Source organism: Vigna umbellata, chromosome 1 (genome assembly GCF_029865625.1).
Source record: "Vigna umbellata cultivar VRB3 chromosome 1, Vumbellata_1.0, whole genome shotgun sequence".
NCBI classification, from domain to species: Eukaryota; Viridiplantae; Streptophyta; class Magnoliopsida; order Fabales; family Fabaceae; genus Vigna; species Vigna umbellata.
The window spans coordinates 16,730,126-16,874,304 of NC_142165.1; the positions used below are offsets into that span (position 1 = coordinate 16,730,126).

General features: G+C 29.7%; 10 protein-coding genes and 3 long non-coding RNA genes across 20 annotated transcripts in view; 8 read left to right on the forward strand and 5 right to left on the reverse strand.

The window, feature by feature from the left end:
* LOC148204823 (protein RADIALIS-like 4) overlaps positions 1-1,276 on the reverse strand; it is a 2,436-nt gene extending 1,160 nt beyond the window's left edge. The window contains exon 1 of the mRNA XM_088098129.1: positions 1-1,276. This exon is cut by the window's left edge and continues 472 nt beyond it. The gene's annotated coding sequence lies outside the window, so the exon portion shown is untranslated.
* A 12,994-nt stretch (positions 1,277-14,270) lies between these two features.
* LOC124843815 (putative LRR receptor-like serine/threonine-protein kinase At2g16250) lies at positions 14,271-19,352 on the forward strand. Its single transcript, XM_047320640.2, has 5 exons — positions 14,271-14,843; positions 14,930-16,978; positions 17,300-17,425; positions 17,874-17,896; positions 18,311-19,352. Exons 2-5 carry the CDS (start codon positions 15,150-15,152, stop codon positions 18,904-18,906), a joined length of 2,574 nt encoding a protein of 857 aa, XP_047176596.1. The 5' UTR covers positions 14,271-14,843; positions 14,930-15,149; the 3' UTR covers positions 18,907-19,352.
* A 1,935-nt stretch (positions 19,353-21,287) lies between these two features.
* On the forward strand, positions 21,288-27,988 carry LOC124843803 (S-adenosyl-L-methionine-dependent methyltransferases superfamily protein). The gene is made up of 8 exons (XM_047320628.2): positions 21,288-22,558; positions 22,870-23,019; positions 24,770-25,040; positions 25,143-25,235; positions 25,717-25,891; positions 26,379-26,621; positions 26,804-26,998; positions 27,630-27,988. Exons 1-8 carry the CDS (start codon positions 21,734-21,736, stop codon positions 27,826-27,828), a joined length of 2,151 nt encoding a protein of 716 aa, XP_047176584.2. The 5' UTR covers positions 21,288-21,733; the 3' UTR covers positions 27,829-27,988.
* An 851-nt stretch (positions 27,989-28,839) lies between these two features.
* On the forward strand, positions 28,840-33,913 carry LOC124843795 (flavodoxin family protein / radical SAM domain-containing protein). The gene is made up of 8 exons (XM_047320621.2): positions 28,840-29,867; positions 30,022-30,137; positions 30,615-30,790; positions 31,505-31,695; positions 31,783-31,869; positions 32,747-32,904; positions 32,997-33,207; positions 33,287-33,913. Exons 1-8 carry the CDS (start codon positions 29,028-29,030, stop codon positions 33,437-33,439), a joined length of 1,932 nt encoding a protein of 643 aa, XP_047176577.1. The 5' UTR covers positions 28,840-29,027; the 3' UTR covers positions 33,440-33,913.
* Positions 33,914-37,872: 3,959 nt separating this feature from the next.
* Positions 37,873-39,485, reverse strand: LOC124843786 (uncharacterized). The gene has a single exon (XM_047320611.2). The coding sequence runs from the start codon at positions 38,560-38,562 to the stop codon at positions 38,164-38,166; it is 399 nt and encodes a 132-aa protein (XP_047176567.2). The 5' UTR covers positions 38,563-39,485; the 3' UTR covers positions 37,873-38,163.
* Positions 39,486-50,598: 11,113 nt separating this feature from the next.
* LOC124821875 (Erythronate-4-phosphate dehydrogenase family protein) lies at positions 50,599-53,887 on the forward strand. 3 transcript variants are annotated; one of them, XM_047293817.2, is made up of 3 exons: positions 50,599-50,734; positions 51,216-52,022; positions 53,354-53,887. In XM_047293817.2, the coding sequence occupies exons 2-3, from the start codon at positions 51,306-51,308 to the stop codon at positions 53,588-53,590; spliced, it is 954 nt and encodes a 317-aa protein (XP_047149773.1). In that variant the 5' UTR covers positions 50,599-50,734; positions 51,216-51,305; the 3' UTR covers positions 53,591-53,887. The 3 variants fall into 3 exon arrangements, with proteins under 3 accessions (XP_047149773.1, XP_047149774.1, XP_047149775.1); XM_047293818.2 differs by having other exon boundaries at positions 50,720-50,829; XM_047293819.2 differs by lacking the exon at positions 50,599-50,734 and adding an exon at positions 50,856-51,012.
* Positions 53,888-53,920: 33 nt separating this feature from the next.
* On the reverse strand, positions 53,921-56,349 carry LOC124821876 (Sec14p-like phosphatidylinositol transfer family protein). Of its 3 annotated transcripts, XM_047293822.2 has the most exons (6): positions 56,174-56,346; positions 55,894-56,017; positions 55,533-55,709; positions 55,130-55,228; positions 54,618-54,863; positions 53,921-54,528 (listed from the first exon to the last, which is right to left on the reverse strand). In XM_047293822.2, the coding sequence occupies exons 2-6, from the start codon at positions 55,960-55,962 to the stop codon at positions 54,238-54,240; spliced, it is 882 nt and encodes a 293-aa protein (XP_047149778.1). In that variant the 5' UTR covers positions 55,963-56,017; positions 56,174-56,346; the 3' UTR covers positions 53,921-54,237. The 3 variants fall into 3 exon arrangements, with proteins under 3 accessions (XP_047149778.1, XP_087954307.1, XP_047149779.1); XM_088098181.1 differs by lacking the exon at positions 55,130-55,228 and having other exon boundaries at positions 56,174-56,349; XM_047293823.2 differs by lacking the exon at positions 56,174-56,346 and having other exon boundaries at positions 55,894-56,148.
* A 6,040-nt stretch (positions 56,350-62,389) lies between these two features.
* LOC124821877 (uncharacterized) lies at positions 62,390-68,562 on the reverse strand. Of its 3 annotated transcripts, XR_015781906.1 has the most exons (5): positions 68,331-68,560; positions 66,240-68,219; positions 63,469-65,865; positions 63,238-63,324; positions 62,390-62,939 (listed from the first exon to the last, which is right to left on the reverse strand). It is a non-coding gene; the product is annotated as an uncharacterized LOC124821877 (long non-coding RNA). The 3 variants fall into 3 exon arrangements; XR_015781905.1 differs by having other exon boundaries at positions 63,238-65,865; positions 68,331-68,562; XR_015781902.1 differs by having other exon boundaries at positions 62,390-63,324; positions 68,331-68,558.
* Positions 68,563-75,261: 6,699 nt separating this feature from the next.
* LOC124821880 (glucan endo-1,3-beta-glucosidase 7-like) lies at positions 75,262-77,849 on the forward strand. 2 transcript variants are annotated; one of them, XM_047293826.2, is made up of 5 exons: positions 75,262-75,375; positions 75,629-76,296; positions 76,376-76,729; positions 77,153-77,456; positions 77,553-77,849. In XM_047293826.2, the coding sequence occupies exons 1-5, from the start codon at positions 75,324-75,326 to the stop codon at positions 77,588-77,590; spliced, it is 1,416 nt and encodes a 471-aa protein (XP_047149782.1). In that variant the 5' UTR covers positions 75,262-75,323; the 3' UTR covers positions 77,591-77,849. The 2 variants fall into 2 exon arrangements, with proteins under 2 accessions (XP_047149782.1, XP_047149783.1); XM_047293827.2 differs by lacking the exon at positions 77,553-77,849 and having other exon boundaries at positions 76,919-77,296.
* A 10,647-nt stretch (positions 77,850-88,496) lies between these two features.
* LOC124821879 (protein LIKE COV 3-like) lies at positions 88,497-91,600 on the forward strand. Its single transcript, XM_047293825.2, has 6 exons — positions 88,497-88,613; positions 88,718-88,770; positions 89,868-89,977; positions 90,376-90,543; positions 90,631-90,852; positions 91,497-91,600. The coding sequence occupies exons 1-6, from the start codon at positions 88,497-88,499 to the stop codon at positions 91,598-91,600; spliced, it is 774 nt and encodes a 257-aa protein (XP_047149781.2).
* Positions 91,601-130,255: 38,655 nt separating this feature from the next.
* LOC148204824 (uncharacterized) lies at positions 130,256-130,897 on the reverse strand. The gene is made up of 2 exons (XR_015784080.1): positions 130,586-130,897; positions 130,256-130,497 (listed from the first exon to the last, which is right to left on the reverse strand). It is a non-coding gene; the product is annotated as an uncharacterized LOC148204824 (long non-coding RNA).
* A 6,463-nt stretch (positions 130,898-137,360) lies between these two features.
* Positions 137,361-137,960, forward strand: LOC148204825 (uncharacterized). The gene is made up of 2 exons (XR_015786096.1): positions 137,361-137,661; positions 137,800-137,960. It is a non-coding gene; the product is annotated as an uncharacterized LOC148204825 (long non-coding RNA).
* A 962-nt stretch (positions 137,961-138,922) lies between these two features.
* Positions 138,923-140,464, forward strand: LOC148204826 (uncharacterized). Its single transcript, XM_088107067.1, has 4 exons — positions 138,923-138,958; positions 139,121-139,750; positions 139,834-139,956; positions 140,042-140,464. The coding sequence occupies exons 1-4, from the start codon at positions 138,923-138,925 to the stop codon at positions 140,462-140,464; spliced, it is 1,212 nt and encodes a 403-aa protein (XP_087963193.1).
* The last annotated feature ends 3,715 nt before the right edge of the window (positions 140,465-144,179 follow it).

Consider the following 144,179-nt stretch of genomic DNA (forward strand, 5'->3'; position numbering starts at 1 on the left):
TTTCTACCAACTAATATTTTCAAAATTTTCACTTGAACATGCTAATCTCAGTTAATTCCTTTCATTTTTATATGCATGAAAAAGTCTTCAATGCATAAAAAGGTGTTTACTTTAGTGATTTCTATGTCTGTTTAAGGAATAATCTTCAAGTTAGTCTGCAGAAACCAGAAATACCCTTTGATTTATTAACTTAATGGTAAGACAAGTTGTGAAAAATCAGACCACATTTTGGGTAACTTACACCAGTTTAAGAAATCTAGCATTTAAAAAGTCTCTAAGAAATAGTACTCTTACTGAATTTCAGTAACCAATAAAGTTATTGCATACAGTAAGTTTCACTATTTCTTCTAATTATTTTTCACATGCATACTTGGCATTTGTTGGAAGTTAGAGGCATTTGGACTGTACACAGAATTCTAGTAATAATAAACTAAAATTGACATCACCCCTAATCTACCATACCAAGTGTCTTTGAAATTGAAATAAGAAAAGTTTGAAATCTGTCACAGCATGCAAAATCAATTTTTACCTACACTAATTTCCTTCAAAAATCACTTTTGCTAATAGTTAAAAGCTTGTTTCTTTGTAAATCTCTCATGGTTTGAAAATTACCAAGTGAAAGAAAAAAATGACCTCATCTCTGTCTGTAGTTGATACGAGACTTCCAATCTGATGACACTTTTATATGATAATTTTATCTGTAGTCGTGAGACTTGTAATAATATATAAAATGAAAAATCAGTATATTTGTTTTTTTTGAAGTTGTTCTTATCATGAGATTTCTATTGTCTCTTGTGCTGTATTGAAATGGTACTGTTACAGAGGACAAGATGGGTCCATTAAACGTTCACGGGCGCAGGTATCATGCAGCAGTGTAGAAAATTTCATGCCAAGATCTTCTGTGTATGGATCAGACAGCAAAAACACAAAAGCACCTTTTTACATTTGGATGTTTTCAAATTTCTCTTTCAGTGTTTGTGGTTATGCCACAAAAGTGGCTTCCATTCATACAAGTCCTCACTCCCCAACAATCTTCCATGAAAATCTCAGGCTTTTGTTCAATAAATTATTTGTTTGTTCTGAACTATCACTGAGTAGTTCTACCAGTTTCTACATGACAGAGTAATTAAATATCATTAATCACTTTGTTTTAAATTTAGAAACTTAAAAACATGTCACTTAGAGATGAATCAAGATTACACAACTGGTGATGATCAAGGACTAGTAACATTTTTTGGCTTAGCTGTCAACCATTCTAGCAAATGTTAATTAGTCCATTCCAGTCATCATGGTTTTTGACATTGTACACATCTGAATATATATATATATATATATATATATATATATATATATATATATATATATATATCAGCAGTTTGTTCAGAGATATGGTGAAGATGAAAAAAAACATGGCTAGCTGTACTTATCTTGTTGTCGAGTTGAATCTTACCTTACGAAAAGGAAAAAAGCTATCTGCTGCAAAGTGTACCTCAAAGATTGAGCTTAAGGCACTTTCCATCTGTTTCACATTTACATAAGGTGTGTTTGATTTATGGTTGACAAATAAAGACAATTTTTCATGGAAAAACATTGTTTTTTCCTTTACTTTATCTTGAAGCTTGGTTTGGAGGACATGGATCAACTCTAGCCAATTGCACCTTATCTCATGTCTCTTTCTCTTCAAAATTTTAGTTTTTACACAATTCTATCTAGAAATTCTCTTCAAAATTTTAGTTTTTACACAATTATATCTAGAAACTAATGGGTCTTTCAAGGAGATTAAGATAAAGAGATTAAGATAATAAGTTTATGAATCTTCTTTTTATAAGATTTTATAAGGTGATTAACTTAAGCTAATCACAAGTACCTTGTACCAACCCACATACTCTACTCACCAAGATGAACATTTTGCTCTAATGCTAGTGATAGATCTTTTGATAATACAATATCAAATGAAACATGAGTTCAATTCACGTAAGAAATTGAAATCACTTCCAATCCATAATTTTAAAAACAATGAGTTAATGTAAGATTTAGACTCTCGCTTCAATTTCCAAATAAAAACTAGTTCATGAAACAAGGATTATGCGAAAAAGGCTAATTCATGTAATAAGGGATAATCGTATTAACTTATGTTACTTTACTCACAATGTAAAAAATACATTCTTTCATGTAGACAAAATGGTTGTAAGCTTTATAGTATACAATTTAACCCATTTCAAAACTTAGTTTTTGATGAAAATCTTATATTGATTAGAAATAACGATGAAAGTCTTATAAGACTGGTTTAGTTTCATAGTAAAAACAAACAGTCTATGTAAGATAAATCAAACATGTTATCATGAAACAAAAACTTAGTTCATAGAGAACCAATAAAAAGTTGTGACAAGTGTGTATGGTTAAATTGAAATCTAGTTTGGAGTGTTTAAACCATAGTTGGTATGCAAACTGTAAACTAACTAGACATTCAGTGAATTAGATGGAATGAATGTGACAGGAACAGAAAGTTATGTGTGAAGAAGAACAGAATCTTTATATCTTTAGACTCGTGCTACTTTGTCTAAGCCTACATTATGCATGGAATATATAACTAGGGTTGTCAATTGGTGAGTGAATTTAATCCATGGAGGCACCAACAGTGATCATTGGAGACTAAACAAATTGATTTTCTGAAGACAAAAATCAAGGTGGAAGTGATGCGATGCTGATACATTTGGAATCCTTATCATCCACGTATATCCCAAGCTCTATTTATCTCTCAAAAGAGTATCCAGTTTCTACTTTCTACTTCACAAGCTTTATACAACTTGGAATTGGGACCACACCACTCATTTGTAACCGCAGATTTGGAGATCCATGTTCTGGTTCCAAACTCTTGATGCTTTGTCTCACACTAGTCAAAGAGAATTGCTCTCAAAAATTATTCCAAAATTGTTATTTCAACGTATAGACTCACACTTAGAATTCTAAAATTTCCTCCTTCAAAGTGAGTCTTTTCTGCACTGATACACTTCACCTCTAACATAAGCATTTCCAACTACGAATACCCTTTCTCATCTGAGCCTAACCTAGAAGGAATTAACGAGTCTTCCTTTAGTCTTCCTTCAAAGTGAGTCTCTTCTGCATTGATACACTTCACCTCTAACATAAGCATTTCCAACCACGAATACCCTTTCTCATACGAGCCTAACCCTAAACCCTAAAAGTTTTCACATCAGATTTTCACTTTTTTTCTTACATAAGATCTTAGCCTAACCACATAAGGGATACTCGCCTAACTCAACCCCACAAAACCTTGGGTGGTCCGATAACAGCCCGGTTGTAACCATGACTCTCGTATTAGAAGGTGGGTTATAAGCCTAACTTAACCCCTCAAAACCGGCTTGTAAGGTGAGGTTTGTACCTCACTTATATATTATAATTTTGCCTTATCTCTAGACGACGTGAGACTTACAAAATACTTTTTCATCTTTATCTAATACGAAACTTACACTCACTTTGAAATTCTATCAACCATAACTTTCAATGACTTTTTTTTACCTGGGCATCAAGTTTTAGCAGATCATAACTTTCTGAGGGAATATTTGAATTTTTTTTAGAAGAGACATAAAGTCACATACCCAAAAGAAAAAATTCTGATGCAGAAATTCGTATAAATTTTCTGGAGCAAGAAGGAATGAAGATTAGTTTAATATTTGCTTTGGTTTTGCTGAAAAACATGACAGTGTGGTTATGTCATGAACGAATTAATTCGCATTCCTTCACAATTTTTTCGTACTCTTTAACATAACATTAGTGTTTATAAATGAATGAGATTAATATATATTTCAATGATCCTAAAGAAAGAACACACATACATAATATTATATATTCTGCCAGGTTGTAATAGATAAGTAGAATCTTATATTGTGATAAGAAGTGATAGTTTGATACTACATACTTTAGATTCGAATATAAAGGATTGAATTAAATTTGATAGATGATGAGATATATTCTGGCACCTTCTTGTACTTATTGGATGTCATTTTTGCTATATATTCTCAATAAAAGGCAAGCCATAAATAGAACAAAAGCTTGCTGGAAAATACTTTTATCCTTCTAATTATGTCATATTTCAATCTATTTATACTAACCTTTTGCCCATTCTCCTAAAGTGTGTTAGGAAATTTAAGTTATATTAGAAATATATTCTTTAATTATCAGAATTGCATATTGAGTTGAAATCATAATATAAATTATCATGTGTATTTATTATAATATAAATTAACATTAATTTACAATTAACCTCAAAGGAATCATTTAGAACTATAAATTTATAAAGAAAAAAACAAAGGTCCTAAAATCTAAATCTTAAACTTTAAACGATAAACCACACATATTCAATTATCTTTATTATTAAGGATTTCAAACAAAATTAATCAAATAAAAATAAAAAAGTTTACTCTAAAACTGTAATTTTTTCTTTTACACTTAAAAAAATAAATATGCCAATACTAGCTGTTATAAACTGAATATTTAATCAACTTTTATAATCAAACCTTTTATATATTAATAACCGCAAAGTGTTTTCCTGAGAAAGAAAACTCATAGCTAAACATTTTAAATTTATTATATTAATTCGTAATTATTGTTATTGTTATACACTGATTTCGTCCTTTTATATTTATCATCTCTTTAAAAAATTAATATATATCAATACGAATCAATTAATAAGATAAAAACATTAAGCTTAACAAAAATTATATCTACTCTACTTTGGTGTAAGTAAGTGGACCCAAATGTTAAGACTCACATCTAGTTGGGCTTCCTTGGGCCATACTCAAGATATTTCTTTTACCACCTCCATGTCTTTGTCTTATACTTTGATAGGTGTCGAAAAAGTTCAAATAATTATGAATTGAACAAATTTTAAATTGTATAATTCAAAAAGATATTTTTAATTCGTAATTTGAATCTAAAAAATGTATTGTAACTGTATAATTTAAAAGTATTAATATATTTATAAATTCAAAAAATGTATCATGAAAAATGCACACACTAACGTTTCAGTTTTCATATATGATTTTGATAACATAAACTTAATTTATTAAACATAATTTGGTTGTGAAGGATGATATAATAAGCCAGATACTAATAATGTTTATTTGAAAAAAAAATATCATCTTATTATCAATTTGCTATTTGTACATATATTCGTTTAAAAAATACTTAGTGAATATTTTAAAATCTACAAATATTTTAATAGTTACGGATATATGTAAATATTTAAAAAGTATGTTTTTATAAATTTTTAAAATAAATTTTGAATAAAATTATAAAAAATATAATATAAATTAAATTAAATAGTAATTTAATAAAATATAACTTAATTTTAATTTTAATTAAATTTTCTTAATAAAATATAAATTAAATTTTTATTATAATAGAGAAGTATTGGTATGTCAGCCCTTGTGAATTGTCAAAGGGGTTGTTAGAATATTGGAAGCCACATGAAGGGGATATTAAAATTTAAAAGTTTATGATTAATATTTAAAGAGGACGAAGAAGATATTGTGAAAGTGGAAACCAATAATTTACACGTAGATTACGATAAGAAGAACACACGTGTATGTAAAGCCAAACTAAGATGGCATTGCAATGAATGAGATTTTTGCAAAACCACTCATCAACAAGGAAGACACAAAAGTGCCTTTCAAGACCTAAATAATTGAACCATGACAAATCATCAATTAATAATTCATTCCTACTTTTTTATTCCGTGTCAACTATTCACTACCATTTGCTCTGATTCATATTATAAACACTTGTCTATATTAATTAAGTTCTAAATTTCTTATAAATTTAAATATTTTTAATTAAACTTTTTAGTATAGTGAGTAGCCAATTTTTTATATTTTTTAATTAAATTTATGTGGTTTATTTTTTTCATTAAATGACTGTCGTGATTATTTTATTGTATTGTTATCTTGTTTTTTTTTTTTATATATTAAAAAATATGAAGTTTTGCACTTAATATAAGATGATATTTTGGTTTATGTAAGTGATATAAATTTTTATTGTATTTATTCAAAACGTGTTGGATAATAAGAATGATATTGTGGATCGAGGGTAGAGTCAAAGATAATTTTGTTCGTTAATTGATATTATAGAAGTCATTGAAACACATAATGACTTTGTTATCTAATATGTTTCGATAAGAATAAAAATTACTCATTTTATATTAAATTCTATATTATTTTGTATTAATAACACAATTTTTAATTCGTAAAAACAAATAAACTAAACAAGTGACGGATAAACATAAGACGATTATTACAAAAGAAACATAAGAAAAAACCAAAAAAATAATCAAGTAAGTTGATGTGCAGAAGAGTTTTCATAAACAATTAAATTATTTAGATACACAGAGAAGGATAAGCTAGCTGAAAATAGAAATAGTACAAAAACACCTAATAACATGTTAAATTTCACCATACATATAACCAGAATCTTCTAGATTCCATTTATCCATGTATGTTCCATTGAGTCAGACTAATGAAGTCATACACTTATGGTGACAAAATATTGTTCTGTCGAGTTGACATACACAAGGTTAGTCCATGTCACGATCATAACAACCATGTGGATCGTCTTTATGACAGACAATACTCTCACTACCTAATCATTTCCTCTACATGAATATGAATGATTAGTAGAGTTTAGGATGATTACAATAAATGGAACACACACACATATATATTTATAAATCTATCAACAATCATTTTTAACATTCATAATATCATTCATTAAACTTATCACAATAGAACATATAAGAAAAAGATTCAAATTTTATAACTTTGTTCAATGAGAATATCTACTTGTCCAGTGAGTAGTGCCTGAAAGTTTACTCGTCGGACAACTAGATAGCTTGCCAAACAACATTTTTAATTTCATCATATAATTTAGGTAAGCTAGTTTTAAAACAATTTTAAATCACAAGTTATCTATTAGTTAAAACAATTTTATTAGTTTCCATTATATGATGAAAGGATGAACTTTTTATAAAGAATTTTAAATCTCATCAAACTCACAAGATGTCTTATCTATACATAGAAGTAACACAAAAACGATCCGAGCATACTGTTATGATCACTAATCAACAAAAACTCATATAAACAACTAAAAACACGTATGTAAATGAAAGAAGATTCACGTGAAGAAACTCAACTTATACAAATGAAGAAATTAATTGATCCAAATTGAAAAATAATTTATAAAAAAATAATGTTTTAAAATAATGAATCTCGTTACAACAATTTATATTAAAAAAAATTATATTAAAATTAACAAATTTTATTATTTTCAAACCATTATTATTTTTAAAAGGTCATTCATTCTTCATGTCTTTACAACAATCACTCACTAAGTTAATGGAAAAAATAAACGATAAAACTCAATTAAAATACTTAGTAATATTTTTAATAAAAACTTAATTAAAATTAAAAAAAAAATCAAAAGTTTAAAAATTTAAATGTTCCTGTTTTTTATAAAAATAAATTACAATTTTCAATCAATACCAAATATTATTACAAGTAACGGTACTTATCATATGACAAAAAGTTAAATGAACAATATTCAATTCAATCATGATGTTTAAATTATTCTATTATTAAGTAAAAAAAATTCAAATCGTGGTTATATATTGTAGCTATTTACACTTTTAATTTTAATCCATCTTAATTATACTTAATGATTACAAATCTACCTAGTTTTAAAGTATATCCTCGATATTGAATTTATGTGTAGAAATAACTATTTTTGAATTTTATATAAAAAACAAATTAATTTTGAATATTAGAGGAAAGACTTGGTCAATAAAGATTTTGTTGTAAGACGTAGAATGAGTCAATGACATATTGTTTTGATGTCCTTTTCATGTCAAATTGTCACTTGCGACCATAGGTTACAGCCGACATCACATTCCACACAATCCAAATTCCACACGTTTTTTCTCTTACCATCTTTTCTCCTTTTTCCTTCTCATCTCAAAACTAAATATTTTCATTAATTACTTTTAAAAAACATATATAAATATCAAGTGCATGAACATGTTTAATTAATTTTAAAAAATATATATTTTCATTTATTTTTATTTTTTCTATTTTATCTCATCATTTCTATTTGGTGAGTTTGTAATAATAAAAGGTGTTAAAATTTATATTTTGTTTAACTTTTGTAGGTTGTGTTGCACATTTTATTGTTGTCCTCTTCTTCAATTGTCATATTGAAAATTTGAATTTACTATGAAAAAAAAAATGCACACGAAGTTTCGAACCTTAAATACGTTAAACACATGAAACTAAAACATAACACACTTTGAATTTCTGTCTGTATTTCTCTGTGTTTTTCTGTTTCTAGTTTTTGGTAAATCTCTCAATTTTTTTGACTAACTCTTTTTAATGTGATAAATTAGTATAACGATTGAATAATTTATTTAAAACTTATTGGTTAAAATGAAGTAACTCAAATGTAAAACTTATTATCTTGTTAATGGAAAAATTAAATGATGGAATATTTAAACTAAAATAAAATATATATTGTAAACATTCAACAAAAGGAAAATAAAATGTCCAATTAAAAATACTCATTAATTGACTTTATTAAATTTATATGAATAAAATTATTACAAAAAAGTTGGACCATATAAAGTTCAATGCCTTAATAATATCTAATTCAAATGTAGGGTTGTGTTAACTTAATGATGTTAATAACCTTTTTTTTTATTTTTTTTTATTTTTTTTTATTTATTATTATTATTATTATTATTATTATTATTATTATGGTGTGAGCATGACGGCAATGGAAACAATGTGTGTGAAGGTTGACGAAGGCATTGTAAATGATGATAATATTGGTACACCTTTTATAACCATTCGGTTAGGTTGCATGACCCGCTTTTGTAGTTATCCTTCCCTTTATATATCTCTCCCCTTTTCTGTACTCAGTGAATCAATCAATCAATAATATTTCCTTTTTCTCTGGCTTATCTTGTCTCTCTCTCTTCTCCTTTAAGCCTTCTTCTCTCTACCGTGCTGTGAATCTATGAAATGATAATATTTTTCCTGCAAAAGGACTATTAATGGATGCTGACACTGTTATCAGTCATTATACTTGTTTTCCACTTGGCCACGTGCTTCCCAACATCACCAAATAGGGTACATCGCTCTATTTTCTATTTCTCTGCATTTATATAATTACTTTGTAAAAAAATAATTAAGTTAAAAGGTTTAAGAAAAAATGAAAAAAAAATATTATAGTATTTTAATTTCAAACTTATTAAATCACCGTACCTTCAAAATATTATCTTAAATTTTAAATTTAATCTATCTGCCATGATTTTATCATAAAAACAATAAATAAATATTTAAACTGCACTTAATTTTGACTTCTAAATATTATAAAATTATTAGGTGTAATAAAAATATAAGTTTTTAATTGAAGTCTAAGAAAAATATTCATTATTTACAATAAAAAAACTTAAGAGAATGCTTCGTTGTCAATTCCGTAAACACTTATGTTTTGTTCTAATTATATTTTATCTCTAAATTAAATTATAAAATATTCAATTTTGTATTTTGTGAAAGTTATATAAAATATATTTTTTAAATAAATGATAAATTATGTATTTCTTTATGTGATATACGAAATTTTAACATTTACCATAATAAAACTTTCGCAGTTTAATGAAAAATGATGTTTTATAAGATTTGGTAGACTAAATATTTTATAATTTAACTTAAGAATAAAATACAATATTTTTAATAGTTTAAAGAAAAATATCATATTTAAACTTTATAATAAAATGTGAGTTATGCAATTAAAAAAAGTATATGGTTAGTTAAAAGTTAACACGGATTATTGTGTGCTGTCAAACAAATTAGTGTAATTAAAAATGTTTTAGCAAATGTGTTTTAGAATAAAGAGTTTGTCCCTTCAATTTAGGATCATGTCCATTACCGTTGGGTGGAGACTAAGATCCACTAGAGATGTTTTTTAATTTATGTCGTGTTTGAATTCGAAATTTTAAATAATTTAATTTTATTCAAACCCTAAGAAGTTATGGTATTAAAATGTAATGTTTAGGTAGTTTATATATATATATATATATATATATATATATATATATATATATATATATATATATATATATATATATATATATATATATATTTAGGATAACGATACTTGACAATATTTATTTGACAATATTTTAACATTATCTAAGTGTCATTCTGTAATTGGTTCAAAATTATTTTACGATCAGTAATAATAATTATAAAAACTAAAATGGACCAATAACATAATGACACGTTGATGTTAAAATATTGTAAAAAAATGTTGTCAAAGCATCATTATTCTTATATTTAATATGATTTATGAGTATTTTAAAATTATACTTGAAAGGTATCTTATAACAGTAGATTGAATTATTGATAGATGGGAGATAAGAGACACTTCACTTAAAGTAAAGGTAGCAACTTTTTTTAGTGGCAACCTTTTGTAAAGTTTTCTAGAGTCAACACTTATTCAATAAAGATCTTTCACATTTTTATAATTTGTATTATTATTGTATGTTATAATTAGTACATAAATAATGTTTTTTTTTTCTACGTTTAAAATGATTTTAATCCTTTGTTTTATTTTAATAATTGTTAACCTTAACTGTTTCTTTTTCCTTTAAAAGCATTTATTATTTAATTATAGTATTTTCTAACTCCATTAGTAAAAATAAATAAATTCATTTAGTTGTTTTCGTTTTCAATTTAATCACATTCAATTTAACATAAAATAATATTAACTTTCACGTCTCAATTACATCGAGACTCCTAAGTTTATCTATTATTTGACATCATATAAAATATTATTAAAAAAATAAAGATAAAATAATACAAAAATATGTAATATTACACCAAATCATAATAAAAAATTTCACAAAACATAAATAAATTATATATAAAAAATATTAAAAATAAATAAACGATAGATAAATATCATATTACTTATATTACTTTTAAACACTAAAATAACTAACTTATTAATATAATAATTTTTCTCACGAAAAATATGTTAAACCTTAAAATGTATATTATAAATAAAAGAGAAACACATATATAGTTTTCTTCTAAAATTTAAATTATCACTTTTTTATGTGCAAAATCTATATAAACCAAAACAGAGGCTTACTTACTAACCAATGTTTAATTAATAATAATAGTAATATTTTGTTTTGGTTTTAATATTTTGCTAAAATTACTTTTAAAATGATCGTTCTAATATATTTTTTTTTAAATTACAAAAATTAATAATTATTTTTAAACTTGTAATTCAATAAATTAAATTCAATTACGACAATCCGAAATAGATTGGATTTAAAAAAAAAAATACAAAAAGTCTCAAGTCAATTTAACTTGGTTTTTTAATTGAACCATATGATAAAATATTTAAAGTCCAACTTGTGAGCATCCATAGTCACTAAATTAGGTGGCAACAAATAAATTAAAACTATTTAAAAAAAACCTAAATTAAAAGAAGATAAAAACAATCGTATGGTCTAATTCCGCCCAATTTTCTTTCCTAGCATTACAGTAAGTCTACTGAATTCTTTTTGTTGTTTTAACTAATTTAAATAATTATTTTAAATTTAGTTTCATACTCGTATGAATTAACAAATATTTTTGCTTTGATTTGGTCAAACCCTATCTAATTCAGTTTTCAATTATCTTTAATTATAAAACAGATATAAATTTTGGAATACTATCTTCTATGCAAGAAATTCAATCCAAACCTAAAAAGAGAGAGAGAAAGTTACTTAATCTCTATGTTTCAGGATAATGTTCTGATTTTAAAATTTTCAAAGCATCGCTTTTAATTATCGATTATTCGATCTTTATGACCTAATTATTTTTAGGTTTAATTAATAATTTAATTTTATGATTATTTTGATTTATATATATATATATATATATGTATATATATTTATATTTATTCAATTAAGTTTAAATATTTTTTAATATAATTAATTTGGATTTTCTGTTAAATTGGTGTTATAAGTGTTTAGAATAGGTTGTTAGAATATGAAAAGTATAACATGACAAATGGTTAAAGTAGAAAAATTTTAAGATAAAAGATAATTTAAATTTTAATATGTAAAACTTTTTAAGTTGGCATTAATGTGGAAATGGTTGAATTAATTATAGAAAATGAAAAAGTTATAGAAACAAAAAGTAAATTATATGATTTGTTTGGATTATAAAATTAAAATTCATTGGGTATCTGAAGGTCTATTTTTGTTATTGTTTGTCTTAGAATTTGGGTGTAGTTACACAAAAATATTATTTGTAAAAGTATTTCAATACAAAATTAATAAAGATCTACTAGTTAATCGAGTTAATGCATAATAAATGTAATTATATATATATAAATAAATTTTGAAATAAATTTCAGATTACTCATGATCTAATCATAATTCAATGGATATTAATCATGTTTTGAATATAATGAAAAATATAAATGAGTTTTTTTGGATTAATATACACATAAAATTATCTATTTATATTTATAATAAAAAAATATAAATTAAATTTAAAATATAAATAAAAAATAATAACAAGAAAAAAAATATATCTAATAATCATCGTGTGATATTCTTGAATATATGATCGATCCGTCGAAAATGAATCAAAGGGTCACACGATACATTATTAAATTTTAAAAATAAATTATTAATTATTTTTTTAAAAATGATTTTACAACAATACTGTGAATTGAAAAACATCAATAAATTAATAATGAAAATATTTGTGCATCAGAGATAGACATGATAGATACGATGATAGTTAAAACAGAAAGGGAATCTTGTTCACGAGGAACGTCACATTAATATTTAAAAAGAAATGAAAATTTAATATGCGTCAAATTAAGTTATAAAATTGAATATAAGAAAGAGTGTGTTTGAATTGAACACAATTAAATAAACGAAAGAAACATTGTTATCAAAATCCAATAAACAAAATGCCCCTATCGTCAATTTCACACTTTTTCTGCATAAAACTACGGAATTTGGACCCATCTTTCTGTTCTCATGCGATGCCTTCTTGTTCTCCCTTTGAAAATTCTTCGTGTGAAGACATTGCAACAACTGCAACTTGTTCCTACTGTTCTCTATAACATTTTTTCTTCTTCTTATTATTCTTAATATTAAAACTATAAAAATTTTGTTGACTATGCTGAGATTTCCAAATAATGGCCTTCTGGATTTTTTAATATCACTTGAAAGATTTATTTAGAGAAAATATCAGCTCAATTATTTGTGAATAAACTTATATAACATGTTATTTCTAAAAACAAACTTTAAAGTATACCATCGTCTATCGAGAGGAGGTTCGGTAGTATGGTGTTCTACTTTTCTTTTTTACTTAATAAAACTCAGATTTACACTTGAAATTTTAACACCGTCTTATTTTAAAATTTTAAAAAATAAATATTAAGGTTTTCTTTAATTATATATGTTTTTCTTTCTAAATTATTACAACTTTTATAAACAAAATTTGAGTGATGTTTTCAAATTAAATTATAAAATATTTAATCTTTGAATTTTATAACAAGTAAAACATCTTTTTAACAAAATTATATGTTGTTTTTATCTATTCCAATAAATATACTAACGAATACGACTAATCACACTCATTAAATCTTTTCATTTTAAAATAGTTTAAATCTATAAACAACATTCAAATATTATAATTTATCTTGATAATTTAATGTTATGATTATTATTAACTATTATATAATTATATACTAGTTACATGTGAAAGGGATTTTTATGTGATAAATCAAATACATGGAGATATTTGATGGAAAGAATATTTTATTTTATTTTACTTTTACAAAAAAAAAAAATTATAATTTAATTTAGAAATAAAATATAATTTAAAGGAAAACATGTTTATTCCTTAAAAAAATGACACCTGTAATTCAAAACTTTGATAGAGACAGTTTTTCCATGTAAAATGGGATAGCAAATTAAAAATTACAAATGTACTTTTACATAATTAAAGTGTTTGCATTATCATCAATGAGTGAAAACAATGAAATATGCGAAAGAAACTTGGATAATAAAATTTGTAAGATAGTAGAATATGAAAAAAAGAAGTCTTCCATGTCATCATTTATCAGTGGATGGCGATTTCAGGGGTCTTATATTTTTCATGTTTCCAGCAGAAATCAGAAAAGAAAAATCAACTCAGAAAAAAAGGCCATGCAATTCCACGAAACTTCTAACAACAAATTGACAATCATTTTCTTTTTTTCAACTCCTTGATTTGTTGCTGTAATGTATTGTATTATCCAATGAAATCTTCTTACAAAGCCAACCTCCATAACCACACACCATGTTCACTTCCCATAACTACCATTAAAACAGTCCAACTTTTTTCAGAAGAAACTCACACACTCTCTTTCTCTCTCTCAAATCTTCATTAATATCTTCGGTGAGTTAGAAACAAACCAAGACTTGTGGCCGTTGGGGGCACCATTAATGCACTATCCATTTTCTTCGCACCCATTTAATGTTTTGTTGCAAAAGCTTCATCTTTGTTCCGAATCCATCACCCCTTTTGGTCATGTAAAACACACCACAACATTATACAAACATACAACCTTAAACATGCCAAAGCCTTGTTTCATGCACTTTCCTGCGAGGGAATAAAAAAGCAGAGACATTTTTCCCGATTGAAACATTGATGGATCCGTTTCGTGGGTTGTGTCGGAGTTCAGAAGAGACGGCGGAACAGAATCGTGTGCAGGTAAACAAAAGTGAAAAAGTAAATAGAATTATGGGTTGTGTGTAAAATTTGCTGAATTGAACTAAACTGGTGCATGCATGATGCAGATGAAGTCGAGTTCAGTTTAACACTCGGCGCATGGATCAACGGGTACAGGTTAAGTAGCGGTCTCAAATTCAAGTCCTGGTATGCCACTGTGTTTCGACCCAGAAGGAGAACTTTTGCAGTGATAGTGGTTCTACTCGAGTGGAGCAGAATTTTTGCTGTAGAGGATATTTGTGAAATAAAGAAGTGAAGTTGAGTTTGTGAGAGTGAGTTTTAGGATTCATGGGAATGGGGGAAATTGCAGTGAGTGTGGTTTCAATGTTGTTGTTGATGGTTGGGTTAACAATGGGAATGCGTTTGAGTTCGACAACGGAATGGAACGCGTTAAGGGAGCTTCGATCGTCGTTGGGGATTAGGGCAAAGTATTGGCCCATAAAAGCAGAACCGTGCGGGAACTGGACCGGAGTTCATTGCCGGAATGGTCGAGTTGTGGGTATAAACGTGTCCGGTTTGAGGAGAACCCGGTGGGGTCGCCTTAACCCAAGTTTTGAAGTGGGTTCTCTTGTGAATTTGACACTGTTGGAATCGTTTAATGCTTCTGGGTTCGTGCTTAATGGGTCTATTCCTGAGTGGTTGGGTGAGAGCATGAAGGTGTTGGATGTACTTGACCTTAGGCTTTGTTCTATTATGGGTTCGATTCCTAATTCAATTGGAGAGTTGAGTAGGTTGAAGGTTTTGGTGCTTTCAGGGAATTTTCTCACTGGTAAAATGCCTACAACGTTTGAGAATCTCACAAGACTGACTGTTCTTGATCTCTCTAATAACTCTCTTTCAGGGTATATGCCTGCTTCTGTGACTCAACTTGGGAATCTCACAAGGCTTGATCTTTCTAACAACTACTTGAGTGGGTCTGTTCCACTCAAACTGGGTGCCCTTTCTAGTTTGCAAAATTTGAACCTTTCTGGGAATTCTTTCACTGGGTCGGTTCCCTCTCAACTCGGTAACCTTTCTGAGTTGGTTGAGGTTGATCTTAGCAAAAATTTTCTGTCGGGTTCATTTTTTGGTGATTTATCTTTTTCACGGCTCTCGGCCCTCGAGGTTCTCATTCTCAGCGAGAATTTGTTTGATGGTGCTCTGCCTCATAATTTTAGCTCAACGCCCAGGTTGACCTTTCTTGATGTGTCTTGTAACAATCTCACTGGGACACTGCCGAATTTCACAAGTTGGAATGGTAGCTCTGCTGGTGTTGTGTTCAATCTGTCAAATAATATGTTCTATGGACTTCTGAACACTTCACTGTACGAGTTTAAAACTATTGATTTGTCAAGTAATTATTTGGAAGGTGAGGTGCAAGGTGGTGGTAATGTTATTCTAGACAGAAATTGCCTACAGATGACTCCAAACCAGAGGAATTTGGACGAGTGTAGAGCTTTTTATGCTGCAAGAAACTTACCCTTTTCATTCCCAGAATCTAAGTCCAGCAGAAGGGTGGTATTCATACTGGTAGGAATATTTGGTGGGCTTGGCTTTATTGCGGTGCTGACATTGGTCCTTGTGCTGGTTCTAAAACAATGTCACAATCATAGAAGCTCGGAAGTTCAAAGGGGGACCAAAGAAGAGGGACCTGTTCAGGAAGGGGAAAGCCCTATACCTCCTAAGGATGCTGATTTTGTGCCTGGCGTGGGAGAAGCATTTAGTTCTCAGCAAATTATTCGTCTAACTGACAATTTTGCTGAAGCAAATGTCATAAAGAATGGCCATTCCGGGGTCCTCTTCTTAGGAGTCTTGGAAGGTGGAGCAACTGTGGTTGTCAAAAGGATAGATTTGAATTTATTTAAGAGAGAATCATATGTCGTGGAATTGAGACTATTAAGTAAGGTTTCACATGCAAGATTGGTCCCAATCCTGGGCCACTGCTTGGACAATGAGAATGAGAAATGTATAGTTTACAAATACATGCCACATAGAGATTTGGCTACTTCTTTGCACAGAGCCAATGAGCCAGATGGTAAATTACAGTCCCTGGATTGGATCACGAGATTGAAAATTGCAATAGGAGCTGCTGAAGGCCTAGCCTACCTACATGAGTGCAGCCCTCCCCTTGTCCACAGGTAATACCAAATGCAGTATAGATTGTTACGGTTCTCTCAATATGATCACGCCACAAAAATTGAATTTGTCTGCAAAATTTGATTGAATTTATGTTGTCAAAATAAGACATGCTGGATTCTCATTTCTTTAGCATGATGCCTTTTCTATGTTAGAATGATTGCTAGAAATGTCTTTTATCTCTATGTAGTTATATTTTACATTACAATCTTGTTGTATTAAATTGTTATCATTGTCACAGTTAACAATGTGTGAAGTTAGGAGGTGTGAAATAACTTTTGTAGTTCTGCAAATTACTAAAATTACACTCTTGATTTTTGAAGGGATGTCCAAGCTAGCAGTATACTTCTTGATGATAAATTTGAAGTGCGACTTGGAAGTTTGAGCCAGGTTACCGCCCAAGGAGATGTTCAACAGGGAGTCATCTCAAGGGTTTTCAACAAGCCACCGTAAGTTTTTGAATTAATAAAGCATAACTGTTTTGCAATGAATGAATGAAAATCAAAGAGATATTGTTAGAGCAGAAGTGAATCAATTCCTATGGATAAAAAAATCAAAGAGATGCTGTGATGATTTATAAACATACTGAAGCTTTTAATGGTTGCAACATAATGGCCAGACAAATGATTTGATCGTATCTATGATTAGTATATTTGTTGCTTTGTCTTAGACATTTGACCTATTTAATTTAATTTTGCATATGTTCCTAAGTCACTGAAAATTGATGTGTAAAAAGGATCGCATTCTATTGCTAAGAGTGTTTCTTGTAATCAAGGCACACAGCACAAGCAAGCTTACAGAGTTATCACTGCATGCTGATTTTGTTTATATTCTCTTGTTTATTTTTGTATCCAGAAAAGGTTGTAACAAACTGTTTATTTTCTTGTGATTTTGCAGATCTACTAGTGAAGGCGATCCTGGTGAGTAGAATTGGTTTAGCAATGTCTATTTAGTTTTTTATCAGATTGTTGATCCATTCATATTAAGCCAGAAACTTTGTCATTTTTTGAAATAACTGTAAAAAGTACATTATTTCAACAATTGACGGAACACAAACTGTTGAAAGATAATCACAAAATCACATTTTTAGATTCATAAAATCAGTTTTTATGATCAAAATAACTCCTTACAAATTTGAGCGATTGTTTCAAACATGTGGCTGGAATTGTAAACAACTTTTTATCATCAAAACAACTCAAATCTTGAAAAAAAAGACTTTTTTTTGTGTGTACAGAGTAACATATTGGCTTTAAGATTCATGGCCCTTTTGTTGTTTAAAACTGTAACAAGAGAAATCCTAAACATTTTTCCTTTCATGGTGTGCAAATGAACAGGTAAATCATCAGTGACATGCACCTACGACGTGTACTGTTTCGGGAAGATTTTACTGGAACTCATTACAGGTAACATTGAAGTGAGCAAGTCAGATGATGGCACTACAAAAGAGTGGTTAGAGAAAACCTTGCCTTACATCACTCTGTACGATAAAGAACGTGTGACTAAGATTATTGACCCACAATTGATAGTGGATGAGGACCTATTGGAAGAGGTATGGGCTATGGCAATTGTGGCTCATGCATGCTTGAATCCAAAGCCTTCCAAACGTCCTCCAATGAGACATGTCCTGAAAGCATTGGAGAATCCATTGAAGATTGTGAGAGAAGATAATAGCAGCTCAGCGAGGTTGAGATCAAACTCTTCTAGGAAATCTTGGAGCACTGCTTTCTTTGGTAGCTGGAGACACAGTTCATCAGACAGTGTTGTTGCCACAACACATGCAAACAAAGAGAGTAGCAGTGACACTAAAAAATCAAGAGTAGGCTCTCAAAGTAGTGGAAATGATCACTCATCTTCCAACAAAAGGTCATCCAATGAAATTTTCCCTGAACCATTGGAAGTGCAAGATGTGGAGGCTGGAGAGGCAGGATAAGCACTTGTGAAAGATTTGGTTTTTCTTTAGTCTGTGAGGTCTTTGGTTGGTGGTGCCATAGCAGTTGCCTCTTAGTAGCAGGTGAAACTCAGTACCTAGCCAGCATCCATTATGGTCTATTTTGAAGCAATGGAAAACCTTAATACTGCCAGTGATGATAGCCTTTTGTTTTCTGAAGCTCAGATTAAGAGGTCTCATTGAAATGTCTGCTATATGAGAGCTCAAAAAAACTGATTTTTTTTACTCATTCAAACAGCCCTTCTTTAGGTCAAGAATTGTGTGACAAAATGTAAGATAACGAGAGGGTTTTCATTCATTACGAGGAAGTGGAAGTGGGAAAATGGTTGTGTTACTCGTGCAGTCCATTGGTAGTTTGTATTTAGCACTGTAAATCTTATTGAGTTCTGTGGCATAAGCCCTAATCTTGAAGTGTTGAAAGTGTGACATGATTGGTGTCCAAAATCTATATATTCACACAAAAAATCATCATATCTCACTCAAAATTCATAATTGAACTTCATAATATACAAAACACCACATCCTAGTAACTCCTCCTTAGCTACAAAACAGTAACAAAAATGAGCTTTTTCGAGGGAGTCACGTTTTTCTGTTCTTGAAGGCAGTGGCAGTTTACCAGAGGGAGTCACCGATTCCTGATTGGGCTTCGAAACAAAACAAAATGGGCTAAAGTTTTGGGTTATAAAATAAGTCCCATTTCCAATCCATTAAAAGCTCTAGAGTTGTCACGAACGAGAATGTTGGTTTTGGAGGTAATGACTTCTTCTTCTCCCTCACAGTAGGCTCATATGATCTTATGGCTTGATACACGATTTTTACTGGCTACCATCTCATGTTGAGTTTCTTACTAATGCATCCATCTCCTTTGTTATAGTTTGAATTCAACATTCTTTTCTCATGGCTTAAGAATTTTTATGACATCAATGATAGTATTCACTAAGGTCTCACATTGACTGATATGAAAAAGGAATAAGTAGAAAACGACTATAAAATGAAGAGTTAATTAAGAAGAAATATAAATAAATCTTTTTGGTGTATGCATCCATCTCTTCTTCCAGTTTGAGTTCAATATTTAGTTCTCAGGGTTTTTTTAACCATAGTATGAATTTTGTATGACATCAATGATAATATTCACTAAAGTTTCATATTGAATAATATAAAAAAGAAAAAGTAGAAACAACTATAAAATAAAGAGTTGATTTATATATGTGGAGACTATATAAATAAGGTGCAACGGTGTTTGTAGGATTAGATAAAGAGTTGATTCATCATGAATAATACAAACAAATTTTTAGAATTCTTAATTCACATATTCAATACCATTGCACCTAATTCTTTTTTTTTTTTTTTCAAATTAGTTTTAAACAAAAAAGAAAAAAATTAACAAATATGTGAGAAACCACATATTTACTTTTCAGAATATAAATCCATGTGAGACAAATACAATGATCAATAAAAGTAACAAACCATTTCTCTCCAAAACTAAATTTTAAAACTGTTAAACATCAGAGTAACATTTTTATTCTGAATTATACAATTCATAACATAAATTTACATTTTAAATTATATAATTTGTAATATAAATTTAAAATATAATCTGTAATGCAAATTACATTTTTTATAGTATAATTTGTAATATTAATTTACATTATAGATTGTAGAATCTTGTAATGTAATGCATGTGAAAACAAAAAATGAACTGTGTGAAATTGCAGGAAAAGAATGAAAGAGAACATATTCTATGCAATTATGTGTGAAATTACACTCATACTCTATAGAATGAAGGGGCAACGATAAGAAGAAGATGGGTTGGAGGTGGAGGTGAAAGAAAAAGATGGGATGGAGATGGAGGAAAGTATGTAATTGGGCTGGTGGAGGAAGAACAATTTTGTTTTTTCTACTTATGGAGGTGCATGAAGAAAATATGGGGTGCAAGAATAAATTCCCATAATTGATACACATTCTGAGCCTCATAGCAAAACATTCACCATCCTATATAATCTTATCAGTTTAAGATAATGCAAACCCCTCACTAAAAACATTTAATGTTGTCTAAAAAATGATTACTCATAAATAATAATATATTAGTATATGGAACAATTACTGCATAAGTTTGGACAAAAAATTCCTATAAAACACTCTAAAATGACACACATGTATATTTTTACATTCTTTCTTGATTCATCTTTCATTATGATAATTCATAATTAATCTCCACAACACAATTCACATTTAAAGGGATAAAAGATTTTGCTGACGAAAGATTCGGTCTAAATTTCAAGTAAGAACAAAACATTTTGTTTTGTTTTGAGAAATAATAACAATGACAATAATTATAATTGTTTGTAATAATAATGTTTAAGCACATTGGTTATTACCGTTGTTGATTAAGCGCTGACTACGTATAATCTACTCTGTGTCTCTGCATCAAACCTCATACGGATCGAAGTTCCGAGGAACATGTCTTCTGCCTAACCATGATGCCTCAACCACTGACGCAACTTCGAACCCCTTTTGTGTCTTAAACTTCTCGTTTTCTATAATAACCATTTCCACGCTTCCGCTTTGTCAAAGTTTTTACTTTCCCATTCGTCACTCTGAAACAGACATCATTTCTTCCACCTAAACCTGTTCGTTTCAGTTCTCAGATTTGAGCAATTGTTGTCGATTTCCGCTGTTTCACTCTTTACATTTTCATTTGTTGAACCGGTAGACTTAGATCAGATTCGTTTTAGAAGGAGGGTGGTGGTAGTTCGAAGAGCTTACATCGATCATTGAATTGCAAAAATTTCGTTTTTTGGATTGAAGTATGGCCATAGCTCGGTTGGTTCGGCAAGCGAAACGCCCACATGGATTGTGGGTGAAGATGGCAGCTGTGACTGTAATGGGTCTCTGTTTCATCTTTGTGTGGGGAGTGTTTTCTTCTTCTTCTTCCTCTGTCACTTCCCAAAGGGAGAGTTTTGAGGACATTGCGGAACCCGTGTCTTCTTCTTCTCACAAGCCGCAAAAGTTGAGAGATGAATCTAAAAAGGGTGGTGAGAGTGAGAAAAAGAGTAAGGGTAACGGTAATGGGTCTTCTCACTCTTCTGCCACGCGTCCTCACTCTGAACAACACAAGGGAAAGGACAGCAAGAAAGAGAAGAAACACGTGCAGCATAAGGAGGACAAGGAGAGAGAGAATCATCAAGGGTCAGAGGAGCCTCAACCCCAACATGGCCAGGAAGAGAAAGAGAAAGAGAACGAGAACGTGAAAGAGGAGGTGGAGGGTGAAGAAGAGAAAGTGGATCATGAGAGTGATGTGGATGTGGATGCTGATGGTGGCAGTGATTTGACTGAATCCGTGGATAAGGATGATTCCGAGGTGGTGGAAGATGCGGAGGAGTTGAGAAAAAAAAGCAAGGTAAAAGTGAAAGGACCCTTGTTTGATCCAAATGCTAGCTATAGCTGGAAATTGTGTAGTTCTAGAAGCAAGCATAATTACATTCCCTGCATTGATATTGAAGTTGGTGGTGGTAAAGTAACAAGCTACCGGCACACAGAGAGGAGTTGTCCTAGGACACCCCTTATGTGTCTGGTTCCTCTTCCTCATGAAGGGTATGGATCTCCACTGCCTTGGCCTGAGAGCAAATTGAAGGTACATGAAAAACGCATAAAATCCTATTTTGGATTACTTATTAGTTTTTTGAGCATTTGAATTGAGATAATTCTTTGGTTTTTGAGATACAAGATATCCGTAATTAGTTTATATTTATGTGTGTTTATGCAGAAATTAGATAGGGTAGCTTATGGAAAAGTTACAAATAGATTTTAATTCGTACTAAAAGATTACTTTTTTTTGTTTGTCTTGTTTGTATTTCTTCAGAAATTTATTCAAATTGGGACACAAGCTTAAATATCGGTGTCTTATGTTCTTGTTTCTCATGGTAACATCTTGTGTCAGTGCAGATATTGTACAAGAATGTTGCACACCCGAAACTAGCTGCTTACATAAAGAGACATAATTGGTTGATGGAGTCTGAAGAGTATCTTACATTTCCCCAAAACCAATCTGAGTTCAAGGGAGGGATCCATCACTACCTTGAGTCCATTGAAGAGGTAAGTTTTCTCCTAGGTTGTGCTATGTTTGGTACCTCTTAAGCATGATTGTGGACAAACAGAATTGATACATCGATGAAAACTATAAGAAGTCGAACTTCTGGAGTTTTATTTATCTAACATGACAATCTCAGAACTACCTTACTGACGTTAGAGATTAACTTGTTTGTAATTTGGTGACTTCAATTTTTTTTTCATTATACGTGGAATTCTTTGTTTGGGGCAACAGTGAATTAAGGGAAATTACAAGTTATGGTAGGTGTCTCCTTTTAACACTACCAAATTCATATGGTGTGTACTTCATGTAGTTAGATAATTTTTAGATCTAGATACCGACTAGTTCAGTAAGCTTGACACTTATTTTCCAATTGTTATGCCTTGAAAATATGATGGAGGCAACCTCTTATTACAAAGGTTTATGAGAGAAGAAGTAAGGGAAATGGGAATAAGGCTATTTGATGTTAGTTACAAGTAGTTAAGAGTTAGTTAACATGTCAGTAAGTTAAGAGTAAAAGAGGTTTGTATTGAAAAAGACATGGGGAGAGAAGGAAGGGTGTGGGAAATATATTGCTGGGGAACCAAACCTATTCTTTTCTGTAATACCTTTCATATTTGAAATACACATTTTTCATTCTCTTTTGGAAAATTAATCTTAGTTTCTTACCCAGTTTCCATAAAAATCATTGTGTATTATTTTATCACATAAAAATTTCAGCATTTTAATTTTGCATCATAGAAATATGTCTATTATTATGGCAACCCTGTGCTGCCACTGTCTCACTATTGCTTTACTTCCTATGCGGTTTAAACCTCTTCTCAAGTGCAATGCTGCTCATGTTCTGTACAAGTGTGTAACTATACAATCTCAACCAACTCTCATGAGTCATGATCTCGTGCTTTGAAATTCTTTTATGTAAAACACGGCAATATAGAAAATACTTTCATCTATTGTCAATGTCAAGAACAATGGTTAATGATAGCTTATTTCTGTTTCTGAAACAAAACTTATTTTATTTATGTTGAAGAGTCCACATCAACTAGAGATAAGACCAAAGTATTGTATATAAATGAGAGCAAACCTCACACATTTAAATTCCACTTTCTTAAAATTTGTTAGGCCTATTGTGTTACCTGTCCCGAACTCAAAATGTCCAACTCTTGGCATAACGGGGTGTGTTAAGGTCAAATTATAGTATATAAGTGAGTACAAATCTCACTTTACAAACTGATTTGAGTTTAGTTAGAGATACATTCCACTTCTTTATGAATTTGATAAGACATTTTTTTGACATTCCATATGTTTTAATACTCTTCCTCAATGTAAAGCTTACTTAGCTTTAAGCTTGTTAATAAACCCTTTAAATAAATAAGGGAAACTACCTACATTGAGATTGCATAATGAAAGAGTTATGTTATGCCAATCGGCAAGAAGGCTGAACTAAATATCCTAACAATAGATATAATAAGATGAAAATGTACATATGACACTGAAATTTCTAGGATTGTATTGTTTTAGTTTGTTGAACAAGTTATTGAATATTTTTTTGGGCTTTCTTTGTCATGTCCATTTTCAGCGCTTGGTTTTATTTGAACAACTATATATCTCTTTGTATATTCTTTTATTGCATTGTGATGGTAATATTGATATTTGTTTATACTAGCTTACAAGTTTCAACTAAACAAAATAAAATTGTTACTTTTTATTTGTGTCATGTTGGAAACATTTTGATACTCATTCTGAACTTTATAGATGGTACCAGACATTGAATGGGGTAAAAACATTCGTGTTGTCCTGGACATTGGATGTACAGATTCGAGCTTTGCAGCTGCTCTCCTTGATAAGGATGTTTTAACATTATCACTCGGATTGAAGAATGATCTAGTGGACTTGGCTCAGGTGGCGCTTGAACGGGGTTTTCCAGCAGTGATTAGTCCTTTCAATAGAAGGAGACTTCCTTTTCCAAGTCAAGTTTTTGATGCTATACATTGTGCAGGTTGCAGCATACCTTGGCATTCCAATGGTTTGTGTTCCTGTCTTCAGTTTCTTGTTTTTGGAAATAGTTTCTCCAACTTACATTTATTTGTTGGAAGAACAGGTTGAAATTTCCCACTTTTTTTTTCAGGTGGAAAACTTCTATTGGAGATGAATAGGATTCTAAGACCTGGTGGATACTTTATTATGTCAACCAAACATGACAGCATTGAAGAAGAAGAAGGTTTGGTCTCATGCTTGATTCATAAGTGCCTTCACAGATGACATAAAGACTCAGTTTCTTATCATTAATTACTATTATCATGTATTCTTGTTTTAACAAAACTGTAGCAGGATATTAATTAATTTATTAATGCATTAAAAAATGATCCATTCCTTATTATGGCTCATTGGTTTGGTCATGATAAACCATGATCAAAATGGTAACAATGAAATACACATTTCGATCGTATATATAATATAAAATATAGGTAAAATTTTGAATTATCATAAAATGATATATCATATGTTCCCTATGATATAAAGTTTGCAGTGTATTCCATATCGATTATACTTACTGTTGGAGATCAGATGCACTAGCCTTTCATCAGAAAATATTTAAAGACATTATCTGGCAATGCTTTGTGTATATATTAACGTTGCCTGTCTTTTTACATGACAAAAATCATGTCATAAAAGTGACAAACATATCTTTTCTCTTCCAGCCATGACAACATTGACTGCATCTATTTGTTGGAATGTTCTGGCTCACAAAAGTGATGATGTTGGAGAAGTTGGAGTTAAAATATATCAGAAGCCGGAAGGAAACGACATATACGAACTGAGGAGGAAGAAGATTCCACCACTTTGCAAAGAAAATGAAAATCCTGATGCAGTTTGGTATCCTACTGTAAATATTATTTTGCTAAATTGATCTTCTTGTAGCAGTATATCATTGCTTTCTACACTATGTTCCCAGTTACAATTTGTTTTTGTTGAATGTAAACGGGTATTTATCTTCAGCATGCCAACCTGATTTTTCGGTGCTAGTTTATATTAGCAGAGTTTCCTTGATCTGGTAATGACATAAAATTACACATTAGTATGATGGTGGTGCTACCTGTGATTAGAATTGGTTGTGACTTTGTTTGGTTATGTACTATATTTATAGTTAAAACTTGGAATTGATCATTTGAGCTTCCAAACAAAGCTAGGAAAAACAGATTATGATTGAATATTATTTTTAGACTTTACATGCTTGGGATACTTCCAAAACCAAACTCATCATTTGTGTGTTTGTGAATCTTTGTGTACTGCATTTAGTTGCTTGAGTTTAATCAGGTTATCTCATTCATTAATTGGTAAATTTTCAATATTCTTTGAATAGGTATGTTCCCATGAAGACATGTTTGCACCCTATTCCGTCTGGAATTGAACAACATGGGGCAGAGTGGCCTGAGGAATGGCCCAAGAGGCTTGAAACCTATCCTGATTGGGTGAACAACAAAGAGAAAGTGGTTGCAGACACCAATCACTGGAATGCTGTTGTTAATAAGTCATATATCAGTGGATTAGGCATTAACTGGACAAGTATTCGGAATGTAATGGACATGAAATCCATCTATGGAGGGTATGCCAGGAAACCAGTTTGAAATTTGTACTCAATTTGAAAGTCCTTGTAGATATCATAGATAGGTTCCTTGCATCAATGAGTGAGCTGCATTATTCTCTGATACATACTTAATGCATGTCTAATTTTTGTTCATTGCATGATTTCCTATATGTATTCACAATTCTCCCTTGTAAATTCAGATTGGCTGTAGCTCTCTCTCAACAAAAGGTCTGGGTGATGAATGTAGTGCCTGTCCATGCACCTGATACACTTCCCATCATTTTTGAACGTGGGCTTGTTGGTATGTACCATGATTGGTGTGAGTCATTTGGCACTTATCCAAGAACATATGACCTTCTGCATGCTGATCATTTGTTCTCACGGCTCAAAAACAGGTATTATTGGACAAAGTCTTAACATTGTTCTATGCATGCTTTTCTCTAGATGTTATTTCTTGACATGAGATGGTCCTGTTCTTCTGGACTATAGTAAAATTAGAAGGTTCAAGTATGCTTTTAATTCATATAAACTGAAGGACTTTTGATTCTGGTTCATGTTAGCTTTTTCTTGGTTGATTTTTATCCTTTTAGAAATATCATCCACTGATATGATACTATTGAGTGCAAAATCTTATAAGATGTCAAATGATGAGATAACCTCCATTTAAGACTTTTTAAATATATAAACAATAAATGCCATTAATGTGACCTTAAACGGTTAGGTCTTTAGGTTCAGAATTGGATTTTAAGCCCAACTCAACCCTATAAAATTAGCTTGTAAACTTGTCTTATCTTTAGAATAGACTTTGAATGGTTTTGATACCATCTTAAGAAGTAAATGCTCAATTCCATAAAACTGACTTGTAAGGTGAAGTTTGAACCCACTAATATATTGTAAACTTGTTTTATTTCTAGTCGACGGGAGATCTCCAGCAGTTTGTAGTGAAATTAGAATTACATGTGACAATTTGTGTGTTGACTACATGCTTAAGATCAGTTTCATGTTCTTGAAACAATTGTTTTGCAGGTGCAAGCAGCCTGTGTCCATTGTTGTTGAGATGGACCGTATAACAAGGCCAGGAGGTTGGACAATCATACGTGACAAAGTTGAAATTCTAAATCCATTGGAAGAAATATTGAAAAGCATGCAGTGGGAGATTAGGATGACTTTTGCTCAGGAGAAGGAGGGTATCTTGTGTGCACAGAAAACTTTGTGGAGGCCTTAAGTCCCTCTTGTATGCAATTTTCTTCTTCTGTAACACATCTACCATAACCACAAGTGCTGATATGATCTGTATTATTACCATCATCTTCCTTCAACCTGAAATGATATGTATGAAGGAGATTTTACAGGTATCTTTCATATAACAAATCCATTTTTTTTAACCATTGAGCATACACAAGGGAATATATTCCATAACCAAAATAGCATGAGGAGGATTCAAACCATAAATCACTAAACCAGACTGCTACTACTTCTGTCAATTGATATTGATTCATCTCATAAATACATTATTGATCAGTAATGTATTTTAAGAAGGCATAAGTTATTCTTACAGGTTTAAATATATATATTTTTTAAAATGCTTCGATGTTCCATTGTAAAAATTTAATTCATTTTTAACATTGTTATAATTAAGTTCTTATGATAATTTTGCCTTTACTTGTAAGTTAAACCCTCTACGTAACTTTTTTTTTCCTTTTAATTGTGGAAGTTTAAGGTGAATTCGAAATATAAAGTTATTTGAATGGTTCAATTTTTAGAATTTTGTGAAACAAATAAGGAAGTGAGATTTGGATTTAAAAAAAAAAAAGTGGAAAATTCGAATTGATGATTTTGACTGTTTATATAATTTAAATTTGTCGAAAATTTGTTTGTAATAACTTTAAAAAATATTAAATTGGTCATTAATCATAGTAGCGAAACTAAAAAGTGTAGTTAAGTTTGCAATTAATTATAATTAAATGTTTTATACTGTTTTAAAACAATGACATATATATATATATACACACACGTTTAATAAATTATTACAAGAGATATAAAGATATAATTGTTACAATTATTATGGTATTATAAAAAATTAGGCTAAAATAGTTATAAATAGTAAGTTTTATTGAAAAAAAAATTGAGTGAAGCAAAATGTACTAAAATAATTTCTTTTTATTACATAAAATGTTTTATACTAAACTTGCATAATGATAACAAAAGAACCGGGCCTGGATTTCTAAAGCCCAGCCCATAAACCTTTTCGGTGTCGCTGGTTCTTCCGTTGGTATTCGCCGCTGCAAACAGCTCCCGAAACAGATCGCTGAACTAAACAGTGTTCAAAGATCCTTCGTTTCGCTCCATTTTTCAATAACAAGGCGTAGTTAGATTCCATTACTACACATTTTCTCTCACAAATCTTCATTTTCTACTGCAACAATGTCGATATCAAATTCGCTATCCTCAGTTCCCGCGCGTCTCACACTCCTCGCTCTCTTCTCCGCCACCACCTTCTACTGTCTCTACAAATCTCGTCGTTTAAGATACCTCAAACTATCCTTAAACCCTAACCCTAAACCTAAACCTAAGATCATATTCCTCTCAGAAACCGGAACCAGCAAAACCCTCGCTCTCCGCCTCCAACGTCTCCTCGCCTCTAACGGCGTCGCATTCGACGTCGTCGATTCGCGGCACTACGAGCCCGAGGATCTTCCCAAGGAGACGCTTCTCATCCTCATCGCCTCCACGTGGCAGGACGGCGCACCACCAGCTGCCTCCCGCTTCTTCGCCACGTGGCTCGCCGAAGCCGCCGCCGATTTTCGCGCCGGCTCACTTCTCCTCTCGAGCTGCCGTGTAGCCGTCTTTGGCGTCGGGAGCCGAGCCTACGGTGAATCCTTCAACGCCGTCGCGAAGGGCCTCGCGACGCACCTGAGGGCGCTAGGCTCCAAGGAGGTGGTTCCGCTTTGTGAGGGGGATGTTGATGGTGGTGACCTGGACAAGGTTTTCGATCGGTGGTGTGAGAAGGTGCTGGCCGTTTTGAAAGGAGGTGGTGTTGCGGAATGCGATGATGGTGATGGTGGTGGTGCTCTGGAATGTGGCGTTTATTCGAGTTCCGAAGAGGAGTCTGATGTGGAGAGTGAGATTGTTGATCTTGAGGACATTGCTGGTAAAGCTCCTTCACGGCGGAAGACATTGGCTAGTGGTGAAGAGAGTAATGGGAAATTGAGTGGCAGAAAGGAAATGGTGACTCCTGTGATTCGAGCAAATTTAGTGAAGCAGGTATACAGTCTGAATAATATCATAATGTCGCATTGCGTGTTTTGTGCTGCTTAGTGAGTGCTGGTTTGGTTTTCTATCTGAACTTTGGTAGATGAGACGTAGGTCTAAGTTCTATTTTTGAAATGGCTTTATTCGAGGTTTTATCCATTTGCAGGGGTATAAAATCATTGGGTCGCATAGTGGTGTCAAGATTTGTAGATGGACAAAGGCGCAGCTTCGTGGTCGAGGTGGTTGCTATAAACACTCGTTTTATGGAATCGAGAGTCACAGGTAATAGCAAGTTGACATGCTATTCATTTCATGTTATATGTCTAGGTATGTTTCATGTCATAACATTATATTTTAGCTGGAACTCTGGGTGCTTGATTTCTTTATCTTATTCATTCTCGCTGAATTTAAAGATGGAGTTTATTAGTTGTGTTGGTATGAAATTTTCTGCACCGTTGGATGGTCTAAATTAAATTTCACAAACAAGAAAGGCAGTGAATGGATCCGGAAAAGGAAAGAAAGAGGGTGTACTTTGGGCTGCAATATAATAGTTTGGCTTTTGAAAAGTGGGGTGGACTTGTAATTACGGTTGCACATCATCTGAAATTTGACCATACAGTGGTTGGCTTTATCCTGGCCATGGGTTTTGTCGAGTTTTCTTGTGCTTGTCCAAAAAGTTGATTTGTCATTTGTTTTACATATTGCTGAGCATATTTCAGCTGCCTAATTCACTACGTCAATTTTTTTGAGTTGACACAGATGCATGGAGGCAACCCCTAGCTTGGCATGTGCAAATAAATGTGTTTTCTGCTGGAGGCATCACACAAATCCAGTAGGGAAAAGTTGGCAATGGGAGATGGATGATCCGAGAGAGATTGTAAATTCTGCAATAGACCTCCACACAAATATGGTTAAACAAATGAAAGGAGTTCCTGGTAAACTTATGTACCTATGCTGCAATAATTTTGAATTATAAGGATATTTGTCAGATTAGTGGACCTACATGGGGGATTGGTCAATAATGAAGCAGATAAAGTAGCCCTTGATCATATGCTGTGGACTATCATTCAATATGCTCTAATTGAAAGCGTTGGGTACACTAAAGATATGTTATAGTGAAGAACTTTAGATGGAAAGAGGGGGGTAGTGGTAAAGGTTTCATTTCAAGTAAATATTCTCCTGTTTGAGAACTTTTAAATGAGAGATTATTATGTAACCTTTCAATCCCTTGGAAAGACTCTCTCGCAATTCAAAAATGAAAAATTTATCTGTCCCTCCTTTTTCATCCAATCCCTCCATTTAAGCCCTGCCCTCATTCAAAACCTAAATATGATGTCTTTGTAAAAAACTTCTAATTTTGATGATTTATTCAGTGGTTGTATTCTTATATGAACACTGTATTCAATCTAGGTAGCATACCATCTCGAAATGCCTGTGCATTTGTATGGTGACAAAGCCCACCTTGTTGTATTAATTCCCATACTTATGCTTTGTAATTATAAATCAATCAAAAGAAAAAGAAAACTGGAGCACAGATACCGTGCTATGTGTCCATTGTGACTGATATTGTGGATATTAGCTTCAGAGCAACTCCACTTTTCTGAACATCACCGTGTTCATTAAAATGCCTCATTTAACTCTTTGTCTAGGAGTCACCTTGGAGCGATTAAATGAAGGTCTCTCACCTCGTCATTGTGCATTATCTCTTGTTGGTGAACCTATAATGTATCCAGAGATAAATGCACTTGTGGATGAGCTGCACAAAAGGAGGATTTCCACTTTTCTAGTTACAAATGCACAATTTCCTGAGAAAATTAAATCGCTGAAACCTATTACCCAGGTATTGCATGATTTAGAGATATTAATTTAAACTCGTGGTGGTTTTGCTAATGCTAGTCAAACCTAATATTCTTGTTCCGCCTTGCAGTTATATGTCAGTGTAGATGCTGCAACAAAGGACTCTTTGAAGGCAATTGATAGACCACTATTTGGCGATTTCTGGGAGAGATTCATTGTAAGTATTTCCCCGTTCTCTGAGTGAAAATATGTCCTTAGTAGAATCATAGAGTGTTAACAAGTGTATTAATAAGGTGCAGAGATATTCCTTCTAAGTCGCTCCAAAGAGTAGCATAACAGAATTACAGAGATGTTTTAATTTTTATTTTCCAAGAGCTTTTTCTTAGGATCCTTAGCCCACCATGATCGCCAATTTTGAAGCATGGATGTAGTAATGGATCCAAAAAAAGAATTGTTTGTGTTAGTAATCTGCAAGTAGCCAATCATCATACTGTCAAAATTGGACAGAGAATCATATTCTTTAGTAGAATATCACAGACAAGTTAATCAATATACTGGCAAAAGTCTGGTGAATGTTTCTTGCATGGAAAATGAACGAGTGTCTTGAAGTAGACTTAATAATAAGTTAAGGGTATAAAAGGAATTCAGCAATTAATACATCTGAAAATGAGTCTATGGTTCTTTTGGGGATAATCACAGACAAGTTAATCACTGGCAAAAGTCTGACGAATGTATCTACTTGGAACGTGAGTTTTGAAGTGGACTTTATATTAAATTAAGGGTATAAAAGGAATTTAGCAATTAATACATCTGAAAATGAGTCTATTATGGTTCTTATAATTAAAGCAAGAAGTACACCGCTGATTTGTTTCTTATAGATAGGACTAGAGGAGTGTTTATTTTGTCAGAACCCCTCTTTGTTCATTATAAAGAGTGGAATACTAGTTGTAATAGACACTATTTAATTACAGAAAAAAACATAACTAATTCAGTTTATTTTTCTTTTTATGTTGGATTTAATCTTACCACGTGGTGTATACTTTACCCGCATGATCAGTTTATCTATGTTTGTTCATAACATAACTACCTGCCAGGATTCCTTGACTGCTTTAAGGGAAAAACATCAGCGAACAGTATACCGCCTGACCCTAGTGAAAGGTTGGAATACTGAAGATGTTGATGCTTATTCTAAGCTCTTTAGTATAGGAGATCCTGACTTTGTTGAAATCAAGGGAGTTACGTATTGTGGCTCGTAAGTCACTGCATTTTCTCCCTTTATCACTCTAGTACTCCAACTTGGTTTAGTCTGAGACCCTCTTTTAAATGACAACGCACTCTTCACAGGTCCACTACATCAAAACTCACAATGGAAAATGTCCCTTGGCATGCTGATGTGAAAGCTTTTTCAGAGGCCCTAGCTTTGAAAAGTCAAGGAGAGTATGAAGTTGCATGTGAGCATGCTCACTCGTGCTGTGTCCTCTTAGCAAAAACCAACAAGTTCAAAATCGATGGCCGGTGGTATACATGGATAGACTATGAAAAATTTCATGATCTGGTAGGTGTCCGAGTCCTACTGTTCTTTTGAACAAATCTGGATTATTTGTTTATGAAATTTACCCTCAATTTGTTTTCAGGTGGCATCTGGAAAAACTTTTGACAGCAGAGATTACATGACTGCCACACCATCCTGGGCCATCTATGGATCGGAGGAAGGTGGATTTGATCCAGGGCAATCGAGATTTAGAAAAGAGAGACATCACAAGTCGAGCCACAATCAATCTGGTTAGACATTTAAGAGCTTTTGGCCACTGACATTCATTTTCCCGTTGATCTTTCTTCTTCAGTGTATAACTCATTAGGTTATACAACATACTTCAATAGGATAGTTTTTAATACATGGCTTCATACATAGGCTAGTACCATTTCAGTGTATTTAAGCCTTTAAGCCCCCAAGTTTTCCCAATTGCAAGTTGAAAGAATATTATATTTTTCGTAATTACCTCAAATTTTTGATGTCAATGTTGTAGTCGCAGAAGCAACTCGTTTTTGAGATTGAGATCTGTAGAATATGTTTGAAGTTTTGCTGTACAAAGCATTGCTTAGTGTTGCTCTGTTGTAATATTTTGGCAAACTCTTTTAAGTTATATAGCCTTTCAGGAGAGGAAGATTAGGTGGAAATATTATAATGCAATGCAAACATGTAGACTGTGCAAATCTCGAAGTAATATTATAATGCAATGCAAACATGTAGATTGTGCAAATCTCGAGCGTCGGATTGTAGTATAAGTTTTTGAATTATTATTGTACTGTTAATGTAGTCCCATTATTGTCGAATAACCAACGATGTTAGTTATTGACTATAATATTTTCTTCTACCCAAATACTCACAATTTCGCTATTTTATAAAAAATTGAACTTCTTTGGTCCTTGAAAGATTCTATTGATCATTTGTCTCTTAATCATATTTCTATCTACAAATGATGAGAATGGAAATTCAAATTAATGATATTATTAAAAAAGCTCAAGCTATGTCAACTTCCTACGAACACGGCAATTGGGGAACGAATGCCAAATTTTGCTATCGAAGTATACGAATGATGTCACACGCCTTTTAGGATCAAATTGAAGCCATTGTTCATTCCTTTTTGAGCTCTCCTACCCTCATCTTCACTCTCAATTTATGACGTTGAAGTCAAAATATCCTAATCCTAAGCAGTTTCCCGGATGCTGCGTCTCTCCCTCCCTTCATATGGAGTGCATTTGTGGAATTGTTTGCCGAGTAATACTCATCCGTCATATCTATTAGTGCTACTCCAACATCATTGTACCAATATAACATTTTCATGCTTTTTACCATGCGTGATTTTTGTTGGTCCCATCCTCTGATATTATTTTTTTTCATATTTTTCACCTGAGATTTTTTTCAAAGAAGCATTATTTCTCATTTTGTTTTTGCTAGTATTACAATTCAGGTTTCCCTTTCCCCCCAAAACATGCTTTCACACAGCAGCTACTATCTTCTGTCATTTTTCCATAACCTTCCCTTTCAATTATAATCCATTTCCATCAATCTTTTGGCTGAAGACAACTTTGGACCACTACAGGATCTTCTGATTTAAAGTTTAATCCACATCAATCCCGGTTGCTTTCGTGATTAGTTTCCAATATTAATTGTGTAGTTGAATAAACTGAGAGAGATGATAGAGTAAATTCCTGCTTTCGATTTGCCTGCTCTCTCAAACATTGGAATCTAAGCAGATTAAGTCATTGTATATCAATTGGTCCTTAATATGAACTGAGAACGATAAAATGACAGAGCAAACCTCTGAATAAGAACAAAATCCTCATCTTAAAAAATCCTACAAGTTAAGGAATGTTTTCAACAAAATCGGTACGTGTTTGTTTGTTTGTTCTTAAAAAGTTTAGAGAATGAAAAGTAAAATTTTGTAGGAAAATTTAATCTATGTAGTGGAAGCTGTCCAACTTGAATAGGTTTGTCTGTGGGATGCATGTGGACTATGTCAAAACTTTCATGAACCAAAATTGGACATGTAGTATAACATTATTGTCCCTTTGTACCATTGACCCCCCCATAAGTTATTTAAACCAATAATTAGCAATTTTTAAAATCTCTATCTCTTTTCTAATTAGGACAAAAGTTAAATACAAATGGAGTAAATAACAAGCTTGACTAACCAAGCAAGGATCACCACTAAATTCGACTAGAAGACATGAATAACAGCACTAAACAAAACATACTACAACTCAAATAAAGTCCTCTCCGACAAAAGAAACTGCGTAGTTAGCTAAGTTAAATAATAATTCAAAAATTGAAAAATGATTCTATTTTAGAAAAAGGATTTTAGGTGAAAGTTGAAGATGTTAAATTAACTTGTCCAACTCTTTAAAAAAATTAATTGATAAATTATTCAATAACTATAATAACTTTTATTTGAATTTTTAGTCATTTGTTCATCTAACTTTAGTTTTAGATTTCGGTTACTTTTTAAACTTTTTTTTATTGAAATTCCATGTAATTTAATGGAAAAATAAAATAGAGTATAAACGGCCTAGCAGTTAAAATAACTAATGGAATATCAAAGAAAAAGGGTGTTAAATTTTATCGATAAAAGGAGAGGTATATATTAAAGGGAAATAGCAGAAGTTTTATTGAAATAATTGGAACTAATAGCATTATTTTACAGAAATTAAATGATATTTTTATCTAGCGGTTTTTGTTCAGCTAAACTTTACAAGGTCCTCCTCCCCCACTGAGGTTGCTCTTGAAAACAGCTCCAAATGCAATTCTAATAGTATGATATACATGATTGATAGCAATTCAAGTGCAACACGCCATAACATTACTTGTACAATTTTTTTCTAACACCATAATTTTTTCTAATAGGTCCCACAACTATTTAATAGTTTTTTTTTACCAACTTTACACAGTGAACTGAACTATTATTTGGTCAAAGGAAAATAACTAAATTGTTGAAAACAGTAAAATAAAATTATTATTGAAACTATTCACAGTATAAAACTATTACTTTAATCTTGAGTGTGCACTCGACAAATATTTATATTTATATGACAAAGTTCATAATATAAATTTTAATATACATAACTATTAAAATAAAAAAGATGATTAGACTTCCTATTCTCACTGAATGGTTGACCTTGCTATGAACAATTTAATAAAGCCTATGTCATCGTTATCCAAATTCTTATAGCATGGCCCACCTCTGTTTAAACAGCTAAATTATTTTATGTATTATTAAATATTTTTGACAATGTATACTTCATCATTCAGTGGGAATAAATGCAAAATCTGTTAAGTTTTCTTGTTATTGATCATAGTCAAAACATTGTACTAAGTCACCCTTTGCCATCTTTTTTGAACTTGAATGTTCCACGTTTGCCATGTAAAATTAAAGGAGAAAAACGTCACACGTCACTTAAAAAGTTGAGCATGGAAAGTTATAGGACAAGGAGGAAATCTCTCTCATTCATTGGACCAACCATAGGTTTCACAAATACCAACAAAAGGTGAAAACCCATTTGCCAAACACAAAATTCTACCTTAGTAAGACTAAAATTAACGGTATCACAGCATATCTTTAAATTCATTTGATACATTAATTTAAAATATTTTTAGATTCATTTGATATATATATATATGATAAGAATAAAATATTATAAAAGTGTAAAATTTTATATTTTTTTAAGAAAAAAAAATAAAAAATAAGAAAAGATAATATCAATAAATGTAAAAATTTATTGTGTCAAAAAGTATTATTTTTCTAATACTAATCATCCAAAACATCACATAAATTATGTCAATCATTTACACTAAGAAAAATTATAAGAAAACATCATTTAACTCTATCTATTCCATCCATCCACATGCGTTGAAGATCACAAAACCTTGTAGGTTCCATACTTTATTCATTAATATAATACCTCTTGATAAATTTTAATCTATAATCTCCTTTTCTGTTTGCTAAACATTCCGTGACAGCAAAAATCAACAAAATAGATTTTCAAACATTAGAGAAAAGTTGAAATAAAAAAGCATTGGTTTGGTTTTTGTTTCTGCCGAAAGTGGTGTTTAACTTAACGTCGAACCATCCTTATCATTCATTGGTGTGCTTGGGCGGCTACTATATTCTTCATTGCTATGTATGTTTCTCTCTCTCTTCCACTTTTTCTTTTTGTTCTTCACTCAATCACCCTTTTCCAATACTACCAACACCATACACACAAATAAATAAATAAAACAGTACCTTCAATTTCTCCAGCTACAAACAGAATCCATCATAAGACAGTAATAGCAGCAATCAAACTACATAAAACCACATAAAAACCAACATCAAATATAAAGCAGATGATGATGATAATGCCAGGTTTCATATAAAAAAAAGGTAAAACACAGTAAAAGAAAGCCATGGAATATCAAGAACATAACCAATATTTTTATAGTTTATTCACAACTATATAGTTTCAAGCTAAACTGTGATCTTTGGAAGATAAAGAAAACACTCAACAAGATAAGGGTCATGTGTTTTTGCAGCACAACTATATATGGTTGGTGGTTGCAGGCAATCAACATAAACAACATACTCAGACAAGAACATCTTATAATTTAGATTTCTTTTCTGTGTGTGAGTGAGTGAAGCAATGGATAGTAATATTCAAGAAACAAGTAATTGAAGTCATGGAATGGAAGCATAACACAGTACATATAGTTTAGGTTTAGGAAAGGATAAGATAAACCACAGACTTACACAGAAGAGAAAAAGCAGAAGATAAACCAATAACTCCTTCAAGTGTTTCTATTGACACTTGTGTTCCTCAAAAACAACAGCAGCATCAATATCAGTTTTGATACCGATTATCTAAATAACAAAAACATGGCAAGAACAAGGAACCAACCAAGAATCAATTGCTTAATGAAAAGAAAGAAATTATAAAAGAAAAAAGAGAAGAGAAAAAGGAGCAATGATTATGTATATTAGCTACTCTTTCTGGGTTTGCTTTTCCTCCTAGCTCTGCTTCTGGATGGCTCCACTTTTGGAAGTTGTATCTCCTCTTGTTTTTCAACCATCATGCATGCTGCTGCTGATGATGTTCCTTCTTCCTCGTTGGTTGTAACTTTTTCCATTGAACTTTCTGTGCCTTGTGCTGATAAAGAACCTCCTCTATGCTGTTCAATCACTTGTGCCTTCTCCTCTTCACTTTCTTCCATCTTTACAATAACCTTACGAGGTCTACCTCTCTTTCTAGGAGCTTGAGGTTGAGGTTGTTGAGCTTCTTGTTGCTCTTTCTCATCATCTACGGTTGATGATGCTTCAGCTTCGGCTATTGCAACTGAAAGTTCCTTAGTTTTTTGTGGCTTTTTCTTGCCCATCATCAATACTCACTATTTCTTATTTCCAAATTTTCAATTCAAAGAGATCACGAAAGCTGTACCATCAATACCAAATCTCCCAACCCTTAACCCTTAAATTCGTTCACTGGATATGATAGGAAGAAAAAGATGATTCTGTTTCTAATGCAAAATACACACACATACCCTTTTCTTAATTTTTATTTTGCAATATGTTAAAAGCAAGAAGACCAATATCTTTGACCAGAATCCTTGTTCTGGAAACTCTATAAAAGCAAGGCCTTTGTAAACTATAGTGACATAAAAAAACAAAGGACTATAGGTCTTCGTTCGGGTGCCAATTAAATAAACCATTCATAGCATCATCTTTCACTTTCCTTTTTTGTCCATTCATTCCGTCTAGTGTCATTCCAATTTATTTACACGTTATTTTCTTCCCACCACAGCAGAAAAAAGAAAGAAAGAAGTAGCAAAAAAAGTAGCTATGTTAATTGCTTATGCTACTAGAAGAAAGTAGAAAGTAGAAAGTAGAGTAATAGTAGTAGTAGAAGACAGTGTGTGCAGAAGGGTAAACAGAAATGAGAAATGAAGAAGCTTTCTCCTTGACTGCTGAATAAACTAACCCAGAAGAAAGTGTGGTGAGTGGAAAAGTAATAACAGGAATAACCATGGTTAAGGGTGTGGACCAAAGAGGTGATGGGAAAAGGGCATGTGGGGTTTTTACGAGGGGTAAGATAGCCAGATTTGGTGTGTGTGTGTTGTACTACTCACACGCAGTGTTCCAGTCTGACCACTTGTGTTGCTTCCCGGGTTTCGCGTCCTTACTCTTCTGCAGCTTTAAATGTTGTTGGGGTCATCACACTTCACACAACACAAACACAGTTAGTCTGTGTTTCAGTATTTCTTTTTCTATTTTTCTTACCCTTTTCACTGTCAACTCTATCTTCAATCATTCATCCATCATCTTTGTAAAAAATGGTACTTCTTGCTTCATGGATTGTGTCTTGTAACCCTCAGGAAAACACTGAGAGTTCTTTGGGTTTTCAACTTGTTATGTGACATCCTTTTGTGCAAATGTTGTCATGGATTCAACTATGATTCTGTTAGTTAATTTTCTTTATCTTGTGAAACTTGTTATTCAACAAGTTGAGCGGTGAATTTAAAACTAATTTAGATTACGTAGATGACTGCAAATCTCATCTTTCAAACCGATTTTATGAATTGAGTTAGATTTAAAGTCTACTTATTAACATGGTATTAAAATTATGGATAGAGTCTATCTTAACGATATTTGTTGTTTGTTGTACATGTTATTCCACCTGCTGTCGGACCGTTATCGAACTACCTACTAATGTCTAGTCTCACGTTTAAGATGTATATATCTCGCATGAGAGGGTGTGTTGGAAGTCCTACGTCTAGAGATAAGCTCATTTATATTATATAAGTGGATGTAAATCTCGTCTTAGAAACCGGTTTCATAAGATTAAATTAAACTTAAAATTCAGCTCGAGGTTTTGCTAAAACTTTGGTTCAACATCATTAGGAGCTAACACGATATTCTTGAAGATATTGCAGTCTCTTTTAAATTATAAAAGTTAAATATCACATGATTATGCAGACATCAAACAAAACCAGATACATGTAATGGTTGTGGTCCATATGTGATAATAATTTGAATATTATAAGAAGAGAGAAAGAAAAAAAAGATGTTTTCTGCGGCAAGTTGAATCTGGCAAATGATAAACGGATGATAGAAAAAACACGAGATGTGTGGTTTGTTTTGCGGGACCAAACTAGCTATGTATGAGACTGTGTTGGCTTTTGACTGTGTCATTCCGATATAGTATATATATATATATATAACTGAGAGAACCACCTTTTCTAAAAAACTTCTAAGGAAGCTTCACTTTTTTTATTTAATCACTTTCTGCCAAATGACTCAGAAAGAGTCTTGCTGATTTATGCTTCACTGATATTACTGTTAATCTATCTTTAATATTAATACTTCTTTCATTTACAAGTAGTACTCTGTTCTTCAACAGTAACACTTTCTTTTTCACCAATGGAATAACAAATCTTTACATCTAAACATTTTAATTTTGTTATTATATACACAATATTCACCAGCAACCATTTTGTAATAAAATAATAAGAATCAGTCAATAATACTTTAACAAATAATTAATTAATTACATGTCAATCATTAATATAGATTGTTAGTACTTTTTATTTATTTGAATAAAAAACTAATATATATAAATATATAAATGGTGTGAAAATAATATATATAGTTTATAGGATTCAACAAAAGTCTAGCTATGCAAGACAGGACCACTGATTTGGTACTTTTTGAATAATTGGCTTTTAAAGCCACTGATGATTTATAATTGCAACAAAAAAACGATATTTTACTTTATGATAAAATCTATACCATTATAGAATAATGTAATGGATGAAGTGCATTTTTTTTTAAATTTTATTCTTTAAGTAGTTATTTTTAATTAAAATAATTATTTTATAATTTATCTTTTAAATAGTTTTTTTTTTAAATTTAACCATTTTTTTATGATTTACCTGCTTTTTAAATTTGACTATATTTTTAAATTAAAATAAATACTTATAATAAAAATTAACTGTAAAATAAATAAAATATTTATAACAATATATATATATATATATATATATATATATATATATATATTCTCTATCATTAATATTAACACTTAATTTTCAACTTCTACTTTCTGCCACTAACATTAACTCTCAATTTAATTGGATATATAAATATCCTAATTCAAAGTTTCTAACATATTTTCACCAACATAAAGGGCACAATTTCTCGACTTAAAGAGCTATAATAAATAGCCTTAAAAAAGAACAATAAATGAAAACATTGATGTTGATGACATCATTAATAGTTTTGCATATTTAAAAGAAACACTTTTTATTATATGTGTTTGTTGTGTTGGTGATAGAAGTGGTAATTTCAGAAGAAGAATATGTAACATGTATTTTTGAAAGTTTGTTAAAATTATACATTCATAATGTTTGGCAAATATTAAATGTAATATCTTATTTAAATAGTAAAAGTATTATATAAGAGTTATCATATATTCAATAAAATAAAACATAATCAGAAAATATAAAGTGATACTATAGTTATGCAAAACATGATTACAATTAAATTTTATATAAAAACTACTAAGCCAAAATTATATATACATCTGGTTCTCTAAAATAACCAAAAGAAAACATTCACCATAACATCTACACATCTACATTATCTCCATCGAGTACCTATTTCATGGAAATATCATTTGTCTCTGCTCACACCCACTAGATGGTGGTCGTCCAAGAAAATAACACCCAATAACAACCAACAAAGAAACACACAAGTAGGGTAAAGTAATGATAAAAATAATCCAAACATGGTATATTAAGTTGCATCATATATCACATTTCACACAAAATTATTCAAACATCTCAATCATGCCTTTGACTTAGACTTGACTGTCCCGATATAGTATGAATATCTAGCTACGACACTTATGGTGGTCTCTTACTGCTATGTAGAGTCATTGTCAATAGGTTTCACCCTACCACACACAAGGTTGGTCTATTCCACGTCTTAGGCCATACTGGAGCACCTAGACTATAACTTATGGTCACTCTCATCACATGCATCTTTCTTCTCTAATTGAGAATGAATAATCATTAGAGTGTCAGGATAACCCCAAAGACTGAGCTTCGTACATTCGTGCCAATAACACTTTGACACAACCATTAAGAATTCTCCTTAAAACTCTTATAAACCCCAATTCCATATCATCATATATTCTAAACCATATCACAAAATATTAAATAACGCATCATATCCTTTAAATCCAAACATAGAAGAGAAGAACAATTAAAGCAACCAAGAAAACCCATATCTACTCGTCCAACGCCAGAATCAGGCGTTCAATGAGCAACCTTCACTCGCCCATGAGGCAAAAACAGTGAGCTAACTCGCTTAGCCACTGAAACTCACTGCCAAAACACCCCAATTACTCGCCCAATCACTCTGCATAATTCTCCAAAACACCAATTTTGCATAATTTGCACCTTCTTAACCTCACATATCCTATCCTATGCACATCTACCAACTTTTACCGCTTCTAATTGATATTATAAGCCACAAAGCATACACCTAGTCCATTCCAAACCAAATTTAACTCAATTTATCATGGAATTCCAACTCAAAATTACCTAAAACACTACTTTTTAGATCGTAAACCAATTCTACAATTTTTAACTCATAACTAAGACACTTAAGGGACTAAGCCATTTAGGATCTAAACAAGTCCAAAATAACCCAACAATAGACCCCAAACCTTCCACTTTGCCTCAGACCTTCTACTTCTAAAACTCACTACTCAAAATCTAAACAAATGACTGCCACTTTATTCTATATCACCTATTTACTAACTCATAACTCAAACAAGTTTTCAATAACCACAAAACAAACCCTAAAATTTAGTTTTTCTCATTTAACCATTTTCTCAATCTTTCACCTATTGAAACCTCCACTTTAGACCGTAACCAAACTGAAAATAACATGTTCTCCACCTAATAATGCTACTTCAAACCTTTACACAATACAACTTCAAAAACTCAACTCCAACCAATAATAATTCAGTAATATATCAGCTTCACTCATAGTCACATGCTTCAATTCATTAATACACATAATTTAATTCACTATTTTTCTCATTTAACTATCACATACTCAAATTCATCAAGATATTTATTTAACATCACCAACTACCAATTTCACTCAATTTTGAAACACACAAAAATAGATTCAAGCTTGTAATAACATTATAAATAACAAATTAGTTTCTCTTACCTTAACAAAACACTACCACGACTTTATATAGCTCATTGCCCTTGCTTCGAGCTCAAAGAACTCTAGAAAAACGTACAAATCACAACAACATGATCAGAACGAGCTTTTAAGACCACCTTTGATCCATGAAAAACTAGAAAAAAAGAGATGGACGACACATGCGAGGAAACTTCTAGTGGAATGTGCCTTAAACTACGAATTTAAGAAAAAAAAAATAAAAATTTACTTGCTTTAGAAAAAAATTTGATCAGATGATAATGGAGATTACACCGCTATGATCTCTTATATGTATCTTGATCGTCAAATAGATGATTTAGGAGTCATAAATTATACTGATTAATTAAATTTATATTAAATTTATTTAAATATTTAATATTTAAATTTTTTATATTTTTAATTGAATTATATTAAATTTGTTTCATTATTAAATATTTAAATATTTTATAATTTCAATTAGATTTTTATTATTTAATTTCTTTGATAAAAAAATACATAATTATTATCTTATTTATTTGTTTTTATATCATTTAAAAATATAAGATTTTTGTGATAATATAATACAACATTACATTTAGATGTCTTTTATTTTCAGTGTCTTAAAAATGGTTCAATATTTTGTTACAAACAAAATTGAATCCAACCAATTAAATAATAGTTTTTCTTTTCAGAATTAAATAGTTTTTATCCATTTTATGTTAAATAAATTAGAAAATACGATATTCCTGTATACAAACTTTATAAAGTATAGGTGAAGTTATTACCTAATAGTTTTTTTACAAAGTTGTATAAATAAATAGCAAATATATTTTACCGATTTAATATATTTTATAATGATAGGCTATATTAAAATAAAAAAATAAAAGATAAAATTTATTTTATATTCTTATAAAAATTTAAATATTGGTTTTTTCTTTCTAAAAAAAGTTGTATTATTTGTATTGATATAATCATGATTGATAATAATGATAGACAAAAATCTTCTTTTTATCTTCAAATATTGGTTGTTAGTAATCCTTATAACTCTCTCACTATAAGTGATCATGACATTGTTTAAGAAACTTATAATGATGAGTACAATAATTTCACACCGCTTGACCCTCACATAAATATTAATATAAAATTATATTTCGTCATTGTTAAACTATAACAACAAAGTTAAAATGTTTTTAATTAAAATAACAAAACACAAAAATTAAGTCAGAAACACATAATTAATATTTTAAAATATACAAACAAAACTAATTTTACGAAAAATATGATGAGTTCTTCAAAGATTTACTTGAATATGATAAAATGTAATCAGATAAGTTTAAAAGAAAAGCTAAAAGAAATGTTTTGTGACTTTTTTCTAAACTATATGTTATTGGTATATAATTCTTTTTCTGTGTTATTGATGACTTATCTGAGAAAAACTGTAATAATAAGCATTTTTTAACTAGGAAAGAGAGGTTTTACTTAAAAGTATTTATTAATAAATAATTATGTTCTGAATAAATATTTATAAAAAAGAGTACAAGAAATTATTTTCTTATAAATTAAAAGATGTTTAAAATCAATGAAAGCACAATTACAATTAATTCAATTCAAACATTTCAAAACATATCATCAACGATTTCAATATTAAAAACACTTCATAACTCATCAAAGTTACAATATTTTCACTCACTTTAGTGTATTTTGTATTATTAATTGTTTGTATTATAAGTAATAGCATAATCGAAGTTGGAAAACTTCAAATATCAGTAGAACATTGATAAGAAGATGGATTGATGAAGAAAATAATCTGTCTGGACTAATAGAATCGAAAAAATTTCACAATACTTAATAGACAAAGTTAAAGAATTATGAATAGTGAAACTTTATGGTAAAAATAAAATTTCTTCAGATTGAATTATGATGAAGTAAACCTTTTATATTCAAATACTTATTACCATTTCTTCTTCTTTCTCTTTAAATTCTTTCCTCCATAATTTAATCATATTTCGTCGTAATTAAGAACTTAACTATCAATTTTAACCAGTTAAATTATCATAGTTAAAGAACTTAAGTATCAATTTTAAACAGTTAAATTTTTAAATAAATTATAAATTCTCGTTTATTCTAAAATTTATTGCTCTTTTTTTTCTTATGACTTTGTCATCAATCTTAATAATTAGTTGAAAAAAAAATATCCTCTCAACTTAGTTATATACATACTAAAATTTGGTTATTTGATTATTTTTTTTTTGGATAGTAGATTTTGAAAAGTTTTATAGGTTGGATTTAGAGATTGGTTTGAAGAAATAAAATATTTTGAATAGAATATTCTTTTTTAGAAGTTGTTTTGGTAGCTAGATTATTCATGTTAAGGTATATTTTGACTTATTTTAGTTTTAGTTTGATGTGAATGAAATATATAGAGTTTGAATGATTAAGATTTAATTGAAATGAGTGAAGGATGATGTTTGAACACATTACTCATTTTGGGTTGTACTAATTTTGTATGTGTTTGAGAGTTATATTTGTTAAAATAATTTTGGTAAAACCTTTAAAAATTGCTTTGGTTTGCTCTTGTATTTTTACTTATGTGAATAATTTTTTACTTAAGCAAAAATAAAACAAAAATTCATATCTTATTTTTGTTTTACTTTTGCTCGAGAGAAAATAAGATTGTAACTCAATAGTTGCTTCTATTAGATTTTCACTCAACCAAAGACATTTTCGTTGAAACTGAAAAACAATTATATTTTAGAAAAAAAATGATTTTTTTTCTCTTATTACCTATTTTATAAACTGATTTAAATGTTTATTATAAATTTAAAATGAATATGGATTTATAATTTTATTTAAGTGAATTATGTTCTATGAATTTATGGTCACTTATAAAAGATGATTTGTTAATTATTGTTGATTTTGTATTTATATTAAAAATTATTATAAATACAAGTGTAAAGTGTAAAGTGGTTATTAAAAATATTAAAAATCTAAATCAAACTCTAAATATCATAAAATGAAAGGAAAATAAGTCGAAAAAGTGTAAAGTGATTATAAGAAGCAAAAAGGAGATGTTTTTCCATTAGTTGTAGTGGTTGGTGTAGGGAAGTTTACAGTGTTTACTTACTATATTTCTGAAATTGACTGTTTTTATTCATATAGTTTAATGAATATTTTAGTTTAATCAATTTTATCTTCTATACTTTAGAATAATATTTTGTTTTATCGATTTCTATTTTAAAAAATCAAGAATTTTTATGCTTTATTTTTGTCGATAATAGTAGTAAAAGTTTTGGTGGGACCGATTCATCATGACCATTGAAATACGAATCTTGAGAAAATCTTTCCCCTTCCATGTGCATTTGGATTTTATGCAAAAGAGGTGCAACTATCTACCATCATTTTCTTCCATCTCATTTCACCAATTATATACCTCACTCAATAATTCATACACTACTTTTTTACCATTTTTCTTTTCTTTTTATTTACCCATAATATACTATCTTTCCAATCTTAATTCTTATCAACTAATATTGTTACAATTCATAATCTCATATATATATATAAAGTATTGTATGTTTTGAAATTTAAAACAAGATTTTGTTTTTATAAAAAGGTCTAGAAAGATAAAAATGAATTTAAATTATTTTTTAGGTAAACTCTTAAATTATAAAAGATTATTAAATATATTGAAACAATATTAAATGATAAAATAATTATATTTAAAAGTAATTTTTAATGTAATAAATTATTAACGTAAACATAAACTAATTTAATTATCTGATGTAAACCTTTTTCTGTGATCTCCCCAATTAATTCAGGAGTTTCTAATAAATATTCATTAAAATGCTCCAAGTTTTGGGTGGATCTCCCTAACTATTTTCAGGATTCACCGATTTTTTAGGCATTTATTGAATGGAGAAAGTTTAATTTAAATACAATATAAAATAATATTAAATTCTTAATTCAATCTAAAATCATAAAAATACAATACAATCTAAAATCATATTAAATTCTAAATGTAATTCAAAAGCACAAAAATAAAAATTATTATCTAACATTAAATTATTGTTGTCACTCATTTAACGATAATACTATGGATAAATCCATAACATTTTCATCTCTTGAAGCATCTTTTTTATTTCATCTACAATAAACAAATGTTAATTAATAATATTGAAACACTAAATAATAATAATTAAATTAATTTTGTAGTATTAAAATAATGTTATATGTTACTTTAAAATCATGCAACTATTTTTGAGAGAGAAGAATATTTGAGGTTTTTATTTTTTTTAATATAATTTAATATTTATAATTTATGGGTGGATTGGTAAGTCAACTTGATTCACTACGGATTCAATATGATTTAATTGAGTTTTTAGTGAACCAAGTTTTTTTTTATCTATGTCGAAATTTGTAATTTTTTTTTACATAATATACTTAAATTTGTGATGGATCGTATTAGCTTGCGAGTTTTATTTCAGAGTTATAATGTGTGATATAATTGTTAAGAAGAAATTAAGATTTTCTGTAATATAATTTTTGTTACAGTAGTTAAGTCAAATGTGAATTAAATTTGATGTTATGTATAAATTGATAAGAAAAACAAACTCATAATTATTATCTTTAAAGTTTATATTGAACATAATGTTTTAGTTTTACGAGTAATGAGTAAGATAATATGTATAATAAAAGTTCATAATTATATTTAGGAAAACCAATGTTCTTTATATAAGTTATATTTTGATGAAAGAAATAAAATATAATAGTAATTAGAATGGTTATGCTTGATGTGACGATTAATATCATCTTAACTATATTTAGGAAGGAATAATCTGAACTTAGTTCTTAATTTCATATTTAAATGGAATTTTGTGGCAATATGAATAATGACAAGTTGTTGTTATCGGACTGAAACATGAATATTAACAGAACATTTTTTTTTCAAATTAAATATTTAAAATAATTTTGGATCTATCTGAGTAAAGTAACATGATTTGAAACATTTGCTTTCTCTTGTTTTGTTTTATTGTATTTGAAAGATAAATGTCGACACATGAATACGTCACAACACAATACCTTCTAAATTGATGTTGCAGATAAGTAGTGCTAAATTTATGGTTTTATTATATAGATTTTATGACATGTTTTATAATTTAAATTGTTTAAGTATTAAAATAATATACTTTAATATATTAAATTATGTGTCCAAAATATATATATCTGTCTCAATTTAAAATATTTATTGTTGTCTTAATTATACTAGTTAACGTTTTCTATTTTAATCACCGAACTAACTATAGTCTATAGTTAATAATACAAGTTTAAGAAATTTCCGTTAAATGCAAGGGAATCTGAAAATGCAAATTAAAAATTGCAGAAATTGCCACGTATTAAGCTCAAACTCTACCACCTGCAAATAAAATGATGCCTTAGCATGCCACTTGTTTAATTTGCATTCAGATTCCCTTGCATTTAACGGAAAGGGTATTATTGACTCAATTTTGTTAAATTAGGGACCTAATTGATCACTTCTAAAATTGGAGGACCCAAGTGAAACGAACCCGCAAATATGGGACCTCCGAACCTATTAAACCTATATTTTATTAGTATCTCGTTGATTAAAGTTGGATTACAGTCACTTTTGTTGAATAATGTCTCAGTTTTATCTTTATATATATAAAAACATTTTTGGAAAAATAAACTATTAAAAGGGACTGAACAATTTTGTATTGGTTGATAACTTATCTATAGCATGTTACCCTAAAAAATATTATCTTGTGCTTTTTTTATTTATTAGTTTTTCAAAAATTACTAATCCTTACAATACCTAAGAGAAAGCTACAATTCGTTCAGCAATTAATAGTGGGCCGTTGGGCTTTCCATGGGCCCAAAGAGAAAATCCAACAACATGATTTTCGCCTCAAAACTTCGGAAAAATGAGCACTGACAGTATTAGGTGTTTTCTTATTGCATGCCCATTATTACTAACTACACCTATACTATTAGAAAAATAATAATAAAATATCCTTCCTCCACTGTACTCTTTAAGAGAAAGAATAAGAGAGAATTCATTTTTAGAAAAATTTATTATGAAAATTATCAGGATTTTAAACCTAATTCAATTTAAAATAATAATATGTTCAATAAACAAAAATCTTATTAAAATAAATTATAATTTAACTTTAAAATTATGTTAAAAAGTTAATTTTAAATCTAATTTAACTATATAAAACTTATTTATACGATAAGGTGTGCATATATATATATATATAAATTAATTTTATTTTTTGATAAATATGGGACTTTGAATAATATATATTCTAACAAAACTCGTTTTGAAAGGTATTATTTATGTTGTTTGAAAATTTTGTTCTAAACAACTCGTTTTAGAAAACTCATTTTGAAAACTCCCTTAATTCTTTTTCTAAAAATTCAGAAGTAGTGTCCCAAAAGTCATGGTTTGAAAATTTAAAAAAAAAAAAAACTTACTTTGAAAGATTTCCAGAACAAAAAATCCGGAAGTCTCTTTTATAAAAATAAAATACTTATTTTAAATATTAATTTTGTATTAAATATTTGATAATCGAAGCATAGTTTAATAAAGATTGATCCAAATTTAATTAGGTTAAACTAAGGTTTAAAGACTTGGCCAAACAATCACATCACATCACTTTGACCTTTTGACAACCAACATCTTTATTTTCTTCGTATTTATCTGATTTTATCGGATAAGATGAACCACGTCTCACAACCCTATTTCTCTCCTTTCATATTTTCAAATAACTTAAGTAACAAATACTTTTCTATTTTTAATAAACAATTATAATTATTCATATTTCATTCAGAGTTAAAGCTTTACGATAACTTTAGTTATCTTTAATTGAATTATTATTATTTTTTATCTATTGAATATTAAAAAAGTAAAAATATATAAATTTGTCGTAAACTTCAAATCTATATAAGCTTTATTTTATTGAGTTTTTGAAAGCTCAATCATATTATTTTCCACCGTATTATCACAAAATGTCATGTTTGTATATTGTAACAATAATTTCTTATTAACTCGAGAAAAATGTGGATTAAAGTATAATCTTAAATAATATCCTTATTTTCTGCACATCACAGTTTATTATAATTTCTGATTAACTTAAGATACTGACACTGTTTGCATCATATGCTTGTAAAGAACTCTTGCCAGATATTATTATTATTATTATTATTATTATTATTATGATTATCCTTATGATTAGTATTATTACTATAAGTATGCAAAAACCACGGGGCAGAACATAGATGATTTGTATGAAAAGGTGGAAAACGATCTGACAGGTACTTTGGTTTTAGAATTTGATTGCATCTAAAGCATGAGTGGCTTAGGATGATGCTAGATCATGATTTGAGATTGGGATGTAATATTTTTCGTGGTAAGAGTTTAACTGCGGAAAAAGAGGGATTTTGAATTTGTTTGTGGTTATGCTCCTTCTGATATGAACACGGATTTGGCTATTACTAACAAAGATGGGATGTCTGTGTTATTTGCTATATTCATCACCTTCTTTCTTCCTCTTTTGTTCTAACTCAAAACTTGCTGTTTTTTTCTACTCAGAGTAATGATTTAGTTTCCACCTTCACTCTCAACTTCTTCTTCCCTTCTATTTTTCTTTATTTCTAACTCATGTCTCTTTGAATTTTAACTTCATACCATGTTTTGCCGTATGTGTGCTTCAGTTTTGGTTTTTGTTATATTTTGTTCACCACGTGTTGGTTCAATTGTCTGATGACTCCAAGGATTTGGCTGATTGTGAAGCAGGTTTCAGTTGGAAATCTGGTGTAGACTTTGATGGTTCTTCCATTTCCAAGGATGCTTTCAGTCACAAGAGGGTTTTTGAAGTGAGTGGATATGGAAGGATCTTATGATTCATCGTCACGCAATGGAGAAGCTGGTAACAGAAACCTTCAGATCATTGAATACTCTCCTTATAAACCTTTCAACATGATGATACCCTCACCTTGGTTCGATCTGAGAGTGTTTTATGTGAGAGTGAGTGGAATTCAGGTTGATGAATCCACCCCGGAATTTCTCTCTCTCCATCATATTCCTCTCAGTCCTGATACCCTTCTGGAGGTGAATGGTGTTAGGAGCAGCATTTACTGTGATGCAGAGTCTTCAGTTCTGAGAAGGGACAGAGTGGATAAGAAATCCGAGGAAGCTACCTTTGTTAATACAGATAGTATACGTTTTACTGGGAGCATGAAGTTTGAGGTTTATGATAAGGAGCTTTGTATTCTCTCTGGGGTTCTGGAGATGTCTAATACCAATGGTTTTGTTGGGGAATCAAAAACTAGTGTCAAGAAATGGAGTATGAGTTGCCAAACAGAAATGGCACCTGGCTGTGGCTTCTTCAAGGGAAAATATGTTTCTGTAACTGAATTTTCTTGCCCTGAAATTGAGGTTTATGTCACTGGCAGCTTCTCAGGAACACCTATAATCTTAACCAAGACACTGCAACTCAATTGCCGAAAGAAGCATAACAGGAAATCTGCCTTGGATGCCATTCCAGAATACGAAACTACTGAAAGTCACAAAGATGTATCTGATCATGGACATGATTTGCAGGTAAAAGAACTGTAAATTTTTGGGCATCATGTTTTGAATTCTTTGTTTTTCTTGGATTAAGATTTCATATAAATGACACAATCTCTGTATAATATAGAAAATTTCGCATAAATGAGGTTCTATGAATAAACTAACTTTGCTGGATATGGGCAGCCACAAGTCACAAATAAACTATTTTTTATTATTTGTGGGAACAACTGATAAACTTCATTATTTTTCTGTTTTTTATTCTCCGATGTTCCTTGCATTACAAAAAGAGTCTTTCCTAAGGACAATTCTTAGTGAGGTCCGACAGAGTCTTTCTAAGGACTCTGTATATCTGTAATTCTGTATGTGTGCTTAAAGATAATGTTACTGGTATGCTGTTCATTTGGAAAAAGAACACAAGAAATGTGATATCATGGTCACATATTTACGGTTCATTCTCAAAACTCCGAGGAGACAAAAGATTTAATTTTTAAATGACCATGTGTTGGATCCTGATCTAGAATTATGGTTGGTAATTAAGGAAAGCAATCATGATCAAGGAATTTGATCTCTTGAAATCTATAAGAATCAATGTGATCTGAATTATGCAGTTAATAACTAGAATATGTTGTATTGTCTTCTTTCCGTTTTTAGCTATAACATTTATGGGAATACTAATGTACAGAACAGAATTAATCTCATTCATATTTATACCTCTGATTGTATAAGAAAAGTATATTCACGTTTCAACATAACCATTAAATGATTTTGTCAAATGCCGCCTAGTGGATAGATGCTTGACATGATTTGCACATGTTATGTCTCTAGTTCTCTCTTTTGCTTGTATCAAACTTTATCTAATTTAATCTCTCCTATGTAAAACACCATAATACCAATTAAATAAATAGAAGATGAGACAACAAAAAGATTATTTTAACCAAAAGATTGATGTTTTTTAACAGTAACTTTTCTTTTTTAGCTTATATTCTTGCCTAAACTCGAAAGCAGTACACATCTACATGGTGTAAACTTCTAAATTGGATTGAGAAAAAGACTTGTCAAATTACACCGGAACATTCATTCAGCCTTCCCTTTCTTTTATGACACAACCACGTTAATTCTGAGCATCTGCATTTAGAGCTTGGTTTTTCATTATGGTTTCATCTTCTTCGCAACATTTACTATGCATGCATTGATCCATGCCTTGATTTTCTTTGAATGTTGTAAGAATTCCATTTGAACAGATCTTTTGATCATGTAAAACATTATACTTGTTACATGTGAGTTATTTACCCCTTAATTTGTCCTGATATTGCATCCAAATTCATAGCTAGTGATAACCTCCCCTTGTTTTTGCTTTATAGCATGTTGACTACAGAAGAAGCTTCAAAACGGAACAAGAAGAGGATTACAACAGCATGTATTGGCAAAGAACAGCGTATGCAGACGGTGAAGATGGTGAACTATCATGGTTCAATGCTGGGGTACGTGTTGGTGTTGGAATTGGACTTGGCATCTGTGTAGGAGTTGGAATAGGGGTTAGCTTGTTAGTACGCTCATACCAAACAACTACTCGTAATTTTAAAAGGAGGTTCATATGACCCCTAATGAGTTTGAATATCTATGCTCTTTAGGTAAAAGGCAAGAAACTATCAGTGATATTTCCCCCCCCTTTTTTGTACACTCATTCCCCTTTCATAAGCCTTTAAACAGAATGTTCTTGTTTCAAATTTTGTCACCACCATCAAATGACATCCATCGTGTGATTGTTTGGTAGTTCATATAGGCTGTTGGTGGCACAAGCGTTTTCATGTAAATGGTCAGAAAATTGTGTAGCAGTAAATGGACGATGTTTGAAATTTGTGTAGTTGAATAGTTAGTTCTTTTGAACAACAGTATTTTCATTGTCAGGTTATCAAAAGTCTCTCTGCTTGAGATATACATCTGCTAGATTAGGAACAAGTTTATCATATCATATCACATGGAACTGTTATGCAGTAAATAACTTCTAGATATACTCTAAATCCCTCTTATCAGTAATTAACTAAACTGGGGATACACCTTAGTCCTAATTTTCCTGAGCTGATGACTGTATAATGAATAGTATTCATATCTTCTGCACTAAAACTATGTGTATGGTTGGATTACCCTACCAACCCTTCAAAAATTACTCATAATCCAAAATTAAACAAAGAGCATGCTTCTCCCAATGGACCTTCACCATCCCAGATGGTAATCTAAACTGAGCTTAACATACGTCAGGTGAAGTTTCATCGAAAACTGCAGCAGAATGCCCATTAGCAATGTGGTTTGAGAGCTTCTCATCAGGCCCCCAAAATGCTGCGCATTTCAAGTCATCCTGAAGCATTAGTCTGGAGAACTCCTCGTGGTTATAACGCATTGTGCTTTTTCCACCTAGTTCTTTGGGAAGGTTTTCCTCATCAAAGTAGGACTTCATGAGCTCCACACTATCTTTGTTCTTTGGGTACACAAACTTCACCTTCTGAAATGTCTTGCTATCCAAGAAGTACTTAACTATCTGCATCAATAGAAGCATAACATTAATGGAATCAGTATTATTGCCAACCGCACTAAAGTAATGACATGACTAAAAACAAAGTCACAAACCTTCCAAAAGGCTTCAAAAACTCGAGGGGGGTTGTAAAGAAATGCTATGGCAAGTCTCTCAGGGTAATGATTCTGCAAAATGTTGATGGTCTCTCTGGCTGATTTCAAGGGCACATTGTTGGTTATTGACCAGCCAGTGAAGTCTATCAACCATGCCATTTGTTCTTGACCCGGTGGAAGGTCAAGCAAGGCGTTTTCCAACATATACACAAAATGCCGCATCTGATTCTCCATTGAAGTAGTGTTCTACACGCAACACATAAAAAGTATCAGATTCTACAGACACCAAGCTCTGAGAAATAATAGCTTAACCAAGGTCAAAACTGTTCAATTGGTTCCTATAAGTATCATATCATTCTGAGTTTTAGTCTGAATAGATTTTTTTATCACCCTCAAATTTGTAGTTGTTTTTGAAGTTGGTGTTTTTCTAGTAAATGATAATTATATGAACAAAGTGAATAGTTTAACCTGAAACCGATTAACTAAATATCTCCACATCCAAACCATTATACCTGCATTCCTGGTCTCAGAATAAGAACAGTTCTTCCTTGTCTATCACGAAAGCTTGCTCTATACAATTTCCCAGTCTCCCCTTCCATTGCAACCTCTTGCTGACAAATAACATTACCATAAGGCATTTAGATCACATCTATATACCAAAATATCCCAAACGACTTTATTATGTTTTTAGTTCTTCTGATTTCAGATGAATCCAATTTCGGTCTCCCTAACTTAAAAAAAAAGATATATATATTTCAGACTCTTAAAAGTTGTCAAAGTTTTCAGATCCTAAGCACTAAATTAAGGGCTCTTTTCCTTTTCAAATTTGAAAAACCAGAATGATTATTTGTTAATTCACTAACCAATATTGGATTCCACTCAAATTTGGAAAGTAGAAGCTAAGCCAGAACTTACCCAGCGAATTTCCTCTGGTTTATATGTTGATCTCCACTTCAGAGTCTCCCCCAACATCTTCTTGGACTTGTCTACATTCCAGTTTCGAGCTTCCAAATATCTCTTCAAACATGCATCAGTGCAATATACCAAACCGTGACCTGATAAGGGTCCAATTGCACCCTTCAGCTCCTTGATCTGCTTGCAGAATTTTGAACACGCATAATCAGCAACAACATTCTTACTCAACAAAACACCAGAAACACAGGGTTGTCTGTGATCCCTAAAGTCTCTTCATGTATGAACCTCTGGAACACGAGATTCAACCAACCTAAACTTCTCCAAAACAAAACATAACATCACGAAACAAAAAGCAACACACCTTTGATTCAGCATGAAGCTCGCTGCTTTCTTGGTCTTGCTGAGGGGAACTGCTCCAACGATGAAACATGGCAACCGAAGATTCCTTGGAAAAAGTTATTGTTTTTCACAGCCAATTCCTATCTCTAGGAATGAAGAAAACAAAACCACACACAGCAAGAATAAATTAATAAGAAGCACATGAATCACACAAACAATTTTTTTCTCCTTGTGACAACAGATCCATCAAAGAAACATAATAAGTACACAACATAAACACAGACACATAACAGAAGCAGAACCTTTAAACATAAACTATGTTTTCATTCATTCTATGGTTGTCGTTGGTTAGGTAAAAGCATGGACTTGTTCTTCACAAGAAGACAATAATTCAGAAGAACCCAGAAGATCTTCACAACAGAGCAATGTGAGGAGAGAAGAGAAGTGTGATAAGTGTGTATGAAAACAAAAACAAAGGACACTGCAATAATAACAGACCATAAATAATTGACTGTATCATGCGTGCAGTTTCGTCAAATTTGTATAAATTCTTTATTTCAACGATAATATTTTTAATTGACTGACAATAAACTATATTAATAACCATCGATTATAATATAAAATCAACTCTTATAATAAACTATATATTTGATTTATTACTTATTTTGGAAAGATTAAATTGGCTTTATCGAGTAGAAGATTATTGGAGAGATACAATGTTATTAAAATTTGAAGTCAGTATCATTCTCTATCCAAAATTTTAAAATAATAAATAAATAAGTTTTCATCTTTATATAATGTTTTCTTTTCTTATATTTATTTAATGTAAAAATTGGATTTACACTTAAAATTTTAACTCATATTCTAAATTACATTCTTTTCCCTTGAGTAACCAAATTCATATATTGTAACCAATTCAGATAATATAAAATAACCATATAATTCTGCAAAATTTTAAGAGTGTTTGATGTGATTTACATTGACTAATAATATAAATAAAATTGGTGTAATTATTGTTTTCTATCTAAATATTTAACCGTTTACGTTTTTCTTAATTAAGAGTTATGGCTTTACCTGAATAATAACTACCATAAAAGATTTTGTTTCTACCAATTGATTGTAGAAAAAAAAATTACATCTACAAGACCCATCTGTCAAGATGGTAACCAGAAATTAAAGATTAATTAAATAAGATATTAAAGAGCATTAACTAAGAAATATTTAAATATTAAAGTCTTCACGTTTTTAATATAGCCTTTAATATTTTTCTATTAAACAAACAATAAAACGAAAAGGCAATAAATAAATTTATACGAAGAAAATATTAAACATATGTATATAGATGTATTAAACGCCTTAAGTTTTTTAAAGTATTTAATATTTTTAAATAATAAAATTAACAGATGAGGAGTAAAATAAAATACAATTGTGTGTTTATTTAAACTACCCTAATTAGTTTTTTTTATTCCTTCTGGTAAAATTACATATTCTTAAAGTATAAAATTTTAATTAATTGTAAGATAATAGTTTACAATCTTAACAACAGATAAACACACTGAATCTTCACAAAAAAAATATATTAACATTTTAATATTTTTAGATTATAAACTTAATAAAAGTTTTATATCTTTTATAACTTTGTATGATTTTATTTAAATTTCGATACTAATTTTTTTTTATTAATTAAATAACGTAAATATAATATTATCTTGCCATCTTATTTCATTGCCATCATATATTAAGGAGTAGTGTAAGTGATTTTGTAATTATATAAATAATATTAAAGTAATAAAAAAACTACTTATTGTGTTGGTAGTCACAAATACTTATACAAATTTCTAAGTATCTCATAGGGAAAAAGAATTAGAGAATCGATTCATAATACTTAATTATACTATGGATTTAAAATTTAATTTAACATATATTACATATATTTAAGGTTGAGAATTTATATTTATTATTATTTTACGTAAAAGAAATGTTTGATTAAATTTGATAATATGAAAAGGAGAAATAATGCATTTAGTAAGATAAATAATGAGTGGTTTTGACAATCAATGACTTCTTTTTTGCTGAAGCATTCTTCACATTCTAGATGTCGTTAATGACAGGTTTTGAATTTAGTGAATTTTGAGAAACAATGACAAAAGGGTTAAGAAATTCCAATATTAACATAACTTTTGTTTTGACGTGAAAAATAATCAGCGTCCATTGTACGCTGTTTGGTTTAGGTCTCACGTTGTTGGTAGAAACACATCTCAAACACCCATGGAACAGTCTACAATATAAATATTAGGTCTACTTTAACATATCATAATTTTTTTTATTATATATTCAAATAATTTTTTTTGAAACTTAATAAAATCATACTTAAAAATATCAAAAATTATAAATATTTAAAATTTAGGTTAAATATATTTTTATTTCTTCAATATTTACTTAAAATCAGAATTTATCTCTAAAACTTAAAAAAAATCTATTTCTTTTAATTTAATTAGATTAAGTTAATTTTTAAGTGCCAAATATATTTTTAAATTAATATTTAAATTGAGAATATATCAAACAGTTTCAAATACTAACATAAAAAAATTTAATTCGTCAACAAAATTTAATAAAATTAATTTAAAAAATATATATTTATTCATTTTTAAATTTAAAAATAAAAATATATCAAAATATATATCTTACATAAAAATAAAAATATATTTAATTCAAAAATTTAATTAAACTCGTATTTAATTTATTAAGGGAGTGGTTGAACCATAGGTTGCAAGTCCTTCTTAGTGCGCAACTTCTCAAAAGGACAATAATAATAAAAGTTAGGTTAAATTATGTATATAAAGACAATTCCACTTTCAAAAGGCATGGACATCTAGAAGAAAATTTTCATCAGCAATACACAAAATAAACTATTATTTATACAAGAATATAATATAAATACAGGTATACAAAATTTTCAAATTGAGAAAAATGAAATTATCATTTCCATGGAAAATTATCGGGTCATTCTTTCATCTGATTGAAGAATATTGATTTTATATAAATAATTCAAAATATCTTAATATTATTGTTTTTGTTTATTAATTCAAAATTACTATTGTCTTCAAACTTTTATTACGTTGTCCATAAAAATCTCAATTTGTTTTTAAAAATCTCAACATGTAAAAGGTCAATATTTTGAACTGCTACACCTTTTGCTTTTGGTTGTTCTCTTACTTTTAAGCCAACTTTTCAACTGCTTTTGATTTTACATTTCTGTATTTGCACACACAAATAGCATGGAAAGTTCATATTCCAACTGCTTCATCATATCAATAATCAACTTCACTCATCACTATTATTAAACCAAACAAAAATAGAATGCACTTCTCACACTTTATCAATGTTTGAGGTAGTGATGCAAAAAAAAATTCTTAAAATTGGATCTTTTCTATTAGTAGATCAATCATATAAATCCAAATAATATAGATTGAAAGTAAGTTTGAATTCACATTTTGAAAAAAAAAATAGAATACTTTTTTATATATCCAAATTTAAATAACTGGATTGAAATACAAATTTATATATTTAAAAGAAAATCATTTGAATATTTGGAAGTTGATTTAATACCGCTTTTAAATTCTATTTTTTTTTTTCAAAATTAGTTGGAAAGCTAAAATAACTTAATATAAGATAACAAATATTAGCGGATACCAAATTTTATTTAACTATATGATATAATAATTTTAAAAATAATAATGATATTTAGCATGGAACATCTTTACAAAACTTACGCGTGTAAATAAATAAACATCAGTTTTTGTTAAATCATATTAATTAAAAATATTAAAAATTGTATGATTTGACACAATACGTCTTTTATTCATATTTTTCTTTATTTAATTTTATAATTATTAGTAATAAAATTATAAAAGAAAAATCAGTAAAAATATACTTGTTCTCATACATAAATGATTTTTTAATGGGTTGTTATAATTGATTTACACTGGTACGATTGATTTAGTTATTTGTATTAACTATTTGTAATCATTGGGTTGTATCTTCGGAGTTATGAATATAGTTTTTTCTTTAAGAAATAAGATATAAAAAATAGTTTCAAATATCTCTTAGGGTGTGTTCGTTTGGAGTGATTTGGAGGAGATGATTTGGAGGAGATGATTTGGGGGAGATGATTTGAATGGATTTGAGTGGATTTGAGGGTAATTTTTTTTGTTGTTTTTTTGAGTGGATTTGTGGGTAATTGAGAGTGGATTTGGAAGTAAAGTTTGTGAAAATTAGTGTAGGATTTGATTGATGTGATAGATTTTAAAAATTAGTTTAATTGATATAAATTGAAGATTACCAAAATGTCCCTAGTTATAAAATGTTATTTATAAATGTTATATTTAATTGTAAAAATGTTTATAAAGAAAAAAAAATTATGAATAATTTATAAAATTAATGTTTAAAAATTTTAAAAACTAAGTAATCAATTTTTTTAATAAATTAGAATACTAAATAATCAATTTATTAAAAATAAATTAGAAAATATAATAATCAATTTATTAAAAATAAATTAGAAAATATAATAATCAATTTATTAAAAAAATTAGAAAATATAATAATCAATTTATTAAAAATAAATTAAAAAACATAATATATCTAATTTTATTAATATTAAAATAATTATAAAAAAACTTGAAAAAAAAATAAATAGGAAATCGCGTAACCGGTTACGCGAACGCGTAACCGATTACGCGAACATGTAACCGGTTACGCGTTTCTAGCGTTTCTTAACCGAGGGCACACACGACATTTCGCTCACAATCCGCGCAAATCTCTTCACAACCGCGGGTGACTGAACAGTGCAACCATCCCGCATTTCATCGCAAATCCGTCCGCGCATTTCACTCCAAACGAACGCATAACGAGCTGAATTCTTCGCTCGCAAATTCGCATGAACACTAAATTCCGTTCATGCGAACTAAGCCTTAGATTGTTGTCTTCTTTCTTTTTATCTCTTTATTATCAATTTTATTTTATAACTTGTTATCAATATGATAATCTAATAATCTAATAGTGACATTTTTTTCTTTAAGGACAATAATTTGCGTACTTTAGCCTAAACTCTTTCTAATCATTTTTTTATTTATAATATTATCTTATATTCTTAATTTTTTTAAGAATGGTTAAACTTTACCAATTTTCATTTTTGTCTTATTATTTTTTATTATTATAATTAATATTATTATTATGATGATTATTATTTATATTTGATTATTTTTTTAATATTTAATATTGTTATATTGATTTTATAGTCCCATACATGAAATATAATTATTATTAATATTTTATGTGTTAGTTATAAATATGTCAAATCTTACAAAATTTAAATTTGTAATTCTTGATATGAGAATATGAAAAATTATTTCTCTTGAATATTAGTTGCTGAAATACATTTAGACGGTGATGTCGAAAGAAATGAAGCATCTTAACAACTAATTTTCTCCTGCAATAACAATATTCAATTCATACTTTTACAGTCATGGTTATGACTTTAGTCATGATCGTAGTCGTACTAGTTGTGGATATGATCCTCAAAGAAAATTTTAAAGAAACATTTTATCATTAAAAGTAAACCATTAATGTGAAAGAAAAATGGAAAAAAAAAAGGTAAAAATAATGACAAATAAGATGAAAAGAAAATAACATAAAAACAAAAATAAGAAAAAGAAAGTAAAAACATTCTTTACTTACGAAGATGGTGATTTTGATTATGGCCATATAAATGTCAGTTATCTTGATATAGTTGTTTTTTTTTTTGCTAAATCAGATGAAAGCATTGATTACCTCATTGATGATATATATATATATATATATATATATATATATATATATATATATATATATATATATATATATATATATATATATGTGTGTGTGTGTGTGTGTGATGACATTTTTAATTTATTTTTATTATAATTTAATTATAGGTGAATTTTCTATGGTACTTTTATCATATATTGGTTTAAAATATGTTTTTCTAATGATATTATGTTTTTTTTTATTATAGAATGTATATGTAAAGTGAGTGTATGATGAGCGTTTATATAATAATTGTTATAGAAGTGTGAATGGAGATATTCAAATATCACTAGTATATACATTATTCATCAAAATGATATCTTTTAAGTTAATTATATATTAAAATATAGTGTGTAAGAATATTAAATAAGAGTTTTATATGAATTTGTGGTTTTGATTTTGTTATACTATACATGTATAAATGTTCAATTTTTTTCGAAGACGATGTTTTATACTTAGTTTTATTTTATATCAAATTATACTTAGTTTTATTTTATATTAAATTATAAATGACTTGCGGAGTTGATTAATTTTGAGATGAGATTATTAAATCTATTAAAATTTAATTATGTTATTTAATGTATAGACTAATAAATATATTGTGTCATGTTGATAGTGTACTGATACAATTCTAAAAATTTGATAATTTTTTTCTTATTTGATTATAAGAGAAGTGAATATTAAGATTATTTATTTATGGTTATTTGTACTACAAATATAAGGCTCTAGAAAAACTATTATACCTCTACCAAATTGTCCCTATGTCTAAAAATATATACCAAATATCAAAACATTAAAATTATTCGACACATTAAAGTTTATCCTTTCTGACATAAGAATATCACAACACTTGCAATGAGCCTCTTTTCTAACTTTGGTTCTAGTTGAATTAAAAGATTATGTTTTCATCCCTCATGGAAAAGAAGACTAACATTTGATGACATCAACAAGGAATTTACAGCCCGGTGAAAGATTTTATTTTGAGAAGTTTTATTCCCCTACCAGTCATCTTGAGCCTGTTCTACTAGTTTCTCATTTGGAACTTTCATCAGTATCTACTCTTGAACCCCATTTTCAACTAACTATTCAGCCTTGTATTCTTCTTTTTCAAGAGTTCCTCCACCTCTTAAAAAAATTAAACAGAAATAGTTGACACAAAAACCTTCAGGTGTTTAATTTAAAGTCTCTTGAAATCCATGCAAACAGCAACCACCCCCAAAAAATCTGAAAAAGAAAGAAAAATTGAATACTTCACTGAAAGGTCCATAGCATCTATGAAAAGTGCTAACCCAATAACGAAAATCAACACACAAATCTATACCCTCATGTTGATACTCAGACTACCAAAAACTTAATCAGAAACTAAGATAAAAAGTATCAGACTTTTCCAAGCCTACATACGTATGGATGGTAGAATACAAATTAAGATTGAAAATTATCTTGAGCAGCCAAATACTGTAATGAAAAAACTAAAATTTGTAACAGAGAAACGAAAATTTGGTCCATGCAATCATAATAATACCCTTTTGATGAAAAATAGGAAACTTCATGTTTGCAGGTGTTATCTGATGCAAACCTCATCTGCAGTAGCATAATCTACTAATTGCTCCTGAAATTTCCGCAGTGAATTGTATGAAAAAGAAAAATTATTTTGTTCCTCCCAGGTCTTGAAAATTAAGACATACGAAGATTGTTGTATGTAACCGAACAAAAACAGCGTTTACTATAAAAAAAAAAAAAACAAAAAACTTACAACAATAACAAGAAAACGTAGAAGCTCAGTGCCGTGCTATTGCTGCATCGGTGCTAAGGGGATTTGGCTGCCTCGATGTTGAAGTTTTGATTCTCACCCTAAAATAATCTACAGAGATGTAAAACGGGATCAAGGTTCCATAGTATTGAAAGTTAGAAATGAGTTGCAAAGTAAAAACTAAATTGAAAACTAATATTTTCTAAATTTTAAAGTGCATATTGAAAAAAGTATATATCCAATCTAAAAAAATTATAAAATTCCCTATTATTTTAGTTTTTTAGTCTCAAATGTCCTAAGAACTATGAAACATCAGGACATCGCAAACCCGTGTCAACTTATACCTCTGGTTGCATGAGCAAACTGATATCCCTAAACAAATGCGCTTCCTTTTGGAATCAACTCCACAACACTGGTTGTATTCAAGTCCCACTATAAGATTGGATATTTTAGTTTTAAATCTCTCAACGTTTATGGCTAGAACAGGATAAAAAAGTTCATTGACTCAAACGAATTTTGTTTTTAAATCCCTCATACTTACTTCCTTAAGACCTATAGAAAACTGTATAATCATAAAAAAATCATCGAAAGAACGTAAAATCTACATTAATCTTATGATTTTTAAACAAACTGAGAGGATATACATTACTAAAGAAGTGAGTGATCCTAACATTTATCAATGTCAAAGGCAATCAAAACTCCACAAGTATAATTGCTCTGAAATCTGATTCCACAAAAATCTAAACCTAATTACTTCCCAAGCTAGAGGACCAGCTGGTGTATCTCCACAGATGTCTTTAGTCGCCAAACCCTTCAACTGTTAAAAAAAACGATATCCTATCAGCCAAGTCTCTGGATTTCACCAAAATTTAAAGGAAAAAAGATGTACAACGCTGTCACAAAAAAATAATATTTAACAGAACAGATCAAAAAAATAATTATAAATCAGATCATACAAATTGTTCTTAAAAGGTATATCCCAATATCTCAATAGTTAAATGGATGTCATCAGTTTTCTTGGAGACTGAAACCCAATTGAATGTGTAAGCTATTTTTTTTTTCTATAGACTTATCCCATGAAGATACACAGCTTATATTGTTCTAAAAAAAGGAGAGTAAATTTTAATGTCACATGTGTTGGCGGATCCAGGTGGATTCGAACCACCAACTTCCCATATGCAACAGCAATTGGGTGCTCGTTCCGATTCGAGCTAGTGGATCAATTGTATCCTTGAGAAGGTTGCATACCAAGTTTATAAGCCAAAATATTGTAAAATACTTCATGAAATTAAATTATTTAGATGTCAAACCACAAATCAAGAAAAAGGATTTTCGAAATTAATAAAGGTAAACTGAAGAAGCAAAATGAGGAGGAAAAAACAGTAGTAACTCCTCAACATAAGTAACAAACTACTTGAATAAAACGGATGTTCTTAAAGTGATTTGAATCATACACTTGTCGAGCACACAAGACTAGGAAACATTAAACAGTCAATTACTAAATGAATATTCAATTACTAAATTATTTAGATGTCAAACCACAAATCAAGAAAAAAGGATTTTCGAAATTAATAAAGGTAAAATGAAGGAGCAAAATGAGAAGGAAAATACAGTAGTAACTCCTCAACAGAAGTAACAAACCACTTCAATAAAACGGATGTTTTAAAAGTGAGTTGAATCATACACTTGTCGAGCACACAAGACTAGGAAACATTAAACAGTCAATTACTAAATGAATATTCAATTTCAGATCATATGGTCCTCCCTGAGAATTAATTATTATTTTATCGAAACAATATTCAATCAATTAACTTACAAACCAGGAGGATCAAACTGATAATCCATCACATCTTCCCACAAAATCTGATTCGCAAAATATAACGACGAAACCGAATTCTGAGAACCAATTCTAAACCAATATGTTGTGAAACAAGAGTAGTAAAACACCAAAACTAACACTAAGTAGCGGGATAATGGGCCAAACCGCACCAAAAGTTCTACATGAAAACATTTACAAAAATACCTGGAAAAAACTGTTTCAGCATGTTCATAGTTAAAAAATGGAGTAGAGAACAAACCAGAGACAAATATTTTTCCCATGAATACAGAACGAGGAAAATTTTCAATAACAATGATCAAGGATAGGAGAAGTTGAGAACAACCACCAACTTCAGGATTTCGTCAACAGTATACAGATTCCCCGAAGATGTCGCCAAATATAAAAGACGTGACCATTAACGTCGACGTTACATGACCGAACATAAAACAATCGTTTGATTATAATGCACTGCGGCTTGTCGTTGATCCAGCATGATTTGATGAAGCACCAAAGTCAAATCTCTAGATAAATAGCCTCGACGTGGATCGAAATTTTCAAGTGATAGAAGATTGATATCTAACCTGCAAATAGAGCACAAATCATGTTAGACAAAAGGCACATTCAATCACCAATAAGAGCATCAATTGTTAATCATAGGCATAAATGAGATACTAATTAAGCACTAAATTATTTAATGTGTCCAGCAAATTCTACCCGAAGTTCCAAGAAAATAGCAAATATGCCAGAGAATGTCATAATTTGATGTTTACACAACTGTTTGCAATGAAGACCAGACAATTCCAAACAAAGATCGACAACATGAACTAAAACTAACCATTTATACTACGCAATCCAATAAACAAAACCAAATTACAATTATGAATGTAAGTTACTTCTAAATTCCAACAAGAGAATTCAGGAAGAGCAAATATAAAAACTATAACTAAATCCATACCCATAAGATGTAATGGTCCGAGATCAACCCATATTACCTCCAAGTCTGAAGGTCCTTCCCCGCTTCGCAGAATAACACGTACATTCATCCTCTGCATGATCTCAGACTCCTTTTCAAATACTATATCTAGACTCCAAAGGAACATGTAAGAGGCCAGTCGCACAGTTCTTGACAAAGGCCAATATTGATGCTGATCCAAAGCAGAATACTGCAGATATAAGGAACCTTAAAGCTACACTAGGCACAGGTGTTTACAGCAATCTATGATCACTGCCTCGTGTACCACGGCAGATTTTTTAAACATAAAAATACAACAAAATCCCAATGATCCTAAACAGAACTAAAGTACAAATGTTAGCCAATAATAGCTCCATAATACAATTGCAGTAAGACATCACCCTAACCTACGAGATTATCACAATACATGCAGGATTCTACGAGGAGACATTGACTGGTATTTATAGATAAAAACTTTAAGATAAGTTTAAAATATAAATATATATAACTAAAAAAATGAAAAAATAAGTTTAAGTACTGCATCTGATATAAATGAACTAGTTGATGTGCATGTGCGCTCAACAGAAAATATAAACATTCGCACACTATTATATCGTGAATCCAAAGGCACTTTGATTCAATTGTTAATATATGCATGAGCTCTCAACAAAGAAACATTTGCACATTTTTTATTGTAATTCCAAAGCCACTTTGATTCAATTGTTGAATAATATATAAATTTGGAACAAATATTAAAAATCATGCTGTGCCTCAGTTTAATAAATTAACTTTAATCAATCAAGTTAAAGTTTATAAAACCACAGAACTAAAAGGAGCAATTTACATTGTTCAAATCTCCTTCGATGAAGTTTATAAATTCCTTAATTATTAATTTATTGGAAACCCCCTTCAAATCAATTCTATTGATGTGAATTACAAATCACAGTAGGGCAGAGTATATATGCTTAAACAAATAATTTATTTGCGAAATTATAAAACATACGGTCAAGAAATAATTAAAGTATGCATAAATTGTAGCAATGACTTAAATGTTAATTAAGATTCAATAAAACCGCCCTATTAATTGATTTAGATGCATGGAATAGTGTTAATTATGTATTGCAAACTCGAAGAGTAAATTCATAAACAACGAAATTAAAATGAATTAAAGTGTGCATTCAGCACTATGTACCTTTCCGAGTAGCCAATCGTTTTGTCGTTTTGTTGAGCCGATAGCAGTAAGCGAACCAGAATATATAAAAAAATTCAGAGTGCAGAGCAGAGAGACTAAGGAAGAGAAAGGGAAAGGGAAAGGGTAAAACACGACACCACGGGGAGAGAGAAAAGAATCGGGGAAAAAACTAAAATAAAAGCCCCGACTCCTACCCTCCCCCAAACAAAAAAAATAACCATTTTATTAACGCTTTTCGGACCTGCCATGCAAGCGCACCTGACATGGCAAAGGTCCATAAACAAGAGCTAACATCAGAACAATCACTTACACACACCCCTCGCAACCATACCTCCAAATATATCAACCAGATCCAATAACCACATAAAATACCTAAACGATCTTACCAATACAACCTGTTCCGGTATTAGCCCCATCAAGAATCAACCCAATCAAAATACCTTAAGCCAGAGCACTCAGATACGAGATCTTTTACAAAAAATCTCAAACTCCGAATCCACCAAATCCTTTATTAATATACCTCTTAGTGGTTGTAGAAGATCCATGTAATCACGAATCGGATGGAAAATCCCGACATCTTGTAGGTTGGTTCCGCGCACGATACTGACCAACCACGAATTCGCCATAATTCCGATTCTGGAGGAGCGGAACGATCTTCGGTCATCCGGAAGGCACAAAGTCAACGTAACACGAGGAATCTCGCGATAATTACTAAGTTGAGTCTTTCGACAAGTGACCATCAACAACATCCACCACAGAAAAACCACGATCAACGCCGGCGCCACCGAAACCTAACAACACAAAACCATAACCGTTTAAAATTAACAGAAAATTCGTAAAGGTACTACTCCTAATCTAACATACCTAATTAAAATTAACGATCAAATTAAACAATTACTTGCCTGCGTAAAACCAGTCTCCTTCGCCTCCGTCGAAATTGAAGCAACAGAACCTGCACTTAAGAAAACCTAAAAACCAGAACAAGGTTTGATCGGCCATATGAGAACGAAGAATTTGACTTTGGACGATGAAAACGAGGGTTTGATGAATCACAAAAAAGAAGCCGAGGGCCTCACATGGGCGATGGAATGGGATGATGAAGCGTTGGGATCGTTTTATATATAACGAATCTGGAGAATATCAACGGTTTTTATTGATTTGAAACTGATTGATCCAATGGTGTGGATTAGATGAGTTTGTTGCTTTAAAAGAAATGCCGAATCGGCGGGTTGTTGGTTGGGTAAGGTATTTGCGGTCACAAAGAAAAGAAGGTTCTCGATGACGTAGATATTCTTGCCAGGCACGTTTTTTATGTGTCAGCTTCGGATATTTCAAATTGGGCCGCTTTGGATAGATTGCCTATGGGCCGATTCTGTTTTTTGGGCCTTAGACGGGATTTTTATAAAATACGGTTGTAGAATTTTTTTGACTTTCTTATGAGATAATACTATAAGTAAATAATAATAAATATATTTAAATTCCTTTTTAAATAATATAACTTTACGAATGTGTAGTTATATATATATTATATATCTTGTATATATTATCTTTCACTTATTTTCTGGTTAATATATTATATTTAGTTTAACAAGATACTAACATTTTCATTAACTTTTGGTATAAGTTTGTTTTATCTTGTTATCGTTTACATTTTCTTGTTGACAACCATATGGTAACCAACTTTTACAAAATATCATTATCTTCTGCGAGTAAATATTTATCTTTATTATTTGTTTTAGTTTCAATGTAAGTGATGTAATCCTTTATTTAAAGAAATAAAAAATTGTGAAATATTTGATCCACTTCTTATTTAGAATTTATTTATATGATTCTTTCTTATTTTGTTTGCCAGGTTTATCGGGGTTATCGAAACTTTATTGTTTACTAAGAAAAAATAAGTGAAAATAAAGTTAAAAGTAAGTAGAAATAAAAAATTATATTAAAATTTGTAAGAAATTTAATTAATATAATAATTTTTAAATTAAAGACTAATTTAGAGAAAAAAATTTATTAATAATATTAAAAACTAATTTAAAATCAGTTATAACTTTTATTTATAATAAAAATTATTTTAGATATGAATAACTTTTAGTTTATAAAATCATCTCTAAATTAGTTACTAATAATTATTTATTTTTTATTTCTAAAACTGGTTGTTATTTAATAATTATTTTTAATAAATTATATTTTTAGTAAACATTTTTCACTCATATCTACGAATCTTTCCTTAATCTAAATATCTTAAGTACGGAATAAGATGGTTGAAATGCCCTAATTCTAACCCTTCTTGATATACCATTTGTTCTAAAACTCGATTCAACTGAAATTATATTTATTAGGGTAAAGTTGATAAATTATTAGGATAGATTTAATTATTTCTTTAACCATTACCTAAAGCTCCTGATATCATATGATGTCTTATTTATTGTAACACTCTTTTCGCATTTTATCCTCTCGTTATACATGGATTTTATCCTTGATTAACACTTATCATTGTTATTATAATTAGGGAAAATGTCATAATTATGATTTGTCATTATTATCAAGAGAAATATTGTGATTATCATTTTTTTAAGAGACTAAAACATCTCCTGTTAAAAATTGTAACATTCCAAAATATAACATTAAACTATATTAAAGAGTCATCACAATTTTAATATTAACAGGAAAGAGATTATAAAGTTATTTACCGTCATCTCAAAATAATTATAAAGTAAACTTTATATAAAGTAGCTAAATAAAAAACTATCTACAATTACTAGTTTAAAGTAAATTAAACATATGTAGCTCCTCTGTCCAATATTTACTCCAAAGAGACTTCATTTTCCTCTACTCACATCCACCGGATGATCATAGCAAAAAGAGAAAGTAAAGGAAACATACAAACACAATCACAAACAAAAGGGTAAGCTAGCAATACAAACAATTCATAATACATTAAAACATGTTAAACTTTTTACACATGATACACATAGCATATCAACCAACCAAACACTTTATGCATGACAACCCCTTTGACTTGACTATTGATTAGTATAAATATTGAGTTATGACAATTCGTGCACTTATTGTGGTGAAACAATTGGTCCACCTGAAGCTACCACACAAGGTTAGTCTGTTATTACTTGTCTTAGGCAAAGGTAAAGTCCCTAAATTAGGACCTTCTGATATTCTCACGACATGCCTCGCCCCTCTCTTCTTGAAAATGATTGACCATTAGAATGTCACGATGAACTCTAAGGCTGAGCTTCACATATTAGTTACAATACTTAAACCCACCACTGAGAAGTTCCTCCTTGAAACTTTCTTTACCAACCTTGAAAACCATTTGAAATCATACACATGTCCATACACTTTCACATTGAATACCAACATATAACATCACTAATCATACATCAAAGTATCATAAACAACCCAATAAGTTATCATAAATCACTTAAACCATAAGCATGGAAGCACATAGGGTGAATGATGTGTGAATAAAATGTAATTGCATTCATATCTTAGTTTAGACCATTTGCATACATAATTGCATAAATTGAATTATTTCATCATGCATTATCTTTGTTTCGGATCATACATTTGGGTTTTATGTTTTTCTTGTAGATTGGTGTTTCTAAGTGTTAAAATTACAACTTGGGAAGAATTGATGTCCAAGATATAAAGTTGAAACCAGAGAGTTCCACAACCTAGTTGTGAACGTTTCCACAACATGTGGACTTGTCTCGAGAGAAACAAATTGAAAACCAACAAGTTCAACAATTGAGTTATGGCTTTTTTTTAGAACTTGTGGATTTACTTTACGAAGTGCGAAAGTGAAACCAGAGAAGTGTACAAGGTGATTATGATTTTTTCCATGAGCAGTGAAAATTTTCAGAACAGATACTAAACTCTCATATGAGTCACCAACTACATAACCAAGTTTGAACACATCCCAACACCTCAAATTACTCAAGGGTTTCCTACCAAGCTTCTTTTGGTGCTCAATTGTGAAGGTCGTATTTTAAATCTTCAAAAATCGTTTTTCAGTGATAACTATTGGTCTTAGCTCTCAATTATGTTAATTATTCTATTTTTGTAAAAGTACTTCATTTTTATCAAAATTTCATTGAATTCACAATTGATTAAATATCATTACCACACTTTGTATTTCTAATCTAAAGTATAATTTACTAAAAAATATAACATCTTTATCCATTTTGAGTTATAAAATAATATAAAATTAAGTAATTTAGACACTTATTAATTTACATTTCCAACGTATTTATATTATTGTTATTGTCATTACTTGTGTTACTCACCGAATTATTCTTCTCTATAATTAACATTATTATTCTAGTATTTCTCAATATAATACAAGTCCAAACATTTAAAATTAATTAATTTCTTTTTTTATAAGAAATAGTACATCAAGCTTACATTTTCAAGTACTATTTTAAGACAAACACTTAAAAGCTTAAATTAATTTTCAAGGAAACTAAAGAATTTAGGTACAACTAATATACATATTTTGTTAATAAAGAATTAAATATGATTTTATTTTTAAATTTTATCGCGAGATCAGAATTTTCCTAAATTTTAAAAATAAATGAATATAGTTCTTATAATTAATTAACTTAAAAATTTTTGACGGGTTAAATCTATTTCTTAGTTGACACTAAAATGAGAACACGTAAAACGATGTAAATAACTCAAATACTAGCATGAAATGTGTTTGACATATCAAAACAATTTATCGTAATTTGGTTAAAAGAATTAAATTCATTTGTTTTTTTAAGTTTAGGACCAAAACATATTAAATTTTGGATATGAACGAATTTCAATTTTTGCATCAAAGTTAAAAGACTAAAAACATACTTAACTCTTAAATAAATATAACAATAAATAAAAAAATACAAAGAAAATAAAATTTCATTTTTTGAAACCCTAAAATAAACTAAGAAAAAAAATATATGAAGAACATAAATTTTTATTTTAGAATTTTGTGTCAATAGTAAACAAAGTCACAATGAACATTCAAGTAAAGTATAAAAAATGTATGTAACAAACTAAAATAATTGTTGTAAAGACCATAGAAAGAGTCAATCGAATACCTTGAAAATCAAGTTGGCGAATAAAGATAAACTTATAAATATTTATTGGTAATCCTAATTCACGTTACACAAAATTGAGTGTACCATGTCCAATTTTTGTCACCCAATAATTTTTTTTATATAAATATTGATTAATTATTATTTCTAACACATTAATAAACCTAATAATACCTATACTAAGTTGATAATTTTGCATCAAACCATGCAAACTAGTGTTCTCTATAACTTCTATTTCAACGTCTTTTAAACTATATAATGACTTGTTTTATAACAAGTACTTTTTTATTTAATACAGGAAAACTCTGTCTTTTTTATTTTTTATTTATTTTAAAAATTTCTGTCACAGAAAAAATTGACTAAAAAAACTTCAAAAAAAAAATACACCCATGAAATTGAAAGCAACGTCCCATAAGTTTATGTCGAGTTAAATAAATTAAGAAAAGACAAAGTCTTAAAAAAAGAGTTATGAAAGGTAATTTTATAAAAACTCAAGTGGTATGCATAATGCATGTGATTACGTATGAAAATTTTGAATATACCATCAGTTAGTGTGAAGTCAACATGTTTTGATTTTGAAATTCCAACTTTTTATATCTAAACGATATAAAATTAGAGTATTGTTTTTAATTTCTATAGAATGAAGAAATTTTTAATAGAATTTATTTTCAATTAGATAAATAATATTCATTTTCGAGATTTATGAATTTTTAAAAAATACATATAGAATATGATCGTATATATGTTAAACATGAAAATCTTTAACCGATATCATATAATAGTAGGAATAAAAAGAAATTTCAATTTTTTAATGATAAAAGGGAAAACAATTGTGAATGTTATTAAAATATGGGTTAAATATGTTTTTAGTCCTTAAACTATTGGTCGTTTCTGGTTTTCGTCCCTTTTTCAAAGTAAGGTACAATTTGGTTCTCATTCTTTTCTAAACGTTCGTTTTAGTCCTCGGAATTTTGGTTTGGTTTTAGTCCTCATTTGTTGCTAAAGGACCAAATTTTTAAACAGTGTTTAGTTTTCGAGGACTAAAACAAACGTTTCGAAAAGAATGAAGACCAAATTGTACCTTACTTTAGAAGAGGGACGAAAACCAGAAACGGCCAATAATTTAGGGACTAAAAACATATTTAACCCTTAAAATATTACAACCTAAAAAAATCAGAGTTAAATAATTTAATAATATTTAAGTAGAATAGGTGTAAAATAGAAAAATTAAAGATGTAGATGAAAAAATGAGGAAAATGTTTGGTATAAAAATGAATTGTTTGTTTAATGTTTGAATGGTAACTTATGAATTAAGAAACGAGAGTTGTTAGGGTAGAAGAAAAGTGGCAATTATTAAGAGGAAGTGGAAGAGGTGGTGGTCCATCTCTTAGTCCATGAAGACCTTGGGAAAACTCCATTGCCCTTTAGTTTCATTTTGTGGCTAACTTTAAAGTGGAGCTAAGCCTAATAAAGAGGAAACAACCACTCAACACGTCTTTAATAGCTTTTTTTTTCCTTTTGTATTTTATCACTATTTTTACCAAAATGTGGCACTCCACTTGTTTGATATAACATCACTATGAAATAATTATTGTTATTAATAATAAATATAGGGATAAGATAAATTTGTATTAGATAAATAAATACAAATTTTATTTTATAAAATTGAATTAAATTTAAAATTCATATTATATATTGTGTTATTCTTGTTATACTATAATCGAATTATTTATAAACGTTGAATGATTATGTTTTAATGTGAGTTTATATAAAAATACAAATATCATTTTACAAGTTGATTTTATAATAATTAAATTAAAAATTTATTACTTAATAATTACATTGATATATAAATATAAAATTAAATATATTTGTAGTCTATAAATTTTGACATAAAATTAAAAATTGTTTTCTTCTCAAATTTTATTATATTTTGATTCTTAAACTATAAAAACAAATGACTATAATTTTTTAATTCAATAACATTAAATTTGTATTAAATTGTATTTTTGACTCATTTAAATAAAAAAACATCAAACAGCATAAACAATTCAAACACTAACTCAAAATATCATTTTCCATATCAAAATTTTTAATTGAGCTGAATTAACAAAATTATATCTATTTATTTTTAAAATTTGAAATATAAATAAATTTGAATTTCACATTAAAACTAAAAACATATTTATCATTTAGCACTAGCATTAGGAAAAAAGGAGTTGTTAGAAAATTTTGATTGTGGCACATTGGTTTGAATTGGAAATCTGTGTGGATGCCATTGCAATTAAATTAAATTTCATGAAAGGAAAAAAGAGAGGCTTTATCTCATTTTGTATTTGTTAATATTATTCTTAATTGGATTATGCTAACCTTCTGGGAGTTTCCTTGGTCATTGGTTGTTCCAGGAAGCAAAACAACATTCGAGCTCCCACGAGGCCCCAACAGATTCAACGTGCTGCTTTTGAGGACACTCATCTCAACTAAAATCCTTTACTTTCTTCTTCCTCCACTCAGAAGAATGTTCTTTGATTAGCACGTAAGAAAAAGCCGTTTTGTAATTTCAACTCTGTTCAAATTATTTTCTTCAAATCTTCAAAAGTTAACCAAATAAATGAAAAAGGTAAGTAGGAAGAACTCACACAGACATAGTAGGTTACCGTTGCTTTTGAATAATACATTAAGAAAGACCTTCCTTTTTAATTTGACGGTTTTACCCTTCCCTTTCCTTCCTTTATATATTTCCCCCTTCATACCACTTGTTCATTCACACAAAGCAAAGTTGATAAAAGAAAACGGAGTTCTCAAATGGCAACTTTTCTTCGGTTTCTTCCTTTCTTTCTTATATTTAAACTTGCATGTAAGTTTTCTCGTTTTGATTTAAGATTTTTTTACACAATGGGACACCCTTTTTATATTTAGTTTGAATGAGTTTGAAAAAAAAAATCTATATAATATAATTAGTCCTTTGAAATTTGAGTATGTATTTTTTTTTCTCAATTTTTTATTTTTTGATTTTAATTTGTTATTGTCTTTTTTGTTTTGCTATTTTGCCAAGTAGTTTATGGAAAGAAGGAAGGAAGTGAAGTTATTGATGTTGTTAATTTGTGCAGGTTCTGAATCGTTCATCGGCGTGAACTATGGGCAAGTCGCCGACAACCTGCCGCCGCCTTCGGCGACGGCGAAGCTCCTCCAATCGACGGCAATAGGGAAAGTTCGGTTGTACGGAACCGACCCGGCGATAATAAAAGCGCTGGCGAACACGGGAATTGGAATCGTGATCGGCGCGGCGAACGGCGACATTCCGGGCCTGGCGTCGGACCCGAACTTCGCGAAAACGTGGGTGAACACCAACGTCGTGCCGTACTACCCCGCGAGCAACATCATCCTGGTGACCGTTGGCAACGAAGTGATAACCTCGAACGACGCGGGCCTCGTGAACCAGATGCTGCCGGCGATCCAGAACGTGCAGAGCGCGCTGGACGCGGCCTCTCTAGGCGGCAAGATCAAGGTGTCGACGGTGCACTCGATGGCGGTTCTGAGGGACTCGGAGCCTCCCTCCGCCGGAAGGTTCCACCCTGAGTACGACACCGTTTTGCAGGGGCTGTTGTCGTTTAACAATGCCACGGGCTCACCCTTCGCCATCAACCCTTATCCCTACTTCGCCTACAGAAGCGACCCTGGCAGAGCCGATAACCTTGCTTTCTGCCTCTTTCAGCCTAACGCGGGCCGAATTGACTCTAACACCAACATCAAGTACATGAACATGTTCGATGCTCAGGTATCCACAATTATTCCTGTAATCTATGTGAAATTATTGGTATGGTGTATTGAAAGTGTTTGTGTTTTTGTGAGTGTAGGTGGATGCGGTTCGCTCAGCGTTGGATTCTTTGGGGTTTAAGAATGTTGAGATTGTGGTTGCGGAGACAGGATGGCCCTACAAGGGAGACAGCAACGAAGCTGGTCCAAGTCTAGAGAATGCTAAGGCTTATAACGGTAATCTCATTGCACACCTTCGATCTATGGTTGGGACCCCATTGATGCCTGGAAAATCAGTGGACACGTACCTGTTTGCTCTGTATGATGAAGACTTGAAGCCCGGTGCTGCTTCTGAGAGAGCATTTGGACTTTTCAACCCTGATCAAACCATGATCTATGATGCTGGCCTCTCCAAACAGCAACAAACCAGTAGCCCCGTGCCAGTAGTTGCTCCGGTGAGAAACAATTCTATTATGAGTAATACTGTCAATAGTTAGGCACTGTTGCTGATGAGTAATACTGTCAATCTGTCAATCTGTCAATCCTCACATTACATATTCATAGTTCTCATCATCCTGAAGCTGTTCTAGACTTGTTATAGTCTATAGCAGTATTTAACAATGTATTTCTTAATTTGATTGAAGACTCCGGATGTGTCAAAATCTCCAGTGATACCAGCGCCAACAGACCCGGGTCAAACACAAAAATCTCCAGTGATTCCAGCGCCAGTAGGCCCGGGTCCAACACCAAATAGTGCAGAATTCTTGAGTGGACATGAAGCCACCATTTTGCAGTCTTTAATAATGTTCACAGTTCTCGTCTTAATGTTGTTCTAGCTTGTGGTATTTAATATAATATGTTTCTTAATTTCATTGAAGACCACTCCGGATGTGTCAAAATCTCCCGTGACTCCAAATCCAACAACAGTTCCAAGTCCAACCAAAACAAACTGGTGTGTGCCGAAAGCAGGAGTGTCAGATCCACAGTTGCAAGCAAATTTGGACTATGCTTGTGGGCAGGGGATTGATTGTGCTGCAATTCAACAAGGAGGAGCTTGTTTTGAACCTAACACTTTACTAAACCATGCTGCATATGCCATGAATCTATTGTATCAAGCTGCTGGACGGAATCCATTGACTTGTGATTTCTCCCAAACAGCCATGTTATCAACAAATAATCCAAGTAAGTAGTACCCATTTCATCATAAACTTTGATTATTATAGTGTAGTTGTTGTACACCCACATGTTTACAATCTTTGCTCTTTGTTTATTTTGTAGGTTACAAGAGTTGTCTTTATGCTGGTGGAAATGCCTAACCTAAAAAACAAGAAAGTAGATAAAAGATGCCACTTTTTGTTGTTTAAATTATTCTGTCTTAATTGCCAAGAATTCCCCCTGGTTGGTTCTTTGAGTGCTATGTAGTAATAGGAGAGTGTGTATGTATGTATGAGGAGGATCCTCCTCTATTTATAGTGTCACATTTTTTAATGTCATTCAACTGTGAGTAATAATCATTTTAAACATCTGGGTCCAATGTGTATATACTGACTTAGTAATATATGTTTGTTTTCTTCACTTTATTTCGTATAATTGTGTGTTTAATATGTGATTAAATTTACCTTCAAAAGAGTCAATGAGAATTTCAAATTTATTAAAAAAAACATAAAATAAAATACTTTTCTTAAAGAAATTAAATACGTTCTCAATTATCTTTACATCATTAACGAATTTAAATAAAATTAACAGAATTGATTTTTATATTAAAATTATTTACTAAAAACGAAATATATTGTTTTATTTAACCACTATTTGTGTATTTGATTTTTAAGAAAGTTTAATTTTATTTGCACTTCTATTTTATTTATTTAGATTATAAATAAAAATCTATTTTTTTTATCTGAATTTATATTTTAAATAATTATTTTAAAATATTTTGAAAATTTGAAAGAAAGCAGAAATATACTTGGATATTCAGAAATATTCACATAGTATAAAAAAATTCTATTGATTCATTGATTCGACAGAGCATCATCAAACAAACAAAAAAATGTAACCCCAAAGTATGGACTGAACTCAAATAATGCCAATTTATATATGGTAACTTTTTTAAGTTAGGCTGTAACATAACAATCTATATGACATTTTAGATAAGTGTCTCGAATGTAATAAATAAAAGAAATATAGATCATATAGAGTAGTAGTTTTTATGTTCTTGAGTAGAAAACATATGAAAACTCCACACCTAATTGTCTCCATAATTCTACTGTGAATTAAAATACAATAGTCACTATTTAGTGTTCTATAAATTAATTTGTGGAAGTTTAAAAAACTTTCACAGTAGTAGTTATTAATTTGTGAAGGTTTTTAATCATCGTAAGATGTATATTACACACATTTTTTTTGGGAAATTTTAACCTCTTTTAGTGGTGATTATTATTTTATGGGGGTTTGAAATTTTCTTTATTCATAATTATTCGCCTATATTTATAATTTTTTAATTTAATTAAATCTATTTTATATAATAAGAAATGAATAAAATATATAAAACTTTTTATAGTACACAAAAAATTAATCAAAATTAATTTTATTGATGATTAATTCAGCTTCAAATGATCTCATGGTCACTCTTCTTTCTAAGCTTGTATAAGAGGACATGGACAACCCATTTTGTATCCCTTTCAAATAAGGCATGTCAATAATAAAAATTGAATATATTTATAAAAGTACACAAGATTACAAGATAAATATAAAACAACGATGAAATTTAATACAAGTAACCTCATTGATCACTATGCTTCTATATTTGAGTTTCTTCATGGCTTCAATACAAAAAAAAAAGTAACCCGTTAGTCATGGTTGCATTAAAATTAAATATTCACCTATGTGATTACAAACAAATAATTGTTAACTATATACATCTGAATTTGGGGTTCATAACAAAAATAACTTCAATCTTCTATTGAACATGCATTATTTACAGAACCTTTCATACATGATTAACCAAAACTTTTGGAATGAAAAAAAAAACATTGTAATTCCATATCAAGCAATAATAATCTCCTTCTTAGTGAACCTTAGCCTCGTATTATTATTATCTTATAGGATAACGATACTTTGACAACATTTTTTTGACAACATTTTAACACGGTGTCATTCTGTTATTGGTCCAAAATTATTCTACAATCAATAATAATAATCATAAACACCAACATAGACCAATCACAGAATGACACGTAGACAGTGTTAAAATGTTGTAAAAAATATTGTCAAAGTATCATTATCCTATCTTATATAGCAGATGAAAGGTCCAAGTTAAAACAACCTCTTATGTTTCATGTTCTCACTCCAACTACTTTATACACCTTTTTTATTTTTTTTTTAATTTCAAAATTACTTTTTTACTTTTATTATTTATCTTTTTTACTTTTATATCATAATCCTAATCCTCAAATTACACTCTCTTGAGAGGGCAAATAAGATTATCTGAGGATCAAATACTGATTACGGATACCATCTAAAAAATTATCTTTGTGTGTTTCATTAATACGATAGTATCAATATATACTATTATTGTGAATCCTATAATCATAATTATGGATCCTAATAAGATGATTGATTTCTAATAATTATTTAAAATAGAAAATTTATTATTCATTTATTTATGTTAACTAATAAAAAGAAGATGGAACATTTGAAAATTTGAGTGATAAGGTTTTAACCTTTAAAGCATTTACACGAAATATGAATTTTCCATTTACTTTTGACAACAACGTAATTTATGACAACGTAATTTATAAATATTGTTCTTAAATTTTATTGTCATCTCACATGATGCACAAAACAAATTCAATGAAACTTATCCAGATCAATTCTTCAAACCAAAACTATCTATATACCAAACATAACATTTACAAACTCTTAAAATTTACACATTCATTCAATTTTCATATTAGAAATTTCTAAAATTTATAATTTATAAACATTAGTAAAAATAATATTTTTATTTCAAAAATTGACGAGTTAAAGGTGATCATAACTATGTCGTTTTGTTTTTATTTTTCATTTTTTTAATTTAAAAAATTAGAATTAAACAAATTAAATTTTCTATGTTGTATTTTTGTAAAAATATAAATATCCAATATTATTATGATCTTAACAGCTTACAAATTAAATTATAATTATTAGTTTAATACAGTAATTTATTATTTGTCTAATTAAAAATATTAATTAATCAATTAAAAGCTTGAAAAATATTTATATAACTAAATATGCTTTAAATATTTATTTATTAGTATATATACAAATAAATTTTAAAATTAAAAATTACAAAAAAATTAAAAATATGGTGGGTCAATCTGCCGTAAACGGGCCAAGCTAGCCCTATTTGCCACCCTTACTTTATTTTTTTCAAATCAGGAGAATTTTTTACAATCTCAACACATAAACGTGTATGCCTAAGTTATTAATTAATATTTCTAACCTTTCACATACAAAAATATCAAGACAACACAAAATAGGTTACTTCCTTATAACTTAACTTTTAGATTAAAATTAGGTTTGCTTCTCCAAAGTTCCTTATACTTTAAAGTAAAAAGTAACAAATAAATAAGTAATTAATCTCTTAATTGTGTCAAATCCTAATAATAACCATTACACAAAATCAAATTCTCTTAAAACTCCAACATAAAAACTACAAAAAAAAAATAAGAACATAAAAATCAAGTTTAGTTCGAGAAGTATTTGAAGTAAAATAATTGAAGTCCTAATCCATGGAAAGTCACAGATGTACTCTTATGTCCTTAAAGTTCACCTTTTACTCATATACTTGTGAAGTTTTTGGCTTCTTTCGGTGATGGGGTGAATGTCTCTACGGGTTGTGAATTCAGGAAAAGCCTTGAGATTTGTCCAGTCTCAAATGGCCATGAGTTGGGCTAGGACTCCTGGAGTGACATCTTAATGGTTGTTTTACCGTTGTCTCACGATGGGTTTCAAATGTTTTTATCAGTTTTAAATTTTGAGTTTGTAAGACATGTGGTGAAATCTTGAGATATCTTAGCATGGTAGGTCGATTAAGGCAGAAAAGAAGTCCAATTGCAAAAAACTTTATGATGCTTAAGTAAGTAAAAACTTAAGAATTTATTTAAAGTATAAGAGAAAGTATGAAAAAATGATTTTGTATGTTATACTTTCTAATGGAACTCTTTATATGAAACTATGTGGATATGGTAATTGTGTTTGAATATCTTAAAAATAATTGAGGCACAATAAAACTTCCATGAGCATTAAATTATCTAAATTAACGTGTATAAAAATATTTTACTATCACTTTTCCTTTTTTTTATCTCTTTTTTGGCATTAGTTACCAATATCATGCTTTACAAAAAATTTTAAATATTGGCTAACACAAAATTATACTCTTATTTTCGATTGTTCTAGATTAAATCTCTCGTCTCAATTTAAGTAAGGCAAGTCCATTTAGTTTGTGGGTTATATGTTCTTTCCAATTTTCTCTCCTTTCTTTCCTTTTACTTTGTATAATCTATGTTTTTAGATTAATACTTTTTATTCAGTCAATTATTATTTAAATATTTTTTAAATAAGAAAATGTTACATTAATTATATATTAATTACAAGACAAAACAATAAATAAATTATTAATATATTTTTATTGTTAAATATTTTCAAGGATAAGAACATATATCAATTATTTTTCTATAAATTCATGTTTAGTTTTCATGAAACACCACAACTGAGATTTAGCTTGTCTGCAATTCCATAATCTTAAAGAGAATTTTGAAAAGACTTATGGGGAAATTTGAGATAAAATCTATTGGGATCATGATTACGATTATGATTTTATTAAATTTTGCACAACCCGTATTAAGTACTAGTTTTTTTTTGCCGATTGAAGTGCACAACTCAATGTGCAGCACTAAGAATTACTTCTAAAGGATTGTTTAACAGATGTGTCAATGATTGTAAGTCACATTGTAGCAAATTATCCGATCATCCTTTTTATAATTGTATAAGTGATTGTCACTTAATGAAGACTAACGCCATCAATGGTACATATTCTTACTTATGTTCTTCTATCATGGTTTTATATTGTTTTTTTGATGTTTTATTTGACTGTTTTTTTTTCTCATGATTTTTATAATTTATTTGCTTGTTTATGATTTTGACCATTAATTTTATATGTTTTTCAGATGCTCCTGATAATGTGAACAACAAGATGAATACTTGCATACAAAAATGTAAAAAAATATTATAATTTATAGCAAGAAAAAATTATTAAAGAAAATAATACCTACTCGATAATAAGAAATATATCTTGATCTTTGTTATTTATTTTCCTATTTTTTTTTCTTTCAATTACTTCCCATAATTTTTTTTTATTCTTGCAACTAATTAATATAATTAAATAAATTAAAATTTAAGCATATATTAATTTTACTCATTTATTTTAAATGAATATAATTCATTTAAAAAATGGTCTACAACACCTATTTAGACTCACTATTGAAAAAAAAACAATATAGAAGAAAAACTAATTATAAATTAAATTAAATTTGAAGCTTTGATTCGTTATCATTCTTCGTACAACATCACACATCACTATTAATTTATCATTTAATGTAAAAGTAATGATTCAATGATAAAACATAAAACATTGTTTCGTGAAAAGATGTTTTCAACAAATATTTACTCTCGTTAAGCCAGTTTTCACTTGAGCGTGACGATTTGAGAGAAAATTATTAAACGAATTTGAGTGGATTTAAGATAAATTATATATTGTTCTTATAATGGATTTGGAGAAGATTAAGAATGAATTTGAAAATAAAATTTATGAAATGTGATAGATAAAAAAAGTAGTAATTGATAGAAATTAAAAATTATTAAAAGTAAAAGTAATATGGAATCATATTTATTAATAATTTATTTATTGATAGAATATATCTTAAGTATTAAAAAACAAAAAATTTAATAAAAAAATTAAGTAAACTGAAATTATTCTTTTTAAACTTCACCCATACAAAAATTAATTACAAATAGAATTGATTTCACGTAGCAGAGCTGTTTTCCAACCAATTTCAGCGTCCTAAAACCAATTCCAAATCGCAAAATCGTTTCCTTTATCATTAGAGTTTCACAAAGCACACACTCTCTTAATATAGTTTAGAAATTAGCGGGCTTCTTGTTTCACTTTTAATTAAAAAAAAACGTAGATTAGTCATTGCGTCATTAAAATTAAATTTTTACCTTTGTGATTACAAACAAATAATTGTTAACTATATACATCTGAATTTAGGGTTCATGTGCAATGTTCTATTCAACATGCATTGTTTACAAAATCTTTCATGCATGATTAACCAAAACTTTTGCAATGAAAAAAAAGACATTGTAATTCCATATCAATCAATAATAATCCCCTTCTTATTGAACCTTCGTATTATTATTATACAAATTAAAGATTGAAGATGGAAAATTTAAAAATGTGAGTGATTAGGTTTTTTCAAATTAGAAGAATTTTTGACAACCTCAACGCGTAAACATCCATGCCTAAGTTATTAATTAATATTTCTAATCTTTTCACGTGCAAAAGTATCAACACAACACAAAATGTGTTACTTATAAACTTTTAGATTAAAATTAGTTTATGTTTTTTCAAAGTTTCTTATACTTTGAAGTAAAAAGTAATAAATAAATAAGTCATTAATCTCTTCATTGTGTCAAATCCTATCCATAACGATTATACAAAAATCAAATTCTCTTAAAACTCCAACATACAAACTAAAAAATAATTCAAGGCTTGAAAAGTATTTGAAGTAAAAGGATGGAAGTCCTAATTCATGGAAAGTTACATTCGTACCCTTACGTCCTTGAAGTTCATGTTTGACTCATGCACCAGTGAAGTTTTTGGCTTGTTTCAACGATGAGATGAATATCTCTACGGGTTGTGAATTCGAACAAAGCCTTGAGATTTGTTCAGTTTCGAATTGTCACGAGTTGGGCTAGGGCTCCTAGACTGACATCTTAATGGTTGCTTTACCATTGTCTCATGATGAGTTCCAAATATTTTTATCAGTTCTAAATTTTGGATTTATATGACATGTGGTGGAATCTTGAGATACTTTTGCAAGGTAGATCCAGACAAAAAAAATTCAATTGCAAAAAACTTTATAATGCCTAAGTAAGTAAAAACTTAAGGATTTATTTAAAGTACAAGTGAAAATATGAAAACAAATGATTTTTTATGTTATACTTTCTCATGAAACTCTTTATATGAAACTATGTGATATGGTTAATCATGTTTGAATATCTTAAAAATAATAGTATTAACCATCTAATAAATGAGGCACATTAAATATACACTAGTGCAAAAACAACGTATAACGTCACGCGTTTAACGTCAAACCACTAAATAGTCAACCTTAAAAATGACCGGTGACATTTTTGTAAATAAATGCAATTATTAAACGTCGTTTATAATTGTAATTCGACGTAAAATGATATAAAACGTCGAATGTCCAAGCGTTAAACGTTAAAATGTTAGTGAATTCAATAAAAATTTGAGCGAGAGATTGAAAATTCATTCACTTTATCTTAGCGCATTCTCTTCTCAAACTTTTCTCGAACGAAGTTTGACGACCATCACAGGTAATCTTTCTTTCATTTGATACAAATTCATGTTAATTAATACTTTATGTATGATTTTCGTTTGCTTTAACCGATTATTTTCGTGTTTTAGATGCATTATGCTTTCTCTCTCACGACACTTTATTCCGATACCTACCTTTTGAAAGTTAGTTTTCGTTTTCGTTTTCGTTTTGAAGAACTTATTTGTTGAACTTGTTTGTTGTTTTTTTTCTTGAACTTGTTTATGGTTGTTGTTTGGTTGAACTTGTTTGTCGTTGTTGTTTGGTTGAACTTGTTTGTTGTTGTTTGATTGAACTTGTTTTTTGTTGGTTATTGTTGCTTATTGTTTATCAAAGTTTTTGTTGTTTCGCTGCTTTTCAGATCTCGTATAGAGTTGTTAAAAAGGATCACAATTAATTAAAAAAAATAAAAAAAAATTGATTAACATCGAATATTGACAAAATTCGACCTTAAGTTAACTTATATTGACAAAATTCGACGTTAATTTAACGTCGAATTTTTTAAAATTCGACGTCAATTTAACGTTTTCTGATATGACGTCGTTTGCGAATTCGCCCTTAAAAGCCCAAAATATTACGCAATTTTTGTACTAGTGATATTCATGTATATGAATTGAATATCTATCATTAATAAAGATGCTTAAACTTCAAAGATCTTTAATTTCTTTAGACCAAAGTGTATAAAACATTTTACTTTCACTTTTCCGTTTTTTATCTCTTTTTTGGCATTAATGACGGTATCATGTTTTACAAAACATTTTTAAATACTTGCTAACACAAAATTATGCTTTTATTTTTGATTGTTCCATATTGAATCTCTAGTCCGAACTCAAGTTAGGCAAGTCTTTAGTTCGTGGGGTTCTATGTTATTTCCAATTTTATCTTCTTTAGTCTCTTTTACTGTGTTATAATCTATGTTTTTTGATTGAATACCTTTTATTAACTCAATTATAATTTAAAGATTGTTTTAAATAAGATACAAAATGTTTCATTAATTATATATATTAATTATAAGGGAAAACAATAATTAAATTATTAATACTTCTTTATTACTAAATTTTTCAAAGGGTAAAGATGTATATCAATTCTTTTTCTATAAATTGATGTTTAGCTTTTAGGAAACACTAAAAGTGAGATTCAACTTTTGCTTTAACGGATATGATAGATAAAAAAATGTATTCATTGATAAAACTTGAATATTACTAAAATTTCCTTAGTAATAAAAGTAATATAAAATTTTATTTATTAATAATATTTATTGATAAATAAATTTTAAGTATTAAAAAACAAAAAAATTAATAAAATATTAAGTAAAGTGAAATTATTCTTTTTAAACTTCACCCACACAAAAAATAATTATAATATATTATATATATATATATATATATATATATATATATATGGGTTTGCTAACTTGCGTACGCTATTCTTTCAGTTAGTACATTTTAACAATGTGTATCAAGTTTTAGTAGATAAAAATACCCTCATATATTATGTATTCTAAGTTTTAAGGTCAAAGGTATTTCGATAATTTTTATTCTCAAAACTAAAAAAAAACTAGAAACCCAAACCCTTACTCACTTCCCTCATTCCTCTCAACCCTTTCTATTTCATCTATCTCACTCCAACATTTTCTCCGTCATCCCTACTGTAGTCCCAATTGAAAAAAATCAGAAACACTTGTTGTTAAACAATTTCTTATAAAAAATGTTTTTTTTTCAGTTGGGGCTACCGTAGGATGAGAGACAAAATGTTGGAGTGAGAAAGATGAAAGAGAAAGGGTTGAGTAAGGATTTAAGGGTTTCTTGTTTTTTTTTAGTTTTGAGAATGAAAATTATTCAAATACCCTTGACTTTAAAACTTAGAATACATAATATATGAGGGTATTTTTATCTACTAAAACCCGATACACATTGTTAAAATGTACTAACCGAAAGAATAGCGTACGCAAGTTAGAAAACCCATATATATATATATATATATATATATATATATATATATATATATATATATATATATATATAAAAAAAAAAACAAGCCAATTTCCTCATAGGTGATATACAATATTATAAAATACCATTTCTCACCTACAAATTTTCTCAAGGAAGATAGCAAGAAAATTCCCGCAATTCCATTCCTTCATTACCTCACATCCTTTAAAATATGAACACCACAATTACCAGCAACATGCAAATCCCTTCCAATAGTAAATCACTAGAAATGAACACAGCCTTATTGCTTTAATCATGATACTACTTCAAATATTAGATATTGAATATTGATTAAGAAATACTATTTTGTAAGAACCTAGAAAATAAAGTATTAGAGTTGATAGATGGTTTAAAATAATGGGACCAAGTGTTTTAAAGTTAAAATAATTTAATAATATAAATAGAAATTCTTAAACTCCTCTTAATACTTAAAACACAAATAATCTCTCTAAAACTCTTCCTCTTAGTTTCTTCTCACTTCTCTTTAAGATATCTGACTTATTGATCATCTATTTGACGATCAGAAAGTTTCTAGGAGATCACGACGGAGTAATCTCCATTTCTACTCGATCAATTTACAACATATAACAAGTAAGTTTCGACTATTTTTTCCCTTTCGTTCTTAGTTTGAGATCATGCATAGTGATCATTCGTTGCATGTGTTTTATGATTTCTTTTCCAAGTTCTTTATTAATTTGTGGTCCTAAGGACTCTTTTTTATCACAATTTGGTGATTTGTAGGTGTTTATAGAGTTCTTTATGTGGGAAGCAAAGAATATACATTCTTAGAGCTATGTAGCTTTGATGTAAGGGTATTTGTCTTTAAATTACATTATAATGTATGAAATTGTAACTGTTGGAATGTATAATTGTATATGATTGAAAATGCCTAAAATATGTGTTTTGATGTTAAATTTGTTGATTGAAGATAATAAATAATATGATGATTGATTCTATGTGTAAATTTGTGTAAACTTGAATTAACGTTTTATCTACTATCTAAACTCGCTTTTTTGTTAAAACAAAATACATACTTTATGTAAATTTTTAAATAAATAAATAAAATAAAAACAAACACAAATTTTAACTATCTTAATAATGTTATTTTATAGAGATTATAAAAACTCTCCCCAAAATAACCTCTACTAAATAACAATTGTTTTAGTGCAGTTGATTATTTTTATAATCAAATAAAAACTACATATAAATATAATTTAATATTTCCATATATTAATTATTACAAATTTTAGGAATAAAATAAGAAAAACAAAAAAAATTATTAATAAAATTATCCTATTCTTTCTCTTACATCATTAGATATTACTAATGACATCATATATCTCTTGTATACAAATATAATATAATATATGATAAAAAAATTAAAAATCGGAATAAAATAAATGTGACCAAATTCTTTTATTGCAAGTATTTATGTGACAAGATTAACTAATAAAATCTAAAGTTTATATGACGATTTCAACGCAAGAAACGAAAGTTTTTGGTTGAGTTTAAGATTCTGTTATAAGGTTATGCAGTGATTTGTGAGAGAGAGAAAGAAGAAAAAGAAAAGAAAGATGGCATCAAGAGATCTTGAGCTCTTGATTCCTGTCTCCAACTTATCAGAAAATGGATCCAAATCATCAACCACTTCTCCCAACGTTAGTTCCACCCACAATCACACTGGCCAAGAGGTTCCTTTCTATTTTTTTTCTATCATTTTCTTCAATCTTTTTTTTTTTTTACCAATCCTTTTTCTCCCTTCTTTTCTTAATTCATAAACCAATCACTTTTGTAGGCATTTTTAAAAGTCATTCGCAGCTGGGCCTCAAAGAAGTTTATGTCTGGATGGTATGAATCTTGCCTTTATTTTGCTGATCATATATCATTTACTTTTCTGGGTTGCTTAAGTAAATGTATCCTTAATAATACCTAATTGTATATCATGTTTCGATTTTAAGTGATGTGAGACTATTAGATGATATTTTATTTTGCTGATCATATCATTTTGCTGATCATATCATTTATCAGTGATGTGAGACTATTAGATGCGATAAAAATATAAACTTTTGATTGAAGTATTAAGAAAGTAATTGAATACACATAATAAAGGATGTAAGAGACCTAAGTGTGACAGTAACAATATTGATTTAGTTTTAAATCAAATAAGCCTAATTGAATATCACGGGTTCGATTTCAAGTTCTACATCTAAAATATTAGTGATGTGAAATTATTAAATGTGATAAGAATATAAGTATATGATCGAAGTCTTAAGGAACTAAATATTTTTGGATGAAAAAATATTTAAACTTGCTAGATTTATAGAAAATGAAGTTTATTAGAGAGATACAACACCAATCAATTACATAATGGATTGATACTACTCTCTATCAAAAATCTTAAAATAATAAAATAATAGATTTCATTTTTATATAATGTTTTAGTTTCTGACTTTTATCCCATATATAACTTAGACTCGTATAAGTTCTAACCAAATCTGTCTTAGACTTGGATTCTTAAACGATGATTAGACGTGGTAGTAACAACATTCATTACGTTTTAAATCAAATAATCAGTTTTTTTATTTGTTAATGACACTCTCTTTTTTATCAAGCAACATGCCCATCTCTACCCACCAGAGTGAAATATTTGTTCTATTTCCATTTTTTCTTCCTCACTTTTCTTTTTGTTATTTCTTAGAGGTTTATGGGTACATTGCTTATAGATGGAAAATAGTACTAACTATATTTAAAGGGTTATTTTACGATAAATGAACTTTTCACAAATTAAAAAGGTTGCGAATGTCTTTAAAAGGATGCAAAAGGTTAAGGGAGTTTCTCTAATACTTTTGTAACATTATAAAGTTGGGATGTTTTTTTTTATTATTATTCTTTACATGAATTATTATCTGTTAAGTTTCTGAAGAAGATTGTGATGTAATTTGCAGTGTCATCCTTCTTCCCATTGCAATAACATTTTATGTTACTTGGGGATTTATCCGATTTGTTGATGGTTTCTTCTCTCCAATATATAATCATCTAGGAATCAATATTTTTGGTAAGATTTTGGAATCTATTACCTAATTATTAGTAAACACAATTTTTTTTTTAAAATCATTTTGGTTATAAATTTAAGACATACATAAATTTGATGCATAAGTTTATTCACTTAGAAAGATAAATTATTAGAAATATGGCATGTTTTAAAGTTATATAAATTTTAGATTTAGGATGAAATTGTATCATTTGCTACAAATATTGTTCTTATTGTTTCTTTTATTTATATCTCTTACAAATTGGAAACAAGAACAAATATTTTTATCAAGGGCTTCTTCTATTTTTTGAACTTTTGCAATGGGAATTTAGTTTCAAATACAATTTTCATGCTTGAATAACATTGTTTGTAAGATGTATTATGGTCATGAACTTTAACAAATTATTTTTTTCAATTTACAGGTCTTGGATTTATTACTTCCATCACTTTTATATTTTTGGTTGGAATTTTCATGTCATCATGGTTAGGAATTTCACTTCTCACCCTTGGTGAATGGTTCATCAAGAAAATGCCTTTAGTAAGCTACATATATGTTGCTTCTAAACAAATAAGTGTAGCAATATCACCTGGTATATTTCTCTACACTTTCATCTAACTCTATATCATTATTTTCATGTTTTTTTAGCAAACTTTAAGCTTTGTTAATTAATTCACAGATCAAAGCTCAAATGCTTTCAAGGAAGTTGCGATCATAAGACACCCTCGTGTTGGTGAGTATGCAATTGGGTTCATCACTTCTTCGGTGATACTAAGGAATAGAGATGATGATGAACTATTTTGTGTTTACGTTCCCACCAATCACTTGTACCTTGGAGATATTTATCTCATTAGCCCAAATGATATTCTAAGACCAAATTTGTCTGTTCGAGAAGGAATAGGTACGAATGTTCTTAATTCAATGAAGTTAAATATGTTTTTAGTTCTAAACTGTAACGTGAAATTGAAGTCCTTGTTTACTTGAATGGATTTGGGGAAGAGTGATTGGATGAATTTAAGAGGATTTGAAAGTAAATCTTTTGTTGTTTATTTGAGTTGATTTTGGAGGTAAGTGAGAGTGAATTTGGAAGTAAATTTTTTTAATTTATCATATCAATCAAATTCTACACTAATTCTCACAAACTTTACTTCCAAATTCACTCTCACTTACCTCCAAAATCCACTCAAATAAACAACAAAAATATTCACCTTCAAATCATCTCAAATTCATTTAATCACTCTCCCTATCCATTCAAGTAAACAAGGACAAAATGTTTTTTATCTTAAATTTTGATATAATTTGTTTCTCAAATCAAATTTTTATGTTGACGTTTTAGTTGGTTTTGACGTATTCCAACTCAAATGTCATAAGAGAAAATAATTAGATTAAAATGATTATATTTATTTATTGTTGAAGTTTGACTAAAATATATTAAAGTTTACGACAAAAACGAATTTAAATTTCACAGTTTAAGAATTACAAACATCAATCGATGGTTTTTGTTCTTTTCTTACTATTATTTTACATGTTATTATTGTGATGCAGAAATTGTTATTTCTGGTGGCATGTCAATACCTAAAATATTAACGATCGTGGATGCTCATACCAATTTTGCACCTAGAAAGGCAACATATGCATCAAAAGTATAATGACGACAGTGTATTTTATGTTAAGAGTAGTTCAACTTTAGATTTTCCTTGACCTTAATTAGTAAATATGTTTTTTATTTTTTTATCTATATATTTAATCGCTCAACTATGTGCTCTATGTATGCTTAAAAATATTTGCAAAACTTCATTCATATTAATCGAATGGTTAACATGATGTTTAGTTTAGGCTATCGTTAACACATATATAAAAAGTATTTCCTGGCCCACATAATTAATTTTAGTTAAATAAAAACACTAGAAATATAGAATATAACAATAGTAATTATGAGTATAAAACATTTAAAGTATTTAAACAAAATTAACGTAGATGATAAGTGGTCAATAGGGAGAAATCTTCATTTGAATGAAAAGTTTTAAAAACATTGTCCTCAAATTTTATTATCATCTCACATGACACACAAATCAAATCTTCAAAATAAAAATCTCTATATACCATATTTTTTGGACATAACATTTACAAACTCTTAAAATTTACACATTCATTTTATTTACATCTTAGAAATTTTTAAAATTTACTATCTATAAACTTTAGTAAAGTTAATATTTTTATTTCAAAATTTCCCTCCAACTTTTGTTTAGGTCTAATAAGATGGGTTGTGACCCGCAGGTCAGTCCGCCAAAACAGGATGGATCAGATTGAAATTTTTAATCTGTTGGTCTGTTTTTCCTCGTCCCACCTAGCTTGTAAAATTGATGGGGATTAGTCCATCCCTACCTGACCCGTTTTGTTTTTATTTTTCATTTTTTAATTTAAAAATTAGAATTAAAAAGATTAAATTTTCAATGTTATATTTTTGTAAAAAAATAAATATAAAATATTATTATTATTTAAACCATTAAAGCTTACAAGTAATGTTATGATTATTAGTTTAATAAAGTAATTTATAATTTATCTAATTAAAAATATTAACTAATTAGTTAAAAGTTTGAAAAATATTTATGACTAAAAATATTTTGAATATTTATTTACAAGTATATATACAAACAAATTTTAAAATTAAAAATTACAAAAAAATGAAAAAAGTGGCGGGCCAGTTTGCCGTAAACGGGCCAAGTTGACCCTATTTGCCACCCTTACTTTAATTGTTTTTCAAATCAGAATTTTCTTTAACAATCTCAACATGTAAACGTCTATGGCTAAGTTATTAATTAATATTTCTAACATTTTCACATGCAAAAGTAGAATGACATGTTAATAGGAGAGCTATTTACAGCTGAACTCATATCTCATATATGTATTTTTGATAATGACAACAAAAATATTTTATAGTTTCTTGCATTACAATATGGCGAAACTGTTGCTTGATTATATCTCTGTATGTGCTTGAACTATATGTGATGTGTATTCATTACTTATAATAATGAATCATTGATTAAAACACTTTGCACATTGCTTATCTGTATGAATTAATGGATTACACTGTTTGTATAATCTGTTAGATTCATCATATATCAGTATATACTTAACTGTGGCAAAACATCACGTTTTAACCGATTAGATTATGGATATAATCGATTAAAACTCGTGGTTATGCCTACACATGTTTTACTTAGTGCATTGATATGTTTTGAATGAAAAAGTTTTCAAAATTTGCTTAAGTATGGAACTTAACCGATTATATTAATTTCTTAATCGGTTAATATGCGTTGTGTATGAAACCCTTTTTCATAAATAGCATTAACTGTCTTAACGATCATATTTTTAAATATTATGGTTTATGTGTTTTGATTAATCGATTACATGTACTTCTTAATCTGTTAAATGTTGTGAAATGTAAATCTATTAATGCTGAAGGAATTGCTTACCCGATTACATTGTTTGTGTAATCGATTAAATTGTGTCGAAGTTGAGAAAATCTATAAATAGATGCATTGCTATCTGTATTCAACAACTTTATGATTCATATTTTTAATATCTAACTTTGTTTGTTGAGATTTTATTACAGGAGCGTCTGAAACTCTCCAAGAATCAAGACTACCACATTTGGAAGAAATTCTCAAAGATTCTTGATGAATTGAAGAATTGTCATTGGCTGATCATATCTGAACTATTGAGGTGTATTTTCTAGAGATCAGATTTACTTGCAATCAAGGATTGTGTTCCTTGTTGCTGCGACCAGGAAGAGAACTCGGTGGAGTTCTTTGACTTAGAGTATGATATCTCTAAGGGTGACAGAAATAGGGTATTTTTTCTGGGTTGCTATAGTTGATTTGGAGTTAGGAAGGAGACTACATTGAAAGGAGTGATCTCTGTATTTCTTGCTTGTAAGAACTTAAATCAATATAGTGGAATTCTTTCAATCTAATAAGGTTGGTTGAAAGAAGAATGGATGTAGGTAGTGGCCGAACCAGTATATTTCACTTTGTGAATCTCTCTTTCCCGATACTTTTGCATTATTATTCATTCTTTATTGATTCCATTCCAAGAAAGATCAAAAGATTTCAAAAAGATTTTCAAAGCACTTATTTTTACAAGGGAAACCAATTCACCCCTTCCTCTTGGTTGGAACATTTGGCCTAAACTATTTCTGCAAGACATCACAAAATAGGTTACTTACTTATAACTTAACTTTTAGATTAAAATTAGTTTTTCTTTTCCAGAATTCCTTATACTTTGAAGTAAAAAGTAACAAATAAATAAGTCATTAATCTCTTCATTGTGTCAAATCCTAACCATAACCATTGTTGACAGGGGGAGCATTAGACTCCACATATTTCAAAGATTTTAAAATCTAATTCACCCCCTCTTGGCTTGAGATATAAGGGTTACTTTTCTAACAACCATAACGCATAATCAAAATCTCTTGAAACTTCAATATACAAACTAAAAAAAAAATCAAGGTTAACTCGCGTAGTATTTGAAGTAAAAGGATAAAAGTTTTGATCCTTGGAAAGTCACAGATATACCCTTACATCCTGGAAGTTCACATTGAACTCATGTACTCGTGAAGTTTTTGGTTTCTTTAGACAATAAGGTGAATGTCTCTACGGGTTGTGAATTCCGACAAAGCCTAAAGATTCATCTCATCTCAAATCGCCACGAATTGGGCTAGGGCTCTTAGAGTGACATCTTGATGATTGTTTTACTCTTGCCCCACGATGGATTCCAAATGTTTTATCAGTTCTAAATTTTTGGTTTATAAGACATGTGATGGAATCTTTTGATACATATGCAAGGTAGGTTAGTCCAAACAGAAAAAAAAATCCAATTACAAAATATTTATGATGTTTAAGTAAGTAAAAACTTAAGGTTTATTTACAGTATAAGTGAAAGTATAAAAAATGATTTTGTATGTTATACTTTCTTACGAAACTCTTTATAAACTATGAGATATAGTAATCATGTTTGAATATCTTAAAAATAATAGTAGATAATCATCTAAGAAATGAGGCACAAATAATATATGCATCTATATGCATTGAATATCTACCATTAATAAAGATTGTGAAACTTCAATGAGCATTAAGAAACATTTTACTTTCACTTTTCTTTTTTATATCTATTTTTAGGGATTAGTGACAATATCATTCTTTACAAAACAGTTTTAAATACTGCCTTACAAAAAATCATGTTTTTATTTTTGATTATTCCATATTGAATCTCTAGTCTCACTCAAGTTAGTTAAGTCCATTTAGTTTGTGGGGCTCTATATGCTTTCTAATTTTCTCTCCTTTCGTTCCTTTCTCTTTTGGTATAATCTCTTTTTTTTAATTTAATAAATTTTAATAAGTCAATTATTATTTAAATATTTTTTAAATAAGATACAAAGTCAAAATGTTACATTAATCATATATATTAATTATAACAGAAAATAATAAGTAAATTATTAATACTTTTTTATTACTAAATATTTTCAAGGGTAAAAATGTATATCAATTATTTTTCTATAAATTGATGTTTAGCCTTCACGAAACAGCATAAGTGAGATTCACCTTTTGCAGAATTTCATAATCTTAAAGATAACTTAGAAAAGAATTATGGGGAAAATTGAGATAAAATCTATTGGGGTTATGATTACGATTATGATTTTGTTAAATTTTGCAAAACCCGTATTAAGTGTTAGTTTTTTATGTGATTTCAAGTGTAGAATTCGATGTTTTTTTGCTGGAATTTCCGAAGGCTTGTTTGAAACATGTATGGGTCATTGTGAGTCACACCATTGTAGCCAATTATCCAATCATCCTTTTTATAATTGTATAAGTGATTGTAACTTAATGAAGTCTAACGTTATCAACGATGGTACGTATTATTAAATATGTTGTTCTATCATGGTTATATATTGTTTTTTTGATGCTTTATTTTAATATTTTTTTCTCATGAATTTTATATTTTATTTGCTTGTTTATGAATTTGACCATTTATTTTACATGTTTTTCAGGTGGTACTTATATTGTGAACAATGAGATGAATAATTGTGTACAAAAATGTAAAAAAATATTATAATTTATAGTAAGAAAAAATTATTAGAAAATATTATATTCCTACTTGATAATAAGAAATAAAATTTGATCAATAAAAAGTATTTGTTATTTATTTTCATTTTTTTTCTTTTAATTACTTCCCTTATCTTTTTTATTCTTGCAACTAATTAATATAATTAAATAAATTAAAACTTAAGCATATATTAATTTAACTTATTTTTTTAAATGAATATAATTCATTTAGAAAATCGCATACAACACCCGTCATTTTAATAATATTAAGACTCTGTTGAAAATAAAACACAATACAGAAAACCAGAACCCTAATTATTAATTAAATTAAATTTGAAGCTTCGATTCATTCTCATTCTTCATACAACAGTATTAATTTTAGTAATTATAAGTACAAAACATTTAAAGTATTTAAACAAAATTAACTTAGAAAAACATGTTAAGGTTTTCTTGCGTAAGAAATATTCTGCTTGAATTTTCCATTTACTCTTGACAATAACTTAGTTTAGATGACAAATGATCAATTGAGAGAAAAAAAATTTTGACAGAGAAGTTTTAAAAACATTGTTCTCCAATTTTATTATCACCTCACATGACACAAATCAAAATCAATGAGACTTATCAAGGTCGATTCTTCAAAAAAAAATCTCTATATACCATATATTTTAGCTAGAATATTTACAAACTCTTAAAAATTTTATACATTCATCTGATTTATATATTAAAAATTTCCAAAATTTACAATTCATAAACTTTAGTAAAAATAATATTTTTATTTCAAAATTTCGCCTCAACTTTTATTTAGTGGAGACAAAATGGGTTGTGGCATGCTAACCAACCCGCAAAAACAGGACAGACTAAATTGAAATTTTCAATCCGTTAGTTTGTTTTGTCTCGTCCACACCTAGTCTGGCAGGTCAAAGATTACCCGTTTTATTTTTTCATTTTTTTTAATTTCAAAATTAGAATTAAAATAATTAAAAAATTTAAATTTTCTATATTATATTTTTGTAAAAATATAAATATCCAATACTATTATAATTTAAATTGTTAACACTTACAAATTAAGTTATAATATTAGTATAATATGTCGGAACAATCGGTACCGTTATAGAGTCGTGCAACGGAATAAAATATAGATAGCGGAAAGCGTGTAACGATCACAACACAAGTTAAAATATGTGCTAAGAGTTTAGGGATCAAGAAAATCAAGACAGAATTTTTATCCTGGTTCGAATCAAAAGATTCTACGTCCAGTCATTAATCACTATAAATAGTGATTAACCTTTTTCACTAAAAATATAGTTTGCATATTACAATCAGATAATCAAAATAAGCAAAGAATAGAAAACACCTTCCTTCGACAAACGAACGGAAGAACCTGCTCAGCCAACTTGAAAAGAACCGCTCCGACCTTTGACACACAAAACGCGAGCTTCTCCTATTCACAAGACCAGGCAAGAGCACTCTATCACTTTGAGAACTTCCTCAGACAAACTATATTCTCAAAATGGCATAGATCCTTTTCACTCACAGAGAGCTTCCCTTAGGCACAAAGCTCTAATACTCTCAATTGAAAAGTTATTTCTAAGAGCTGTGAAGACCTCTATTTATAAGCCTAGTTTCGTGCAAGGTCAAAAACTAAAAAAACATCTCCCAACTGCCACTGATAATCGATTATCATGATAATCGATTATTTGTGTCCGTTATGGGGTTTTCAAAATGGTGATAATCGATTATCCTGAGCAATAATCGATTATTCCAGAGACTTGGACAGAATTAAATAAAACAGTGATAATCGATTATTCTGTGTAATAATCGATTATTTGCGCAAGCAACTCTCTTCTAAATTGGCTTGTGATAATCGATTATTACTCTTGATAATCGATTATTTGTGCAATGACTCACTAAATATGAAAACTTCTAAGAGTTTTTACATCATTACATTTTATCCTATACATTTGTTTCTACAAAATGCGTTTAACAAAGATGCATTTAGAGTCTTCAATTCTTCAGCTTTTATCATCATCAAAATTTCACTGTAGCTTCAAGATACCAATGCTCCTCATTGGTAACATAATAGAGTACTTTTTAATTTATCTAATTAAAAATATTAATTAATCAATCCATAGAAGTGAAAGTATAAAAAATGATTTTGTGTTATACTTTCTAACTGAACTGTTTATATGTGTCAGAACGGCGTGGTTAATGCGTTCAACAAACCAAAAGAGGAGTGAATTGGTTTCTTATCACAAATAGTTCTTTTAATAATTTTCTCACATAAATATAAATTCCTTAAAATAATTAAACAAATTTAAAAAATAAGGAAGAGAGAACAATAAATAACGTTGCACTAGCACAAACCAACAAACTATTACAATTACAAAGAAAATAAAATAGTTTAATGTTAGAACACCTCTCTTGTTACACCAAGAGATGAAAGTCACTTCCCGTGTAACCCACAATGGATGAACACCTCCTCTGAATCTTTACAAAGGATGAACACCTCTTCTGAATCTTCACAAAGGATGAACACCTCCTCTGAATGCTTCACGAAGGATGAACACCTCCTCTGAATGCTTCACGAAGGATGATAGGCTTTTAACTCAGCAACAACAACACTCAACCACACTCCCTGTGAAAGTTCTCGCTCTATGCCAACAACAACAACACTCAATCACACTCCCTGTGAAGTTCTCACTCTGTGCCAACACGCCAAGTTCTCAAAGCCATAGCACAAGGATTCAGCAAACCCTAGAACACTTATCACCGCACACTGTAGATAAGATTTTTCGAAATACACTTATTTCGTATTTTGTATTTTAGAATGAGAGTCCCAATCTAATTGATAGAGATCTCACTCAAGTTATGGCAAGTCATAATTGATTACTAATAATCGATAATTATAATTTGATAATCAATTATCTTGAGTATAAAATGAAGTTTTCTAATTCAAAAACGCTAACGCTAAAAAACTTGCTTAAAAATTCTCATAATTATTCATTATAATCAATTATGGCAAGTCATAATTGATTATTGATAATCGATTATAATTTTGATAATCAATTATCTTGAGTATAAAATGAAGTTTTCTAATTCAAAAACGCAACCTAAGGCAAACAATACATAATATCAAAGATAAACCACGTCCTCCTATAAATCAATCTACTTAATTATAAAAGCTTTAATATAAAAACAAGTCTTCATGAAGATCTTTCTGCAATAAGAACACTTGAGACTTGACTTTAATATATGCATTGAATATCTACCATTAATAAAGATTGTGAAACTTCAATGAGCATTAAGAAACATTTTACTTTCACTTTTCCTTTTTATATCTATTTTTAGGGATTAGTGACAATACCATGTTTTACAAAACAATTTTAAATACTACCTAACAAAAAATCATGTTTTTATTTTCGATTATTACATATTGAATCTCTAATCTGACTCAAGTTAGCTAAGTCCATGTAGTTTGTAGGATTCTATATGCTTTCCAATTTTCTCTCCTTCGTTCCTTTCTCTTTTGGCATAATCTTTTTTTTTTCATTTAATACCTTTTAATAAGTCAATAATCATTTAAATATTTTTTAAATAAGATACAAAGTCAAAATGTTACCTTAATTATATATATTAATTATAACAGAAAATAATAAGTAAATTATTAATACTTTTTTATTACTAAATATTTTCAAGGGTAAAAATGTATATCAATTATTTTTCTATAAATTGATGTTTAGCCTTCATGAAACACCACGAGTGAGATTCACCTTTTGCACAATTTAATAATCTTAAAGATAACTTAGGAAAGAATTATGGGGGAAAATTGAGATAAAATCTATTGGGGTTATGATTACTATTATGATTTTATTAAATTTTTCACAACCCGTATTAAGTGATGGTTTTTCATGCGAATTCAAGTGTAGAATGCGATGTTTTTTTGCAGGAATTTCTAAAGCCTGGTTTGTCAGATGTATGGGTCATTGTAAGTCACATTGTAGCCAATTATCCAATGATCCTTTTTATAATTGTATAAGTGATTGTCACTTAACGAAGTCTAACGCTATCAACAACCGTACGTATTATTAAATATGTTCTTCTATTATGGTTTTATATTTTTTTTTATGTTTTATTTTACTGTTTTTTTTCTCATGATTTTTATAATTTATTTGCTTGTTTATGATTTTGACCATTAATTTTATATGTTTTCCAGGTGCTCCTGATGCGGTGAACAATGAAATGAATACTTGCATACAAAAGTGTTAAAAAATATTATAATTTATAGCAAGAAAAAATTGTTAGAAAATATAATATTCCTACTTGATAATAAGAAATACATCTTGATCAATAAAAAATATTTATTATTTATTTTCATGTTTTTTCTTTGAATTACTTCCCATAATCTTTTTTATTCTGGCAACTAAATAATATAATTAAATAAATTAAAACTTAAGCATATATTAATTTTACTTATTTTTTTAAATGAATATAATTCATTTAGAAAATTGCCTAAACCACCCGTCATTTCAACAATATTCAGACCAACTCTTGGAGAGAAAAACACAATACAAAAAAGAGACCCTAATTATAAATTAAATTAACTTTGAAGCTTTGATTCATTATCATTTTTCATAATGTAAAAGTAACGAATCAATGATAAAAACATAAAACATTGTTTCAACGTTTTCAACAAATATTAAATCTCAAGGTTCATTTGAGGGTGATTATTCGAAAGAGAATGATTGAATGAATTTGAGTGAATTTGGGATAAATTATGCAATTTGAAGTGTAAAGTAAAATGTACAATACTAAGAATTTCTCAAGAATTGTTTGACAAATGTGTCAATGATTATAAGTCACTCAGTAGCCAATTATCCAATCATCATTTTTATAATTGTACAAAGGATTGTCACTTAATGAAGTCTAACGCCATCAACGAACAATGAGATGAATACTTACATACAAAAGTGAAAACAAATATTATAATTCATAGCAAGAAAAATTATTAGAAAAAATAATATTTCTACTCAATAATAAGAAATACATCTTAGATGAATAAAAAGTATTTATTATTTATTTTTATGTTTTTTCATTATATTTTCATGTTTACTTACAACTCGGATGTTAATAAAACAATTAATATAATTAAATAAATTAAAACTTAAGCAGATATTAATTTTACTCATTTTTATAAATGAATGTAATTCATTTAGAAAATCACCTACAACTTCAGCCTTTTCAATAATAATGAGACTCATCCAGAAAAAAAAACACAATATACACTATGGGAATCCTAACCATAAATTGAATTAAATTTGAAGCTTCGATTCGTTATCATTATTCATACAACATTAGTATTTTTATCATTTAATGTAAAAGTAATGAAGCAATGATAAAATGTAAAACATGGTTTTGTGAAAAGACGTTTTCAATAAATATTATATATGTGTTCACTTGAGGGTGATGATTTAAGAGAGAATGATTGAATGGAATTGAAAGTAAATTATATGTTGTTTTTTATAATGAATTTGGAGGTGATTAAGAGTTAATTTGGAAGAAAATTTGTGAAAGTATGTGTAGGATTTGACTAATGTGATAGATAAAAAAATGTATTAATTGATAGAAATAAAAAATTACTGAAATGTACTTAATAGTAAAAGTGATATAAAATTATATTTATTAATAATATATTTATTGATAAAATAAATTTTAAGTATTAGAAAACATAAAAATTAATAAAAAAATAAGAAAAATTAAGTAGAGTAAAATTATTCTCTTTAAGTATGTCATGCTTAAGTATGTCTTAAGTATGTCATGAATTGTTTTGTATCACTAGCTTACCATTTTTTTTGTGTTTTGTTAGTATTTCGTTATGCTTTGATGTTTTAGGTATTATCATCCGTTGGATGTGAGCAAAGGGTGATGAGGTATCTATGGAGCAGGCTTTGGATGGAAGAACAACTGATGTTTAGTCTTATCTAAGCTAGTTAGATGTAGATAGTTTTATTCTAGTTGACTTATATATAAAATTAAATTTATAGTTATGTTTTATATATAATTATATTGAAATCTTTTATTCTCAATCATGTTAACGGTTCTATTTTATTAAATACAAGATAGTTTTTTCGTAGTTTAATATTATATAGTTAGGATGTTATAATATCCATTTTAAAATTACATTGTAAATATATTTTTTATTAAATAACCTAAAAATTTAAGATCCTAGGAATACTAAATATTTACTATCACTATTTTTTCTTCGAGAAGAAAATATAAATATTATATTATTAGAAAGATTTCTGAAATACGCATATATATATATATATATTATATATATAATATATATATATATATATAATATATATATATAAAGTGAAAAAATGTGTAATTGCTTAATATTAATTTGATTGATAAAAGAAAATTTACATGAATTTCATTATCTATACTATTGATACTTATGATTAATAAGGGGATTCACCTTGTTCACCTTATTTTTTAAATTTAATAAAAAAATTCTCTTTCGGTATCTATGTATTTTTTAATTTTACTTTATAACTATGTTTTAAAATTTAAATAAATTACTAATAATAAAATAATACTTTCCAGTTTTACTTTTTTATAATTATTTTTTTAATTCAAATAATTACTCGTTATAAAATAAATTGTAAGGACCTGTAAATGAATAAAGGGCTATTGGGCCCTAGTTGGAGACAGCCAGGTCCAGACTAAGGGAACCTGACCTTAGCAAGGGTCCTTCTCCAAAAGCCAGATTCTTCATTTCTGCTTTTTTCTTTCTCTCTCTAAGATGAAACTCTTTTTCCTAAATAATTGCTCTGTCTTCTCTCTAAAAGATCCAAACACTGAACCGTTTAAATTTTAATTTGAAGGTGCCTAAACGATCACAGTGGCAAAAGCTTCATTTTGAACTGAACAATCTCCTGTTCCTAACCGGTAAGTTCCCTTTTTCCTTCTCTTTCACTGTTCTAGAACCTAGGGCATGCAACTTTGCTGGGTTCACGTGCCTTGTACATTTTTCCTTCCATTCTCTGTCTATTCGAGCTCTAAGAGCTATGTTCTATCACCAATTTGGTGATCTGTAGGTTTTGTCAAGTTCTGCTCTGTGTGGAGGATACTGTTAGGGAATCTACTGTGAATTGTATTGAGCAATTGTATGAATTTATTTTATAAAAATATATGCAGGTTGAATGTTGAACTTGTGTGTTCTTGTGAAGTTGTTCTACGATTTTAATTTTTATTGGATAATTATAACTGAGACTGTGAAATTGTGTTTAAATAATTTATGCTTTGGTGTTGAACTGGTACATGTGGAAATTATGCTTGTAAGTGTCTGTGTTGAAATTAATCTGTTTTGGTTCAAATTGTTCTGGTTGAAGGGTTTGCAGTAAGGGCTCTGTGATAGCATGTATATGGGCAGGTACTATTTAAGGTTACTGTGAGGGGAAGGGAGATATATATAATTGGGTATTTGATGTCTAGAACACTGTAGGACAGTTTTAATAACTTAGATAATTAAATCATAACTTGTTGAGAGCCTTTCTTTGTTGGTAGGATAGAGGGGACTTAAAAACCTGCGCCGAAGGTGAGTCTGATGCGTTTCCTCTCCGGTGACCAATTGGAGGAAAGTAAGATCTCTACTATGATGAAAATTAGACAAGTAGTTTACCAAATAGGAACCATGATACATATCTATATTATATTAACATATGAAACTTATGATATAAATTGTTATCATAATATATATATATATATATATATATATATATATATATATATATATATATATATATATATATATATAAAAGAAAGTATGAGATAGATTATATTAATATATTTTATACAAAAGATGAAAGAGTAAGTATGATAATAAATTATATTAATATAATATCGTTATGTATATAAAATTAGTAACAGAGAGTACATATCCTATTAATATAATATAATTATATAAAAGAAAAATTAATAGGTACGTATGATATGTATAAAAGAAAATGGTGATAATTGGTGATGTTCATAATAATTTATAATATTATAATATGAATGAATGTTATTGTGTTGGTTTAATATGAAAATTAGGAATGCTTGTTACACTTAATGATTTAATATAAATATTATAATAGAACTATGGTTAATATAACTATTATAATAGTACTAAAGGAAACATGTTTTCAGTGTATATGAGTGTAGGCATTGAAAATAAATTATAAAGATTCTGGTATTGATAAATTTAGATTAAATTTATGGAGCCGTTACTTTTATAACTTGTGATGAATGAGTTAATGTATATTGTTGAGATTATGTATATGTTTATTATGGCAAAAAATATATGATTACAAAGTTATGAAAGTACGATCCAAGTGGTAAACCAAGTTCCATCTGTGTAGAATCTCTTGGTGAGATTCTTAGTGGTTTAGAATGAAAGTAGGAGCTCAGTCTTAGGGGTCTTCCTGACGCTCCAATGGTCTTTCTTGTCACGTAGAGAGGATTGAACCATGTGGTGAGGAGTAGCAGGAGGTCTTAGTCTTGGAGGCTTCCAGTATGCTCCAGGGCGCGGAACAGACTAACCTCGTGAGTGTGGCAGGGTGGGGGAGCCCAAGTATCACAAGCCACCACGTGTGCATGACCCGCCATAGCTCGACTATCATTCTAAAGTCCGGACGAGTCAAGTCTAGTGTTCAACATGTTAGGATACCTGTCTTAATATGTTTTGATTTGAGAATAACTCTTGTAGATTCTATGCTTGACATGATGCATGCTTTTTATATAATTAGCTCACCCTTGCTTGCTTGTGGTTGTGCATGTTGTATGTGTTTCCTTTTGCGATGATCATCCACTTGGGTGAGAGCATATGGCGAGGAGGATACTTTAGAAATAGCTCTTGATGGAGACAGCATTGCTGCAGCTTAGATTTGCTAGCTTTTATTTCCATGAACTCATATTATTTTGAAGAACTTTAGTACCTCATGTTTTGTTTCCTAGCTTATTAAGGATGATTGTAACTCCCTATACTCTATCTTATGTTTCCAACTGCTTTCTATTATTATAATTCAATGACGTCTTTATTATATATGCATGACGTATATTTTAGGGATGTCACATAAATCATCTACACAAATTATCTATAATAAAATTATAAAAATATTTATTTAATAATTTTCATTTTATAAAAAATATTTTATAATTTAGTATAACTTTTACTAAAATAAAAATGAAAGGCCGACACATATGTTTTCACTAGTTAATATTAATATAAAAAAAATATTTAAAAATATCACAATGGTAATTTTTTATGACAATATAACTATCACTATAATTCTTAAAATAAATATAATTGTTTTACTAATTTATTTAAATATGTAACATCACTTAAACTGTGACATCCTAAATATATAATAATCATAATCATGTAATGTAGGCGTTAACATCCAAATAAAGAGAACAGTTAGAGTATGACTTGCAATTAAATACAGAATTACAGTCCTCCAAAATTAAGAATACAAAATTTTAAACTTAGACAGTTTAGAGTATTTAACACCCTAAGAGTTCAAATAGCAAAATCCTAAGTAGACTGCGCGACAGCATTAATATCCTCTAGTTCTTGCTCCAGAGGTATCTCCTCAACAACATCTGCTCCCATTCAAGTGATGATCATCGCAAAGAAAACATACACAAGCAGCACACAACACAGAAGCAAGGGTGAGCTAGATAAACAAGCAATAATCATCTAGTTCAATCAATAAATATCATCGTGCTTAGCTTACATATAAAGAACAATTAAAGCACACCACTTTAAACCATGACTCAAACACTCACACGACTCATCCGGATTGGTATAACTGTCGAACTATTGGTCGTCTTTGCACTTGCATAGTTCAGCTGGCACTCCCCAACACTATGCAAGGTAAATCCCCCATCTGTCTATGTCTAAACTCTAAGACTATAGACGAGGACCTCCCTCTACTCTCACCACTTACACTGCCCTCCTCTATTTGAGCATGAACAGTGCTTCGAGTGTAGGGATAGACATACTAGTTCAAAGCTCCATACAGTTATACAGAACAACAACAACACCCCGCACATCACTTTCAATCATCTCACCCTGAGATGTTCACTTAATACTCAATTACATCATTTCAATTTGCAGTCTCATTATTTCAAGCCACACAATTCAAATATATGGACATACATACATCATGGCAGTCAAACAACATCAAGCAGCTCAAACAGATGAGGAAAAATGTGAAACTCACTGAACCAGGTCGCACAATGCACCAAGGTGCAAGGCAAGACAGCAAAAATTCGCACAGCGCACCACCCTTGGTGCGCTGAGCAAATTTTCCTGATGGAGGGAGTGTTTTTCAGCTAAAATTCGCATAGCGCACAACCCTTGATGCACTGAGCGAATTTTCCTGACAAGGGGACAGCTAAAATTCTCATAGCGCCCCAAATTCGCTATTCGAATTAATTTGGCTAATTTCCCAAGCTAGCAACCGTCACAAAGCGACTACATTCGCTACGCGACTTACCAAACAGAGAGCAACCCTCTCTAGTCTTTCGCACAGCGCACCAACTCGCTGTGCGAATGCTCAAACAGAGAGCACCTCTCTGTGAGGACTCGCTATGCGAAAACATTCGCTTAGCGAGTCTGCATAATCTATAGAACGTAAATTTTGCATAATTACCCACTCACCCACTCCTTACCACTTATAGGCCTTTCTTCCAACTTTTAAGACTTCTAATTCATATTTTGTACCTAATTACACTTGTCTAGATGATTTTAAACGTTCTTAGCATGATTTTAAAGTGATCACTAGCAAATTTTAACTTACATTTCCAATTTTCATTAACCCAAGGACCCAATTTCAATTCTACCATTTTGAACATGACTTTGCCCATTTTTATGATCCTAACTTGTTCTAATTTACTCATACAAGGCAGCCACACTGTCCAATTTCACTCAAGACCACATATGCTCAAATTCTCTACCTCAGTTCCCCTCAAAAGACCTAAAACAGTACTCTCTTAACCCTTCTAACGTAATAACACATGATTTCCACATCAACCACTCCTTACTAACCCAATTGGTCATCGAAAAAGAATCAAATGTTTGAACGCATCAGTCTCACCTTCGGCGGTAGCACATATGACTAGTTACAACTGACTGGATCAGACCAGGGCTGCTCTATGATCAGGGATGTGCCAACTCAGGTTTTTAAGATTCCTCTATCCTACCAACAAAGCACTCTCGACAAGTCACAATTGATTTATCTAAGTCATCCAAACGGTCCTATGGTGTTTTAGACTCCAATTTTCCCCATTTATCTATCTCACTTCACATTACAGTAAGCTAAAATAGTACATGTACAATTATTTACTATTCCTTTTACCGTTATTACAGAATTCTCATTCCAAACCTTTCCCACAAAGTCAATTACAGCCAACCAACTCACCCAAGTCAAATAAAAATCAGTATACCATGCTTACACAAATTTCACATATTCACTAATGCAACTCAACATGTTCATCATCAAAATATAGTACGACAGCAGGACAATCATAATCTTATCAAACAGCTCTAAAAATATGTAACTAGCTCCCCTTACCTGGGACTTTACAGTACAGCATACAGTACCATTATCCACAACACTTCCCAAAACAAGGCACAGTCCCAATCTACAAATCACCCAAATGGCGATAAAAACAACTCTTAGAAATAAAATGGACAGAGAAAAACGCAAGGAAGGGCACACTAGGCACATGCAACTTGCCCTAGGTCCCAAACAACGGAGAATAGGGAGGAGCTACCTACCCGCTATAGAACGCGAAACCGATCGATTCAAGTCGAAGCTATCGACTCTCGGAACATAAAATCACCACCTAAATGAAAATGCACCGATTCAATTTCAAGATTTGGTAGAAAGAAGACAGAGGAAGTTAGGGCTGAAGTTTTAGAGAGAGAAGAGCTCAGAAAAATTCAGAGTCTGATGAGCCCTTCCTAAAGTCAGGTTGGCTTTAGTCAGATGGGTCTGGCTGCCCGACATAAGGCCCAATGGCCTTAGGATTCTTCAGGCCCTTACATAAACGAATAAAATAAGATCTTCATAAACAAAATAAATATGTTCTAAAGTTATAGAGGTAACATAATAAAATTATTTAAATGAAAATAACTAAATATATGTTTATGACAATCTCAATCTGTATGTCTATGCCTAAATTATTAATTAATATTTTTAACCTTTTCAGTATCAAGACATCACAAAATAGGTACTTACTTATAACTTTACTTTTAAATTAAAATTAGTTTTTCTTTTCAAAGTCCCTTACACGTAACAAATAAATAAGTCATTAATTTCTTCATTATATAAAATCTCAACCATAACCATAACACAAAATCAATTTTTTTTTAAAACTCCAATATACAAACTACAACAAAAAAACAAGGTTAGCTTGCGCAGTATTTAAAGTAAAAGGATGGAAGTCCTGATCCTTGGAAAGTCACAAGTGTACCCTTATATTCCCGAAATTCACGTTGGACTCATATACCCATGAAGTTTTTTGCTTTTTTTGGTGATAAGATGAATGTCTCTACGAGTTGTGAATTTGGGCAAAGCCTAGAGATTTGTTCCGTCTCGAATGGTCAGTGTTGGACTAAAGTTCCTAGAGATGGTTGCTTTATCGTTGTCCCACGATTGGTTCCAAATGTTTTTATTAGTTCTAAATTTTGGATTTGTAAAACATAGTGGTGGAATTTTAAGATTTTGCAAGATAGGTCGGAACAAACAGAACAAAAATCTAATTGCAAAAAACTTTATGATACTTAAGTAAGTAAAAACTTAAGGATTTATTTAAAGTATAAGTGAAAGTATGAAAAAAAATGTTTTTGTGTGTTATATTTTCTAATGGAACTCTTTGTATGAAACTATGATATATGGTGATAATGTTTGAATATCTTGAAAATAATAGTATATAACCATCTAAGAAACGAGACACAACAAATATATGTTCTCTAGACTAACGTGTACAGAAACATTTTATTCTCATTTTTTCTTTTTTTTTATCTATTTTTTTCATTAGGTACTGATATCATGCTTTACAAAACATTTTTAAATATTGGCTAACACAACCATGCTTTTATTTTCGAATGTTTCCTATTGAATCTCTAGTCTCAACTCAAATGAGACAAGTCCATTTAGTTTGTGGGATTCTATGTTCTTTTCAATTTTCTCTCCTTCTTTCGTTCCTTTGGTATAATCTATGTTTTCATTTAATACCTTTTATTCAATCAATTACCATTTAAATATTGTTTTAAATAAGATACAAATTCAAAATGTTACATTAATTATATATTAATTATAAGAGAAAACAATAAGTAAATTATTAATATATTTTTTATTGCTAAATATTTTAGAGGGTAAGAATGTATATCAATTACTTTTATATAAATTCTTGTTTAGCTTTCATGAAACACCACAAGTGAGATTTAGCTTTTGTACAATTTCATAAACTTAAAGAGCATTTTGAAAAGACTTATGGGGAAATTTGAGATAAAGTCTATTGGGATTATGATTACGATTATGATTTTGTTAAATTTTGCTCAACCCGTATTAAGTACTAGTTATCTTTGCCGACTAAAGTGTACACTTAAATGTGCACCACTAAGATTTGGTTCTAAACAATTTTTTGACACATGTGTCAATGATTGTAAGTCACGTTGTAGCCAATTATCCAACCATCCTTTTTATAATTGTATAAGTGATTGTCACTTAATGAAGTTTAACGCCATCAACAACGGTACGTATTCTTAAATGTGTTTTTCTATCATGGTTTTATATTGTTTTTCAATGTTTTATTTCACTGTTTTTTCTTCTCATGATTTTTATAATTTATTTGCTTGTTTATGATTTTGACCATTAATTTTACATGTTTTCTAGGTGCTCTTAAGGTGTACAATGAGATGAATACTTGCGTACAAAAATGTAAAAAACTATTATAATTTCTAGCAAGAAAAAATTGTTAGAAAAAATAATATTCCTAATAAGAAATATATCTTGATCAATAAAAAAGCATTTGTTATTTATTGTCTTGTTTTTTTCTTTCAATTACTTTCCATATAATCATTTTTATTCTTGCAAGTTATTAATATAATTAAATAAATTAAAACTTAAGCATTAGAAAATTTCTTACAACACTAGTCATTTCAACTATCTTCAGACTCTCTACTGAGAGAAAAAAACACAATATAGATAACGAGAACCCTAACTATAAATTAAATTAAATTTGAAGCTTCGATTTGTTATCATTCTTCATACAACATAATTAATTTTAGTAATTATAAGTATAAAACATTTAAAGTATTTAAACAAAATTAACTTAGGAAAACATGGTGAGGTTTTCTTGCCTAAGAAATATTATGCACGAATTTTCCATTTACTCTTCATAATAACGTAGTTTATATGACAGGTGATCAATTGAGAGAAATATTTATTTGACGGACAAGTTTTAAAAGCATTGCTCTCCGATTTTATTATTACCTCACATGACACAAATCAAAATCAATGAGACTTATCAATATCCATTCTTCCAAAAAAAATCTCTATATATCATATATTTTAGCTAGAACATTTACAAACTCTTAAAAGTTATACATTCATCTAATTTACATATTAAAAATTTCCAAAATTTACAATTCGTAAACATTAGTAAAGATAATATTTTTATTCCAAAATTTTCCCTTAACTTTTACTTAGGGATGACAAAGTGAGTTGTGACCTGTGAGTCAGCCCACCAATCCACCAAAACAGGACAGGCTAGATTAAAAATTTCAACCTGTTAGTTTGTTTTGTCTCACCCCACCTAGCCTGCAAAATTGGCGGGTCAAAGATCAACCTGTTCCTAAAAGACCCTTTTTTTTCATTTTTTTAATTTAAAAATCAGTATTAAAATAATTAAAAAGTTTAAATTTTCTATATTATATTTTTGTAAAAATATAAATATCCAATACTATTATCTTTAAATCATTAATACTTACAAATTAAGTTATAAATATTAGTATAATAGAGTAATTTTTAATTTATCTAATTAAAAATACTAATTTATCAATTAAAAACTTGGAAAATATTTATATGACAAAATATATGCTTTAGATTTGTTTCGGCGATGAGGTGAATGTCTCCACTGTGAATTCAAGCATAGCCTTGAGATTTGTCCCATCTCCATTAGCCATGAGTTGGGCCAGGACTTCTAAAGTGGTGTCTTGATGATTGTTTGGGTGTTGCTACCTCCACCACCACCTCTTGCTCCCTCCACCTCCCCATTCCTGTTTTATCCCTCCCTCCATCTTCATATTCTTGTTTTACCCTTCAGTACAATTTTATTTTAAGATTAATATTTTTTAATTTTTACTCACTCTAATCCTCTACATGAATGTGCTGGTCTGGTTTATGCTTAACCAACAAGCATTTGTTATTGATAGTTATGATGTTTTTTTCTCTCTTCGATCTCATCACCCAAACAACACAATCATTTTAATGGTGGACTATGTTTCTATGTTTCATTTTCTTCTATCTCTCTCTGTTTTTTATGCTTTTTTTCATTGTTGTATCTTTTGAACTTTCTGATTGTTTATCTTACCCTCACCAACGTACGAAGAGTTAAACAATCTCACATAAAAAAAATGTTGATACATGAGGAAGAAATATATGTCGCAATGTGTCAGAAAAAATATTGTGGAAGATAATTAATTTTATAAAAAGGTTGAAACATTTTATATGATCATTTAAATAAAAAATTAAAATACTGAAATTTTAAAACTTTAAGAGAGGAATTTGATTATTTAAATTTAGAAAATTTTAAATTATAATTAAATAGTAAGAATTTTGAAATTTTGTAAATTAATTCATGTATACATTTTTAATTTTTTTATTCCGTTATCGTTTTGAAATTGAGGTACAAATATTTTAACACATTTTACTAACAATAATGAATATTTCACTCATGTTAACAATCGATTGTGGTTAATTTTCATATTTATTTTTCAATCATTTTTTTTACCAACATTAATGATATATGTTTCCATTGATGTCATTTAGAATTTTTTTTATCAATGTCAATAAAATTATTTTTTTTATGATGTTAGTCATAAAATATTCATTATCATTTGGAACCACTGCACCGTCGAATGACCACCGCAAACACCCCGCATCGCCGCACCACAAAACCAAATGGATATGGAGACAGGAATATAAAGAAGAACCAAACAGATATGGAGAAGAGAAGTAAGAGTTGGGAGATGAGAAGAAACGGATCCAGTGAGAGTTGGAGGGGGTGAGAATCTGGAAAGAGAGAAAGTGAGTCTTGGGAGAGTCGGGGGTGGGGCTGCGCGAGTGAAAATGGGTGAGTAAAAATAGGTAAGAATTTAGGGTTTTAGAATAAAATAAATAAATAGCGTTAAAAGTTAAAAAAAGTTACTTTTGTAATTAAAATTTTTTTATAGAGGGTTGGGGAGGTGGAGGGAGCAAGGGGTGGTGGTGGAGAGAGCAACACCCTGACTGGTTCACCGTTGTTCCACGATGAGTTGTTCTTCATTTAATTTGTGGTGTTTTATGTTCTTCCTGATTTTCTCAACTTTTGTTCTTTTTCTTTGGTATAATCTATCTTTTTCATTTAATACATTTTAGTAAGTCAATTATTATTTAAATATTGTTTTAAATAAGATACAAAGTCAAAACGTTACATTAATATATATTAATTATAAGAGAAAATAATTAATATTTTTTTATTGCTAAATATTTTCAAGGGTAAAAATGTACATAAATTGTTTTTCTATAAATTCATGTTTAGTTTTGATGAAACACCACAAGTGAGATTCAACTTTTGTGCAATTTCATTCTTAGAGAGAATTTAGAAAAGAGTTATGGGGAAAATTGAGATAAAATGTATTGGTTTTATGATTACGATTATGATTTTATTAAACTTTGCACAACCTATATTAAGTCATGGTCTTTTTTGCATTGTGAAGTGTAGAGCCCAATGTGTGTTTCATGGATTTACTCAAGAAATGTTTGAGAATTGTGTCAATCATTATGAGTCACGCTGTAGCAAATTATCCGATCATACTTTTCATAATTGTATTAGTAATTGTCACTTAATAAAGTCTGTTGCCATTAACAATGGTATGTATTTTTAAATATTTTCTTCTTTCATTGTTTTTATTATTTTTCCCTGTGTTATTTCACTATTTTTTTTCTCATGATTTTTATAATTTATTTTCTTATTTATGATTTTGACCATTACTTTTACATGCTTACCAGGTGTTCTTGATCTAGTGAACAATGAGATGAATACTTGCATACAAAAGTGTAAATAGATAATACAATTTATAGCAACAATAATTGATGAAACATTATTAGAGAAAATAAATATTCCTACTCTTTTGTATTTTCATGTTTTATTAGTGGAAATAAATCTATTTTCATATTTTTTTTTGGCTTAATACCATGGTTGGTCCCAATTTTTGTCAACTTTTTTCGAAATGGTCCTAATTTTCTTAAAATTTTCAATGTACTTAAAGATCGTAATTTTTGTTCAATTTAGTCATTTTTGTAAATGTCGTATAAATCATTAACCGCCAAATGTCCAATTGTTCAATCAGTGAATGACATGTCATTTAATTGCTGACATGGACACTTATAGGCTGAGGTGGATTTATGATTTTTGGGTGTGTATTTCTGATATTAGGTTTTTTCTTTTCAAAATTAAATTAAGGGTATTGAGGTCTGAAGGTTTGATCGTGGTTTGGTAGGGAAATCTGCAAGATTGGGAAGAACATCAATGATGTGCATTTGAAATTGGAAGCATTGATCTTTGGCAATGTCAGGTTTATGTTCCTAATCTATGCTTTGTCGCATTGGTCTGTAACATTTTCTTGAACAATTGTGTAAAATGTGGAAAATGTTTTGATTGTGATTGCTAGATTTTGCCAAAGTTAGATTTTGTTGAACATCTGTGTAAAATGTTTAAGGCATTAGTCTATAACATATTATAATTAGTTGTGTGTGGGTGATTGTCGGTTTTGTGTTTTTGGTTTTGCTTTCCCATACCTTTTTAGTAGTTACTTTTAGCGTTTACATAGTGGTATCATGCCCATAAAGTTCATTTTGTAGGCTTGCATTTGGGATGTGTGACACGAGGTTTAATGTTGTGGTCCACCATAGTGGGACCTTGGTAACGAATATTCCTTTTAAATATGTTGGTGGGGAAGTGACTTATTGGAGCGTGGACCCTGACAAATGGAATTATTTCGAAGTGTTAGATGTCATTAAGGATTTGGGGTATATTAAAGTCACTAAGTTATTTTATTGCATTGAAAATATTCTGCATAAGTTGTATGATGATAGAGATGCAATGAACATGGTAAACATTGCCAAGTATTTTGGGGAAGTTCACTTTTGTGGTCCACGATGTGGATGATGAGCCAGAGGTTGTTGAAAATTAATTAAAAAAAGAAGTTCTTTTGCTCTATCATGCAAGTTTAGAGAGTGGAGAAGGTAGCCATGTAGGTGGGGATGAGGATGAACTAGAGGTGCAAGGTTTTGATCAAGGGGAGGTGTAGGGTTTGGATGATGAAGTGCAGGTGCAGGCTTTGGATGAACTGAATGTATAGGATATGGATGATGTGTAGTTGCATGGGGATGAGGAAGTAGAGGTGGAGGACATGGATGAAAAGCAGGTGCATGGGAGGAGGAAGTAGAGGTGGAGGACATGGATGAACAACAGGTGCATGGGAGGAGGAAGTAGAGGGGAAGGACACGGATGAACAACACGTGCAAGGGAGGAAGAAGTAGTGATTGAAGATTTTACTTTAAGTGAGGATGATGATGTAGAGAGGTTCATGGTGAAGTTCGTGAAGGAGTAGTTGATGAAGGACAAGTGGATGAAGGACTAATGGATGTTGATGTACATATTGATGAACTAGTAGATAACAATATAGAAGGGTCTGTGTTAGTAGAAGTTAATGTAAATGAAGAAAACTGTGATTTAGAAACATATGGTAGTGCACATAGCCACAGAAACCCAAATGACAAGGGGTTGTTTAATGATGAGTGAGACTCGGAATTTTTGGCAACTCTATAAGAAGGGGTTCATCACTTGTGAAGATTCAGAGGAGGTGTTCATCCTTTGTGGGTCACAGCGGAAGTGAGTTTCATCTATTGGGGTAACAAGAGAGGTGTTCTAACCTTAAACTATTTTTTCTGTGATTGTAACAGTTTGTTGGTTTGTGTTAGTGAAGCGTTAATTCTCAGTTGAGATTAACAACTAGACGTATGATCTGTTTGATCCGAACCAGGATAAAATTTACCTGTGCAATTTTCTCTCTTTCTTACTCTTTAATTTCTTTAAAATGTTTCAAGGAATTTTATATTTACGTGAGAAAATTATTAAAAGAACGATTTGAGATAAGAAACCAATTCATCACCCCTCTTGGTTTTGTTGAGTGCGTTAACCATTTCGCTACGCCGCTTTGACAAACCATAACACAAAATCAAATTCTCTTGAAACTTCACTATACAAACTAAAAAAAATCAAGGTTAGCTCGTGTAGTATTTGAAGTAAAAGGATAGAAGTGTTTATCCTTGGAAAGTCACAGTTGTACCCTTATGTCCTGGAAGTTCACGTTAGACTTATGTACCCGTGAAGTTTTTCATTTCTTTCGGCAATAAGGTGAATGTCTCTACGGGTTGTGAATTCAGGCAAAGCCTAGAGATCTATCCCATCCCGAATGGCCACGAGTTGGGCTAGGACTTCTAGAGTGGCATCTTGATGGTTGCTTTACTGTTGTCCCACGATGGATTCCAAATGTTTTTATCAGTTATAAATTTTGAGTTTATAAGACATGTGATGGAATCTTGAGATACCTTTGCAATAAATGTCGGTCCAGGCAGAAAAAAAATCCAATTACAAAAAACTTTATGATGCTTAAGTAAGTAGAAACTTAAAGGTTTATTTACAGTATAAGTGAAAGTATGAAAAAATGATTGTGTGTTATACTTCCTAATGGAACTCTTCATATGAAACTATGAGATATGTTAATCATGTTTGAATATCTTAAAAATAATAGTAGATAACCATCTAACTATATTCTCACTCAAGTTAGGTAACTCCATGGGATTCTATATTCTTCCCAATTTTCTCTCGTTTTGTTCCTTTTTCTTTGGTATAATCTCTTTTTTTTCATTTAATACCTTTTAATAAGTCAACTATCACTTAAATATTGTTTTAAATAAGATACAAAGTCAAAACGTTACATTAATTATCTATATTAATTATAACAGAAAATAATAAGTAAATTATTAATATTTTTTATTACTAAATATTTTCAAGGGTAAAAATGTATATCAATTATTTTTCTATAAATTGATGTTTAGCCTTCATGAAACACCACAAGTGAAATTCACCTTTTGCACAATTTCATAATCTTAAAGATAACTTAGAAAAGAATTATGGGGAAAATTGAGATGAAATGTATTGGAGTCATGATTACGATTATGATTTTGTTAAATTTTGCACAACCCGTATTAAGTCATGGTCTTTTATGCGATATCAAGTGTAGAATTCGATGTTTTTTTGCAGGAGTTTCTCAAGAGTTGTTTTCCAGATGTATGGGTCATTGTGAGTCGTCACACTGTAGCCAATTATCCAATGATCCCTTTTATAATTGTATAAGTGATTGTCACTTAATAAAGTCTAACGCCATCAACGATGGTACGTATTATTACATATTTTCTTCTTTCATGTTTTTATATTGTTTTTCGATGTTTTATTTCACTATATTTTTCTCTTGATTTTTAAAATTTATTTGCTCTTTTATACCATTAATTTTACATGTTTTTCAGGTGTCGCTGATAATGTGAACAATGAGATGAATATTTGCATACAAAAGTGTAAATAAATATTATAATTTATAACAAGAAAAATTATTAGAAAAAAATAAAAATTCTACTCAATAATAAGGAAAACATCTTGATGAATAAAAAGTATTTATGTACATGTTTTTTCTTTATATTACTTTCCATAATCTTTTTTATTCTTGCAACTCGGGTATTGATATAATCAATATAATTAAATAAATTAAACCTTAAGCATATATTAATTTTACTCATTTTTATAAATGAATGTAATTCATCTAGAAAATCACTTACAACTCAATCTTTTCAACAATATCGAGACTCCTTAATGGAGAAAAAATAACACAATATAGAAAATGAGAATCTGAACTATAAATTAAATTAAAGTTGAAGCTTCGATTCATTATCATTGTTCGTACAACATCAATATTAATTTATCATTTAATGAAAAGTAATGAAGCAATGATAAAATGTAAAATATTGTTTTGTGAAAAGACGTTTTCAACAAATATTAAATTTTTTTCACTTGAGGGTCATGATTCAAGGAAGAACAATTGAATGGATTTGAAAATAAATTATATGTTGTTTTTTGAATGGATTTAGAGGTGATTAGGAGTGAATTTAGAAATAAAATTTGTGACAATTTGGGTAGGATTTGACCAATGTGATAGATAAAAAAATGTACTAATTGATAAAAATTAAAAATTACTAAAATGTCCTTAATAGTAAAAGTAATATAAAATTATATTTATTAATAATATATTTATTGATAAAATAAATTTTAAGTATTAAAAAACATAAAGATTAATAAAAAATAAAAAAATTAAGTAAAGTAAAATTATTTCTTTTTAAACTTCACCCCACAAAAAATAATTATAAATATATATATATATATTATATATATATATAAACCAATAAAAAAAACAATTTCCTCATAGGTGATATACTTATGTATATATTAATGGAATTGATTCCATGTAGTGTTTTCCACTTGAAGAGCTAATTTCAGCATCCAAAAACCAATTCCAACATCCCCGAATCATTTCATTTGCCATTGAAGTTTCAAATAGCACACTCTCTCTTTCACTGCAAGTGATGAAAAATTAAGGACAGTATTGTAAAATACCATTTCTCACCTACAAATTTCCTCGTCCCAAGGACGATAGCAAGAGAAGCTAATCTCGCAATCCCATTCCTTCATTACCTCTATGAACACCAGAATTACCAGCAAATCCATCTCTGCAAATCCCTTCCAATAGTAAATCACTAGAAATTAACACAACCTTATTGCTCTAATTATGATACTACTTCAAATATTAAATATTGAATATTGATTAAGAAATACTATTTTGTAAGAACCTAAAAAAAAATTATTAAAGGTTATAGGTGTTTTAAAATAATGAGCGAAGTGTTTTAAAGTTAAAATAATTCAATAATATAAGTAGAAATTCTTAAACTCATCTTTTTACTTACAACACAAATCATCTCTCTAAAACTTTTCCTCTTAGTTTCTTCTCACTTCTCTCTAAGATATTTGACTCCTCAATCATTTGTTTGACGATCAGAAAGTTTCTAGGAGATCACATATGAGTAATCTGCATTTCCCTCACTCTCGCATCTCTATTATGCATTTAGAGCTAGTGCTGTCAAAATGAGTTGTAACTCGTGAGCCAACCCGACTCACCACGGGTTTGAGCCAAGTTGAGTTTGAAAAAAATGTAATTTTTTATGCGGCTAGCTTTCAACCTAGCTCACTTAGAATCTGGCTCAGCGGGTTGAACTCGTGATGAGTCGAGTTGGCTCATCAACCCACTTAATTTAATTTAATTATTTATTATTTTCTGTTTCAATATTATTAGTTAGCATTTTTTTATTATATTGGAGATAGTGATAAAGAAGAAGATGTCACAAGAGAGAAAAATATTTTAGATTTATCTATTTATGACTCTAATATTATAAATGGATAAGTGAGACAACAATTAACAACATTAAAAACTTATTTGTTCGCCTTTTGTACATGTTTTTGGATTATGCTTGGATTGTATGATACTTTTTTTTTATTTTGAATTGTCTTTGGAGTTTAACATCGTTTTAGAGTGATATTTATTTAGATTTCAATTTAAAAAAATTAATTTTTTTTATTTTAAAAAGAAAAGTTATAATTAAATAAGCCAGTGAACCAACCCGTTTAACCCACCAACCTGTGGTAGGTCAAGCTAGGTTACTCATTTTGACAGCTCTATTTGGAGCATTTGCAACACTGCTCTCATATAACCAAAAGTTATACGATCATCGCAAGACACATATAACCACTAACACAAACAAATATGGGTAAGCTACCATAGCACAACCAATAACAAGAAAATTTTTAAATAAGAAACAAACACAACTTAATAACAAATCAATCATCTACAGCGTTATCCTACTAGCAGAATTATTTATACACCATGATCATCATCAACATTCTTGTTAACTATATCATGATTATACCATCAACGTCATCCTTATCAACATCATCTCCAAACACAACATCACTACGAATCATCATCACATGTACCTCCATCAGAATTAACCTCATCATGAATAACACCATCAGCCCCCATAATACCATGAACTCCACAGTGAAAGAAATCAGTCACACTCTTATACCCTACCTCAAAAACCCATAGCCTCCCCTATAGGTCTGCTCGACTAGTCCTGTCATCCTAGCTAAGGAACATGTTTTCTACCACACAAGAACAAAGCAAACACCAACACCCCAAACAAATAAGGTTCAATACTTGAGCACCCCTTTTCGCACATAAAACCAAAAGAAGTCCCTATCTCGTATCATACGATCGATAGTCTCAAGTTTTACTAGGTACAATAAGTGGACCTATCTTCCACTATTATGTGCATCAACCACACAGTCAGGTGCAACTCTAACAATCGCTCATTTCAATCATTAGTCAAAGTTCATCATATATTTAAATAACACAACTATTCTCATCTCTGTCTAACATTATTCATTCGTCATTATCTAAAGTCTCATTTAAAATATCTAATGTACTCAACATGAACCCTTCATGAATTTCATTCCAATAATCATGGATTCCATTCCAATAAATAGATTACAAAATAAATAATTAAATATCATTTAATAACAAACCAAAATAAATAAATCATTTATTAATCTAATTAATAATTATAATCTTATTATTTTCCTCTTTCATAAAACCAAAATTAGTAAATTATTGAATATTCTAATTAATCATTATAATTTCATTATTTTCTTCTTTAAATCCAATTAATTCTTATTTCTAAATTCGTTATTTTCCTTTTTAAACCCAATTAATTCTCAGTTCAAATTTTGTTATTTTTCTCTTTAAACCCAATTAATTCTTAATTCGAATTTTGTCAGTTGTTAATTAATTGATTTTATTTCTCCTTATTTTAATTTTAGAGAAATAATCTTTCTATTATTATTATTATTATTAATATTATTATTATTATTATTTTGTTTCGATTTCTAATTAATTTAAAATTTTATTACTTTTTTTTCTTTAAAAAAAAACTTTCTATCTGAGTGATTGCAAAATCTAAGGGAGTGTTTCATCCTACACCTCGAGGATTTCATCCTGCACCTCCAAAAATACCAATTTTAACCTTCTCATATCTCATCCTACACCTCTAACTTTTTCAAAACTTTCATTTTTAATTTAAATAAATATTTTTCATTTTATTTTCTTTTTTATTAAAAACAATCTTCACCAGCTTAATAATAATTTAATTTAATTTAAAATTTAAATATTATTTAAAATAATTTTTTATTTTAATAATTATTAAAATATAATTTATATTATAATAATAGTTATATTAAAAACATAAAAATAAAATAATAGAAATAAAATAATAAAAATAAAAATAATAATTATTATTATAAATAATAATAAATTTGATTTAATATATTCAAATATATTAAATTATAATAGAATATTAAAATAAATTAAATAATTATTAAATTTTAAATAAAAATAATTGTTTTTAAAAACTTATTTATATATTAAAATCTGTAAAATATGTTAATACTTTTGTTTTTTATTTAAAATTTAGTAAATCTTAAACTTAAATAAAAATAATAATATTGTTTATTATATTTTTATATTTTAATAATTAATAAAATATGATTTATATTTTTAAAATAGTTCTATTAAGAAAATTAAAAAATAATAACTAAAATAAGAATAAAAGTGAAAATAAAAATAATACTTAAAATCATATTTAATATATTTAAATATATTAAATTATATTAAAATATTAAATTAAATTTAATAATTATTAAAAAAATTTAAAAACAAAATTTTGAAAAATTTTGTTAATCAATTATAAGTTATGAATCGAATATAAAGAATGATTTTTAAAATTTTATTTTATATTTAAATTTTAATAATGATTTAATTTAATTTAATTTAATTTAATTTAATTTTATATTTTATATTTTAATATATTTTAATTTTTTATTTAATATAATTTTATTTGTTATTTGATAAATAATTGTATTAAAATTTTATCTTTTCTTTAAATTTGAATAATTATTTAATTTAATTTAATATTTTAATATAATTTAATATATTTAAATATATTAAATATTTTATTTAATATAATTTTATTTTTATTGTTATTATTTTTATTTTAATTATTTTATTTTTGTATTTTTTAATATAATTATTATTATAACATAAATCATATTTTTATAATTATAAAAATATAAATTATATTAAATAATAGTTAAATTTTAAATTTAGTTATTATTAAGGTGGTGTAGAGTCCTTTTAATAAGAAAAAGAAAAAAATTAAAAAAATTAAAAATAAAATTTTTTATAAAGTTAGAGGGGTAGGATAATGATGAGATTTATTAAAAGTGGAATTTTTGGAGGTGCAGGATGAAGCACTCAATCTGAGGCTCACAAAGTCCAACAATGGGCCTATACAAGCCCAACGAGGTTCAACCACACCCACCCAAGGCCCACTGCCATCCACTTTGATAAAGTTTGCTGCCATTAACAATGGTATGAATGTTCGTGTGATCGTTCGCATCCTCCTAGTGCTTAATACCGTTATTTCTCTTTTAAAAATAACTAAAAATATTTAAACGTCTTTCTAAAGGTACAAGTACTCGTGTGACCGTCCACGTCGGCCCAGTACTCATTACCTTCTTTTTCTCAAAAATACCAAAAAATATAAAGTCTTCAAAAAACTAAAAACATATACATTTACAAACAAACAATCTCTCAGCCAGAACTATGTGATTCTTGATTCTCCATCAAGAGTGGACATACGTAGGAGCAAGGCTGGTCCTTGTCAGGTTCACTTCCCAAAAATCCAAATTTATCCATAATCATTTTCCAAACAAATTTTCAAACAATTGTCTAAACAAACTTTCCAAAATATTTCTCAAATGAAATTTTCAAACAGTTTCAAAATAACTACGTAACCCTGATTTTTCATTTTTAATGACAATACGTAGGAGCAAGGTCAATCCTTGTCGGGCCCAAAAAACTAAAAAAATATATTTTGTTTATTCATAGTGTCTTTTTTGGGCATAGTTAAACATTTTGAAAACCACATCACATTCGCGTTCGCGTATTTAATTAAAGGTACTGCCTTTGGGCAGGTGATGTAGGATGTTAATACCTTCCCTACTTGTAATTGACTCCCGAACCCGGGAATCTGGTTTCCATAGACCATGTCTTTCTTTATAGTTTTTCTATAGTTTTCCAGAATAAACTATAGTGGCGACTCCAGTCTTTTTTTCAAACCCGTCCTTTTTGGATTGTCGTCCCGTCGTGATTCTGGTTGCGACATAATGTAAATGAAGAAAACTGTGATTTAGAAACATGTGGTAGTGCACATAGCCACAGAAACCCAAACGACAGTGGGTTGTTTGATGATGAGTGGCACTCAGAATTTTTGGCAACTCCAGAAGAAGGGTTTCATCACTTGTGAAGATTCAAAGGAGGTGGTCATCCCTTGTGGGTCACAGCGGAAGTGAGTTTGATCTATTGGGATAAGAAGAGAGGTGTTCTCACCTTAAACTGTTTTATTTTCTATGTGATTGTAACACTTTGTTGGTTTGTGCCAGTGAAGCGTTAATTCTCAGTTGAGATTAACAATTGGACGTAGGATCTGTTTGATCCGAACCAGGATAAAATTTACCTGTGCAATTTTCTCTCTTCCTTACTCTTTAGTTTCTTTAAATTGTTTCAAGGAATTTTATATTTACATGAGAAAATTATTAAAAGAGTTATTTGAGATAAGAAACCAATTCACCCCCCTCTTGCTTTGTTGAATGCGTTAACCATTTCGCTATGCTGCTTTGACAAACCATAACAGAAAATCAAATTCTCTCGAAACTTCAATATACAAACTAAAAAAAATCAAGGTTACCTCGCGTAGTATTTGAAGTAAAAGGATACAAGTTTTGATCATTGGAAAGTCACATATGTACCCTTACATCCTGGAAGTTCACGTTAGACTCATGTACCCGTGAAGTTTTTGATTTCTTTCGACAATAAGGTGAATGTCTCTACGGGTTTTGAATTCAGGCAAAGCCTAGAGATTTATCCCATCCCGAATGGCCACGAGTTAGGCTAGGACTCCTAGAGTGACATCTTGATGGTTGTTTTACTGTTGTCCCACGATGGATTCCAAATGTTTTTATCAGTTCTAAACTTTGGGTTTATAAGACATATGGTGGAATCTTGAGATACCTTTGCAATAAATGTCGATCCAGACAAAAAAAAAATCCAATTACAAAAAACTTTATGATGCTTAAGTAAGTTGAAACTTGAGGGTTTATTTACCGTATAAGTGAAAGTATGAAAAAATGATTTTGTGCGTTATACTTCCTAATGAAACTCTTTATATGAAACTATGAGATATGATAATCATGTTTGAATATCTTAAAAATAATAGTAGATAACCAACTAAGAAATGAGGCACAAGTAATATATGCATCTATATGCATTGAATATTTACCATTAATAAAGATTGTGAAACTTCAATGAGAATTAAGAAACATTTTACTTTCACTTTTCCTTTTTATATCTCTTTTTAGGGATTAGTGACAATATCATGCTTTACAAAACAATTTTAAATACTAGCTAAAACAAATTCATGTTTTTATTTTCGATTATTCCATATTGAATTTCTAGTCTCACTTAAGTTAGGTAACTCCATGGGATTCTATATTCTTCCCAATTTTCTCTGGTTTTGTTCCTTTTTCTTTGGTATAATATCTTTTTTTCATTTAATACCTTTTAATAAGTCAACTATCATTTAAATATTCTTTTAAAAAAGATACAAAGTCAAAACGTTACATTAATTATATATATTAATTATAACAGAAAATAATAAGTAAATTATTAATATTTTTTATTACTAAATATTTTCAAGGGTAAAAATGTATCAATTATTTTTCTATAAATTGATGTTTAGCCTTCATGAAACACCACAACAAGTGAGATTCACCTTTTGTACAATTTCGTAATCTTAAAGATAACAGAAAATAATTATGGGAAAAATTGAGATGAAATCTATTGGAGTCATGATTACGATTATGATTTTGTTAAATTTTGCACAACCTGTATTAAGTCATGGAGGTCTTTTATGCGATATCAAGTGTAGAATTCGATGTTTTTTTGCAGGAGTTTCTCAAGTCTTGTTTTCCAGATGTATGGGTCATTGTAAGGCGTCACATTGTAGCCAATTATCCAATGATCCTTTTTATAATTGTATAAGTGATTGTCACTTAATGAAGTCTAACGCCATCAACAATGGTACGTATTATTAAATATTTTCTTCTTTCATGTTTTTATATTGTTTTTCGATGTTTTATTTCACTATATTTTTCTCTTGATTTTTATAATTTATTTTCTCTTTAATACCATTAATTTTAAATGTTTTTCAGCTGCGACTGATAACGTGAACAATGAGATGAATACTTGCATACAAAAGTGTAAGTAAATATTATAATTTATAACAAGAAAAATTATTAAAAAAATAATATTTATACTCGATAATAAGGAAAACATCTTGATGAATAAAAAGTATTAGTTATGTACTTTCATGCTTTTTCTTTATATTAATTTGCATAATTTTTTTATACTTGCATCTGAGGTATATTGATAAAACAATTAATATAATTAAATAAATTAAACCTTAAGCATATATTAATTTTACTCAGTTTTATTAATGTATGTAATTCATCTAGAAAATCACTTACAACTCAATCTTTTCAACAATATTGAGACTCCCTAATGGAGAAAAAAAAAACACAATACAGACCATGAGAATCCGAACTATAAATTAAATTAAAATTGAAGTTTCAATTCATTATCATTGTTCGTACAACATCAATATTAATTTATCATTTAATGAAAAGTAACGAAGCAAAGATAAAATATAAAATATTGTTTTTTGAAAAGACGTTTTCAACAAAATATTAAATTTTTTCACTTGAGGGTCATGATTGAAGGAAGAACAATTGAATGGATTTGAAAATAAATTATATGTTGTTTTTTTGAATGGATTTAGAAGTGATTAAGAGTGAATTCGGAAATAAAACTTGTGACAATTTGTGTAGGATTTGACCAATGTAATAGATAAAAAATGTATTAATTAATAGAAATTAAATATTACTAAAATGTCCTTAATAGTAAAAGTAATATAAAATTATATTTATTAATAATATATTTATTGATAAAATAAATTTTGAGTATTAAAAAACATAAAAAATAAAAAAATTAAGTAAAGTAAAATTATTTTCTTTTTAAACTTCACCACACAAAAAATGATTATATATATATATATATATATATATATATATATATATATATATATATATATATATATATATATATATATATATATAAACCAATAAAAAAAACAATTTTCTCATAGGGGATATACTTATGTATATATTAATGGAATTGATTCCATGTAGTAGAACCGATTCTCAAATGTATTGTTTTCCACTTAAAGAGCCAATTTCAGCATCCCAAAAACCAATTCCAACATCCCCGAATCATTTCATTTGCCATTGAAGTTTCAAATAGCACACTTTCTTTTCCACTGCAAGTGATGAAAAATTAAGGACAGTATTGTAAAATACCATTTCTCACCTACAAATTTCCTCATCCCAAGGAAGATAGCAAGAGAAGCTAATCCTGCAATTCCATTCCTTCATTACCTCTATGAACACCAGAATTACCAGCAAATCCATCTCTGCAAATCCCTTCCAATAGTAAATCACTAGAAATGAACACAACCTTATTGCTTTAATTATGATACTACAAATATTAAATATTGAACATTGATTAAGAAATACTATTTTGTAAGAACCTAGAAAATAAAGTATTAGAGTAGATAGGTATTTTAAAATAATGAGACCAAGTGTTTTAAAGTTAAAATAATTCAATAATATAAATACAAATTCTTAAACTCCACTTATTACTTAAAATACAAATCATCTCTCTAAAACTCTTCCTCTTAGTTTCCTCTCACTTCTCTCTAAGATATATGACTCCTTAATCATCTGTTTAATGATAAGGAAGTTTCCATGAGATCACGACTGAGTAATCTCCATTTCCACCTGATCAATTTATGGCATATAGCAAGTAAGTTTCGACTTTTTTTTCCCTTACGTTCTTAGTTTGAGATCATGCATAGTGATCCTTCTTTGCATATGTTTTATGACTTCTTTTCCAAGTTCTTCATTAATTTGTGGTCCTAAGGAATATTTCATATCACAATTTGGTGATTCCTAGATGTTTCTAGAGTTTCTTGTGTGGAAAACAAAGGGTATGCATTCTTAGAGCTTTGTAGCTTTGGTGTAAGTTAAGGGAAGCTGATGTTTATCTTTAAATTACATTATAATGTATGAAATTGTAATTGCTAGAATGTATGATTGTATACGACTGAATATGCCTAAAATGTGTGTTTTGATGTTAAATTTGTTGATTAAGGATAATGAATAATATGATGATTGATTCTGTGTGTAAATTTTGTGTGAACTTGAATTAACATTATGAATATGATTGGCTTGATGGTGTTGGTGTTATTTTCGGTGGAAATGTTAAGAGTAAAGGTGTGAGTAGAGTTATAGGTCAAGTTTAGTCTAAAATAAAGCTTTGAAAGTGATTTTTCCGAAATACTCATCTATGGCGAGGATTTGTGGTTTAGCATAGTTAGTTTGGTCTTTTGGTAGATGGGGTAGTAGTACTTTAAAGGTGTTTTGGATGGTTTGTAAGGACATTTTTGGGGTTTGGGGTGGTGAGATTTTGGATTATAGGTTTTTGGTCAAATTGGTCGAGGGTATTGGTAAGTCATTTCTGACTTGTTAGAGTCCTTAAGCTACTTAGAAATGAGCTAAAGTGGGTAGAATTTGATTTTGGTCTCTAAGTTGAGAATTTAGTGGTTTTTGAGTTGATACCTTCTTCTAAATAGTTTATTATTAGTTTAAGATAGGTTATACACTTTTGTTTAGGTCTAAAATAGTTTATAATCCAATCTAGAAGTGTTAAAAGTTGGTAAATTTGATTAGAATAGGTAATGAGTGGGTTAGGAGTGCAAATTTTGAAGTTTTAGTGTTGTAGAGTTATGCAGTCCGGTTGGGCAAGCAAAATATGCTCGTTGGGCGAGTTTAGGAAAGTTCTGGTAGTGAGTTTCAGAGGCTAGGCAAGCCAACTCGCTTAGCTTGAGGAGTTTTGTAACATCCCGATTTTTGGGATGTCCCTATTACGAGTGAAATTTATAACATTTAAAATCATAATACCATTACGGAAATCCACTTATATAATATTGGAATTAATAAAATAAAAACGAAATAAAGTAAACCCAATTACATTGTTTCTAACCTTTATAGTACAAAAATTTTAAATAACACAAGTCTTTTTCCCCACCCTCGCATCTCTATTATGCATTTGGAACTAGTGCTGTCAAAATGGGTTATAACTCGTGAGCCAACCTAGCTCACCATGGGTTTGAGTCGGGTTGGGTTTGAAAAAAATGTAATTTTCTTATGCGAGCTAGTTTTCAACCCAGCTCACTTAGAACACGGCTCATCGGGTTGAGTCGGGTTGGCTCACCAATCCACCTAATTTAATTTAATTATTTATTATTTTGTGTTTCAATATTATTAGTTAGCATTTTTTTTATTATATTGTAGATAGTGATAAAGAAGAAGATATTTCAAGAGAGAAAAATATTATAAATTTATCTATTTAAGACTCTAATATTATAAATGGACAAGTGAAACAAAAATTTACAATATTAAAAACTTATTTGTTCGCCTTTTGTACATGTTTTTGGATTACGCTTGGATTGTATGATACTTTTTTATTTTATTTTAAATTGTCCTTGGAGTTTAACACCGTTTTAGAGTGATATTTATTTAGATTTGAATTAAAAATAATAATTGTTTTTATTTAAAAAAAACTTTTAATTAAATGAGCTAGTGAGCCAACCCGTTTAACCAACCAAACTGTGGTGGGTCGAGCCATGTTTGAATTTTTTTCATCTCACTAATAAGTGAGTCGGGTTAGGTTGACTCACTAAGTGATCAACCTGTGGTGGGCCGAGCCGGGTTGAGCTGAGTTACCAGTTTTGATAGCTCTATTTGGAGCATTTGCAACATTGCTCCCGTATAACCAAAAGTTATACGACCATCGCAAGACACATATAACCACAAACACAAACAAATATGGGTAAGTTACCATAGCACAACCAATAACAAGAAAATTTTTAAATAAGAAGCAAACACAACTTAATAACAAATCAATCATCTTCAACTCTATCCTATTAGCAGAATCATTTATACACCATGATCATCATCAACATTCTTATTAACTATATCATGATCATACCATCAACGTCATCCTTATCAACCTCATCTCCAAACACATCATCACTACAAATCATCATCACATGTACCTCCATCAGAATTAACCTCATCATGAATAACACCATCAGCCCTCATAATACCATGAACTCCACATGAAAGGAATCAGTCACACTCTTATACCCTACCATACAAACCCATAGCCTCCCTGTCGGTCTGCTCGAGTAGTCCTCTCATCCTGACTAAGGAACATGTTTTCTACCACACAAGGACAAAGCAAACACTATCGCCCCAAACAAAGAAGGTTCAATACTTGAGCACCCCTTTTCGCACATAAAGCCAAAAGAAGTCGGTATCTCGTATCAAACGATCGATAGTCTCAAGTTTTACTAGGAACAACAAGTAGACTTATCTTGCACTTTTATGCTCATCAACCACACAATCAAGTACAACTCCAACATTCACTCATTCCAATCATTAGTCAAAATTCATCATATACTTAAAGAAAACAATTATTCTCATCCACTATTTAACATTATTCATTCATAATTATCTAAAGTCTCGTTTAAAATCCAATGTATTCAACATGAACCCTAAATTCCATTCCAATAATCATGGATTTCATTCCAATAAATAGATTACAAAATAAATAATTAAATATCAATTAATAACAAACAAAATTAATAAATCATTTATTAATCTAATTAATAATTTTAACCTTATTTTCCTCTTTCATAAAACCAAAATTAGTAAATCATTTAATATTCTAATTAATCATTATAATTTCATTATTTTCTTCTTTAAATCCAATTAATTCTTATTTCTAAATTCGTTATTTTCCTCTTTAAACCCAATTAATTCTTAATTCAAATTTTGTTATTTTCTTCTTTAAACCCAATTAATTCTTAATTCGAATTTTGTCCGTTGTTAATTAATTGATTTTATTTCTTCTTATTTTAATTTTAGAGAAATAGTCTTTGTATTATTATTATTATTATTATTATTATTATTATTATTATTATTATTATTATTATTATTATTATTATTATTATTAATATTATTTTATTTCGATTTTCAATTAATTTAAAATTTCATTACTTTTCTTTTTTCTTTTAAAAAAAACGTTCTATCTAAGTGATTGCAAAATCTGAGGCTCACAAAATCCAACAATGGGCCTGTATAGGCCCAACCAGGTTCAACCACACCCACCCAAGGCCCACTGCCATCCAGTTTGAACCTGTGCCCGTCGTCACTGGCCACCACCTCGAAGGTGGAAACCATCATACCCAAAAGCCGAACGAAACCAATTTTAAAGGTAAACCAATCTCTTAAAGGTAAACCAATCTACGAGCTCAAGAAACCCAATTCAAATCAACACGAAGAGCTGAAACCCCAGACCCAAATTCAAAAACGAAAACTTCACCTTCTCAAATAACAAAACAGAAAAAAAGGATCAGAAGCTCCAATTCACGCCTGGAATCAACGTAGACGAAATAGAATTCCCAGCCCAAAAGAGAAATCAGGAAAAAAATCCAAAATTTTGAAAGCCCTAACCTCCAAATTCCTAATTTCAGAAATTCTAAATTCAATCTCAATTCGAAATCTCCATTTCAAACCCTAGCTCAAAAAGACGAGACCAAAACCTACAAGGGAAAAACAACAACCCAAATTCCCAAATCAGAAACCAGATTAGGAACCCTAAATTGCAAGATTGGGATAGTGATTCACTACGTTGTCGACGCCGTAACCCTTGCAACGGGTCGCTGCTGCTTTCGCCAGCCATCGTCAAACAGAGACCCTCACCATGAAACGCAGAAGCCCTCTCCCTCTGCAAGACGAACCAAAAATGGAGAAAGGGAAGGAAGTTTCCCTCCTTGCGTCGCGAACCAGCACGGAGGGAAGGAGAAGAACCTAAATCTTTTATTCTCAATGATGTTATATGTTATATTTTATTAAATATTTAATAAATCTTTCATAGTTTAATACTATATAATTAAGATGTTACATATCCATTTTGAAATTAGATTGTAAATATATATTTTTATTAAATAACCTAAAAATTTAACATCATGGGAATACTAAATATTTACTATCATTTTTTTTCTTCGAGAAGAAAATATAAATATTAGATTATTAGAAAGATTTCTAAAATACATATGTATATATACAGAGAGAAAACAAAGGTGTAATTGCTTTCTAATATAAGTTTTATCGAATAAATATTGATGTTTGCATGTCATTGTCTTATTACAACAATTCTTCAAAGTAGTTAACAAAAACTTTTATATACGCAATTGATGAAAGAAAATTTACATGAATTTCATTATCTATACTATTGATTAGTAAGAGGATTCACTTCGTTCACCTTATTTTTTAAATTTAATAAAACATTTTCTCTTTCTGTATCTATGTAACTTTTTATTTTATTTTTTATTTCTATTTTTAAAATTTAAATAAATTACTTATAATAAAATACTACTTTCCAGTTTTATTTTCTTTTATAATTATTTTTTTAATTCAAATAATTACTCGTGATAAATAAAAAAATATTAATAAAAATATCACAGTAATTTTTTATGACAATATAACTATCACTATAATTCTTAAAATAAATAAAATCGTTTTATAATTTATTATAAATATGTAACATCGCTTAAACGGATAAAATTAGATCTTAATAAACAAAATAAATATATTCTAAACTTATAGATATAACATAATAAAATCATCTAAATGCAAATAACTAAAATGATATATATTTTTTAAGAATCTCAACCTGTATACATCTATGCCTAAATTATTAATTAATATTTCTAACCTTTTCACATGCAAAAGTATCAAGATATCACATAAATAAGTTACTCACTTATAACTTAACTTTTAAATTAAAATTAGTTTTTCTTTTCCAAAAGTTCCTTATACTTTAAAGTAAAAAGTAAGAAATATTAAGTCATTATTTTCATTGTGTCAAATCTTAACCATAATACAATCAAATTTTCTCAAAACTCCAATATACAAACTAAAAATAATAATAAAATAAAAATTAAGGTTAGCTCGTAGAGTATTTAAAATAAAAGGATGGAAGTTCTGATTCTTAGAAAGTCACAAGTTTATCCATATGTTCTCAAAGTTCAGGTTGGACTTATGTATTTGTGAAGTTTTTAGCTTTTCTCGGTGATAAGATTAATGTCTCTACGGTTTCTGAATTCGGGCAAAGCCTAGAGATTTGTTGGATCTCGAATAGCCACGAGTTTGATTAGAATTCCTAGAGTGATATTTTTATGGTTGTTTTACTGTTGTTCCACGACTGGTTCCAAATGTTTTTATTAATTCTAAATTTTGGGTTTGTAAGACATGTGGTGCAATTTTAAGATACCTTTGCAAGGTAGGTTAGTTCAGTAAAAAAAAATCCAATTGCACAAAATTTTATGATGCTTAAGTAAGTAAAAATTTAATGATTTATTTAAAGTATAAGTGACAGTATGAAAAAAAAAATTGTGCGTTATACTTTTTAATGGAACTCTTTATATGAAACTATGATGTTTGGTGATCATGTTTGAATATCTTAAAAATAATAGTGTATAACATATAAGAAATGACACATGCATTTATGAGCATTGAATATCTATCTAAATTCTCTAGACTAACATGTACAAAAACATTTTACTTTCATTTTTTCTTTTTTTATCTTCATTAGGTACTCGTATCATGCTTTACAAAACATTTTTAAACATTGCTTAACACAAAATCATGTTTTTATTTTGAAATGTTTCATATTGAATCTCTAGTCTTAACTCAATGACACAAGTCCATCTAGTGTATGGGATTATATGTTCTTCTCAATTTTCTCTCATGTTGGTCCTTTGGTATAATCTATGTTTTTTATTTAATACCTTTTATTCAATCAATTATCATTTAAATATTGTTTTAAATAAAATACAAAGTCAAAAATGTTACATTAATTATATATTAATTATAAGGAAAAACAATAAGTAAATTATTAATATTTTTTTATTTCTAAATATTTTCAAGGATATATCAATTATTTTTCTATAAATGTTTATCAATTATTTTTCTATAAATTTATGTTTAGCTTTCATGAAACTAGTGACATTTAACTTTTGTACAATTTCATAATCTTAAAGAGCATTTTGAAACGACTTATGGGAAAATGTGAGATAAAATCTATTGGAATTATAATTACGATTATGATTTTATTAAATTTTGCACAACCCGTATTAAGTCATGGTTTTTTTTGCCAATTGAAGTGTACAGTTCAATGTGCAACATTAAAAATTACTTCTAAAGGATTGTTTAACATATGTGTCAATTATTGTAAGTCACATTGTAGCGAATTATCTAATCATCCTTTTTATAATTGTACAAGTGATTAATGAAGTCTAATGCCATAAACGATGACACGAATTCTTAAATATGTTCTTCTATCATGGTTTTATATTGTTTTTTGATGTTTTATTTCACTATTTTTTTCATTATTTTTATAATTTATTTGCTTGTTTATGATTTTGACGATTAAATTTACATGTTTTCCGGTTGTTCCTGCTAATGTGAACAAGATAAATACTTGTGTACAAAAGTGTACAAAAATATTATAATTTATAGCAAGAAAAAATTATTAGAAAAAAATAATATTTCTACTTGATAATAACAAATACATGATCAATAAAAAAAATTTGTTATTTATTGTCTTTTTTTCTTTCGATTACTTCCCATAATCTTTTTTTATTCTTGCAACTAATTAATACAATTAAACAAATTAAAACTTAAGCATATATTAATTTTATTCATTTTTCTAAACAAATATAATTCATTTAGAAAATCATCTACAACACTGTCATTTCAACAATATTAAGACCGAGAAAAAAAACACAATATAGAGAACGAGAACGTAACTATAAATTAAATTAAATTTGAAGCATTGTACCGTTTGTTCATACAACTGTATTAATTTTAGTAATTCTAAGTATAAAACATTTAAAGTATTTAAACAAAATTAACTTAGGAAAAGAGGTTAAGGTTTTCTTGGCTAAGGAATATTCTCCATGATTTTTCCATTTACTCTTACAATAACGTAGTTTAGATGACAAGTTATCCATTGAGAGAAATATTTATTTGATAGAGAAGTTTTAAAAACATTGATTTCCAATTATTTTCCAATTTGAACTATCACTCTTTTTGTTGTTTTTCTGCTTTTATATATATATATATATATATATAAACTAATTCAGAGCACTTTAATCTTAAAATTCTGATAAGAAAACAACTCTTTTTTTGCTTGAACAAAAAAAGAAAGGAATAAAAAATAAATAATAAAAATAAAAGAATATATATTTTTCTTCAAAATAATAAGTATATATTCTTTACACCATTATTTTATGTTTCTTTTATTTTTATTTTTTATTTAATTTTAATCTTCATTTTCTTATTTAGTTATCGTTGGGTGTTGACAACTAATATTAAGCGGAGTGTGCTACTTATATTAGGTTGTTGTCTTTTCGATAATTCTACATTTATTATTGTTGTTAAGGCTTATTGGATGACCCGTTCTTTGAGTGCGTCCATGTTCTTGGACCACTTCTTGAAGATTGAGTCTGATAATGGTTCGGATTAAAGGTCACATATCAAATTAGGTATCTTGGTTGTTGCAATGGTGAACCTTTCCATGAAGTGTCGCAGAGTCTCATTCTCTTCTTGTTTTGTGTACTTCAAAGAGGCCAATGTGATTAGAATTATTTTGTAATCAATAAATTGAGCTTTAAAGATCGTGCTCAACGTATTGAGGGAATCTACCGAATTATGAGGTAATGTATAATACACGTCCAGGGCCTGAACATTCAGAGTGGTAGGGAACAACCAACAACACACTATCTTTTATCGAGTATGAATGTGTACCTAGGTCAAATAAGCTTTCAAATGAGTGGTTGGATCGATGGTATCGTCGGAGGTGTACCCTTACGTCCTGGAAGTTCACGTTGAACTCTTGTACTCATAAATAATTTGGCTTATTTCGACAATGAGGTGAATGTCTCCACGGGTTGTGAATTCACGAATAGCCTTGAGATTTGTCCCATCTCCATTAGTCATGAGTTAGGCCAAGACTTCTAGAGTGGTGTCTTGATGACTCCTTTACTATTGTTGCATGATTGGTTGTTCTCCATTTAATTTATGGTAATTTATGCTCTTCCCGATTTTCTCTCCTTTCGTTCTCTTTCTTTAGTATAATCTATCTTTTTCATTTAATACCTTTTAGTAAGTCAATTATTATTTAAATATTGTTTTAAATAAGTTATGGGAAAGATTAATAATCTTAGAGAGAATTTAGAAAAAAGTTATGGGGAAAATTGAGATAAAATGTATTGGGATTATGATTATGATTATGATTTTATTAAACTTTGCACAACCCGTATTAAGTCATGGTATTTTGTGCATTGTGAAGTGTAGAGCCCAATGTGTGTTTCAAGGATTTACTCGATAAATGTTTGAGAATTGTGTCACTCATTGTTAGGATGGCAACGGGTCGGGTCGGGCACGGATAGTGCCTACCCGCAACCCGACCCGACAAAAAAAATCCACCCGCTATCCTCACGGATACCCACTTAAAAAATATCCGCAGATATTTTAAAACCTGCGGATACCCGTGGACATCTGCAGATACCCGCAAATATTTTAAAAAAATATATTTTAATAAATTATTAAAATAAAATTTAAATATAATTACAAAAAATATATAAAATATAATATAAATTAAATTAAATATAAATTTCAATTCACTTTTAATTAAATTTAATCTTGTAAAATATAAATTAATGTTAATTTTAATTAAATTTAACTTAATAAAATATAAATTAAATTTTTATTTTTATTTTTTGCGAGTAGCGGGTATCCGCGGGTACGGATAGTATAATACTTGCACCCGACCCGTTTATAAGCTGGTATTAAAATATTCGCTACCTGTGGGTTGCGGATAGTAAATATCCACGGGTATCAACTATCCGTTGCAGATTTCATCCGCGGGAGCGAATTTTTTTGCCATCCCTACTCATTGTGAGTCAGGGTGTAGCAAATTATCCAATCATCCTTTTTATAATTGTATCAGTAATTGTCACTTAATAAAGTTTGCCGCCATTAACAATGGCACGTATTTTTAAATATTTTCTTCTTTCATGGTTTTTATTATTTTTCCTTATTTTATTTCACTGTTTTTTTTTCTCATGATTTTTATAATTGATTTCAAGATTTAAAGATCTTCAAAGATTTTTAAAAAAATTTAAAATCTAATTCACCCCTTCTTGGCTTGAGATATAAGGGCTACTTTTCTAACAACCATAACTCAAAATCAAATTCTCTTGAAACTTCAATATACAAACTAAAAAAAAATGAAAATCAAGGTTAGCTTGCGCAATATTTGAAGTAAAAGGGTAGAAGTTTTGATCCTTGGAAAGTCACATATGTACCCTTACGTCCTGGAAGTTCATGTTGGACTCATGTACCTGTGAAGTTTTTGGCTTCTTTCAGCAATAAGGTGAATGTCTCTATCGATTTTGAATTCGGGCAAAGCCTAGAGATTTATCCAGTCTCAAACGGCCACGAGTTGGGCTAGGGCTCCTAGAGTGGCATCTAGATGGCTACTTTACTGTTGTCCCACGATGGATTCCAAATGTTTTTATCAATTCTAAATTTTGGGTTTATAAGACATGTGATGGAATCTTGAGATACCTTTGCAAGGTAGGTTGGTCCATACAGAAAAAAAATCAAATTACAAAAAGCTTTATGATGCTTAAGCAAGTAAAAACTTATGGGTTTATATACAGTATAAGTGAAAGTATGAAAAAATGATTTTGTGTGTTATACTTTCTAATGGAACTCTTTATATGAAACTATGAGATATGGTAATCATGTTTGAATATCTTAAAAATAATGGTAGATAACCATCTAAGAAATGAGGCACAACAAATATATGCATCTATATGCATTGAATATCTACCATTAATAAAGATTGTGAAACTTCCATTAGCATTAAGAAACATTTTACTTTCACTTTTCCTTTTTATATCTCTTTTTAGGAATTAGTGACAATATCATGCTTGACAAAACATTTTTAAATACTGGCTAACACAAAATCATGCTTTTATTTTCGATTATTCCATATTGAATTTCTAGTCTCATTCAAGTTAGGTAAGTCTATTTAGTTTGTGGGATTTTGTATTCTTCCCAATTTTCTCTCCTTTCGTTCCTTTTCTATTGGTATAATCTATTTTTTTCATTTAATACCTTTTAATAAGTCATTCATCATTTAAATATTGTTTTAAATAAGATACAAAGCCAAAACATTACATTAATTATATATATTAATTATAATAGAAAATAATAAGTAAATTATTAATACTTTTTTATTACTAAATATTTTCAAGGGTAAAAATGTATATCAATCATTTTTCTATAAATTGATGTCTAGCCTTCATGAAACATCACAAGTGAGATTTACCTTTTGCACAATTTCATAATCTTAAAGATAACTTAGAAAAGAATTATGGGGAAAATTGAGATAAAATCTATTGGGATTATGATTACAATTATGATTTTGTTAAATTTTGCACAACCTGCATTAAGTCATAACTTTTTATGCGATTTCAAGTGTAGAATTCGATGTTTCGCAAAAATTTCTACAGAATTGTTTGAGAGATGTATGGGTCATTGTAAGTCACAGTGTAGCCAATTTTCCAATGATTATGTTTATAATTGTATAAGTGATTGTCACTTAATGAAGTCTAACGCCATCAACGACGGTACGTATTATTAAATATGTTCTTCTATCATGGTTTTATATTGTTTTTTGATGTTTTATTTCACTATTTTTCTCTCATTATTTTTATAATTTACTTGCTTGCTTATGATTTTGACCATTAATTTTACATGTTTTCCAGGTTCTCTTGATGCGGTGAACAATGAGATGAATACTTGCATACAAAAGTGCAAAAAAATATTATAATTTATAGCAAGAAAAAATTGTTAGAAAATATAATATTCCTACTTGATAATAAGAAATAAATCTTGATCAATAAAAAGTACTTGTTATTTATTTTCATGTTTTTGCTTTCAATTACTTCCCCTAATCTTTTTTATTCTTGCAACTAATTAATATAATTAAATAAATTAAAACTTAAGCATATATTAAATTTACTTAATTTTTTAAATGAATATAATTCATTTAGAAAATCGCCTACACCAGGAGTCATTTCAACAATGATTATAAGTCACTTATAGCCAATTATCCAATCATCCTTTTTATAATTGTATAAGTGATTGTCATTTAATGAACATCAACGACAGTATGTATTCTTAAATATTTTCTTCTCATGGTTTTATATTGTGTTTCAATATTTTATTTCACTATTTTTTTCTCTTGATTTTTATAATTTATTTGTTCTTTTATATCATTAATTTTACATGCTTGTGCCGCTGATATCATGAATAATGAGATTAATACTTACATACAAAAGTGTAAACAAATATTATAATTTATAGCAAGAAAAATTATTAAAAAAAATAATATTTCTACTCAATAATAAGAAATACATCTTGATGAACAAAAAACATTTATTATTTATTTTCATGTTTTTTCTTTATATTACTTCCCATAATTTTTTTATTCTTACAACTCATATGTTAATAAAACAATTAATATAATTAAATAAATTAAAACTTAAGCCGATATTAATTTTACTCATTTTTATAAATGAATGTAATTCATTTAGAAAAGGACCGCGATATTCCAACAACGTATTTTTAACACTGTTTTGACAACGTCACGTGTCGTTGTTTGATTGGTTTGTTTAAAAAATAATATTTTTTTAAAACCTACGAAACGGAAGTCCGTAACCCTGATTTTTAGTGAAAAGCCGAAAATAGCCCTTTCTCTGTTCCATTGGAAACGAAGGTCCCTTTCTCTGTTCCATTGGAAACGAAGGTCGCGTTTCGTGCCGCCTCACTTTGTTCTGTGTGCGTGGTGTTGTCTCCGTCCAGTTTCGTCTCCTATTATCGTGCGGAATGGCAAGTTCCGGTGATGATTGTCCGACGACGAAGGTAAGTGGTTTTCCATTCCATGTCGTAGCTTGGTTATTCGATTTGGGCATCTCATAGCATGCTTATTTGGTTTGGGTTAAGGTTTGGGGTTCGTATCCTTGTGTTGTGGTGCTTGGGTTATTGGGTTTCGTTGTTTTGATGATTTTATTTTGGTCTATGCAGTTGAGTGTTCGTCACTCTTTTTCGACAAAGTATATATGTACTTTGAACGAACGCTTGACAGACGAGCATCGGTCATTGATTGCGAGGACTCCATTTGCGTGGTTTTTAAATGTCAATGTCAATGTTAAAGTAGGTAGAAATATATTGAGTGAGTTATTGGGTAAGTGGGACGACTGTAGTAGTGGTTTTTTAGTTGGGAATAAAGTTTTGAATATAAATGAAAATGATATTTATTTAGGGTTGGGATTGAGTACAGATGGTGCAAATATTAACTTAAAGGAAGAGTTGGGCAATACTGAATGTGTGAAATACATAGGCAAAGGAACAAAGGAATTGAATTCGATATACAAAATTCTAATGCGAAAACACAAGAAAAAGATCCCTTGTTCTCATTTGTGTAGCCTTTACGTCGTGGTAGGGATAAGTGAGATTTTATTTCCAAAACGTAGCGGGAAAGTGTTTCCCGTAATGTTTAATCTTGTTGACAACTTAAGTGGTTTGGGTAGTTATTGTTGGGGTAGTGTAGTATATCGTTTTCTGTTACGTAGTTTGTGCAAAGCTTCAGGAGGCTTGAAGAAAGGCAAAGGTATTTCAAACGTTTACGTCGATGGTTGTGTTTACATGCTACAGGTAATTAATAGTATTTGATGTAATTACTTAAATTGTTTTTTGAATTAAGTTTCTTACAAGTTAAGATGATTTATTTGTCTTAGGTATGGTTTTTTGAGCTCTTTGTTCCACCAAAAGGTCCTATTGATAAATTTCCACGAATATTGCATTGGATGAATATAAGTGTTGGAGACAAGTTCGTTAAACGGTGTATGGAGACAGGTTTGGTAAGTTGTTTGTTATCCGAAGTTTTGTTATGTTTTCATATATTGACAAAAGTTGTGTAATCTGTAATGTGTTGTTAAATTTCAGGTTGTTGACGATGTTTATGGTGGTCCTTCAACCAAGGATAAGGAGGAATACAGACCAACACCTAAAAGAAAGGATGCTAAACCAAGAGGAAAGAAGAAACAAAAAAGAATTCGCAGAGAAACTTTTATGCGTGCCTTAGAGGAACAAGAATTTCTAGTTGAAGAACTTAAAAGGAGGGTTGCAAGTTTGGAGGCACAATTGGCTGAAGAGAAGGCAAGAAGGCAAAATAAAGATGACGTTGGACAAAGTGTGCCTCGTACAGAACCATCCGTGAACACTGGTTTTGTATCCCCTACTGACATTGACGGAAATGAACAACCTTTGAAGACGTATGTTAGGGTTGGATCACGAAGGCGTTACAAGGGAAGAGCACTTAGGACTCCATACACCGGAACCGTAGTGCTTAGAATAAAAAATGAGTGATCTGTGTATTTAGTTGATGGAAAATATTATTTGGAAAGTAATGATAATTGTAATCATTGTAAATAGATTAAGAAAACAATGTTTAATGTATCCGATTTAGTTCAATGAAATAAAATTTGAGTTTTGGTTTGAATTGGTCTCATATTTTATTTATTTATTCAATACCATTGTTATTATGAGTTGTGGGTTTGTGGATTTCAGAACGTGGTCATTTTTTTTGTCTCCTAAGTTGCAGGCTTGTTTGTAAGATGTTGGTGTTTGAGTGGTCATTTTGGGTAACATGGGTGACCAATGTCAAAACCAGTTCATCTGAAGTACAATTTGAGTGGGGGGTGATGTGATGTGAGGCCAAGGAGTGTGGGGTGACCCCTCATCAGCTGGAGGAGCAAGCTGTACAAGGGATGAGTGAGGGTCTTCAAAAAAAAGGGTCTGGTAATCGTTTACAGCATCCTTGTAAACGATTACCCGAGAGAAAATGGGAATTTGTACAGAAAGTCCAACACAGGTAGTCAGTCAGGTGAATAGGGGTCACCACTGTCAAAAAAGCTGAGTTTTAGGCACTTCTGCAGCTGTCTGAGGCTGCTACAGGTGTTTCAGTGGTGGGAGAGGGTGGGTGGTGATGTGATGTGAGGCAAAGGAATGTGGGGTGACCCCTCATCAGTTGGAGGAGCAAGCTGTGCAAGGGATAAGTGAGGGTGTTGAAAAAAGGGTCTGGTAATCGTTTACAGCATCCTGGTAAACGATTACCCGAGAGAAAACTGGATTTTGTACAGAAAGTCCAACAGAGGTAGTCAGTCAGGTGAACAGGGGTCACCATTGGAAAAAAAGCTGAGTTTTAGGCACTTCTGCACCTGTCTGAGGCTGGTACAGGTGTTTCAGTGGTGGGAGAAGGTGGGTGGTGATGTGATGTGAGTCCAAGGAGTGTGGGGTGACCACTCATCAGTTGGAGGAGCAAGTTGTGCAAGGGATGAGTGAGGGTGTTGAAAAAAGGGTCTGGTAATCGTTTACAGCATCCTGGTAAACGATTACCCGAGAGAAAATGGGAATTTGTACAGAAAGTCCAACAGAGGTAGTCAGTCAGGTGAACAGGGGTCACCATTGGAAAAAAAGCTGAGTTTTAGGCACTTCTGCACTTGTCTGAGGCTTGTACAGGTGTTTCAGTGGTGGGAGAAGGTGGGTGGTGATGTGATGTGAGTCCAAGGAGTGTGGGGTGACCACTCATCAGTTGGAGGAGCAAGCTGTGCAAGGGATGAGTAAGGGTGTTCAAAAAAGGGTCTGGTAATCGTTTACCGCATCCTTGTAAACGATTACCCGAGAGAAAATGGGAATTTGTACAGAAAGTCCAACACAGGTAGTCAGTCAGGTAAACAGGGGTCACCACTGTCAAAAGAGCTGAGTTTTAGGCACTTTTGCAGCTGTCTGAGGCTGGTACAAGTGTTTCAGTGATGGGAGAGCGTGGGTGGTGATGTGATGTGAGGCAAAGGAGTGTGGGGTGACCCCTCATCAGTTGGAGGAGCAAGCTGTGCAAGGGACGAGTAAGGGTGTTGAAAAAAGGGTCTGGTAATCGTTTACAGCATCCTGGTAAACGATTACCCGAGAGAAAACTGGATTTTATACAGAAAGTCCAACAGAGGTAGTCAGTCAGGTGAACAGGGGTCACCATTGGAAAAAAAGCTGAGTTTTAGGTACTTCTGCACCTGTCTGAGGCTGGTACAGGTGTTTCAGTGGTGGGAGAGGGTGGCTGGTGATGTGATGTGAGGCCAAGGAGTGTGGGGTGATCCCTCATCAGTTGGAGGAACAAGGTGTGCAAGGGATGAGTGAGGATGTTGAAAAAAGGGTCTGGTAATCGTTTACAGCATCCTAGTAAATTATTACCCGAGAGAAAACTGGATTTTGTACAGAAAGTCCATCACAGGTAGTCAGTCAGGTCAACAGGGGTCACCACTGTCAAAAAAGCTGAGTTTTAGGCACTTCTGCAGCTGTCTGAGGCTGGTACAGGTGTTTCAGTGGTGGGAGAGGGTGGGTGATGATGTGATCTGAGGCCAAGGAGTGTGGGGTGACCCCTCATCAGTTGGAGGAGCAAGCTGTGCAAGGGATGAGTGAGGGTGTTCAAAAAAGGGTCTGGTAATCGTTTACAGCATCCGGGTAAACGATTACCCGAGAGAAAACTGGATTTTGTATAGAAAGTCCAACACAGGTAGTTGGTCAGGTGAACAGGGGTTACCACTGTCAAAAAAGGTGAGTTTTAGGCACTTCTGCACCTGTCTGAGGCTGGTACAGGTGTTTCAGTGGTGGGAAAGGGTGGCTGGTGATGTGATGTGAGGCCAAGGAGTGTGGGGTGACCCCTCATCAGTTGGAGGAGCAAGCTGTGCAAGGGATGAGTGAGGGTGTTCAAAAAAGGGTTTGGTAATCGTTTACAGCATCCTTGTAAACGATTACCCGAGAGAAAATGGGAATTTGTACAGAAAGTCCAACACAGGTAGTCAGTTAGGTGAACAGGGGTCACCACTGTCAAAAAAGCTGAGTTTTAGGCACTTCTGCAGCTGTCTGAGGCTGGTACAGGTGTTTCAGTGGTGGGAGAGGGTGGGTGGTGATGTGATGTGAGGCCAAGGAGTGTGGGGTGACCCCTCATCAGTTGGAGGAGCAAGCTGTGTAAGGGATGAGTGAGGGTGTTGAAAAAAGGGTCTGGTAATCGTTTACAGCATCCTTGTAAACGATTACCCGAGAGAAAATGGGAATTTGTACAGAAAGTCCAACACAGGTAGTCAGTCAGGTCAACAGGGGTCACCACTGAAAAAAAAAGTTACTTTTAGTTTTACAGACAACTGCAGTGTTATTAAGTGGTATTGGTTAGTGGTATTGGTGTTTTACTCACAACTGCCATGCTATTAAGTGTATCATAAATTGAACATTACATAAGAAATGTCGAGAATTGAGGAACCATTTTGAAAGTAAACAACTTCATTAAATTAAATACTTGAAATGATCAAAGTAGGAACTGTGGTACATAGTTCTTTAAAATGCAGTAAATAAAGCCTAAACAAGCAATTTTAAGTCTGAGGATTGTTCCCAGAAGCACTTTGGAAGTGTTGCAGTTGTTGTTCAATGTTCCCAACGCGCGATTGCAACGCATCAAACCTTGTAGTGATGACCATGTCCATGTTTCCAAATCTTGTTTCAAGGGCATCAAATCGAGTTTCAAAGGCATCATATCTTGTACCAACAAAGGTTTGAAGTTGTTCTATGCGGTTGATGACATTATTTAGTGTTGTAGATGAACTGCCTTGTTCATCATCTTGTCCTTGTTTATGTTGACCTTCTTGTAAGGGGGGATGGGGGGCGTTGCCTTTGGGAACCCATTCTCCTTCATCATTTTGCATATAACCAAATGATGCTACAACTTCACAACCAATTTTTTGCTTGAACTTCAGTTCTGAAATGGGATCACTTTCAGTAGGCACTTCAAAGCGTTCCATGAAGATGGTTATCAAATGTGGATACGGCAACTTTGTGTTCTCCCTTAATGCTCTTTTCATCTTATATCTAATAAGATGTCCCCAGTTAATGTGAATGGAATTGAAAAATGCCCATAGCAGCATAATATCCTCTTCGGATGCCTGACCAATATTGGTTGCACGAGGAATTAATACTCTAGTGAGAACGTAATGAAGTATCCTTGGTTGAACCTTCATTTGCCCGCTAGTATTCTAGATTG

Bases quoted from the DNA above. Each gene is read 5' to 3' on its own strand.
- LOC124843815 (XM_047320640.2), top strand. From the start codon at position 15,150: ATGGGAATGGGGGAAATTGCAGTGAGTGTGGTTTCAATGTTGTTGTTG. The intron at 17,426-17,873 runs GTAAGTTTTTGA...GTGATTTTGCAG, and splicing joins AGGGTTTTCAACAAGCCACC to ATCTACTAGTGAAGGCGATC. The intron at 17,897-18,310 runs GTGAGTAGAATT...GCAAATGAACAG, and splicing joins TACTAGTGAAGGCGATCCTG to GTAAATCATCAGTGACATGC.
- LOC124843795 (XM_047320621.2), top strand. From the start codon at position 29,028: ATGTCGATATCAAATTCGCTATCCTCAGTTCCCGCGCGTCTCACACTC. The intron at 29,868-30,021 runs GTATACAGTCTG...ATCCATTTGCAG, and splicing joins GAGCAAATTTAGTGAAGCAG to GGGTATAAAATCATTGGGTC. The intron at 30,791-31,504 runs GTAAACTTATGT...CTCTTTGTCTAG, and splicing joins ACAAATGAAAGGAGTTCCTG to GAGTCACCTTGGAGCGATTA.
- LOC124821875 (XM_047293817.2), top strand. From the start codon at position 51,306: ATGGAAGGATCTTATGATTCATCGTCACGCAATGGAGAAGCTGGTAAC. The intron at 52,023-53,353 runs GTAAAAGAACTG...TTTGCTTTATAG, and splicing joins ATCATGGACATGATTTGCAG to CATGTTGACTACAGAAGAAG.
- LOC148204826 (XM_088107067.1), top strand. From the start codon at position 138,923: ATGGCAAGTTCCGGTGATGATTGTCCGACGACGAAG. The intron at 138,959-139,120 runs GTAAGTGGTTTT...TGGTCTATGCAG, and splicing joins ATGATTGTCCGACGACGAAG to TTGAGTGTTCGTCACTCTTT. The intron at 139,957-140,041 runs GTAAGTTGTTTG...GTTAAATTTCAG, and splicing joins GGTGTATGGAGACAGGTTTG to GTTGTTGACGATGTTTATGG.
- LOC124821879 (XM_047293825.2), top strand. From the start codon at position 88,497: ATGGCATCAAGAGATCTTGAGCTCTTGATTCCTGTCTCCAACTTATCA. The intron at 88,771-89,867 runs GTATGAATCTTG...TGTAATTTGCAG, and splicing joins AAGAAGTTTATGTCTGGATG to TGTCATCCTTCTTCCCATTG. The intron at 90,853-91,496 runs GTACGAATGTTC...ATTGTGATGCAG, and splicing joins GTCTGTTCGAGAAGGAATAG to AAATTGTTATTTCTGGTGGC.
- LOC124821880 (XM_047293826.2), top strand. From the start codon at position 75,324: ATGGCAACTTTTCTTCGGTTTCTTCCTTTCTTTCTTATATTTAAACTT. The intron at 76,297-76,375 runs GTATCCACAATT...TTGTGAGTGTAG, and splicing joins TGAACATGTTCGATGCTCAG to GTGGATGCGGTTCGCTCAGC. The intron at 77,457-77,552 runs GTAAGTAGTACC...TTTATTTTGTAG, and splicing joins GTTATCAACAAATAATCCAA to GTTACAAGAGTTGTCTTTAT.
- LOC124843786 (XM_047320611.2), bottom strand. From the start codon at position 38,562: ATGATGGGCAAGAAAAAGCCACAAAAAACTAAGGAACTTTCAGTTGCA.
- LOC124821876 (XM_047293822.2), bottom strand. From the start codon at position 55,962: ATGTTTCATCGTTGGAGCAGTTCCCCTCAGCAAGACCAAGAAAGCAGC. The intron at 55,710-55,893 runs GTGTGTTGCTTT...TTCTGCAAGCAG, and splicing joins AGCTTCATGCTGAATCAAAG to ATCAAGGAGCTGAAGGGTGC. The intron at 55,229-55,532 runs GTAAGTTCTGGC...GTTATTTGTCAG, and splicing joins AACCAGAGGAAATTCGCTGG to CAAGAGGTTGCAATGGAAGG.
- LOC124843803 (XM_047320628.2), top strand. From the start codon at position 21,734: ATGGCCATAGCTCGGTTGGTTCGGCAAGCGAAACGCCCACATGGATTG. The intron at 23,020-24,769 runs GTAAGTTTTCTC...TGAACTTTATAG, and splicing joins ACCTTGAGTCCATTGAAGAG to ATGGTACCAGACATTGAATG. The intron at 26,622-26,803 runs GTATGCCAGGAA...TTGTAAATTCAG, and splicing joins ATGAAATCCATCTATGGAGG to ATTGGCTGTAGCTCTCTCTC.